This window comes from Cervus canadensis, chromosome 1 (assembly GCF_019320065.1).
Source record: "Cervus canadensis isolate Bull #8, Minnesota chromosome 1, ASM1932006v1, whole genome shotgun sequence".
Taxonomy (NCBI): Eukaryota; Metazoa; Chordata; class Mammalia; order Artiodactyla; family Cervidae; genus Cervus; species Cervus canadensis.
Genome location: NC_057386.1, coordinates 117,673,831 through 117,795,116, shown reverse-complemented (window position 1 = coordinate 117,795,116; position 121,286 = coordinate 117,673,831). Strand labels below are relative to the sequence as shown.

The 121,286-nt window shown below is 44.4% G+C and overlaps 4 protein-coding genes and 1 long non-coding RNA gene across 10 annotated transcripts; 1 reads left to right on the top strand and 4 right to left on the bottom strand.

The window, feature by feature from the left end:
• Nucleotides 1–5,866: 5,866 nt before the first annotated feature.
• Nucleotides 5,867–9,176, bottom strand: LOC122440848 (disintegrin and metalloproteinase domain-containing protein 1a-like). The gene is made up of 2 exons (XM_043467565.1): nt 9,115–9,176; nt 5,867–8,584 (listed from the first exon to the last, which is right to left on the bottom strand). Exons 1-2 carry the CDS (start codon nt 9,174–9,176, stop codon nt 6,058–6,060), a joined length of 2,589 nt encoding a protein of 862 aa, XP_043323500.1. The 3' UTR covers nt 5,867–6,057.
• Nucleotides 9,177–24,815: 15,639 nt separating this feature from the next.
• On the bottom strand, nt 24,816–27,919 carry LOC122440779 (disintegrin and metalloproteinase domain-containing protein 1a-like). The gene is made up of 2 exons (XM_043467485.1): nt 27,858–27,919; nt 24,816–27,327 (listed from the first exon to the last, which is right to left on the bottom strand). The coding sequence occupies exons 1-2, from the start codon at nt 27,917–27,919 to the stop codon at nt 24,816–24,818; spliced, it is 2,574 nt and encodes an 857-aa protein (XP_043323420.1).
• A 10,320-nt stretch (nt 27,920–38,239) lies between these two features.
• MAPKAPK5 (MAPK activated protein kinase 5) lies at nt 38,240–73,784 on the bottom strand. Of its 6 annotated transcripts, none has more exons than XR_006263938.1 (15): nt 73,007–73,427; nt 67,233–67,306; nt 66,715–66,790; nt 65,834–65,931; nt 63,988–64,096; nt 62,462–62,551; nt 61,589–61,684; nt 57,886–57,966; nt 55,246–55,433; nt 52,980–53,100; nt 50,175–50,305; nt 49,781–49,902; nt 48,645–48,749; nt 46,633–46,719; nt 43,085–46,529 (listed from the first exon to the last, which is right to left on the bottom strand). XR_006263938.1 is itself a non-coding variant. In XM_043439297.1 (14 exons), the coding sequence occupies exons 1-14, from the start codon at nt 73,040–73,042 to the stop codon at nt 46,435–46,437; spliced, it is 1,416 nt and encodes a 471-aa protein (XP_043295232.1). In that variant the 5' UTR covers nt 73,043–73,784; the 3' UTR covers nt 43,085–46,434. The 6 variants fall into 6 exon arrangements, 4 of the variants coding, with proteins under 4 accessions (XP_043295222.1, XP_043295232.1, XP_043295249.1 ...); XR_006263939.1 differs by having other exon boundaries at nt 49,787–49,902; XM_043439297.1 differs by lacking the exon at nt 46,633–46,719 and having other exon boundaries at nt 49,787–49,902; nt 73,007–73,784.
• A 9-nt stretch (nt 73,785–73,793) lies between these two features.
• LOC122422754 lies at nt 73,794–89,649 on the top strand. The gene is made up of 4 exons (XR_006263948.1): nt 73,794–73,952; nt 74,142–74,230; nt 79,485–79,593; nt 89,043–89,649. It is a non-coding gene; the product is annotated as an uncharacterized LOC122422754 (long non-coding RNA).
• ALDH2 (aldehyde dehydrogenase 2 family member) lies at nt 85,301–110,314 on the bottom strand. Its single transcript, XM_043439326.1, has 13 exons — nt 110,092–110,314; nt 100,947–101,051; nt 99,654–99,794; nt 98,768–98,847; nt 96,411–96,522; nt 95,788–95,916; nt 95,033–95,146; nt 93,115–93,217; nt 92,320–92,504; nt 89,649–89,813; nt 87,749–87,906; nt 86,342–86,456; nt 85,301–85,733 (listed from the first exon to the last, which is right to left on the bottom strand). Exons 1-13 carry the CDS (start codon nt 110,215–110,217, stop codon nt 85,701–85,703), a joined length of 1,566 nt encoding a protein of 521 aa, XP_043295261.1. The 5' UTR covers nt 110,218–110,314; the 3' UTR covers nt 85,301–85,700.
• Nucleotides 110,315–121,286: the final 10,972 nt, after the last annotated feature.

Here is a 121,286-nt window from a genome sequence, read left to right as displayed (position 1 = left end):
ATAAGAAAAAAAAAATTTGTAATGATGTGTGGTAATGAATGTTAACTAGATTTATTATGGTGATCATTTCACAATATATACAAATATGATCCCTGGGTTTGGAAGATCTCCTGGAGGAGGAAATGGCAGCCCACTCCAGGAAGATCTCCTGGAGGAAGAAATGACAACCCACTCCAGTATTCTTGCCAGAAGAATGCTATGGACAGAGGAGCCTGGTAGGCTACAGTTCATGGAGGCACAGAGTCAGACATGACTGAGCATCTGAGCAACCCCTACCATAGTCTATCTTTGATTGGCGTGTGGGGTTTTATAAACTTTTAATGTCTTATTTGTCTGTTTATAAGTAATTTAGCAGTATTGAATCTGAGCAAGATTTTGGTTGTGTTAGGGAGTGGCAAGAGGCATCCTGCCCCAAGAATGAATTTGGCCCTATATTTTAAGGTTAAATCATTCACTTGGTAAACACTTACTAAGCATGTACAATATGCTGGGCCCACAGCATTGAATAAGATGGTAATCTGCCACACCATAATGGATATAATAGGAAGAAAGACATTTTCATCAATAATGACTACACAATTTGTGGATTCATATGTAGTAGAAGTTAATTAAGGACATTTTGAAGGTCTTCCCTGTCACTTTTTACTGAAGGAAAGGGTTCAGGAAGTATTGGAAATTGTACATTGAGTCATACTTTGGAAAAGATGCAAATACCACTACTTACTAGCTCTAAAGAAAATTCACCTTGGTCTGTTTCCTCATGAAAGATGGAGGTTTCATAGGGTGGTTAGGAGGATTAAATTAAGACAATGAATATAGTGTGTTTAACACAGTTCTTGGCACAGAATGAATGATGTTAATATTATACTTGCTTTGTGCTTTCTTCACAGAGAAGTATCTACTAGATCTAAAGCTATAACTTGTAATTGGAGAGATTCCTTATGATGTCAGCCAACAAGTTGTTTCAATACAGAAAAAAGGAAAAATAGAAATGATAAAATTTTAGTTTAATACATATACTCAGCACTGTGGTAGAGGCCTCTGTACTATATAAAATAAGTATAAATGCAGTTTTATAACTAGATGATGTTCATCAGACATGACACATCTGAAGGTATGAAATTCATCCAAGGAATATTAGTAAGAAGGGAATTAAAAAAAAAGAAGGGAATTAAACATTCTCTAGGAGAAAAGGGGGGCTTTCCTGGTAGCTCTGCTGGTAAAGAATCCGCCTGCAATTCAGGAGACTCTAGTTTGATTCCTGGGTTGGGAAGATCCCCTGGAGAAGGGATATGCCACCCACTGCAGTCTTCTTGGGCTTCCATGGTGGCTCAGGTGGTAAGAATCCACTGCAATGTGGGAAACATGGGTTCGATCCCTGGATTGGGAAGATCCCCTGGAGGAGGGCATGTTAACCCACACGGGTATTGTTGCCTGGACAATCCCCATAGACAGAGGAGCCTGGCGGGCTACATTCCACGGGGTCACAAAAAGTTGGACATGACTGAGCGACTAAGCACAGCACAATACAGGGGGAAAAGGGCCACCCAAGATGGAGAGGTCATGGTGGAGAGTTCTGACAAAATCTGATCCATTTGAGAAAGGAATAGAAACCACTTCAGCATTCTTGCCTTGAGAACCCCATTAACAGTACGAAAAGGCAAAAAAATATGACACTGAAAGATGAGCCCCTCAGGTTGGTAGATATCCAATACGCTTACTGGAGAAGAGCAGAGAAATAGCTCCAGAAGGAATGAAGAGCCTGAGGCAAAGTGGAAACAGTGCCCAGTAGTGGATGTGTCTGGTGGTGAAAGTAAAGTCTGATGCTGTAAAGAACAGTGTTGCATAGGAACCTGGAATGTTAGGTCCATGAATCAAGGTAAATTGGAAGTGGTCAAACAGGAGATGGCAAGAGTGAAGATTGACATTTTAGGAATCTGTGAACTAAAATGGACAGAGATGGGCAAATTTAATTCAGATGACCATTATATCAACTACTTGGACAAGAATCCCTTAGAAGAATGGAGTAGCCCTCATAGTCAACAAAACAGTCTGAGATGCAGTCCTTGAGTGCAATCTCAAAAACAACAGAATAATCTCAGTTCATTTCCAAGATAAACCATTCAGTATCACAGTAATCCAAGTCTATGCCCCAACCACTAATGCCAAAGAAGCGGAAGTTAAATTGTTCTATGAAGACCTACAAGACCTTCAAGAACTAACACCAAAAAAAGATGTCCTTTTCATCATAGGGAAATGGAATGCAAAAGTAGGAAGTCAGGAGATACCTGGAGTAACAGGTAAGTTTGGCCTTGGAGTACAAAATGAAGCAGGACAAAGGCTAACAGAGTTTTGCCAAGAGAACGTGTTGGTACCCGCTTCCAGCAACACAAGAGATGACTGCACATGGGCATCACCAGATGGTCAATATTGCAATTAAGATTGATTATATTCTTTGCAGCCAATAATGGAGAAGCTCTATACAGTCTGCAAAAACAAGACCGGGAGCTGACTGTGGCTCAGATCATAAACTCCTTATTGAGAAAATCAGGCTTAAATTGAAGAATGTAGGGAAAACCACTAGGCCATTCAGGTATGACCTAAATCAAATCCCTTACAACTATACAGTGGAAGTGACAAATAGATTCAAGGGATTAGATCTGATAGAGTACCTGAAGAACTATGGACGGAGCTTCATGACATTGTACAGGAGGCAGTGATCAAGACCATCCCCAAGAAAAAGAAATGCAAAAAGGCAAAATGGTTGTCTGAGGAGGCCTTACAAATAGCTGAGAAAAGAAGAGAAGCTAAAGGCAAAGGAGAAAAGGAAAGGTATACCCATCTGAATGCAGAGTTCCAGAGAACAGCAAGGATAGATAAGAAAGCTTTCCTCAGTGATCAATGCAAAGAGAGGAAAACAATAGAATGGGAAAGACTAGAGATCTCTTGAAGAAAATTAGAGATGCCAAGGGAACATTTCATGCAAGATGGGCACAATAAAGGACAGAAACGTTATGGATCTAACAGAAGCAGAAGATATTAAGAAGCGGTGTCAAGAATACACAGAAGAACTATACAAAAAGAGGTCTTAATATCCCAGATGACCTCGATAATGTGATCACTCACCTAGAGCCAGACATCCTGGAGTGTGAAGTCAAGTGGGCCTCAGGAAGCATTACGATGAACAAAGCCAGTGGAGGTGATGGAATTCCAGCTGAGCCACTTCAGACCCTAAAAGATGATGCTGTGAAAGTGCTGCCCTCAATATGCCAGCAAATTTGGCAAACTCAGCAGTGGCCGCAGAACTGGAAAAGGTCAGTTTTCATTCCAGTCCCAAAGGTGATGTCAAAGAATGTTCAAACTACCACACAAATGCACTCATTTCACATGCTAGTAAAGTAATGCTCAAAATCCTTCAAGCTAGGCTTCAACAGAATGTGAACCAAGAGCTTCCAGGTGTACAAACTGGATTTAGAAAAGGCAGAGGAACCAGAGATCAAATTGCCAACATCCGTTGGAGTGTAGAAAAAGCTAGAGAATTCCAAAACAGAATCTACTTCTGCGTCATTGACTATGCTAAAGCCTTTGACCGCGTAGATCACAACAAACACTGAAAAATTCTTAAAGAGATGGGAATACTAGACCACCTTACCAGCCTCCTGTGAGACCTGTATGCAGGTCAAGTAGCAACAGTTAGAACCAGAGGTGGGATAATGAACTGGTTCAAAATTGGAAAAGAGTATGTCAGGGCTATGTATTGTCACCCTGCTTGTTTAACTTATATGCAGAGTACATCACGTGAAATGCCGAGCTGGTAGAAACACAAGTTGAAATCAAGATTGCCAGGAAATATATCAATAACCTCAGATATGCAGATGACACCACCCTTATGGCAGAAAGTGAAGAGGAATTAAAGAGCCTCTTGAAGGTGAAAGAAGAGAGTGAAAAGCTGGCTTAAAACTCAACATTCAAAAAAAAAATGAAAATAAAAAAAAAGATCATGCATCCAGTTCCATCACTTCATGGCAAATAGATGGGGGGACAATGACAAGCTTTATTTTCTTGGGCTCCAAAATCACTGCAGATGGTGACTGCAGTCATGAAATTAAAAGACACTGGCTCCTTGGAAGGAAAGCAGTGACAAACCTAGACAGCATATTAAAAAGCAGAGACATTACTTTGCCTTCAAAGGTCCACATAGTCAAAGCTGTGGGTTTTCCAGTAGTCATGTACAGATGTGAGAGCTGGACAATAAAAAAGGCTGAGCGCCGAAGAACCTAACTGTGGTTTTGGAGAAGGCTGTTCAGAGTCCCTTGGAATGCAAGGAAATCAAACCACTCAATCCTAAAGGAAATCAACCCTGAATATTCACTGCAAGGACTGATGCTGAAGCTGAATGAAGTTCCAGTGCTTTGGCCACTTGATGTGAAGAACTGACTCATTGGAAAACACCCTGATGCTGGGAAAGATTGAAGGCAGGAGAAAGGGACAGAGGATGAGATGGTTGGATGGCATCACCAACTCAGTGGACATGAGTTTGAGCTAACTCCAGGAGATGGTGAAGGACAGGGAAGCCTGGCGTGCTGCAGCCTATGGGGTCATACAGAGTCAGACGTGGCTGATTGACTGAACAGTAGCAAGGAGAGAAAAAGATATTTTTGTTAAAAAGGGAGTATGGCTAGGGACTTCCCTGGTGACTCAGTGACTAAGAATTGGTACTTCAAGTGCAAGGGACGTGGGTTCAAGCATTCAGTCAGTGGTCAGGGAACTAAAATCCCGTATGCTGCTAAGTGCATTCAAAAAATTAAAAACACTAAAAAAGAATAAAAACTGGATGAAAAAAGAAACTGTGTTTTTTATTCTTGGATACATTTAATTTTTTCACTTTAAGTCCACATATACTTCTACAAGAATGATCCCTGTAATAAAGAGTTAAAGAAAAGGAATAAAAAATGGAAACAACAAAAGAAGGGCAGTATGTCTATAGAAAGGACCTGGAGACCCTGGGAAATAATGAATTGAATATGTAATATATCAATGTTAAAACATCTTTCCTGGTGGTGCAGTGGTAAAGAATCCACCTGCCAGTAACTCCATGGCTGATTCATGTCAATGTATGACAAAACCCACTTCAATGTTGTGAAGTAATTAGCCTCCAACTAATAAAAATGAAAAAAAAAAAAAAAAAAGAATCCACCTGCCAATGCAGGAGACAGAGGAGACTTGGATTTGATTCCTGGGTGGGGAAGATCCCCTGGAGTAGGAAATGGCAACCTACTCCAGTATTCTTGCCTAGAGAATTCCATGGATAGAGGGGCATGGTGGGTTACAGTGCATGAGGTCACAAAGAGTTGGACATGACTGAGCACACTCACCATCTGCCAGAATTGGAAAATGACTGAAACACTAGCCCCTTGACCCTGGGGCAATTGGGGTCTTCTGACTTACTGGATATATTCCACCCCACAGAGTCCCAGAAGAAAACAGACTCAATAATTATACCACATTGAATCTGAAGAGATATCTAATCTGAATAGGGTTTTATTTTTTGCTTTAAAAAACTCATTTCTTGAATGCACATTTATAAAAGGCCATATTAGAACAATGAGTCACATAAACAGTTGTTCTTATATAGTAGATAGCTGTTGCTTGAAAATCCAAGTGATAATAGTAAATGCAGGTACAAATAGTGGTATACATCAAACAACTTAGATGAAAGATGGAATTTCCTGAAAAAGATTCTGGTACCTGGAAAAATTAGCCCAAGACAAGGATGTTGATGTCAATAGATGCATGTGAAGAGTTCAAATTTAAATGTGGAAAAGCTGTAAGTTATTTAATGTATAATTAAAACCATAAAACCTTAATGACTAAAGTGAGTGACAAAAGTGATAGAATCCCTCCTCCTACAATAGTATATTTTTATAGAGTATATAATCATAGTCAGAGCCACTGGAGTTATCAATTCCCACTTCACCTTTGCTTCAGTGAGCCTGTCGTTCCCACTCAGTGCTTGAGGTGTTTGATGTCTTAGGCTTCTTTCTCCCATTGCTTGTCTTATGGCTCTGATTCTTCCTCTTCCTCTTCTTCCTCCTCTTCCTCCTCTTCCTCTTCGGCCTCCCGTTCTGGAGGTGCCTCTTCCGGGACAGCTGCTGCCGTGGGAGCCGCTGCTGGGACAGCTGGTTCCTCTTTTGGGTTAGCAGCTTCTCCTTTGTCCTTTTTACGACACATGCAGGCACAAAGAATTATAAGTAGTAATAATAAGATCAAAAATAATGCAATTAATGAGGTTAACATGCCTACGATAGAATTAGTGGCTGAGGGAGCTACGGTAGCATTTCCGCCACCTCCAGACTCTGTTTCGCTATTAACCAAACTAGGGATGCCACTGTCCACACTACCACCAGTTCCTGGGTTTTTGCAGTCAGGAGGGGAAAAACCATCATCGCAATGGCAGTTCTTTCTATTGTTGCAAACTCCTTTCTCGTTACACTTTACCTTTATATCACAATCGTACCCAAGAACACTGACATCTGAGCAGGTGAAGTTCATGCAGACTTTCTGTGAGCCACAAAGACTGCCCTTCTTTGTATCTCCAGAATCTGGGACATCCTGAACACCATACAGATCCATGGACCAGCAATAGTCATCTGCATAAGGGGTCTGAAGCAATGTATAATTGACTTCAGTCTCTGGTAGCCTTTGAACATTTGTACATATCATTTTCCCACAAAATATATTCTCATTTTCACATCTAGTATATGCTGAGCCACCGGCACTGGGAATACCACAGTTTCCAAATCTGTTCCCTTTTCCATTAAATGACCGAAAACAGTCTTCTGAAGCAGCTTTTGCCGGATACCCATACATTTCAGAACACTGAGCATCAGCAGACCTGCATACACCCTGAACACAGTAGTAAACACCCTTACATAGTGAACCATCGAGCTTGTAGGTGTCTGGGGGACACTCCCCAGAGGTACCAAGACAAAATTCTGGAAGGTCACATTCTCCTGAAGCAGGACGGCAACTGTGTCCAGTTTGTTTATATTGGCATGTAGCATTACAGCAGGGTCCAGGATAACACAATGCAGTCGGCTTCAGTTTACATGATGTGTCACAACATTTGTCCACGTCACATGCACTACCACAGTCACACTGCTCATCTCCTTCTACAATGCCATCGCCACAGTTCGAATCCCTCCGTAAGCGGGCTTTGTGCCCAGGCTTGTTAAACAGGCAGGCCCCCTTGTGTTCCCAGAGGAACTGGTGGAAGGAGTCAGAGCTGCAGTTGCTGAAGCCACTTTCTTTAGTGATGTTTTCACGCATGAGGCAGAAGGGCCTATCTTTACAAATGCAGGCCGAATGGTCGTGCCGAATACCCAAGTTGTGTCCAAGCTCGTGGACCATGAGTGCTGCAAACAGGAGGACATCCTCGTGGTGGAAGGATTCCACGGCTGCTGCAAAATCACTTGAGCAGGCACCACCGAGAAATGCCTGCCCCATACCCTCTTGAGGATGCTGTCCCACGATCATGTGGGCAACATCATGCTTCACACGATGGAAGAGCTTCTCTTGTCTCCAGCTGTTGAAATTCCTGAGTGCAACTTGCAGGTCCACGGGGACCTCTGTGAGGTCCCCCTCAGTCCAAATCTCCATTCCAGCCAGCACCACCTCTGTGTTTATTCCCCTTGTGAAGCTGTTGGCCAGAGCTATGATGTCCATTACTCTCTGGACTGTCTGATTGACGTCACCGCCCCACATTTGGAACCGCTGGTTGTTGACCACGACAAACATCTCCACGTACTTGGTACGTGACCACAAGTCGGATGGCACCTGCAAGCTGTGAGGCCTGGCGCTCTGTGGTTGCTGGCTGGTGGACGCCACTTGGCTGTCCTTGGACGTGACGCTACAGGAGACTTGAGCTTCGTGGCCCATGGCGTACAACACGTGCTCAAACCGTTTGGAAGAGTGCACGGGCTCAACGCCATAGGATTTTTCCTCCTTAATCAGGAGGCCCCTGAGGCCTGAACAGGTGTTGACAGAAACAAAAGAACCTGGGACTCCTTCTATGTAGCCTTCGTAGTGACAGTCCTGCGAGATGAGAGGCATCTCTCGCCCCAGGATGCCATTGTGGTAGCTGAAGACCGGGAAGTTATCCACAAAGTAGTCTCTCTTCACCGTCAGGTGAATCAGCTGCCTCTGGCCCTGCATAAATAGCATATAGGAGAGCTTTTCCGCTTGGTCTTCCCTTGCTTCCACTGTCAGCCTCTTGGGAATGACTATTTCATAGGAAGAGTGATATAGTGAGCCCAGGTCACAGTACAGGCTTGGCAGAGAAATCAGTACCAAGAACAACAGGATCCCCAACCTGGCACGTGCAAGTCCTGGCACCAGGGCCCGCCTCAAGCCCTTCATCTGAGGAGCCCAAGTGTGAAGCACTCGGATAGCCTCAGACATAGCCACCTGCCTTTTCGGTAGAGAAGGCAGTATAGAGGCAGAGTCTCTCACAGACGCTGCCACTGACGTGGCCCTGGTGAGTCCGTTGATGATGCAGGGCTTGTGTCCAGCAGCAGCAGCTGCTCTGACACACAGACAGTCTGTCACAGGCACTCACTTCGGATCTGTGCTGGCTGCACAAAGGGTGGCTCTTGCCTGCCTCTCAGAGGTCAGCCTCTGGCTGTGTCCTTCCGAGTCTTTCGGGTCTCTCTGTTATGCTTCAGATAGTGTCTTTTCTCTGTGACTCCCCTCCACACCCTCAACTCTAGTAGTTAAGGTCTTCCTGACATTAGGAAGCGCTGTAATCATGAAGTGGGACTGCAAACTCTAAAGTGCAAGGCTGTACCTTGAGAAAGGAAACAAAACCTCCCTGCCTTCCTCAACTGTACCACAAGGAACACCCCTCCCCCACTCCTCCGATCGTCCGTTGCTCAGCTGACTCCTAATGTTCTAGACCAGGAGGCTTGGAGGTCTTCAGTGGGCACACTCCATTGCCCATTTCCTCTCTTCTAAAACTCTTGTTCTGTATCACATGGACATTGTAACTAGATGTAACATGGCATTATAGATGCAATGCACAACAGACCAATCTGTCAGATAAAGCCAGTGTGGTACCTGCCTTGTGCCCCCAGATAGATAAACCCCGGTGTGCTGGTCACCCGTGGGACAAATGACATGCCCTACTTTTTAAAAACATCATCAGAATCCAGTTTCTCAAGTTCTGTTTATGACACGGTGTGTATTTATAACACTAAAAGTGTGTATGGGAGATGCCAACAGAGCAGTCTCCCCTGTGTGCAGTTATCATGGGAACCTTGGTTGGTAAGTATCTCCAGACCTATTACCTGGGCTGGTCCTGGCATAGCAGCATCTTAAGACCACGCCTGTTGAAGACTAGGAATCCTGAAGTCTCCCCTGTGTTTGTATATGACTTCCGTGTGTTCGGTGGCCACTTCTGTTTGTTCCTCCTTATACCCTCTCCCAGGTCTAGAAGAGTGCTTGTTCGAGAGTAGACGAACAAGAATCATTGAATGAATAAATAGCTCCCAGGTGTGGTTGCTGCAGTGTCTCATTTGCTGTATCTTCTGTGTTTCTACTTGGCTTCGTGCCTGCCCTGAATATCTGTAAATGTCTTCAGAAAAACCCACGAAAACCATGCCGCCACAGACATGATCTCAAAATGTACTTCTTTCTACATTTTGCTGTTCAGTTCACTCTCCTAATTTCTTCTGGCCTCATATTTCACTGAGAAAAATATTAATAGAAGCAATCAAAAGACTACCTCCACATATAGACACTAGCTGAGTCCACTAGCTGTATCTGAATGTTCCTCCCACTGTCGTGAATAAATTGTCCTTGCTCCAGTCTAAGACCAATCCTTTTACTTGTGTGTGGAATGTCTTTCCCTTTTAATTTCTCATGGACTACACTCTTGCATTTCTCCCTTCTCTCTTTTACATCTTCAGCATGTGTTTGTCTGCTGGATCCAGTCTTATTATTTCCTGTAATTTTCTCACCTTTATAAAACCATCCCTCTCAGCCCACATCACCTTCCAGTCACCATCTAGTTTATTATCCTTTTCTCTGTTTTACAATGAAATTCTTTGAAAGATTATAGAGACATTCTGTTCCAATTTGTATCACTCCTTTATTTTCTTAAGTTTTTTATTTTGATTCCTAACACAGTCACAAAATATGCATAAAACATAAATGTGCTTTTCAATGAATTAGTAGAATGAAAACAGTTAAGCCAGACACAAAAGGACAAATATCATGTGATCTCATGTATATGAGATTCCAGAAATACACAAATTCATAGAGACATGCAGAATAGATGTTACGTGGGGTGGGTAATAGCAGAATGGGGAGTTCTTGTCTGATGGGCGCAGACTTTCAGTTTGGGATGATGAAAAGTTCTGAAAGTGGGTATTGATGATGGTTGCACAACAGTATGAATGAACTTAATGCCAATGAACTGTACACTTAAAAATGGTTAAGATGGTTGTTTAATGTTGTGTGTATTTTACTGAAAAAGATAAACAGGGAAGGAGGGAGAAGGGGAGAGAGAAATAGCTGTGTAAGTACAACTCTTGTGAGGTAATCTAAGTTTTAGCTTCATAGAAGTCATCTATGTGCCATTGCCAATCACATGCCCTCCTGCTTCAGTGAGATCATTATCTTGTCTTTATGGTAACTGCTTCTCCACCTTCTTGATTGTTTTTGCTTTCTAAATGTGTGCTTCCCAAAATTATGTTATTTTAGTTTAGTTATCTTTTAATAACAGCTTTATTGAGATATAAAGTCATATACCAGAACACTCATCCTTCCAAGTGTAGTTTTGAGCGGTGTGTGTAGTGTGTTCAGAAAGTTATGCAGTTGTCGTTCCAAGCAATTTTAGAACATTTTCCTCATGCCCAACTCCCCTGTTCATTCATCGTCACGCTCCATTCTCAGCTCCTTCCGGCCCTGGTTTCCACTGCTCCCTTTCCTGTCTCTATGATTTTTGTCTATTCTGGATAGTCCATAGCAATGGAATCCTGTATTGTAGTTGTAGTCTTCTGTGACTGGCTTATTTCACCTGTTTTTCCACATCATCACTGGAATTTGTTATTTGCCTTTTTTATTGCAGTGATCCTAGTGGAAGTAAGGGGGTATCTTATTGCAATTGTGATTTGCAGTTCCTTAATAATTAGTGCTGTTGCAGTTTTTCATATTCTTATTACTCATTTATATAGTCATTGGATAAGTGTCTATTCACATCATTTGCCTTTTTTAAACAGGGTGTCTTTTTCTTTTTGAGTTGTAAGAGTTCTTAATATTTCTTGGGGTTAGTCTCCCATCAAGTATATAAGTTGTAAATATTTTGTCCCATTCTGTGGGCTTTTTCATTTTCTCAATGGTTATCTCTTAGAGTAGAAAATTATTTCACCTTTCCCTCTGATTTTTTTTATTCTGTTAAAATATTCAAGGGGGGGATTAAAAAAAAACATTCAGAACATAAAATATATCATCTTAATCATTTTTAAGTATACACTTCAATGGTATTAAGTACTGTTAACTGTTGTGCTACCATTATCACTGTCCATCTCCAGGACTCTTTTTTTTTTTTTTTCCCCAGGACTCTTTTTATTGTGTAAAAATGAAAGCCTATACTCATTAAGTATAAAAATCTCCATTGTCTGCTCTCCCTCAGCCCCTAGTAACTACTATCCTACTTTCTCTCTGTATGATTTTACTACTCAAGTAGATCATTTAAGTGGGATCATACAGTGTTTATCTTTTTGTAAACATAATTTCACTTAGCATAATGTCCTCAAGATCCATCCATGTTGTGGCAGTTTGCAGAATTTCCTCTCTTTTTTATGGGTGAATAATATTCCATTGTATGTATAGCCCACCTTTTGCTTCTCCAGTCACCCCTCCGTGGGCACTCAGGTTGCTTCCACCTTTTAGCTGTTGTGAATAATGCTGCTTTGAACATTACATGTATGGACATATAAATCTCTCTTTGGAATCCTGCTTTCCATTCTTCTGGGCTTATACCTAGAAGTGAACTTGCTGGATCACATGGTCATTCTATTTTTAATATCTTTCAGGAGCTACCGTACCATTCCACAGCAGTTACAGCATTTTACCTTCCCACCAATAGGGCCCAAGTGTTCCAGTTTTCTCCACCTCCTCTCCAACACTTGTTCTTTTCTGCTTTCTTTTGTTTTTGTAGTGGTCATGCTAATGGATATGAGGTGGTATCTCACTGTAGTTTAGATTGACATTTCCCTAAGGATGAGTGACATTGAGCATCTTTTCATATGCAAAAGGTCATTTGTGTATCTTCTTTGGAGAAATTTCCATTTGACTCCTTTGCCCATGTTTTGAATCAGGCTGTTTGGTTTTTTGTTGTTGAGTTTTAGGAGTTTTTGCTATATATTTTAGATAGTAGTTCCTTATCAGATAATATGATTCGCAACTATCTTCTCTCATTCTGTGGGTGGCCTTTTCACTCTGTGAATATATAGTAATTTTGGATGCACAAAATTTAAATATTTTCCTAAAGTCCATTTTGTCTGTTTTTCTTCAGTTGCCTGTGCTTTTGGTGTCATAGCTGAGAAACCTTTGCCAAATCCAATGCTGTGAAACTTTTGCCTTATGCTTTCTCCTATGAGGTTTAGAGGAATACAAGTTTCCTGAATGGGGATTCTCCAGGGACCTGCCAGACACGCAACTTAGTAGTGATGCTATGGGTGGGCTTTTGAGGGAGCTCCAAACTGTTGTGTCCATTCTACCAGGCTGCCTGTTTTCACAGCCGTTGCAGTTGAGATGATGCAGTTGAGTTGAACTTGAGATGACTCGTGGGGACCTGAGGAGAAGGCCCTGGGAGTAGGGTAGTTAAAAGTTCACACACCTTGCTGCTCTCACCAAGATTCAGCTATTTTGTTGTTCTATGACTGACAGTTTCCACACTTGCAAAAAAGTTGATTTTGACTGTTTTTGCCAGTGTTCCCACTGCTTTTATGGAGGAGGAGGCTTCTGTAGACCCTTATTTTGACCTTTGGGAAGTGCTTCCCATTTTCCCTCTTCACTTTATATGAAGCCAGATGAATGCAGTGTTAATGTAAAGCCTCTTTAGTTCCACAGTAGTATTTAAGTTTACTTAGTACTTTTGTGTGCCACTGTGGTTCATTCCTTTCCGTTGCTGTACTCCTGTATTTCTCTGTGTGGATCTGTCACAATTTAACGTCCATTGTATTACCTGTGAATACAACGTGGAATTCTTTTGGAATACTGTGAAATGTGCTTCTGTGTCCATTATTATCTAGTAAGAGGATGCAGATGTCAGGGTATTCAGTATATGCTCTTTCAAAGTGGCGTGCCAGTTTACATTTGTAAAGCAGTTGATGAGAGTTTCCACTGTCCTACAGTAATACTTGGAATTTTCCTTCTTCTGTAATCAGTCTTGTGAGTGTATAGTGATATCTCTCTGTGGCTAGATAGTCTGCATTTCTCTGAATACTAAAGAGACTGAACACCTTCACAAATGGTTTCAGGCCCATCTTTTGTATTTTGACCACTGGGATAAGCTTTCACCCCCATGCATCCACCCAAACTGCCAGCTTCAGGATGTCAGTGGATAAACAACTATCCATTGTCAAATCAAATGATCAACACGGGGCCCTCAGGCTGTGGACCTAGAAAGAGTCATGATGGACAGGGAAGCTTGGCGTTCTGCAGTCCATGGGGTCACAAAAAGTCAGACACAACTGAGCGACTGAACTGAACTGAACTGAGAGAAGTAAATCAGTCAGAGAAGGAGAAATATCATATGACATCCCTTTTATGTGGAATCTAAAATGATACAAGTGAACTTACAAAGCAGAAACAGACTCACAGACTTTGTAAAGGAACTTATAGTTGCCAGGGGGAAAGTTGGGGGGGAAGGGATAGTTGGGGAGTTTGATATGGACATGTACACACTGCTGTATTTAAAATAGGTAACCAACAAGGACCTGCTATATAGCACGTGGAACTCTGCTCAATGTTATGTGGCAGCCTGGATGGGAGGGGAGTTTGAGGGTGAGTGGATACATGTATATGTACCACTGAATCCTTTCCTCTTCACCTGAAACTATCACAGCATTGTTAATCTGCTATACCCCAATACAAAATAAAATGTTAAAAAACACAAACAAAAAGATAATGCGTGTGTTCTGACATACTTTTTAAAAGAATAACTGTCTGCTGGGTGGAAAATAGGCTCTTGTGTGAGAAGAGACCAGTTAAAAACTTTTGAAGTTGTCTAGAAGGGGGTGATGGTAATTTGCAGTGCACTGGAGAGTTGAAGGTGGTGGTAATGGGTTACGTTTTGGATATGTGTTGAAGATAGGGCCAAGAGAATTTGTAGATTTCCTGAGTTTGTGATGCTGAAAGCTCAGCTTCCCTGTACACTGATGCCAAATCAAATCTCAAAGACAGAGTTTTGAGTGAAGTAGAAAAGAGTCGCTTTATTGCTTTGGCAGGCAAAGGGGAACACAGTGATCTAATGCCCTCAAAACCAAGTGTCCTAACTTGGGGAAGACAGTGACAAGTTTTGTAATAATTGTTCAAAAAGGGCATGATCAGCTCGCGGGCATTCTTCTGGTGGGTTGATGGTGAGGTAAGTAGGAGTCCACATCATTGACCTTCAGGTCCAACTCATCTGGTGTCTACATGCTATAGGCAATATGCCATCATTAATCATTAACTTTCCCACCTTGAGAGGGCTTCAATATCTGCAGAATAGCTCGAAGATACTGTTGTGTGTATCCTTTGATGGGGAGACAGGACCTTGCCCCAAGGCTGCTCTTGACTGTTTTTCCTTGGTCTCTCATTCCCACCCTTCCCTAATAAGCAACTGTTCAAATCTGTCCATTGGAACTTAGGGAAGGTCATGGAGGCTGACAGAAGGCTGTTTCCTGTCATCAAAGCAATGGGGGATACAAAGGCCTTGTGCCCAAGAGCCCTACAGGGCCCTGCACTGTACCATTTGTAGAGTAAAAGTCCTCTAGAAACACAATCTTCTCTTGGTTTTCAGGGAAACACTCTCTTGGTGTTACCCCTACCACACTGGCCAGTATTTCTCTCACTTCTTTCCTGAATTCTCCTCATCTCATCATCATCTACACAGAGGGCACCTTGGGGCTCAGTCCTCACTGGGTCCTCAGATCTCTTCCCTTCTCTAGCTGTACCCACGCCCTTGGCAGTGTCACCTTGTTCCATTGCTTGGGATATCATCTGAACACTGACAGCCATCACATATAGAGAAGTCTGGCTGACTTCTCTCCTGAATTCCAGACTCAATCATCTTACTGCCAAGCTGACGTGCCCATGTAGGTGTTTAATGGGCATCTCAAACTGAATGTGTCTGGTGCATGCTCTCTCCACACTCATCCCCATCTCAGTAAAGGGCAACTCTCTTCTTGAAGTTGCTCAGGGAAAGCTACTGGAACCATCCTTCCTTTCTGCCTTTCTCTCACTCTCTTTATCTGCTCCATCAGCAAATCCTTGTAGCTCTACCTTACAGTATACCCAAATTCCAGCCTCTCCTCATCACCATCACTACAGCCATCCTGCTTCCAACATTGCCCACTTGGCAAATCACAGGAGTCTTTAAGGGTTCTCCGCTTCTGCCTTTCCCCTGTCCCTGCCTGTTCCTGACTGCCATAGCAGATGGACTGATCCTTCAGTGCTTCTCAGCTCTGTTCACTCCTTTGCTAAAACCCTTCCCTACTTCCCATCTCCGATGAAATAGAAACATAATTCCTTTCCAAGTCTTCATGTGTCTGGTCTCCTGTCAGCCCTCACACTACTCTCCGTGATGCTCACTGTGTCCAGATATACTGACCTCCTTGCTGTTATTCAAACATGCCAGGCGTGCTCCCATTTCAAGGCCTTTTCACTTGGAGTTCCCTCCCCCTGATTTGCTCTTCCCCCTGATATCTGCAGAGCTTCTTCCCTCACTTTCTGCATGTCTCTCCTCCAACATCACTTTATCAGACAGGACTTCTCTGACCATTGGCCTAAAATAGCACTGTACACTAATAGCATCACTCTTGTTCACCTTGCACGACTTCATGGCGTTCCATCACACACATCACAGCCTGGCACATCATGTAGTTTTCTGTTTATTTGTGTCAGTTTTGTAAGTTTTAAAATTTTCGTGGGATCAGAGACTTTATCTTATTGACTACCATTTCCACAGTAATAGAACAGTTCATAGATGAAGACTCAGTAGCAGCCGAATGAATGACTGAATGAATGCGTGATTAGAAGCAGCAGCAGCAAGTCTCATTTTCTGATTAAAATTAGACATCTGTAGAAAACATCAAGCTTGGCCAGCAAGCTGTCCTGGACCATTTACGTGCTAAAGATTGAGGTTAGTCAGAAGAGGGAGGAAGCTGGAATCCTTGACTTAGAATCCAATAAGCAGGATTTCTTTGAATGCCCCCATGATCTTGAGGAAAATAATAACGTCCCAATCACTCTTACCCATAATTGCACCCAAGGCAGTGACTGCCACACTAGCCAAATCTTGTGCCTCAGCCCCAGAGATGTATGATTGAGTAGGGGAAATAGAATACGTTTGCAGATGGTGATATGGTAGGTCAGAATGCTATCAATGTAAAGGAAATTCAGTATGATGACTTGATAGTGGCTAAATCGTATCATTGCTGACTAGCTTAGAATTAACAATACTGTCTTACATCCATCATCACATTTGATTTTAGATCATCTCAGCATTTACTTGAGCACCTGCGGTATGCCAGGTACTGCACTAGATACCATCACTTATGTGATCTAATTGAATCTCCCAGTCACGCTGTGTGGTTGAGAACCTTTGTGTGGTTATCCAGCTGAGGAGGAAACCCAGGCCTGAGGTTAGTGAAGTTCCACGTCTCAGACCAATCAGCTGAAAAGTAACACTTGGGACTTGAGGACCTGGAATATGAAAGTCCCCTCAATCAGAAGAAAGGCAGTATTATCCTTTATTAAAAGACTGTTTTTCACTCTCAGAAATTTCTTCCTGGTTGGATTTGTTAGGCTTGAAGAACACAAGACCTCAAGCTTACACAACACTCATGCTCTTAGCTCCAAGGAGAAGAAGGGAGTTCTGACAGTGCTTAGGAAAGCTATCCTACTCTTTTCTCTTATGCTTGAGTTGTTTTGGAAAACATTTTTAGATGTTTACATGGGTTATAAAAACAGCTAATGGGACAATAAAGTTCATTAAAAATGGTATCTGTTCTTGGAAAAACTCTAGAATAAGGCTAATAGATTCTTCTTTAGGTGTGTTATTATATAAAATGTAAATTCTTCATGCAGACTCTTCAGTAGTTGGGGGAATTTAACCTATATATATAATTTTATTGCAGCAGTTTTAGTTTTCCAATAGAGATTTCTGTCTGTGAGCTTTCCTTAGATCATGAACAACAGTTACCTCAAAGTTGAAATGCATTCTCATTTTTAAAAGCAAAGAATTAATCGGTATCTTTTGCTTTATTTGGCATATTTATTTTCATTTCTATATTTTTATAGTTAGTTAGTTCAGTCGTTTAGTCGTGTCTGACTCTTTGCAACCCCATGAATCGCAGCACGCCAGGCCTCCCTGTCCATCACCAACTCCCAGAGTTTGCCCAAACTCATGCCCATCGAATTGGTGATGCCATCCAACCATCTCATCCTCTGTCGTCCCCTTCTCCTCCTGCCCCCAATGCCTCCCAGCATCAGGGTCTTTTCCAATGAGTCAACTCTTTGCATCAGGTGGACAAAGTATTGGAGTTTCAGCTTCAGCATCAGTCCTTCCAATGAACACCCAGGACTGATCTCCTTTAGGATGGACTGGTTGGATCTGCTTGCAGTCCAAGGGACTCTCAAGAGTCTTCTCCAACACCACAGTTCAAAAGCATCAATTTTTCGGCGCGCAGCTTTCTTCACAGTCCAACTCTCACATCCATACATGACCACTGGAAAAATCATAGCCTTGACTAGACAGACCTTTGTTGGCAAAGTAATGTCTCTGCTTTTTAACATGCTATCTAGGTTGGTCATAACTTTCCTTCCAAGGAGTAAGCGTCTTTTAATTTCATGGCTGCAGTCACAATCTGCAGTGATTTTGGAGCTCCCCAAAATAAAATCTAACACTGTTTCCACTGTTTGCCCATCTGTTTCCCATGAAGTGATGGGATCCACTGGTTGCCATGATCTTAGTTTTCTGAATATTGAGTTTTAAGCCAACTTTTTCACTCTCCTCTTTCACTTGCATCAAGAGGCTCTTTAGTTCTTCTTCACTTTCTGTCATAAGGGTGGTGTCATCTGCATATCTGAGGTTATTGATATTTCTCCCAGCAATCTTGATTCCAGCTTGTGCTTCATCCAGCCCAGCGTTTCTCATGATGTACTCTGCATAGAAGTTAAATAAGCAGGGTGACAATATACAGTCTTGACGTACTCCTTTTCCTATTTGGAACCAGTCTGTTGTTCCATGTCCAGTCCTAACTCTTGCTTCCTGACCTGCATATAGGTTTCTCAAGAGGCAGGTCAAGTGGTATGGTATTCCCATCTCTTTCAGAATTTTCCACAGTTTATTCTGAGCCACACAGTCAAAGGCTTTGGCATAGTCAATAAAGCAGACATAGATGTTTTTCCGGAACTCTCTTGCTTTTTTGATGATCCAGTGGATGTTGGTAATTTGCTCTCTGGTTCTTCTGCCTTTTCTAAAACCAGCTTGAACATCTGGAAGTTCACGGTTCATGTATTGCTGAAGCCTGGCTTGGAGAATTTTGAGCATTACTTTACTAACATGTGAGATGAGTACAATTGTGCGGTAGTTTGAGCATTCTTTGGGATTGCCTTTCTTTGGGACTGGAATGAAAACTGACCTTTTCCAGTCCTGTGGCCACTGCTGAGTTTTCCAGATTTGCTGACATATTGAGTGCAGCACTTTCACAGCATCATCTTTCAGGATTTGAAATAGCTCAACTGGAATTCCATCACCTCCACTAGCTTTTTTCGTAGTGATGCTTTCTAAGGCCCACTTGACTTCACATTCCAGGATGTCTGGCTCTAGGTGAGTGATCCCACCATCGTGATTATCTGGGTCGTGAAGATCTCTTTTTGTACAGTTCTTCTGTGTATTCTTGCCACCTCTTAATATCTTCTGCTTCTGTTAGGTCCATACCATTTCTGTCCTTTATTGAACCCATCTTTGCATGAAATGTTCCCTTGGTATCTGATTTTCTTGAAGAGATCTCTAGTCTTTCCCATTCTGTTGTTTTTCTCTATTTCTTTGCATTGATCGCTGAGGAAGGCTTTCTTATCTCTCCTTGCTATTCTTTGGAACTCTGCATTCAAATGGGTATATGTTTCCTTTTTTCCTTTGCTTTTCGCTTCTCTTCTTTTCACAGCTATTTGTAAGGCCTCCTCAGATAACCATTTTGCCTTTTTGCATTTCTTTTCCATGGGGATGGTCTTGATCCCTGTCTCCTGTACAGTGTCACAAACCTCCGTCCATAGTTCATCAGGCACTCTGTCTATCAGATCTAGTCTCTTAAATCTATTTCTCACTTCCACTGTATAATTGTAAGGGATTTGATTTAGGTCATACCTGAATGGTCTAGTGGTTTTCCCTACTTTCTTCAGTTTAAGTCTGAATTTGGCAATAAGGAATTCACGATCTGAGCCACAGTCAGCTCCTGGTCTTGTTTTTACTGACTGTATACAGCTTCTGCATCTTTGGCTGGAAAGAATATGATCAATCTGATTTCCGTGTTGACCATCTGGTGATGTCCATGTATAGAATCTTTTCTTGTGTTGTTGGAAGAGGGTGTTTGCTATGACCAGTGTGTTCTCTTGGCAAAACTCTATTAGCCTTTGCCCTGCTTCATTCCATACTCCAAGGCCAAATTTGCCTGTTACTCCAGGTGTTTCTTGACTTCCTACATCTTTTTTTTTGGGTGTTAGTTCTAAAAGGTCTTGTAGGTCTTCATAGAACCGTTCAACTTCAGCTTCTTCAGTTTTACTGGTTGGGGCATAGGCTTGAATTACTGTGATATTGAATGGTTTGCCTTGGAAACGAACAGAGATCATAGGATGGCTTTGGGCTGTTAAGGGGTAAAGGATAGCTTTAGGCAGATAAAGATGTCTTTGGACCGTGGAAGACATGAGGGAGAGCTTTTTCTCCTGTTCCCTGGCACTGACATTATGCCTTTTTCGTTTCTACTGTTCATGTGAAATCATCTGCAGCCAGCTCGTGGTTGTTAGATGACTGAAAATGCATTACTGGAAGAAATTGTAGTTTTGGAGTTTATTCCTTTTGTATGCTACATGGTTTTCTTTCCGTTTCCCTGCCAACACAAGAGTATGTCCAGAATTTGAGATTCTGAGAACATGCTCCGTGAGTAAAACACATTTCTCACTCTCCAGGTACCTTGGAAGCTTCACTGGACCATAAGGATGCATATATGCTCCTTGTTTTACAAAAACAACCACTTGATGTTCTGTTTCAGGCTGACTTCCTTATAGGCTCTTCCCAAGAGTATCCTCAACAGGAACCCATGTTTCCATTTTAAAAAAATGGAGGTATGCAGGAGCAGTTTCAAGAGCCTCACTGGAGCTGTGACAGTTACGAACTTACTAGGGGAAGGAAAGCGTAAGGTCATTCAGTGGAAACAAGGCTATGATCAAAAGCCCAGAGTGGAAAGTGACCACGGTATGTAGTGAGGACAGAGGTTCTTCCTGTTAGACATATCAATATGAGGAAATAGTTGTTTTCAAAAGTCACTGGAGACAGTGGTTGGAAACGGAAAGGAGGTTGCAATTGTCACAGTCCTTTATTAATTTATTTTTCTGGCTTCTTTTTAATGTTCCACCAAGTTTATATTTTCTGCCCTAGATAATGGGGGCAGGGTCCAGGGGGCTCTGGGGGTGAGAGGGACAATGCGAGTTCCTGAACTCCAGGCTGGCAATAAAATCAGTGTTTGGGGAATCAGAGGCCAGATGTTAGATTGGCCAGGAAGATAGATTACCGCAATGAAATAGGCATGAGGTTGCAAACACTTGGTTAGTCACGACTGCAACTCAGATGTTCTCTTTTTCAATATTTTAAAAAATATTTTCTACCTGAGAGAAGAGTCACCATGGCTTTGTTATTCACAGAGTGATTCATTACCCTCATGTATTTCATTCTGGCATTTCATTCTCCTTACATGGCCTCCTATGTAAGACTTTCATAATTTTATTGAATAACAAAAGTGGTATTGGATCTGTCTTTCCTACTCTTCCCTCCTGCACAGAATGTTAAAACTGAATGTTCAGAAGCATGGGGAATTTTATTTTTAAAGATTCAGCCATTTGTAATCATCCTTGAAGGAAACCTGCTCTGGGTTTTGAGAAAACCTTTTGATGAGCGCATTTGCCCAAAGGAAACACCAAAATTGTACTCTGAACTTATGTTAGTAAACACAAAAAGGTTTTTTTTTCTTTTTTAACTTTTAATATATTTTCAAAAAATTTTGTAAACTAATATAAAACTTTATTTTGTGCAGAATCGCATCCCTGTGTGGTTGATGATATCACCTGTGTTTATAAATCTTTTTTTTTTCCTTCAGCTGGGCCAAAGAGAGTGGAATTTGACTTCAGGTTATGAGGACATTCCCAAAAGCACTCTTACATGGACAAGAAGAGAGGTCAGGTTAGGGATATCCAAAGAGAGAACCTATCCAAGTCTCCCTGTGAGCGTTAATCCTGGCTACATCAAAATTTCACTGTGATTTCCCTCCTCCCTCCCTGCCAGCCCAGAGCCTGAACATGGCTATGCTTTGCAAAGCTAAGGGAAGGGCTTCGATCTCCACTGGCCACAGGGAGCACACGGAGGACAGCAGCCACCAGGGAAGACAGGTAAAGGACAGCAAGAAGTCACTGTCAGAATTTGATGGGGCAGCGACTGGCTGGGTCATGAGTTGCTGCCAACACAGATTATTGGGAAGTGTAAGCAGGCATTTCTCAGAGTCCCCCAAACCAAACAGGCCAGAGAAGTGCACTTAGCAGAGGCAGTCACACAAAATACAGAACACTGCACCTTGAACCTGGAGATTTCCGAAGCGAGTTACCCTATCTTCTCTCTCCTGCCCACATTAAAACTGGTCACTTCCCTCCTATAGTCTACCCTAAAGAGCTTCAGCCTTCAATCCCCAGACGGTGGAGTTTCCACATATTTTAAGATTCACCTGACAACTTATAAATCTGTTCATTTTTTAAAAATCATTCTTTCAGAAGAAGTTTATTTAAAGAGCTGTCCTAACCTTTGTTTCCTGCCTTTAACATAGTCTTGTAAACCTGAGGGCTGATTGTAAAGACAGCAACTAAAAATTTTAAAATAATCTATACAGCTTCTGTATTTGCTAAATTTTGTTGTCAAATATTGTGAAATCCTAAATAGGTTTTATTGATTGATTCTCAATTACCTACCTGACTTTTGGTTTTTAAAGGACACCTTTAAGTTAGCTAAGCATAATTACCCTGTACCTAAATCAGGATTCCCTTCTATTTCTTCAGTTTTTTAAAAAAGACTGATGCTAAAAAAAAAAAAAAGACTGATGCTTACTAGGTTTTATTATAGTCATCAGCATGTGCACTTAGTAAGGTTACCACTTCTATTCTACACTGGAGTGCTTCTCAGCAGAAGTCCTCCACATCTTTTTCAGAAGTCTCTAATGACAGGTTTACCTTTGGAGGCCTTCAGTTACCCAGTTTCACTCTTGTTCTCAAAGCCAGTACCAACTAATAGTGTGCTTTCACATGAATCTTGACCTTCTGGCATACAATGTCTAGAGATTTGATTACCAGCAAATCTTGTGGCCTGGAAATTTACTTAACTGAAGGCTTGAATTTGGATTTTGCTCTGAAGTTTGGTTTTGTTCCACCAAAAGTAATTAGCATCAGCTTCTTGAAAGCCTAAACCAGGTCTTAAGCTACTTTTGTTTGCTCCCCCACCACTGCTCACATAGGAGTGGGCAGTTAGAAGAGGGATTCAGCAAATGATGTACCATCAAAAACTGATGCTTGGGAACTTTCCCAAGGCTGAGAATACTTAACCTGTAGCAAAACAGCACCTGAGAAAGGTCTCAGTTGTGCTCTGTCTAGGAACTAGCAAGGGTGTCCAGTTACAGCACCATCTTATTTTAGGGTTGGCTCTGGTAAAGTCATTCGCTTGGTCAACATTTCCTGAGCACCTAAGGTGATCTGGGCCCTCAGAGCTGAAAAGGACATAAACCTATCACTCCATGATGGCAGGATGTAATAAGGGAAAAGATTCTTTCATCAATAATAACTAGACAGTGTGGCAAGTTCATGATAGAGATCAACATTCATTTGTAAGGCTTCTGTTTCATTAGAGTCACTGAGAAGGAAGTCACATCCTGGACAATCAAGGATATATCAGTTATCTTCCCTCTCACTTTTTTTCTTTTTTTTTAACTAAAGGAAAAGGCTCATGAGGTAGTGGAGAATGTAGACTCTGTCATACTTGGGCAGAATGCAGTCCAGTTCTAGGGCAAAACTCTGATCTCTAGTTCTTCATGGATGAGATGGAGGTCTGATGGGATAGATGGGATGATTAAGAATTAATGTAAAGTATATAGCATGGTGTCTTGCACAGAATGGGTAATGTTATGTAATACATGCTTTGTGTTCTCTTTATACACAATTGACTCCCCTCCAAAGCTCTGTTTGTTTGGACTGTCAGTCGACAATATGTTAACTTAAAAATGAAATGAGAAATAAATATAATAAGTGAAGTAGAAAAACAGAAAGAAAAAAGAATAATCAATACTTCCGACTGAACTCCACACTGAACAAGGTTGCCTGGGTTGCTTCCTTTCCCCCATGCACCTAGACACAGGGTGTTCAGACCACTCTGGATCAAATGTAGCTTCCTCTGAAGCAGATTGGAAGAAATAGGTAATAGGCTCCATAAAGTCCATAAAACCTATAGTGGTACCTTACCTGAAAACAAATATTTATTTACTTTTTCATTTAAACATTTTTATTTAATGAAAAAAGATGTCCCTGGTGGTTTAGATGGTAAAGTGTCTGTGTACAATGTAGGAGACCGGGGTTCGGTCCCTGGGTTGGGAAGATCCCCTGGAGAAGGAAATGACAGCCCACTCCAGTACCCTTGCCTGGAAAATCCCATGGATGGAAGAGCCTGGTAGGCTACAGTCCATGGGGTCGCAAAGAGTCAGACAGTATATTAATGAATATACTTCTAAAAGCAAGTTAGAGGAACAAATCATATAAATAATTTTCTTAACATAATATGTAATTGTGAATGAGGTGAAAAAACAAAGATAGCAGTGTGTATACACACAAACACACACACACGCATGTTTGCACACACATACAGGTAAGATCTTAGGTCAAGCAGAGTAGACGGAATATGACATTCCCTGGAAAACAGAGGAAGTCAAATTTGCCGTACTAAGAAGAGACATTGATAAGAATAATCCATGAGAAAAGTGTAATTTAAATGAGTTTCATGAAATGTGAAAATGGGAAAAAGTAGTAAAACATTTTTTCAATAACTTTACACATGTACATATAATCAATTACTAAAATAATTTCTTTCTATACAAGAAAATCCCTCCTGCCACATTTGGACATTTGTGTAGACCTTAGAGTCCCAATCAGAGCCTGTGAAACTGTCAGTGCCCACAGCACGTTGCTCAGCTGACCTCCTTCCTACCCAATGTATCGGGAGTTTGCTATGTTAGGGCTTCTTCCTAGCACTACTCATTTTCTGCCCCTGGTTCTTCCACTTTTCTGACTGCCTCCTCTATTTGAACAGCTTCTTCTTTGGGTTCTTCTAGGTCCTCTTGTGAGCACTGTGACATATCGTTTCTAGCTCCAAAACTGACAGCAATAACTAGAGCTAAAAACATTGCTAAGAGAAAAACGGGGACTATGTACAGTATCTTCTCAAGGCTCTGGCTTTCATCTTTATTTTCACTGTTTCTGCCAAAATTACCAACCTCTGCAGCATGACTTTTGCTTTCCTCTTCACTTGGATTATTGTTGATACTGTCCCTTGGTTTACCAGGAGAACCACTGTCTACACTACCCCCATTTCCGGGACTTTTGCAGTCAGGGGGAGCATAGCCATCCTCACAATGGCAATGCCTAAAATTGTTGCAAACTCCTCTCCCATTACATGTCTCTGCTGACGGGCAGTCATACTGGAGCACAGCATAATGACTACAGGAGTGATTCATGCAGACTTTGTGTGGGGCGCAGAGAGTGCCAGTATGCGCATCTCCATCATCAGGGATATCAGCGGTGTCGTAGGCATCCATGCTCCAGCACCAGTCATCTCTGTGAGCGACCTGGATCAGTGTATGATTGGGTTTGAGTTGTGGTATCTGTCTAACATTTGTACATACGAGTTTCCCACAAAATATGTTATCATCTGCACACTTCAGATATGTTAACCTCGGTGAGCTGGTGGTACCACAGTTTCCAAACCGGTCCCCTCTTGTGTTCATTGAAACGTAACAGTTTTCTGGGGCAGACCTTGCAGGGGACCCATATATATCCATGCATTGATTGTCAGGGTTCTTACACCGACCTCCAGCACAGTAGTGAATTCTATCACACATTGTACCATCAAGCTTATAGCTGTCTCTGGGACATTCTCCCGAGGAACCATTACAATACTCTGGGAGGTCACACTCTCCCAAAGCAGCACGGCACATGAATCCCTTGTGTCTCAGGCGACATTTATCACAGCAGAGTCCATCACTACACTCTGCCTGCTCTCTCAGCCTACATCTGGTGTCACAGCATGGGTGCGTTTCACACTTAGAACCACAGTCACACTGCTCATCTCCTTCTACAATGCCATCGCCACAGTTCGAATCCCTCCGTAAGCGGCCTTTGTGCCCAGGCTTGTTAAACAGGCAGGCCCCCTTGTGTTCCCAGAGGAACTGGTGGAAGGAGTCAGAGCTGCAGTTGCTGAAGCCACTTTCTTTAGTGATGTTTTCACGCATGAGGCAGAAGGGCCTATCTTTACAAATGCAGGCCGAATGGTCGTGCCGAATACCCAAGTTGTGTCCAAGCTCGTGGACCATGAGTGCTGCAAACAGGAGGACATCCTCGTGGTGGAAGGATTCCACGGCTGCTGCAAAATCACTTGAGCAGGCACCACCGAGAAATGCCTGCCCCATACCCTCTTGAGGATGCTGTCCCACGATCATGTGGGCAACATCATGCTTCACACGATGGAAGAGCTTCTCTTGTCTCCAGCTGTTGAAATTCCTGAGTGCAACTTGCAGGTCCACGGGGACCTCTGTGAGGTCCCCCTCAGTCCAAATCTCCATTCCAGCCAGCACCACCTCTGTGTTTATTCCCCTTGTGAAGCTGTTGGCCAGAGCTATGATGTCCATTACTCTCTGGACTGTCTGATTGACGTCACCGCCCCACATTTGGAACCGCTGGTTGTTGACCACGACAAACATCTCCACGTACTTGGTACGTGACCACAAGTCGGATGGCACCTGCAAGCTGTGAGGCCTGGCGCTCTGTGGTTGCTGGCTGGTGGACGCCACTTGGCTGTCCTTGGACGTGACGCTACAGGAGACTTGAGCTTCGTGGCCCATGGCGTACAACACGTGCTCAAACCGTTTGGAAGAGTGCACGGGCTCAACGCCATAGGATTTTTCCTCCTTAATCAGGAGGCCCCTGAGGCCTGAACAGGTGTTGACAGAAACAAAAGAACCTGGGACTCCTTCTATGTAGCCTTCGTAGTGACAGTCCTGCGAGATGAGAGGCATCTCTCGCCCCAGGATGCCATTGTGGTAGCTGAAAACCGGGAAGTTATCCACAAAGTAGTCTCTCTTCACCGTCAGGTGAATCAGCTGCCTCTGGCCCTGCATAAATAGCATATAGGAGAGCTTTTCCGCTTGGTCTTCCCTTGCTTCCACTGTCAGCCTCTTGGGAATGACTATTTCATAGGAAGAGTGATATAGTGAGCCCAGGTCACAGTACAGGCTTGGCAGAGAAATCAGTACCAAGAACAACAGGATCCCCAACCTGGCACGTGCAAGTCCTGGCACCAGGGCCCGCCTCAAGCCCTTCATCTGAGGAGCCCAAGTGTGAAGCACTCGGATAGCCTCAGACATAGCCACCTGCCTTTTCGGTAGAGAAGGCAGTATAGAGGCAGAGTCTCTCACAGACGCTGCCACTGACGTGGCCCTGGTGAGTCCGTTGATGATGCAGGGCTTGTGTCCAGCAGCAGCAGCTGCTCTGACACACAGACAGTCTGTCACAGGCACTCACTTCGGATCTGTGCTGGCTGCACAAAGGGTGGCTCTTGCCTGCCTCTCAGAGGTCAGCCTCTGGCTGTGTCCTTCCGAGTCTTTCGGGTCTCTCTGTTATGCTTCAGATAGTGTCTTTTCTCTGTGACTCCCCTCCACACCCTCAACTCTAGTAGTTAAGGTCTTCCTGACATTAGGAAGCGCTGTAATCATGAAGTGGGACTGCAAACTCTAAAGTGCAAGGCTGTACCTTGAGAAAGGAAACAAAACCTCCCTGCCTTCCTCAACTGTACCACAAGGAACACCCCTCCCCCACTCCTCCGATCGTCCGTTGCTCAGCTGACTCCTAATGTTCTAGACCAGGAGGCTTGGAGGTCTTCAGTGGGCACACTCCATTGCCCATTTCCTCTCTTCTAAAACTCTTGTTCTGTATCACATGGACATTGTAACTAGATGTAACATGGCATTATAGATGCAATGCACAACAGACCAATCTGTCAGATAAAGCCAGTGTGGTACCTGCCTTGTGCCCCCAGATAGATAAACCCCGGTGTGCTGGTCACCCGTGGGACAAATGACATGCCCTACTTTTTAAAAACATCATCAGAATCCAGTTTCTCAAGTTCTGTTTATGACACGGTGTGTATTTATAACACTAAAAGTGTGTATGGGAGATGCCAACAGAGCAGTCTCCCCTGTGTGCAGTTATCATGGGAACCTTGGTTGGTAAGTATCTCCAGACCTATTACCTGGGCTGGTCCTGGCATAGCAGCATCTTAAGACCACGCCTGTTGAAGACTAGGAATCCTGAAGTCTCCCCTGTGTTTGTATATGACTTCCGTGTGTTCGGTGGCCACTTCTGTTTGTTCCTCCTTATACCCTCTCCCAGGTCTAGAAGAGTGCTTGTTCGAGAGTAGACGAACAAGAATCATTGAATGAATAAATAGCTCCCAGGTGTGGTTGCTGCAGTGTCTCATTTGCTGTATCTTCTGTGTTTCTACTTGGCTTCGTGCCTGCCCTGAATATCTGTAAATGTCTTCAGAAAAACCCACGAAAACCATGCCGCCACAGACATGATCTCAAAATGTACTTCTTTCTACATTTTGCTGTTCAGTTCACTCTCCTAATTTCTTCTGGCCTCATATTTCACTGAGAAAAATATTAATAGAAGCAATCAAAAGACTACCTCCACATATAGACACTAGCTGAGTCCACTAGCTGTATCTGAATGTTCCTCCCACTGTCGTGAATAAATTGTCCTTGCTCCAGTCTAAGACCAATCCTTTTACTTGTGTGTGGAATGTCTTTCCCTTTTAATTTCTCATGGACTATACTCTTGCATTTCTCCCTTCTCTCTTTTACATCTTCAGCATGTGTTTGTCTGCTGGATCCAGTCTTATTATTTGCTGTAATTTCTCACCTTTATAAAACCATCCCTCTCAGCCCACATCACCTTCCAGTCACCATCTAGTTTATTATCCTTTTCTCTGTTTTACAATGAAATTCTTTGAAAGATTATAGAGACATTCTGTTCCAATTTGTATCACTCCTTTATTTTCTCAAATTTTTAAATTTTGACTCCTAACACAGTCACAAAATATGCATAAAGCATAAATGTGCTTTTCAGTGAATTAGTATTAAATAAAATGAAACATACAATACCTTATGATCTCACATATGTGAGGTTCCACAAATAGCCAAGTTCATGGAGACAGAGCATAGAATACAGGTTACCCTGGGTAGGGTAATAGAGGAATGGTGAATTTTTGTCTAATGGGTACAGACTTTCAGTTTAGGATGATGAAAAGTTCTGAAAGTGGATATTGATGATGGTTGCACAACAATATGAATGAACTTAATGCCAGTGAACTGTGCACTTAAAAATGGTTAAGATGGTTAATTTAATATTGTGTGTATTTTACTGAAAAAGAGAGGAATAAGAAGGTAGGGAGGGAGGGTGAGAGAAACAGCTGTGTTAAGTACAACCCTGATGAGGTAATCAATACTTTTAGCTTCATAGAAGTCACCTACGTGCCATTGCCAATCTCACGCCCTCCTGCTTCAGAGAGATCATGATCTTGTCTTTTATGATAACTACTTCCTCACCTTCTTTATTATTTTTGCTTCCTAAATGTGTACATCCCCAAATTATATCATTTTACTTTAGTTGTCTTTTGAGAACAGCTTTATTGAGATATAAAGTCACATACCAGAATGCTCATTGTTTAAAGTGTTCAATTCAGTGGTTTGTAGTATGATTGAAAAGTTATGCAGTCAGGAGATCCAACCAGTCCATCCTTAAGGAGATCAGTTCTGAGTGTTCATTGGAAGGACTGATGTTGAAGCTGAAAGTCCAGTACTTTGGCCACCTGATGCAAAGAATGGACTCATTTGAAAAGACCCTGATGCAGGGAAAGATTGAAGGCAGGAGGAGAAGGAGATGACAGAGGATGAGATGGTTGGATGGCATCACCGACTCAATGGACACGAGTTTGGGTAAACTCTGGGAGTTGGTGATGGACAGGGAGGCCTGGTGTGCTGCAGTCCATGGGGTCGCAAAGAGTCGGACACAACTGAGCGACTGAACTGAACTGAATGCCTGAGTAATATTACATTGAGTCTGTATACAACATCTTCTTTATCCCTTCATCTGTTGATGGACATTTAGGTTGCTTCCATGTCTTGACTATTGTAAACAGTGCTACTATGAACATTGGGGTGCATGTCTCTTTTTAAATTAGAATTTTCATTTTTCCTGGATATATGCCCAGGAGTGATTTTGCTGGATCTTATGGCCAGCCTGTTGTTAGGGGTTTTGTTGTTGTTGTTGTTGTTGTTGGAGAAGCCTCCATGCTGTTCTTTGTGGTGTGTATACCAGTTTACATCCACCAACAGTGTAGGAGAGTTCCTTTTCTCCATAACCTCTTCTAGCATTTGCATTTGTCTGCATATGGTTTTGATTCTTCTCTCTTAGGTCAGGATTTGTATGCTTGTTGTCTTTCTTTTTTGTTAAGGAGAACTTTGTCCAGGTTGCAGTGAAAACATTGCTGAATGAGATCTTGTGTTCTGGGCTGTTGTTTTCATTCATGGTAATATTATAAGTGTAGGACTGAAAAAAAAAAAAATAAAAGTTATGCAGTCATCACCACAAGCAATTTTGGAACATTTTCCTCATGCCAAAATAAAACTCCCATGTCCATTAGCAGTCGCTCTCCATTCTCTGCTCCCTGCAGCCCCTGGTCACCACTACTCCTTTCTATCTCTATGATTTTGTCTATTCTTGACAGTCCATAGCAATGGATTTCTATATTATAGTAGTAGTCCTCTGTGATTGGCTTATTTTACCTCACATAAAGTTTTCAAAGCCGTACCATAGCAGATACCAATACTTTATTTCTTTTGGCAAAATAACATTCTTTTTATATAGATATATCATAGTTTTTGATTCATCAATTGATGAACATCCTGGTTATTTCTACTGTTTGACTATTATGAATAGTAGTGCTATAGACATTTCAGTACAAGGTTTTGCATGAAGTGTGTTTTCATATCCTTTGAATGAATACTTTGGAGTGGAATTGTTTGGTCACATGATAACTATGTTTAGCCTTTGAGGAACTGCTGAACTGTTTTCCAAAGCTGCTGGACAATTTTACACTCCTGCAAGAAATAAATGGGGATTCCAATTTTTCCACATCATCATTGGCATTTGGTATTGTCTTTTTGATTGTAGCAATCCTAGTGGATATTAAGAGGTGTCTCATTGCAGTTTTGATTTGCACTTCCCTAATAATTAGTGATGTTGCACAGCTTTTCATATGCTTGCTTGCATCTCAGTCACTTCAGTCATGTTCAACTCCTTGTGACCCTGTGGATTGTAACCCCCCAGGCTCCTTGAGCATTGGGATTCTCCAGGCAAGAATACCTAAGTGGGTTGCCATGCCCTCCTCCAGGAGATCTTCCCAACCCAGGGAGTGAACACCATGTCTTCTCGTCTCTTGCATTGCAGGTGGATTCTTTACCCACTGAGCCACTGAGAAGCCCAGGTGATATTTTTATTGCTCACTTATTTCTTCTTCAGAGACATGTCTATTCACATCCCCCTTCATGGATCACAGCCTTATCGTAGTAGAAGGGCTTGTGTAACACAATAAAGCTGTGAGCCATGCTGTGGACCACCCAAGACAGATGGGTCATAGTCAAGAGTTCTGAAAAATTGTGGTCCATTGGAGGGGGAAATGGCAACCCACTCCAGTATTCTTGCTAGGAGAACTCCATTAACAGTATGAAAAAGGCAAAAAGAGATAACACCAGAATGTGAGCCCTCCAGGTTGGAAGTGTCCAGTATGCTACTGAGGAAGAGCAGAGGGCAATTACTAATAGCTCCAGAAAGAATGAAGAGGCTGGACCAAAGCAGAAATGACACTTAGTTGTGGATGCGTCTGGTGGTGAAAGTAAAGTCCAATGCTGTAAAGTACAATACTGCATAGGAACCTGGAATTTTAGGTCGATGAATCAAGGTAAATTGAATGTGGTCACACAGAAGATGGCAATATTGAACATCCACATCTTAGGACTCAGTGAACTGAAATGTATGGAAATGGGTGAATTTAATGCATATGACCATTATATCTACTATGGTGGGCAAGAATCCCTTAAAAGAAATGAAGTAGCTCATAGTCAACAAAAGAGTCCGAAATGCAGTACTTGGGTGCAGTCTCAAAAACGACAGAATGATCTTGGTTTGTTTCCAAGGCAAACCATTCAGTATCAGAGTAATCCAAGTCTGTGCCCTAACTGTTGTTGCCAAAGAAGCTGAAGTTGCCTGGTTTTATGAAGACCTACAAAACCTTCTAGAGCTAACACCAGAAAAAGATATCCTTTTCATCACTGGGGATTGGAATGCAAAAGTAGGAAGTCAAGAGATACCCAGAATAACAGGCAAGTTTTGCCTTGGAATGCAACATGAAGCAGGGCAAAGGCTGACAGAGTTTTGTCAAGAGAACATGTTGGTCATAGCAAACACTCATTTCCAATAACCTGAGATGACTTTACACATGGACATCACCAGATGGTCAATACTGAAATAAGATTGATTGTGTTCTTTGCAGCCAAAGATGGAGAAGCTCTATACAGCCAGCAAAAACAAGACCTGGAGCTGACATGTGGCCCAGACCCTTATTACAAAATTCAGGCTTAAACTGAAGAAAATAAGGAAAACCACAAGTCCATTCAGGTATAACCTAAATCAAATCTGGTTGAAGTGATGAACAGATACAAGGGATTAAATATGGTGGACAGAGTGCCTGGATAACTATGGACAGAGGTTTGTAACATTGTACAGGAGGTAGTGATTAAAATCATCCCCAAGAGAAAGAAATGCAAGAAGGCAAAGTCGTCATCTGAGGAGGCTTTACAAATAGCTGAGGAAAGAAGAAAAACGAAAGACATGGGAGAAAGGGAAAGATATACCCAACTAAATGCAGAATTCCAGAGAACAGCAAGGAGAGATAGGAAAGCCTTCTTCAATGAACAATGCAAAGAAATAGAGGAAAACAATAGAACAGGAAAGAGTAGAGATCTCTTCAAGAAAATTGATGATATCAAGGGAACATCTCATGCAAAGATGGGCATGATAAAGGACAGAAACAATAAAGACCTAACAGAAGCAGAAGAGGTTAAGAAGAGGTGGCAAGAATATGCAGAAGAACTATATTAAAAAGGTCTTAATGACCTGGATAACCACAATGGTGTGATCACTCACCTAGAGCCAGACACGTGGAGTGAGAAGTCAAGTGGGCCTTAGGAGGCATTGCTATGAACAAAGTTAGTGGATATGGTTGAATTCCAACTGAGCTATTTAAAATCTTAAAAGATGATGCAGTTAAAGTGCTACGCTCAGTTTGGAAAACTCAGCCATAGACACAAGACTGGAAAAGGTCAGTTTTCATTACAGTCCTAAAAGAAGGGCAATGCCAAAGAATGTTCAAACTATTGTACAGTTGCACTCATTTCACTTGCAAGCAAAGTTTACTCAAAGTCCTTTGAAGTAGGATTCATTCAGCAGTACATGAACTGAGAACTTCCAGTAAAAGCTTCCTGGGAAAAATATCAGCAACCTCATATATGCAGATGATACCACTCTAATCTGAGAAAGTGAAGGGCAACTAAACAGCCTCTTGATGAGGATGAAAGAGGAGAGTGAAAAAGCTGGCTTGAAACTCAACATCAAATAAATTAAGATCACAGCATCCAGTGCCATCACTTCATGGCAAATAGAAGGGGAAAAAGTAAGAGCATGACAGATTTTGTTTTCTTGGGCTCCAAACTCACTGTGGATGGTGACCACAGCCATGAAATTAAAAGACACTTGCTTCTTGGAAGAAAAGCTATGACCAACTTAGACAGCGTCCTAAATAGCAGAGACATCACTTTGTCGACAAAGGTGCATCTAGTCAAAGCTATGGTTTTTCCAGTAGTCATGTATGGATGTGAATGTTGGATCATAAAGAAAGCTGAGCGCCAAAGAATTGATGTTTTCCAATTGTAGTGCTAGAGAACACTCTTTGAGAGTCTTTTGAACTGCAAAGAGATCAAACAAGTCAATTCAGAGGAAATCAGTCCTAAATATCCACTGGAAGGGCTGATGCTGAAGCTGAAGCTCCAATACTTTGGCCACCTGATGCGAAGAACTGACACCCTGGAAAAGACCCTGATGCTGGGAAAGACCGAAGGCAGGAGGAGAAGGGGACGACAGAGGATGAGATGGTTGGATGGCATCGTTAGCTCAATGGACATGAGTTTGAGCAAGCTCCGGGAGTTGGCTGATTGACAAGGAAGCCTGGCATGCTGCAGTCCATGGGGTCGCAACTTAGCGACTGAGTAACAACAACAACTGCTCACATAATTTGACCTTTTAAAACAGGGGGTCTTGTTGAGTTGTAAGAGTTCTTAATATTTCATGGGTGCTAACTAATCTCCGTCAGTATATAATTTACAAATATTTTCTCCAATTCTGTGGGCTTTTGAACTTTCTCATTGGTTATCTCTTAGAGTGGAAAATTGTCTCATTTTTTTCTTTGGATTTTTTTCATTCTGTTAAAACATTCAGAATATAAAATTTGCCGTTTTAACCAATTTTGAGTGTACACTTTAGTGGGACTAAGTACTGTCACCTGTTCTGCTACATTCAGTTCAGTTCAGTTGTTCAGTTGTGTCCGACTCTTTGAGACCCCATGAACCAGAGCACGCCAGGCCTCCCTGTCCATCACCAACTCCAGGAGTCAACCCAAACCCATGTCCATTGAGTCGGTGATGCCATGCAACCATCTCATCCTCTGTCGTCCCCTTCTCCTCCTGCCCTCAATCTTTCCCAGCAACAGGGTCTTTTCCAATGAGTCAGCTCTTCACATCAGGAGGCCAAAGTATTGGAATTTCAGCTTCAACATCAGTCCTACCAATGAACACCCAGGACTGATCTCCTTTAGGATGAACTGGTTGGATCTCCTTGCAGTTCAAGGGACTCTTAAGAGTCTTCTCCAACACCACAGTTCAAAAGCATCAATTCTTACCACTGTCCATCTCCAGGACTCTTTTCATTATGTAAAAAGGAAACTGTACTCATTAAAGTATAGATCCTCATTATCTTCTTTCCCTTAGCCCCTAGGAACCTCTGTCCTACTTTCTGTCTATATGATTTTACTACACAAATACATCATTTAAGTGGAATCTTACAGTATTTGTCTTCTTGTGACAAGTTTATTTCACTTAGCATAATGTCCTCAAGATCCATCCATGTTGTGGCAGTTTGCAGAATTTCCTCTCTTTTTTATGGGTGAATAATATTCCATTGTATGTATAGCCCACCTTTTGCTTCTCCAGTCACCCCTCCGTGGGCACTCAGGTTGCTTCCACCTTTTAGCTGTTGTGAATAATGCTGCTTTGAACATTACATGTATGGACATATAAATCTCTCTTTGGAATCCTGCTTTCCATTCTTCTGGGCTTATACCTAGAAGTGAACTTGCTGGATCACATGGTCATTCTATTTTTAATATCTTTCAGGAGCTACCGTACCATTCCACAGCAGTTACAGCATTTTACCTTCCCACCAATAGGGCCCAAGTGTTCCAGTTTTCTCCACCTCCTCTCCAACACTTGTTCTTTTCTGCTTTCTTTTGTTTTTGTAGTGGTCATGCTAATGGATATGAGGTGGTATCTCACTGTAGTTTAGATTGACATTTCCCTAAGGATGAGTGACATTGAGCATCTTTTCATATGCAAAAGGTCATTTGTGTATCTTCTTTGGAGAAATTTCCATTTGACTCCTTTGCCCATGTTTTGAATCAGGCTGTTTGGTTTTTTGTTGTTGAGTTTTAGGAGTTTTTGCTATATATTTTAGATAGTAGTTCCTTATCAGATAATATGATTCGCAACTATCTTCTCTCATTCTGTGGGTGGCCTTTTCACTCTGTGAATATATAGTAATTTTGGATGCACAAAATTTAAATATTTTCCTAAAGTCCATTTTGTCTGTTTTTCTTCAGTTGCCTGTGCTTTTGGTGTCATAGCTGAGAGAAACCTTTGCCAAATCCAATGCTGTGAAACTTTTGCCTTATGCTTTCTCCTATGAGGTTTAGAGGAATACAAGTTTCCTGAATGGGGATTCTCCAGGGACCTGCCAGACACGCAACTTAGTAGTGATGCTATGGGTGGGCTTTTGAGGGAGCTCCAAACTGTTGTGTCCATTCTACCAGGCTGCCTGTTTTCACAGCCGTTGCAGTTGAGATGATGCAGTTGAGTTGAACTTGAGATGACTCGTGGGGACCTGAGGAGAAGGCCCTGGGAGTAGGGTAGTTAAAAGTTCACACACCTTGCTGCTCTCACCAAGATTCAGCTATTTTGTTGTTCTATGACTGACAGTTTCCACACTTGCAAAAAAGTTGATTTTGACTGTTTTTGCCAGTGTTCCCACTGCTTTTATGGAGGAGGAGGCTTCTGTAGACCCTTATTTTGACCTTTGGGAAGTGCTTCCCATTTTCCCTCTTCACTTCATAATGTTAGGTAGTTAGAATAGGGAAAAGGAGTCCAAAATGGCGGTGGCTAAAAGACAAGGAAGGGAAACACCCTCGAAAATAGAGCAGAGGAAGGTCAAAGGAAGGGGTGAGGACTTCGGGTAGAACAGCGCTCCTGCCTAAGCCCAATTTGCATAGGACAGGCCCAGGGGGAGGAAAAAAACATATAAAAAGAGGAGCCAAAGCCCTCTTCTATCTCTCTCTCTCTCTTTCTCTCTCTCTCTCTCTCTCTCTCGCCCCCCCCACACACCGCCCCCCCGCCCCCGCACGATGGGGTGCTCTTTTCGCATCTTTGGATCGACGTGCCCTCACGCCTCGAAGATGGATTTTCCTGCTATTATCTAAATAAATAGAGCTGTAACACTGAGCTGTAACACTGATTTATTTAAGAGCTATAACACGGTCTGTCCTCCGAGAGCTGCGACCCACCGAGGGAGCTTTAATGACCGTCACTCCAAATTTTTGTTGTGACGAGACAAAGAACCGAGGAGCTTACATTCGCCTGACACATATGAAGCCAGATGAATGCAGTGTTAATGTAAAGCCTCTTTAGTTCCACAATAGTGTTTAAGTTTACTTAGTGCTTTTGTGTGCCACTGTGGTTCATTCCTGCTCCTGTCTTTCTCTGTGTGGATCTGTCACAATTTAACGTCCATTGTATTATCTGTGAATACAACGTGGAATTCTTTTGTAATACTGTGAAATGTGCTTCTGTGTCCATTATTATCTAGTAAGAGGATGCAGATGTCAGGGTATTCAGTATATGCTCTTTCAAAGTGGCGTGCCAGTTTACATTTGTAAAGCAGTTGATGAGAGTTTCCACTGTCCTACAGTAATACTTGGAATTTTCCTTCTTCTGTAATCAGTCTTGTGAGTGTATAGTGATCTCTCTCTGCGGCTAGATAGTCTGCATTTCTCTGAACACTAAAGAGGGTGAACACCTTCACAAATGGTTTCAGGCTCATCTTTTGTATTTTGACTCCACTGGAATAAGCTTTCACCCCCATGCATCCACCCAAACTGCCAGCTCCAGGATGTCAGTGGATAAACAACTCTCCATTGTCAAATCAAATGATCAACACTGGGCCCTCAGGCTATGGACCTAGCAGCAGCATTTAAAAAATAATGGGTGTATATGAGGCCCCAGGTTCAATCCTGGCATCTCCGCTAAAAAAAAAAAAAATAATGGGTGTGTTGTGACTTGCTTTTTAAAAGAATCACTCTGTCTGCTGGGTGGAAAGTAGACTATTGTGGGAGCAGAGAGATCAGATAAATTCTTCTGCACTTGTCTAGGAGGGAGTGATGGTGATACAGGTTCCACTCCTTACCACCTCTAGAACAGAACCCTCCGGCCTCTGTTTCTTCATGCACAAGATGGAGGTCTCATATTGTGCATGGGAGGATTACATTAAGGATGAGTGTAGAGTGTCGAGCACAGTGTCAGTGATGTTATATGTGCCTGGGGGCACCGCTCAGGGGTGGAGCGTTTGACCGCACACAGCGTCTTGCGTGGAGTCGGTGAGGTTATATGTGCTTTGTGCTCTACCCCCCTCCAAACCTCTGTTTCTTTAGACTGTCAGTCAGCAATATATTAACTTAAAAATCAGAAATAAATATAAGTAGAAAAAAGGGAATAATTGATAATTTCAACTGAACTCCACACTAGACAAGGTTGTCTCTTGCCTAAGTGCTCTCCTTCCCTCATGCACCACCCCCATGCATCCAAGGTGATCAGACCACCCTGGATCAGATGTAGCCCCTTCCAAGATAGTCCCAAAATAAAGAAGCCCCAAGGACTAGGCACTATGGAGTCTGAAGTGATGCTTCTTAAAATAGCTTTTTATTTACTTAAAATCATTTTCTATTCATGAATAGTAATTTTTGAGGCAAATTAGATTACTGAACAGATAACATTCTTTAAATAATACATATGAGTGGGATGAATGATCCTGTGATAATCTTAGGTGCAAATAATACTTTATATCAAACAATGCAGATAGAAGATAGTATGCCCTGAAAAGTAATTTCAGATCAGAAATTGGCCCAACTAAAAGATGACATTGATAAGTATGATTCATGAGAAGAACTTACATAAAATTGTTTCATGAAATGGAAAGAAAGCAAAAGTGTAGAATATTTTACATACGAGTTCACATATGAATATATAATCAAATTAATAAAACAAATACTGAAAGCATTGTCGTCCTGTTCCTATGTTGGTGTGCTTCTGTAGACTGTCCCTGTCAGAGTTACAGGGTCCATCAGTTCTCACTTCACCTTTGCTTCTGTGAGTGCCTTATTCCCACCTAGTGCTTGAAGATAGCTGAGATGTTTGAATTCTTCCTCCAGTATACTTCTGCCTTTGGTTATGCTTGTCCTTCACCTGCTGCCTCTTATGCTGCTGGCTGTTCTGGGGATGGGGCCTCTGGTGGGGGTGCCGCCGGCGGGGGGGCCTCCGGCGGGGGTTCCGCCGGCTGGGGGGCCTCCGGCGGGGGTGCCGCGGGCGGGGGGGCCTCCGGCGGGGGTGCCGCCGGCGGGGGGGCCTCCGGCGGGGGTGCCGCCGGCGGGGGGGCCTCCGGCGGGGGTCCTGCTGGTGGGGGGGCCTCCGGCGGCGGGCCCTCCGGAGGGGGAGGGGGTGCCTCTGGTGGGGGGCCTTCCTCTGGTGGGGGGCCTCCCTCTGGTGGGGGGCCTCCCTCTGGTGGGGGGCCTCCCTCTGGTTGGGGGCCTTCCTCTGGTGGGGGGCCCTCCTCTGACTCCTCTAGTAGCCCCACTGGGAGGAGTTCTGCTATGAATCCCTCACTACTGCTCTCCTCTGTCCCCTCCTCTGAGGCCTGCTCTGGGGTCTCTACTGACTCAATTCCAGCCTTGAGGCTAATAAATAATAATATAATTAGCAAAAACACCAAAAGTATCGCAGGGACTATGTAAATAATGTTGCCAGGATAGTCACCCTCAGTCGAACGTGTCATAGGAGTTTCACTTTCACCTTCACTAGAAAGTCGAATTGATACACTAGCAGGACCACTGTCTACACTACCACCTTCTCCTGGATCTTTGCAGTCAGGGGGCGCATAGCCATCCTCACAATGGCAATGCCTAAAATTGTTGCAAACTCCTTTCCCGTTACACAATTCTGTTGTTTCACAGTTGTAACCAAGTGAGGTGTAATCAGTACACAAGTGATTCATGCAGACTTTGTGTGGGGCGCAGAGAGTGCCAGTATGCGCATCTCCATCATCAGGGATATCAGCAGTGTCGTAGGCATCCATGCTCCAGCACCAGTCATCTCTGTGAGCGACCTGGATCAGTGTATGATTGGGTTTGAGTTGTGGTATCTGTCTAACATTTGTACATACGAGTTTCCCACAAAATATGTTATCATCTGCACACTTCAGATATGTTAACCTCGGTGAGCTGGTGGCACCACAGTTTCCAAACCGGTCCCCTCTTGTGTTCATTGAAACGTAACAGTTTTCTGGGGCAGACCTTGCAGGGGACCCATATATATCCATGCATTGATTGTCAGGGTTCTTACACCGACCTCCAGCACAGTAGTGAATTCTATCACACATTGTACCATCAAGCTTATAGCTGTCTCTGGGACATTCTCCCGAGGAACCATTACAATACTCTGGGAGGTCACACTCTCCCAAAGCAGCACGGCACATGAATCCCTTGTGTCTCAGGCGACATTTATCACAGCAGAGTCCATCACTACACTCTGCCTGCTCTCTCAGCCTACATCTGGTGTCACAGCATGGGTGCGTTTCACACTTAGAACCACAGTCACACTGCTCATCTCCTTCTACAATGCCATCGCCACAGTTCGAATCCCTCCGTAAGCGGGCTTTGTGCCCAGGCTTGTTAAACAGGCAGGCCCCCTTGTGTTCCCAGAGGAACTGGTGGAAGGAGTCAGAGCTGCAGTTGCTGAAGCCACTTTCTTTAGTGATGTTTTCACGCATGAGGCAGAAGGGCCTATCTTTACAAATGCAGGCCGAATGGTCGTGCCGAATACCCAAGTTGTGTCCAAGCTCGTGGACCATGAGTGCTGCAAACAGGAGGACATCCTCGTGGTGGAAGGATTCCACGGCTGCTGCAAAATCACTTGAGCAGGCACCACCGAGAAATGCCTGCCCCATACCCTCTTGAGGATGCTGTCCCACGATCATGTGGGCAACATCATGCTTCACACGATGGAAGAGCTTCTCTTGTCTCCAGCTGTTGAAATTCCTGAGTGCAACTTGCAGGTCCACGGGGACCTCTGTGAGGTCCCCCTCAGTCCAAATCTCCATTCCAGCCAGCACCACCTCTGTGTTTATTCCCCTTGTGAAGCTGTTGGCCAGAGCTATGATGTCCATTACTCTCTGGACTGTCTGATTGACGTCACCGCCCCACATTTGGAACCGCTGGTTGTTGACCACGACAAACATCTCCACGTACTTGGTACGTGACCACAAGTCGGATGGCACCTGCAAGCTGTGAGGCCTGGCGCTCTGTGGTTGCTGGCTGGTGGACGCCACTTGGCTGTCCTTGGACGTGACGCTACAGGAGACTTGAGCTTCGTGGCCCATGGCGTACAACACGTGCTCAAACCGTTTGGAAGAGTGCACGGGCTCAACGCCATAGGATTTTTCCTCCTTAATCAGGAGGCCCCTGAGGCCTGAACAGGTGTTGACAGAAACAAAAGAACCTGGGACTCCTTCTATGTAGCCTTCGTAGTGACAGTCCTGCGAGATGAGAGGCATCTCTCGCCCCAGGATGCCATTGTGGTAGCTGAAAACCGGGAAGTTATCCACAAAGTAGTCTCTCTTCACCGTCAGGTGAATCAGCTGCCTCTGGCCCTGCATAAATAGCATATAGGAGAGCTTTTCCGCTTGGTCTTCCCTTGCTTCCACTGTCAGCCTCTTGGGAATGACTATTTCATAGGAAGAGTGATATAGTGAGCCCAGGTCACAGTACAGGCTTGGCAGAGAAATCAGTACCAAGAACAACAGGATCCCCAACCTGGCACGTGCAAGTCCTGGCACCAGGGCCCGCCTCAAGCCCTTCATCTGAGGAGCCCAAGTGTGAAGCACTCGGATAGCCTCAGACATAGCCACCTGCCTTTTCGGTAGAGAAGGCAGTATAGAGGCAGAGTCTCTCACAGACGCTGCCACTGACGTGGCCCTGGTGAGTCCGTTGATGATGCAGGGCTTGTGTCCAGCAGCAGCAGCTGCTCTCCCTGGCATGCTGAGCCTGGGAAATCCAGCTATTAGCCCCAGATCTATGCTGGCTCCCTTATGGGTGGGTGCTGCCCGACTCTTGAGTCATACAGACCTTGGGGCTGTGTTTGTGTTGTTTTTCTCTCTTGGTCTTCAGTGGTTTCCTTACTATATGACCTCCTTCCAACAGCAACAGTTTTAATGCTCCGTGGCTGTTTCCTCTACCCAAGTAGACGGCCTCTAATGATTTCAAGTCAGTACTTTTACTCAGGCAAATTATCCTTGTCCTCAGCCCAGTCCACACTACTCCTGATATCCGTTAATCTGCTCATTCTTTGAAACCCAACATTCTGGCAGGAGGCCAGGGGGGAGGGGATGGGGATTCTTTGGGGATCCCAGAGTAGGATGATGTTCTTTGTTGCCCACTGCCTCTTTTCCTGGTATCTGTAGTACTGAAGGTATTGTTTCTCAGTCCAGTCCTTCTTTTTCAGGGTCTGGTTTTTTGTTTAAACTTCTACATGGGTGCAGAAATCCTCCCTCATTCACTTTTGTTCATGACAGATGAGTTTAGACATTTTATATCTGCATATAAACATAATTTTCCTCCAATAAGAAGTATTCTGAATGTATAGACATACTAACTGTTAAATGAAAGTTCAGTTTCCCTATGGAGACTAACAAGTGACTAGGATCAAAGTTCAATTTCTCCCAACATAAAAACAAACTCTGGAGTAAAACTAAACTCTGAATAACCAGGTTATGTAGTTACCATTTCATCAAGAAAATAAAAATCCACTGTATAAGAATTTTTAAAGACCTCTTTGCTTTTGTAACTAAAACTGAACCATGTCTATGAAAGTCTTTCAATTTGATTTTGATGTTGATGTTATATTTAGTAGTATAGATTTAAAAGGAAAAAAGGGGAAGAAAAGCTTTATCCATGTCCCTTGCCCAGTTATTCTTTTTTGCATCCTAATATCAACTAAAGTAAGACTCTACATCTTTTATCTTGCATTAAAATAATTTTATATTAAGTCAAATATTTACAGTATAAAACCTTCAAAATAAGGGTTAGGAGTGTAAGTACTGCACAAAAATTGAGAGATGCACTATATAATTCAAAAAAGAATCATACACAAGATTTCAGATATAAGCATGAGCACATCAACTCATTAACCCTTTCCAGTTAATGTTTAATTCCTAACACAGACAAGGAAATTTATCCACATCTAGCAAGGAAATTAATACCATCATATCACCCATTAAAAATTTACAGCAAAAATGGTGAAATGATTTCTAGGTGTATTTCCCTTCTCCTTGTATTTTATATAAGAGAAAAGCCTCTTAAAATTATGTAACTTGGAAACTATCACAGATTTTAGATGTTCCCCTGTTCTTAACCAGACAGGACAAATTTGATAAAATCATTTTGTGGGACAAAAGAATCAAATCAATAATGAAAGACCACTTCTACTTTTTAAATAAATAAAAATATAATTAAAATTAAATATCCAGTTTTGCAATTCTCAAATTGAAACACATTTTTGTCAACACACATGTACGCAAGTATTCACACACAGGATCTGATTTAAATCATTTGACTTCAACCAATAATTTCTTCAACTTATTCTATCTCAAATGAATACAAAAACAAAAGTCTTTTTTAAAAAGCATTTCCTCCTATCTGCATGTTTCAGACAATTAACTTCTGACAAGTGTTTCCTAGCTTATAAAATACATTAGCCAGAAAAATACAAATGTTGTTCCGCATCAAATAAATAATTGTGGTAAAATCTAAAGGTATTTGAGAGACAAGTAATGGTTATATAGTAAGCAGAGGGTTGGCAAATCACGTAGGAAAACTGAAGACTCTAAACTTCCTGCCTATGAGAACTGTTCTTAGAATGTTAACTTTCTGCAGATACAGGCATTAGAGGGACAGGTCAGAAGAGACAAGGATGATTTTGTTTCACTTCCAGTACATGTTAATTTTGCTTTATTAGCAAACCTGACTGGTAAAGTTAAAGCAGAATTTGCTACTGGCCTACAGACAAACTCCATAAACAAAACCCCACTTTAAAGACCAAACAGTGCTGAGTCTTGGAAGCTCCGGTTTTGTCATGGAGCTCTGTGTCAGGTAGGACCCACTTTTAAACACCCTCCAAAGTATTCTATGAACTTCTCTGGTGGCTCAGACGGTAAAAGCGTCTGCCTACAATGCGGGAGACCTGGGTTCAATCCCTGGGTTGGGAACATCCCCCTGGAGAAGGAAATGGCAATCGACTCCAGTACTCTTGCCTAGAAAATCCCATGGACCAACGGAGGAGCCTGGTAGGCTACAGTCCATGGAGTTGCAAAAAGTTGGACACGACTGAGCCACTTCACTTTCAGGGTATTCTAAAACTTTGAGCATGAACCTGTCTGGACACTCTACTCATTTGGGGGGCCAGTTTAATTCAGCGTAAAGAAACATGAGCAACCTCTGCTCAGAGTAAAAGGAAGCATCTTTTGGATGCCCTTTTAGATCATACCTAAAATTCACCACATAGAGAAATCATCCTGAGCCTTTAGAAGACACCCAAATAACAAATTTGAGTTAATAGTAGACTAGTTCCTCTACTAGAAGGTTCCTCTGAAGAAAAAGAAGAGTAACAAAGTTAGTTACTGCCTTCCTCGCCCCAGGGAATATACTGAAGTGAAAGTGAAAGTCACTTAGTTCTGTCCAACTCTTTGCAACCCCATGGACTATACAGTCCATGGAATTCTCCAGGCCAGAATACTGGAGTGGGGGTAGCCTTTCCCTTCTCCAGAGGTTCTTCCCAACCCAGGGATCGAACCTAGGTCTCCCACATTGCAGACAGATTCTTTACAAGCTGAGCCACAAGAGAAGCCCGCAAATACTGAACCTCTGCAATAAAATAAGAAACATAACAGGGATTCAGTTGTTCCAGAAACAAGCGCAGTTTTTCCTGATTGCAAAAAGTGATTTATAAGACTGCATTTCACTGAAAAACAGAATAATTCAACTTTTAATTCAACTCTCAGCTAAGTTTTCTGGTTTGTTTTTCTCTGCTGCCTGTTAGATTTTGCCATGTTTAAAAGTATTGAATTCTCCTTACAGGGTATCCATTTATAAGTTATCAGTCACCTGAGATTAGTGAGTCTTAACTCAAAAAACGCCTTGAATTAAAAATTCTCCAAAGTATGAGGGAACCAATGTATACGGTAATTACTAAGAGATACATTGTTTTATCATGTATTACTACACTCATTCACACACATACGGGGTATACTAACCAAATGTCATCCTGAAGACATACTTAGCAAAGCGGAAGAGTTAGAAAGTGAGCTCTGTGGGGTTGATTTTGATTGAAGATAACGTGATGGGATGAAACAGTAACTGAGCCTACCGAGCCTTTCCTTCTCTGTGAATTGGAGTTTGCCTATTAGCTCTCCCGTTTACCAACACCGAACCAACAACCAAGAACTACTAACATAAATAAATAAAAACGGTTTGTTATGGAAGCCCATTGCACAACAGCAGAGTAGAAAAGCACTGAGCCCTGTTTCTATTCAAGTATCTGATCTCTTGGCCAGAACCGTGCTTCCTGAAAATGAAGAGTGCTAAATAAAATACATGCAGTCCAGGGGATGCCAACATGAAACCCAGGCAGAAACGTTAGAGAAAAAAAGGTAGCTTTAAGACAAAAAACCTGGACCATCTTAGATGCTAACCCGATTATTGTTGTTCAGTCACTAAGTCATGTCCAACTCTTTGTGACCCCCATGGACTGCAGCACACTAGACCTCCTTGTCCCTCACTATCCCTCAGAGTTTACCCAAGTTCATGTCCATTGAGCCGGTGATGCTATCCAAGCATCTCATCCTTTGCCACCTTCTTCTCCTTTTGCCTCAATCTTTCCCAGTATCAGGGTCTCTTCCAGTGAGTCCGCTCTTCGCATCAGGTGGCCAAAGTATTAGGGCTTCAGCTTCAGCATCAGTCCTTCCAATGAATATCCATTAGTCCAGTTTTTATGATATGTAACTTTCTCAGAAAAATCATTCCATAAAAGGAGTCAGAAGAACAGGAAAAGGAAGTAAGAAGCAATGGAGCTGGTGAGGGCTTCAGGAAATGGGGAGGACAAGGCAGGACCTCGAAGGGAGTGGCAGGGCTGAAGATCTGGTTAAACATTAAAAGAATAAACTCAATAGAGAATCCTATTAAAGAAATACACCAATACCTTTGAGCAAATGTGACAATAAAGAAATGGGACCACTTTTCCCTAGGGAGTTAGGGACCAGAGAAATGAGGACTCAGCTCCCTGCCTCTTCCATCACAGGAGTCAGTGCCCTCTGAGCTCCATCAGGCAGTCTGCAACACGGATCCAGAAAAAATTCTTGGCACCAGAGCTAATCCATCAACAGTGCAGAGAGGAAATACACAGGGCAACTGAAACCAGATTCCACAGTACTTGATTCAACTCTTTACTAAGTAGAGAGGTCAATATAGTTGGTCCTTTGCCTACCACTGGCAAATGGTTTTTGTACGCTTTATTACAAATAAAAACAGTCTTGCTTGACAATACCGTCAGCTTTACAACAGATGACTAAACAATCCTAAAGTAATAGTATATATCTCTAGGAACTGAGCTTTTCTTAAAACAAATGAACTATATATACTATTAGTAAATCCTGTATCTAAATTTATACAGCATCTTTAAGCAGTGTGGAAATGAAATTATGATTTATTAATTTACATAAAAATTATACATTAATGAATAAATTTTCAAATTTTTAAAAAAACAAAGTCTGAAGCTGTCATTATTGGGATTCGTGGGAAGTGGTTTGCTCTTCTATCACTTGCTTCACAATTTCAGCCAGTTTTAATCGATCTACTTTATCGGTGAATCCACGACCTGAAACCCAAAAAAGGAAAAGGTGAGTCTCCCAACTGTTGGGGAGATGGTAAGATTCTTGACAGGGACCCAATAAGGTACACCTCACTAGTGTCAAATTCACCTTCACCAATGGAGGAACCATCACCAACACTGATCAGAAGCAGTTCAAGTCCCCCATTTTTCCGGTAGAGTTGAGCAGCTTATTAACCTGGTCATAAAAATCCAGTGTTCAGTACAACAGCACAGAAGGAAACCACAAAGAGGGAGAAGTTCTTTGTAATATGTGTCTACAACAGAACTCATATCCAGACTATATAAAGAACTCCTGCACGTTTATAAGAGAGGTACAAGTCAACAGAAAAATGGGCAACAGAATAGGCACTTCACAAAATCTAAGTGGCCAATAAACATTAAAAAGTGCTTAAGCTTATATGTCATCAGGGAAAGGCAAAGTAAAATGACACTGCAGTACCAACAGTACTTACTAACTAGAAAGACTAAAATGAAAAAGACAATAGCAAGTGTTGGTGTGGATACAGAATAACTAGAACCCTCAAACCCGCCAGTGGAGGTACACGTTGGTACGACAACTTTGGGAAACGGTGGCAGTACCCTCTAAAGCCAAACAGATGAACATCCCCATGAACCAGCAACTCCAATTCTAGATACATAGGAGAAATGAGTTCCCTGATGGTCCAGTGGTTGGGTGTCTGCCTGCCAATGCAGAGGACATGGGTCTGATCCCTGGTCCAGGAAAATCCTACATGCCACCAGGCAACTAAGCCCATAAGCCACAGCTACTGAAGCTCACGCACTTTGAGCCAGTGCTCTGCAACAAGAGAAGCCACCGCAATGAGAAGTCTGCACACTGCAACTGGAGAGTAGCCCCCGCTCACTGCAACTAGAGAAAGCCTGCGTGAAGCAATGAAGACCCAGTGCAGCTAAAAATAAATAAATAAATCTTAAAAAAAAAAAAGATATATACTAGAGTGTTCAGAGCAGTGCTTTCCTTAATTACCAAAACCTGGAAACAACCCATATATCCATTCAACAGTAGAATGGATAAATATAAAAACTATTTATGTGGTGTATATTATGGAGAAAAAAACATATGAATATATAGAGAGAACATACGTACATTTACATACATACATATATATGTAAAAATGAGAAATGAATTGCTACTACACACAACAATAGGGCTGAATCTCACCAACAGTGACGAAAAGAAGCCAGATACAAAAGAACACAGACTTGTCTGATTCCATATACGTAAAATATAAAATCAGGCAAGACTGATACATAGTGCTAGAAACTGGGCTCAAAATTACCCTGTGGGGAAGGAGGTAGTAGAAGAGGGCACATGTTCAAGTGCTGGTTACGGGAGAATGTTCACTTTGTGAAAATTTATGGAAGTGTGCACCTCAAATATGGTCGCTTTTCCGTACAGATGATTTCAAAATCTTAAATATATCCTAGAGAAGCTAATTTCCAAGTACAGAAATGGCTGGGCTAGCTTTTGGACTTCTCACGTCCAAAAACCAGGCTCCTTGCCTTGAGCATCCTAGACCTGAAGTCTAGCCTACTACGCTAGGAAGACAATACAAAAGCAGCTCAAAAAATACACCTCTGTCTTTGCCTGTGGGGAAAAAAATTCAACAAGCAGCAGATCTGGGACACTCTTTAGTGCAACAGACCTTCTCTAAGCTGAGCAGATCTGCAGGGTAGACTTTGCAGTACTTTGCCCTCTTTCTCCCCTTTGGACTGAACTGCCTTTTTTTTTTTTCCTGAACTGCTCTTTATAATGATGTGGTTAACAGCTCAGATATCTGGAAGGAGTTCTGAGATCTGATGGGTTTTTTTTGCCCAAGTGGTATGTGATGGGGGCTCTGGACAGCAATGAATCTGCAACACACAATTCATTTGAACTCTGGAAGATAAGCGAAAAGGCCAGATTGTCCAGATATGCCTGGGTAATTACTGCAGGATTAACCCCTGTCCCACAATACTCCACTCACTCTCCAGCCCTGCTTCACCTGAACACAGCCCCAGCTCAGCCCCCAGAGATCCTACATAATCTAAACACAAATACTTCTCTGCATTCCTGGGGAAAGGCATAGTTAAGACTCCTACCATTCCAGCTGAAGCTTTGCAGAGTATCTCTCAGGAGTTTGCATTCCCGGTTATACTTCCAAGCTTCCTGCACTACTTCATTCAGCTTTTCATCTTCATTCTCTCCTGTTGATAAAGAGGAAAAAGAAGTTGCATTCCTCTGCAGCATCATGGGGTTTTAGTGTCAAAGATGGAAGGACAGGATGTCCAACTTTATTGAGAAGTGGTCATTAAAGGTGCAAGCTTTTCCAGACTATCATAACTGCTAGTTCCTACATTACATGTAGACTACTTCTGGTTTCTGAATTCTTCCTACTCTGACCACCTGACAGACATCCCCTGAGGCCCCCAGTCTTAGCCCTGGGGGATGGGAAATAGGTAATGTTGGGCTATTGCTGATCAAAAACACCTGGTTAACCTACAAGATCATGAGATGGAAGGAGAACAAGGCCGAGTGGGCTACCTTCTTTCTTCCTAAGCTCATTTCCTACTCTGGAAGGCTACCTGAGGTACACTATGTGAGCTCTCTTAAAACCCAAGGAATCTAGGAAGACTGGTCAGCTCAGTAGTTTTCAGGCCTACAACGTGAAGTATCTCATTCATCTGCTGAGAAAGGCCTGTCCTATCCCATTAAGTGGAAAGAGAACATACTGAAAGAGAGCTCTCCCTCAAAGGACTTATGTATATAAGTCACAGTCTGCCTGTGATACCAGTAGCAGCCAGGGCCACTTCTGAACTTGGGAGGTCTTCTCTTTATATTCACAAGTTAATAACAGCCTTGTACTCTAGATACGGGCTCTAGATATGGTGTTTCTCGACCTTCCTGACCTTCCCAACCTAATCCTGACCCTGTTCACATTTTCCATCCTCTATCCTGTTATCTCATTAACGAACTAAGAAAATACAAAATTACATGTTATGCCTGACACTGGCAATTAAACTCAAACTAGAAATTTCATAGGAAGCCAAAGGTGGGGCAGAACCCACCACATTTCTGAGTTCCCATCGTCCACTCTTTTCAGTGGGCTTAGAGTATATAACATACTTATTTTCTTATAACACCAAGGTGAAACAGAAAACACCAATTAAACCACTCCTTCAGTCATGTGCCCATGCACACACACAGTCATGCACAGAGCATTCATAAATGGTGTGACCTTTACCAGCCTGGGGGAGAATACACTGAGCAATCACATCTCGGAGCTTTTCCAAGGCAACATTTGAATCCTCGGCTCCATTTTCACGGTCATGGATGTATACACCATCCTTTGGCTTGGTGCTTTAGAAGTTTGGGAGAAAGGTAATAACAAAGTGAGACCCCAAAACCCAGCTCTTAACAGATGTTAACTCTAAACACTAAACATAAGGCAAGATTTTTCAGATAAAATAATTAATTATAAAGTATCTCCAACTTCTGATGCTATTTAAAGAACTTATCCTCTCCACCCTCCTAAGAGGCAAAAAAGGGCAAGACTCTTGGCTGACCTTTCAGAACCCTGTCCCTGGCCACACCAGCCATGAAGGGAGAATCGAAGAAGTAAGTTCAGTTACCCGAGTAATTTCCTCTTCCTTAGAATGGGGTTGTTCACAGAGTGCAAGGGTTTGAGGCTGACTTTTAGTTCCTGGATCCGCATGTTGGCCAACTGTTCTGCGTGAGCCTGCTGGATCCCTGCAACCACCGCCTGAATGCAAACACTGGTGTCAGTTTTTCATATTCATTTCTGGGCACCTAAAAAACCAATCTAACAAGTGGGAAGGAGAATCTCTAAAAGAACTAAGCAGGTAATTTCAGTCTTATGCTTGGCAGTATACAAATTTTGAAAAGGCAGAGGACTCTTCCCCATGGGTCAGCAGGGCCCAGGAAATACTAGGCCAGCCAAGGGCCACACAACAGCAAGCCCTTCTTCCCTTCAGGGGGACAGAAAGGCAAGTAAGAAAAACGAACAAGGCTCATGCTCATAGTCATTGGCAAGGGCAAGTGTAAAGAGAATCATACATGTACATCAGGGGAAAGGCTGGCAGGCTGCTGCCTGAGAAGACTCCCTGACCAGCATTTATTCACTGCCCTCAAGGTAGAAACAGTCACCTCAGCCCCAATGACTCAGAACCCCAAGTATTTCACCTGGTGAGCATGGAAGACCCTCACAAACTCATCTATAAAGCCAGTCAATTAATTTACAATGAGAAATAACTGTCATAAAGTCTAGTACTCTTCAAGTCTGCCTTTATGACCAGTGTGTTCTCTCACTATGGGCAGACCAATGAGGGAAAGCAAATAATCAGCAAAAAGCTTCATTAGAACAAGATGATCCCACTTTTGTATTTTTTAAAAAAAGAAAAAAAAAAAAGGACAGACTGTTCAATGTGTGTCTCCTCAGAAAATGATCAGGAAGGATACATCAAGTCACAGATCACCTCACCTCTGAGGGGTGAAACTGAGGCAGGGTAATTAAGAGGAACTTTTGCTTTTTATTTTATATACCTCTGTGTTATTTGAATTTCAACAACAAAATCTGATGATTAAGAAAAAAAATAGTTCCTTGATAAGCACACAATTAGATCCGGAAGAGTTCAAACTCATCGAAGTAAACTACAGTAATTGGCCCTGGCTACCCATCTCCAGACCCATGCATCTATTTCCTTCTTATCAGAGATAGCCCAACAAAAGAGATGGGAACCCGCAAGCTCATGAGCTCAGACTCCATCTCCTAGCTATAGCTGAGATGGACACTATTCAGCTTCTGCATGTGGCCATTTTTTCTACACTTCCAAAGCTGACCAGCCTGCATCTTGACCACATCATTTCTTTCAAAATGGGAATATACTGTCACACTCCAGTTCCACCTTAAAGGCCTTTTTCTTCATTAAGAAGATTATGCATATTAGAACTTGGCTTCGTTAGACACTAACCTTAAAGTAACTCCAGAAGGCAATCTTACTTTTTCATTTCCAACATCCTGAGGGAAGCCACACTGTAACACTCAAGTGCTGACAATCAGAGGATATAAGTAATCCTGTATTTGGGACTGACCAAACAAACCATTTCTGGATTACTGGATACTTTTAAACCAGGAAAACAACTGCATACAGATGAGAGATAGCAGAAAACTCTGTCCCTTCTAGTTCTCCTTTCTTCTTCTCTTGTACTCCAGCTAATCGAAGGGAGGTCTTAGCATTCTTTTTTCCTATTCACTTATTCCCTCACACTTCAACTCCATCCCTTCTAAGTGAGTAACTCAAGTCTGTGTCACTGCCTTTACCTTTCAGCCACACTTTGAATCCACACCACACATATTCATTTGCATGTCCATCTACTATCAAATAACAATGAAAATCTAACAGACTTCCCTTCACCCAAACCAGGCTCATTCCTGATTTCCCTGTCAGTGGTATCACCAGATATGCCACTCACTGTCCCCTTATCTCTAGTCAGTCACCCCAAATTGTTGAAATGTCTTCAAAAATATTGAGCCTATTCATTCATCTCTACCTCTCTGCTCCTAGAGCAGCTTCCCAGCTTCTAGATTACTGTAGTAGTATTAGGTTGGTGAGTCTGCAAGTCTGACTAACCATCCCTAAATATCTTCCCTGTGGCAGGACTCTTCTCAAAAATCTGTAAGAACCTCTCAATTAGGTCCTACTAAGACTCACACCCCTCTGTCTACTTTCAAAGCCAGGCCCTTCCCTGTCACACCCATTTCACCAACTTCCTATTAATGAAATCAGGCTGTTTTTCCCACTGATGAATTTCAGTCTCTAATTTTTTGCTCATGTTGTTCACCATATGTGGGCACATGTGCTTGCTACTCCAATTCTTCCAAGGCCAGCTCATAGCTAAACATGTAAAGGGGTTTAAAAGTGCCACACGATAGTTAATAACTGTGATGGGTTTTGCCTTCTTTTTGGGAACCCTTCCCTAATTACAGCCCTTCAAAGATGTCTTCTTTTTCTGAATTCCCATAAGAATTCACAGAAAATTTAGCATGCAAAGGCTCTGATGTCTGAGAGTGTTCCCTCTTGGTTTTGTGCTTGTTGGTTTTTCTAACCAGTCTTGTTTAAACCCCTTGGGCAAAAGGACGGCTGATGTCTGATACTGCTCTCTGCCTCAGCCCCACAGCACAAATGTGGAAGAAGGTACTCTGAATGTTCCCTTAGTGTATGTACCAGGCTTTGACCTGGCCTTTATGGAAGGAGGCTCCTTATTTCCAATCCTGATCTTCAGGAGACCAGAGATGTTTCTCTGGGAAAGACGGTGTGCTCTGCATTGTTTTGCCTTTAACCCCCTCGCTGAGTCAAGCCCCAGCATTCCTTCCCAACACCACCATTTTGGCCACCACCACAAGCATCATTCAGAACCTTATCCATCATCAGTTGAGCAGAGGGTAGCACATTATCCAGGGCCTCAGTTGAGTTGAGCCAGGGGTGATCCAGCACTCCCTCGATGGTAAGCCTTTCCTCTGGTTTGACCTTCAAGAGCCTGTGGAGAAAAGGCCAAAAGGCTGCCATGCACAGTTGCTTCCAGAAGGCCAGGAAGTTCCTGAGTCTGGTTCTAGCCAGCTCCAGCTTCTGACTTTCTACTTTCTGCCAACTCTTACAGCCTAGGCTTTCTGCATGACAGAGGTGAGATTCTCTTCCCTAACTGTTAGTTGTGAGGGCACTGTGTCCTTTGTCAGTCCTTTCTATACTAAATAAATTGAGATTAAAAATGGTAGGAAAAGGCTTAATCCAGTGATACCTCAGACTGAGTTCTAGGTTCAGTAAGGTAATCAATCTTACACATGGCTCACAGTTCCTGAGACATTGAATTCCCAGACTAACGTTTCTAGGACAGTGGGCTATAATTTCCAAAAGGGACTCAAAGTACTCTTTTGGCCAACAGTGGCTGTAAAATTAGTTAAGTGATCATACAGTTCTGAAAATCCAGGTTGCTACTTGTGATAAAACTCTTAGATATCACCATATGGCAGGACACGAACCCTGAGCCATTTCTCCAAAGACATTCTAAGCTAAAAATCTAATATTTGAGAAGGGGACAGCATTTCTTTCTAAGCCAATGTATTGTCTGTACCATCGGCTTTTGACCACAGTTCTTTCCATCTTGTACATTCATACCGATGCAATTCCTAGCTCACTCCAGCATATTCCCTGGACCTTTTACAGCACTCCTTCCAAATACATAGCCTCCCATTTCAAACATCAGTCAGGACAACGTGCCTACTTGCTCTTTCATGTTTTCTGTAACTTTCTGGATCATTGTGAACAGCTTCAGATTCTAAAGAAAGGATTATTTAGAAAAGACCCTCAATGCTAAGAGAAGATAATCAATGTTACTCTAGTGACAGGAAATACAGTCTGTAGAACTGCAGGGAACTTACAGGATATTGATGTTTTGGTTAAGTGGCAGAGAATACAGCATGGAAACAGCATGGGAAGACAGATTTCAGACCGCCTCCACCCCCCTAAAACACCTTCACCTGGATATTTTAGAAATGAATCCCTTTTTATATACATAAACACCTAACCAACAGGACAAGTTCACTTCCGAAAGAGAGTAATCTGCATAGAGAAATGGCTGTACTACTAGGAGACAGTTCGCAGGTAATGCCCTTTTAATGCTTATCTCTATCACATTACAGATGAAGAAACTGAAACCAAAAGAGGAGCAATTACTCAGTGAAGACCAAGCAGTAGCAATGTCGGAAGAGCGCAGAAGTCCCAGGCAGCAGATCCCCTGATAGGTGGGCAGAAAAACCAAGGACACCTCCTATGCAGGCCTGACTCCTTAGTAACTCCAGCTAAGGAGCTGGAGCACGTGCCCAGGTACAAGACCATTCTTGGGGAGACACTCTGAAAGGAACCAAACTGCCACCCACCACCATGTCTGTAGGTTTCAGGTGATTTCATGGCCTGTAGTCACAGCATGCCTATTAATAACGGACTCCTATTTTAATTAAACGCAGTTCCACCTGCCTCAGAAACTGGGTCCACAGAGGCTTCAACCCAAGCCCCTCCTTAACAGCAGGACAGAACAGTGTCCGCCTGAGGAAGGCGGCCCAGGGAGCCTGCCGCTGTGGCCACTCGCGCCTCACATCACAGCGCTGCTCTGTAAGAAGCAGAGGACTCTGAATGTCATGTGTCCCTCACACTCACTCAGCCCTAGTCCTTTTGAACGTTTCTATCTCTATATGCCAGAGCAAACAACTAGCAGCAGGGAGGCCGGGGTGGGACACTCCCACAGGAGCTGAGGAAGGGAAAGACAGAGGCAACGTGGTCATTCTGGCGCCCAGTTCAGCTCCCAGCACCGTCTCAGTCCCGAATGACTGGCCTCCGTGCAGGGAGGGTACACCCTAGAGTCTGAATTAATGTTCACGGATACAGTGGCTGGCAAGGGACCTGGATTCAACCATAGGGACAGATGCTAGGAATGCAACAGGAGGGAGTACAGCTCCAATTTCACCAAGATGTGGATACTGAGAACTCTCATCTCAGACTCCAGGGCAGATTTTCTGTGATGATAAAAATGAGAAGATACATGCCTGGGAAACAAAGAATTTTCTCTACCCAACACTGCTCTGCGTTCTACCACTTGTAAGGCCCCCCACGCAGTGGCCCAGAGACTCACTTTCTCACAACATCTTTGGCCATCTCGGAGATCTGGCTCCACTCTTCCTCCGGGAACTCAAAACTGCCAGTCATGATTTTTCTCCGCATATCCTTTGGGATAGTCCGGCTATGGTGTTTGGAGTAAAAAGGAGGGTATCCGCACAACATCACATAGATAATCACCCCTAGGGACCACAAGTCACAGCTCTGAAAGCAAAAAGAAAATGGTCACTCATACCAGAGGCACAGCTCTAAAATAAAGCCCCCAGAACTGACCCAATAACAGTCCTTGCTACCCACAGGCTGATATCACCAAGAATCACTTATCAGAGACTGGAAAAGTTTCAGGAAGTCTGAAGAGAATTAACCTTTCTATCCTTGTTATGTGCTATCAATGCTACCTATATGCACACCATATACACAAGGCCAATCTGGGGTAAAAAGTCACTTTTATTCTCATTGCCGAGGCCCAAGCTGCTATCTGACCATTGGGTACAGATGTAAGACACTTTGACCCCAGCCAGAAAAGTAACTGATATAAGCCAGCTGTTGTGAAACATGTCCTCTGGCCACCTGGGCGGGTTGAGGGTACAGGAACAAATAGCTAGGATGCAGGTGGGCTGACCCCAAAAAACAGCACTTCATTTTCTAAAGGCTCACAGCAGTTTGACACAGATGGGGGACAAGCACGGCAGGGAAGAACGGGGGGTGGAAAGCAATCCTTTGGCCAAGGACTCACTGTGCCCACGTACGAGACCATTCTTGGGAAGATATTCTGAAAGGAACCAAACTGCCACCCACTATCAAGTCTGTAGGTTTCAGGTGATTTCATGGCCTGTAGTCACAGCATGCCTATTAATAACGGACCCCTATTTTAATTAAACGCAGTTCCACCTGCCTCAGAAACTGGGTCCACAGAGGCTTCAACCCAAGCCCCTCCTGAACGGCAGGACAGAAGTGTCCGCCTGAGGAAGACGGCCCAGGGAGCCTGCCGCTGTGGCCACTCGCGCCTCACATCACAGCGCTGCTCTGTAAGAAGCTGGAAAAGCAGGTGCCTCAGGTACTCTCAGCCATGTCTCGGCATCACACTACTAGTAGAGATTCATAAACGACATGACCCATGCTGTAAAACAATTATAAAATCATAGAGGTGAAAAGAAATCTTAAAAAAAAAAAAGTTCAAATGTGGAAAATTGTTCACATGAGGAAACTGGTGCTATAGAGATCTTGTCACCTCTAGGGTCATCTGTCAAGAGTGAAGCTAAGCACAGAAGCCAACATCATGCGGCAGATTGAGGGTGGGGTCACTGCAAGTATCCTGCCTCTTTTTTTAAAATTAAGATTGATGTATTTAGTTTTTGAAAATTTAACTACATCTTATTACATTATGTTTCTTTAAAAAATTACTTGCAAATGTAGCATTCAGTGTTCACTCAGTTGCCAATGTAAAGATTATAACTAGATGAATATATATACACATTCAAAATTATTATGAGCTTATTATTTTAATATATTACTCATCTGTGCAGTGTAAATTTTATGAATGCCAAGCAAATTCACAAACACCAGTAGATTCCAAAACAGAGTAGGAAGAGGAGAAAAAACTAGTACTGGGAAATAATGTATCACATCAGAATCCATTGTATTCATGCTGAGAATATTGTATCAAATAAATTCTGATCTCTATTAGCTAAGTGCTTCTACCACTCAATCCCTGTCCACAGTGGGAAGCAGGAAGCAGTCTCTGACTGGTACTATCATCAGCCTAGCCCTCACGTCCAACCTTCACTACGTAAGGACACAGCAGCCTACAGTTTGTGGAGCAAGGTGTGGAGCAGTACTTACTTGGGGACTGAACAGGGTTAACCATGAAAGGAGATGTGTAGAGTTCCAGTCATGCTGGGCCAGTGCCAAGTGGAGGGTGCTGAGTGCCACAGGAGCCTGTGTGCCCTGTGATACGTGTGTCTGTGTGTGTGTATGCATGTGCGTGTGGTAGGAAGATGGGGGCCCTTTAGGGTGTGTGACCAGGAGGAGCTGGCCTGCCCTTTTGCCATCCTCAGCTCCCTCCCTGTCATCTGTATATCTCCCTGAGTCCCCAGGCAGCATCATTCTTTTCTGAACCACTCCATGACTCCAAGATCTCTAGGACTTGTTTCAAGAGGCCTTAAGTCTCTTGTATTTTAGGACAGAGAGGCCTGTCTACAGATTAACAACTGTGATAGAAACAGGTACCACTCAGGACACTTGCCTTGTGTATTAGACACTGTTCTAAGTTGGGTATTTTATGGGGTTAGAAAGAACGGCACCATAAATGGCCAAGGAATATCCTCTGAAATGGCCTCCACCTCAAAAAAGCAGGACAAACGTATCTTTTAAATGTGATCAGTGGACTGTACAGCTAGTCAAATAAATAACCTTCAAGTGACCACAGCCTTTGGTTCTTGCTACAAAATCTAAACTGGTATGAATCTTACTTCATCAGAGAGAAACTTGAATTCCAAATACTCTTCTGTGTAGGTAGCTTCTTTCAGCCTCTCAGGCAGCAATATAATATCAAGGGATAAAAAGAGAATCTGCCACCTTCCCAAAGGACCACAAACACCTCACAGGAGAATACAGGCTTCACCCAAGGGGTAGAGATTAGTTTCTCTTCTCCTACCTTGTTATAAGTGTAGGGTGTTGGCGAGGTAGGTATGATGCCAGATTTCTCCTTCTGATGCCTTCTCTGGGCTTCCAGTACCTGTCAGAGTCACACCAAAGGGGACAATTTACTGAACATCACATCAGTGACCTGCAGCTTGAGACAGACTGCTATGTTAGAAGGCTGAAGAAGGTAGCCACTGGCAATTAAGAATCAAAAATTTTTGAAAATTCTAAATACTTTCTTTTTTTTTTTTTTTCTAAATACTTTCAAAAGGCTTTTTTCTCTCTTATTATCAGCAACTTATCAGTATTTGCCTAGGTCAAGGACATGAAGATTCAGTCCCTGAAGGAGATTTATTTTTTCTTCCTGAGATTACTTTTTCCTAGGGGCATCTCTTAATGCCTCAGCAAGCAGTGAAAGCAGACTTGCTGGTCAGTGGCTCAGGTTCACGGTATTTGCTGCCATGAGGGACTGTAATTGTCACACAGGTCTGGGTGCTAAGTGCTCCACGAAGGTAACCACTGCCACCCTCGCGGCCATCACCCTGGCCCAGCTCTCCACTGTCATGGGGAGTGGGGCTCCTGGGGACACAAGACTGGCAAAGCCCACAGAGTTCCGTGACGGTGACACAATACTGCAGCTCTCTGCTGGCAGGTGTCATCCTTGTACCCAGACACACCGCTACTGTCTGGGCCTTCATGGCCACGGGACCATGCCGCTGACAGCAGGTACTGAAAACTGTCACACCTCGGCCAGGGCCACACTGCCACCTTGGGCAACCTCGCCTGGGCCACTTTGGATGCCACCTCTGAGGCCTACAGCCATCTTACACCTGCCCTCTTGAAGGTGACTGTGCTCACTGAAGCTCCCTATCAGGAATTCACTGACTATCTTGTAAAGACCCACAATACAGTCTCTGTCCAGAAAGGACCCAGGCTCATGTTCTCACACAAGAATAATAAAGTGAATTAATTAAACCTAAAAAAGAAAATACCACTTATTACAGCATTAAAAATATTAAGGATAAATCTAAAATAAGATGTGAAAGACCTATACAATGAAAACCAGACAGATAATGCTGAGCAAAACCAAAGACAAAAATAAATGGAATACGGCCTGCTTATGGGTCAGAAGGCTCGATGTTGTTATGTTGTCAGTACTCACATGTTGAACTATATGTTTCAAACAACCCTAGTCAAAATTCCGGCACACTTTCTGTAGAAATCAACAGCCAATTCTAAAGTCCATATGGAAATATAAAGAAATTTGAATAGCCAAAATAACTATGAAAAAGAACAAAGTCAGAGGGCTAGAACTACCTCGTGTCAAAAGTTATTAAAAAGTGTCAATAATCAAAACAGTATATGATATTGGCATAAAGACCAATCAATGGAACAAAGTAGAACAATCCAAAAATAAACCCACACATATACATTCAACTGGTTTTTGACAAAGGCTGTGAAGCAATGCAGTGGAGAAAAGATAGCTTTTCAACAAATATATAGGAACAACTAGATATCCAATGCTAAAAAATGAACTTGGATCTATACGTCACATCTTATACAAAAATTAAGTCAAAATGGATCACAGACTTAAATGTAAAACTTAAAATTATAAAACTTATAGTAGAAAATCTTTGTGATCTTGGGTTAGACAAAGATCTCTTAGATAGAAAACCAAAAGCAGAACCCACAAAATTTTTTAAAAAATTAACAAATTGGTTTTTACACCAAAATGAAAGACACTGTTACCACCTCACACCAGTCAGAATGGGCATCATCAAAAAGTTTACAAATAATAAATCCTGGAGAGGGTGTGGAGAAAAGGGAACCCTCCTACACTGTTGGTGGGAACGTAAATAGATGTGGCCACTATGGAAAACAGTATGGAGGCTCCTTAAAAAACTAAAAATAGAGCTATCATATGACCCAGTGATCCCACTCCTGGGCATATACCCAGAAAAGATGATATGTGTGTATGTGTATAACTGAATCACTTTGCTATATACCTCAAACATTGTAAATCAACTATACTTCAATTTAAAAAAAAAGAAAAAGCCACAGACTGGAAAAAAATCTTTCCAAAGCATGTATCTGATAAAGGACTTATATCCAAAACATATTTTTTAAAAAGCTCTCAAATTCAGCAAGAAAACAAACAATCCAATTTAAAATATGGGGAAAACATCTGAACATATACTTCAAAGAAAATATACAGACAGCAAAGAAGCACAATAGATGCTCAACATCAATAGCTATTAGGGAAAAGCAAATTGAAACCACAGTGAAATATCTCTACAAAGTCACTTAAGTGGCTAAAATTAAAGACTGTCCATGCCAAATGCCAGTCCATGCCAAATGCCAGTAAGAATGTTGAGAGCCCTGAAACTTTCTGATTGGGAATGTAAAACTGAACGACCACTTTGGAAAACAACTTGGCAATTTCTAAATAAGTTAAACACATCTAACATATAATAGAGCTATTCCACTCTAGGTACTTACCAAAGAGAAAAGGAAATAAAGTGTCCATGCAAAAACTTGTGCACAAATGTTTATAAGCAGGCTTATTTTTAACAGCCAGAAGTTGAAAACAACCCACCAACAGATGAGTGGATAAACAAACCATGGTATAGCCACATCATGGAATACCTCCTAGCAGTAAAATGAAAGAACTATTGACGTATGAATAACCTAGGTAAATAAACATAATTTTGCTGAGTAAAAGAAACTGCCCCCCGACAAAGAAAACACCATATGATGTGCTACTTCTATATATAAATCTAGAGAAAATAAAAACTAATCACAAAAAGGTCAAAAGATTTGTACCATCCTTCAAAACAGAATGTTGTACCCATATTTCACAACAGAATAGCCAATAGACACATGAAAAAATATCCAACAGTAGCCATGAGGAAAATGCTATAATTAAATTCATAATGAAATAACACTAAATACCTACTAGAATGACTAAGATTATAAATACTAACAAACTTGAGTTAGAGATAAGAAATGGCACAACCATTTTGAAAAGAGATTTTACCTAAAGGGGAGGGGCATGTCTCCCCAAACCTGTAAATGAATGTTCCCAGCAGCTTTATTCATAATAGTAAAAACCAGGAGACAACCCTAAATGGCCACCACTCAGTGAACAGATAAAACAAATGTGGCTTAGTCATATGATGGAATACTACTTAGCAATAAAAAGGAACTAATGACTGATACACACAGCAACATGGATGAATCTCAAAAACATGCTGAGTCGAAGAAGTGAAACACAAAAGGTACAGGAATCCCATTCTAATGAAATTCTGCAACAGGCAAAACTAACCAATAATGACAGAAAGTAGATCAGTGGTTTTAATTAAGGGGATTAAGTTGGGAGCAGAATGACTGCAAAGGCACACAAGATAGTTTTTGAAGTGATAGAACTGTTTTACATCTTGATTTTGACAAGGTCCATGCAGAAGTATCCATCTGTCAAAATTCATCAAACTACACTTAAGGTAGAAGTATTTTTACAGTATACTAATCATACCTCAATAAGGTTTCTGTTAAAAGAATAAAATGCCTATACCAAATTAAGCAGCCTATGGGTTTCTGAAACTGAGTTCTCCCCTTTCCATTTGTAATATATGCCCACTCATGCTGTAGAATGGAAGAAATATGAGTCTACAGGCAGCCTGGTGATACATCCTATGGAAGAAACAGCACATGCTTACCTGAGGTGCTACATAATATGGGGTGAACTGAGGCGTCATCAAGTCACCTTGGTCAATTTTGGCAAATCCAAAGTCACACAACTTCACTGGGGCATCCTGAAATCAAACAAATGGGAATCACTGCTCCAGAGTTCTCAGGAAATGTTAAAGGAAAATCCAGGTATAAGACATGTCACCTTGAACTCTCATGAGTTTCTGGTTGGGACTGGAACCTATGAGTAGCATGTCCTCATGTCTGGACACAAAGATTCATATTGAGGAGCTATTCTTAGTAAAACACAAATGAGGGATTTCTGCCCACTCACAGTTATCCCTGTTTCATAACTTGTAAAGGCAGCACTTAAACCAAGATATTAGTCACATGTGCCCTGATTCTGACTATTGTGCATCATCTCTCATCAGTCTAGAGTGCTGCTTCACCCTTAACATCAGCTTCATGATAGCCAGAGTCAGTAATCTGTAATCTGGTAGGGCATAGTGCATGGGGCATGGGTTGGGGCCGGAAAGGAAAACACCTTATCGGGATTAACTGTAAACACAACCATTAACTTTCAAGGTAACATATAACAGCATAAAGATTCCTGCCCCTTCCCAAAGTCCTTCCAAATGATATCTCAAATCTTAAATCCTTCTGTACAAACATGTATCAGTATCATCCAAAATGACTGATACCAGGAGTATGGTAAAATTTCTCTTGAGCCTCTAGCAAGGGAACAGATGGGGAAAGTAAGCTACTGGAAGCACTCTGGCCTAAAGCTTCTTCAACATGGATTCAGAGCACTGCAAACATATACACACCAACACACCTACGCATCACTCCTGAACCATGTTGGGAGTAGCGACACTGAAATACAGAAAAGCAAGTCATCTCACCAAAGAGTTATCCTTGAAGAGCAGGTTTTCAGGCTTGAGGTCTCTGTGGGCGATGTTCAACAAGTGACAGTGCTGCAGAGCCAGAGCTATCTGCGGAGGGGCAGGACGGAGCAACCGCGTCTTAGGAGGTTATTCTTCAGCTCCCCTGGCTCAGAAAGCTCAGGGGGTTAAAAAATGACCCTTACTAAGTCAACTAAGACTGTGGTCAGATTTCAGTGTTACAGCAGAAATTAAGAAAGACTTCACATACCAAGAAATAGAAATGAAGTAAGCTTCATTTAATAGCAACCTATATTTTGTTCAACAAAAAGAAAAATACAACAGAAAAATAATTCTTTGTCAGAATAAACTGATGGTTAAATCCTATATTAAATGGGAAAAACAAGGTACTTCCACTTGCATTAATGTGAGATGTGACAAGCACCGCAGCGCAAACACTGGGCCAGCCCGTCTCCAACAGGCCTGCGTCTCCCCTAGCGGGGCAGTGGCGCTAACGCCTGGCTCGAGAGAGACCCGCACTCTTCAGGGAGCAGGACTTGAAGTTCTGACTTCAAGAACAACAGAAAGCAGCTGAACGGATGTTTCCACCTGATGCTCCAATCTGCTCATCCCACTGGTTGAAAATGTTGCCTGTTTTGGTGGCTTAACAGGGGTGTGGTTTCACAGATTATTAGAGCTCATCCTTTAGTCTTAATGTTTGAAAAACACAAGCTATAATTTTTTAAAAATCAAACAGAACAGATTGCACCTGTTCTTTAATACTCTGTATGGAACTGTCTTGGCATTCCAAAGAGCAGCTCCTCCCTACCAAAATGGAGGCCTCAAAAAATGCTTGAGGCTCACAGAAAATTTGGAAGAATTTTTCTTTAAGAACCAACTGGGCCATATGTCATGCTTCTCTGCTTTGCTTGCTTGGCCTAAAGAGAAACCTTGAGGGTTTGGCTTTCCATCTCCTCATGAAGTTATTTCCAGTCAGATTCCTAGTATTGTTTGTGAAAAGATCATATCTCTAGCAATAAAATGTCAGAGTAGAAAGAACATATAACCAGGAATACCCCCAGAATTACAGAGACCTTAGAATAATGTTAAAATCTGATGAGAAAAGTGACTCACAAGCAAAAAGTATCTTAAATGCAATTGTCTTAGAACATGTTTTCATACCACACAGTCTTTCAGGTAGTATCAGCAGCATTTTATCTCAAAGTCCAATAACAGTGGCTTGGAAGCTACATGCCTAGAGATTATGTACCATCTAAAAAGGAGTTTAGATTACCTTCCTTCCAGAGTTTATTTAAATCTTATGATAAGCAAACAATTGACAACCACTGAAGAGTATAGCTCCCTCCCCAAAGCAGAAAAGGGGGTCACATTCCTCCTGTCAAGGCATCTTTTCTAATTACATAACAAAGCAGGCAATGAGAGATCAAATAGAGCTTTTCTCCAAGCTTTCTTTTATTCCCCCCAATGAAATTGTGCTTGTTAACCAACACTGTTGGCAGTTTGATTGGTACCCGGGGTCAACTTGCCTGCTTTGTTACTTGGCTGGCTTGCTTCTCTGTAAAGTGCCGGTGCTGGCTGATTCTGTGAAATAGCTCTCCCCCTTCCATCATCTCCATTACAATTAAGAGCCGAGCCCTGTTTGAAAGCATTTGATTTTGTTAAGTTAAAAAAAAAAAACTGAAACATCAAGTAGCTAACCTAGATACTTTATCTACAAAATGTGTCCTAAGTCTAGTCCTACCAGCCCCTTTGAGTTGGATCCCCTGTCACTACCAGCTGGACACTATGAATAAGGACTATCCCTGACCTAAAGGTTTCTAAGACGCTAAAAGAAAGTAAAAGAATTAGTTTTGAAGACAATGGTCCTTTTGAAGATTCTATACATGTATATATATTTTAGGGAAGCTACACTGAAAGCATATTGAATACGACTTTGTGTAGGTTGGGCTGTCTTTGTTATTTATTCGTGTGTGTGTGTGTGTGTGTGTGTGTGTGTGTGTGTGTAGGGGGTGTGTGGTGTGTGCACGCACATTCTTAGGGAAGCTACACTGAAAGCATATTGAATACGACTTTGTGTAGGTTGGGCTGTCTTTGTTATTTATTCGTGTGTGTGTGTGTGTGTGTGTGTGTGTGTGTGTGCGTGCGTGCGTGCGTGCGTGCGTGCGCGTGTGTGCGCGCGCGCGTAGGGGGTGTGTGGTGTGTGCACGCACATTCTCTCCCTCTTTGTTATTTATTCGTGTGTGTGTGTGTGTGTGCGTGTGTGTGTGTGTGCGTGTGTGTGTGCGCGTGCGCGTAGGGGGTGTGTGGTGTGTGCACGCACATTCTCTCCCTCTTTGTTATTTATTCGTGTGTGTGTGTGTGTGTGTGTGTGTAGGGGGTGTGTGGTGTGTGCACGCACATTCTCTCCCTCATCTCTACTCTCCACCCCTACTCCACTAGTTTTCGATATGACCCATAGCATGCCCAGCAAGACAGTCAGATAGGAAAAGCAAAAATTCTTATGTTGTCAAAAAAAAAAAAAAATCTGAATTTTGGTTACCATTCTTTGATATAAATGCTTCCACCTTCCATCCAAATGCTTTCACCAACAGAGCACAATTTTAAGAAATAATCATTTGATTTCCCATTTTTCTTTACAAATTCGTATTTTTCCACCTGGAAAACTCCTACACATCTCCTTTAAGTCCAAGCCCCAAAACCACGCTAAGACACCTCACCTCCCCAGCCTACAGACAGCAGCTTTCCTCCTTTGTAAGCTCAAAATATTTTATGCATGCCTGTCCTTGGTCCCTACCACACTGCTAGAATGACAGGTTTACATCTCAGTCCCCTTGGTATTGAACTCCCTGGAAAAGATTTAGAATGACACCCAATGGTGTCACACTCAATGGGCTTCCTAAGCATTTGGAGCCTAAAGGAATGATGTTGATCTCTTCCTTTAAAAGGAACGCCAGACTGAGCAATAAAGGCCTTTTGCCATATCAGCTTCAAGACACTGCCTAGAATATTTGGTCCCCTTTTCTAATCTGAAATAGAATCTGTTTAAACTCCACGTGACACACTTTTTCAAGAGAAAGTAATAACATATAATCGGGGGTAGCGGGGACAGGAGAGTGGGTGAAGTACAGATGAAGCAAGACTGGCAAGGAGTTAATAAATGCTGAGGATAAGTGATGGGCACTTGGGGATTCAGTACATAATTCTTTTACAAATGTTTGAAAATATCCAAAACAAAAAGTAAAGGAGAGAAGAAAAAGAAAGAAGGAAAGGAGGGGAGGGGAGAAGAAAGAGAGCAGAAAAGAGAAGATCCCACTACACCTTGGCTTACCCATGGAGAGGTGAGCAGGTGATAATGACCCTGTGTAGTCTTACCTGGGGCTGGACTCATGAGGAAACTGTACACTGTTAGCAAACACTTCAATAATTTGAACTATATTCGGGTGTATGGCACACATCATGTGCAGACGTACCTTAAAGAAGAACAGAGGAAATGTTTCTGTATGTAGGGGAGGCCAACATTTTCTCTCCAAACTCCCCCCCCATACCTCTGCCAAAAGTGACCATACTAGGCCTGGGCATGAGCCTATTATGTAAAAAACCTGATCATCTGGAATGACATTTAAAAAAAAAATGTTTTCATATACAAATTACCTCCTTAATGCTCTTTCCATGAAATAAAAAAGATATATTTTCTGCTGTCCTATTACCAAATGAAAAATTCATCTTATTTCAGAAATTATTCATATATCTCTAAGCAAAAGAATAAGTTCTTCATTGCATACAATTAACATGTCATCACCACATCCAAATAATTTTAAACAAATGCCTATTATTGAAAAACTAGAAACATATCTTCGGAGTTCTGCAGCACCTTTTCAGTGTATCATTCACTAGAACCTTCCTCATACTATTCTATCTCCACCCTTTTAGGACCTTTTCCAATAAGCAAAAGCTAAAGTAAACCTGACTACTTCAGAGTACAAGAATCACATTAATTGAAAAAGAACAAGAAAGAAGTGGTTTGAAAGGAAGCAAGACTCTACTCACAGCTTTTGGTATTGATGGAGGAAGGACTGCTTTATAATAACAACATGAATAGGGAAAAGTAAGCATGAACATAAAAAGAGCAAGTACGAACATAAAATTCTTTGTGCATCTCTGTATTCTCTCTAGGAAGCTGCCTTACTTGTAAAAAGAATATATTCTTAGGCACTTCAAATATCTAGGCAAGTCAAGGCAATAAAGGCTCATACCTCATTTCTAGCTTTTGGACGATCAAAAAGAATTTTCAGTGCAAACCGTTCTTGGGTTGATTTCTTCACACAGACTCTAGATTTGGAAGAAAACAATTCAATCAGAAATCATCTATGTTACCGTAAAAACTAATCTAACAAGCTGTTCTTTGAGAACTGTACTTCTAATCAAAAATATATCCAGGCACATCAGAACAAAGTTGCCCCTAAGGCTAGCAGATGGAAAGGCAGAAAGAGGCATCTCACCCACCCTCCACGGGCCTCAGACATAGGAAATCAACTTGAGGCTGGTCAAGAAAGAAAAAATGGCCCCTGCTGGTGACAGGTGCCTCACAGGGCGGCTCCCTGGTACCACCTTAAATGGTCCTGTCACAGACCACGTGACGAGAAAAAGCCCATCACAGACACCTCTGCTTGTCAAATTCAGGCTACTTCACAATCTGGAACACCTAATGCTTCTAACTTAACATGTATTATGAATGGCCCTTTTTAGAACAGTTTTGTCATGGGTCTCTTACCTAACTGGACCACTAATTCCAGCTCCCAGCTTCTGAGTCCAATTGATATTGTATTCTTCTAAAATGGAGCTTTCCTATTAAGATAAAAAGGGAGGAGGCAGAGAATGATTCTCCAATTAAAAAGTTGAATAGTTAAGCAGAAGTGGGACAACAGAAGACCTTAACAGCTCAATATCTTATTGATTCCTTCTGAAAGAAGCTGATTAAGTAGAGCTTTGGAAAGGGCTATGTAATTAGACATTTCACCTAAATGACTAGGCTAGGCATTGTTTTCCAACAAGAGTAGGCAAAAAACTTGAGGATGAAAAGAAATTCTTGAGCTCATCTGCAAGATCCATGTGAGTCAATCCTTGTTGCTGGTTTTGGGGTGTTTTGGTTGTCGTTTTTTCTTCTTGAGTGTGGAAGATACCCTTTCAAAATGTTTCACTACTAAGGACTTATTTCCTCAAATGGTCAAGTGGATTTTTTGAGATTCTAGAAAGACTGGTCTTATAAATGCTGCTATGCCACAGAGGCCTATATCTCTGAACAAAATGATCAAATTGGAGTAACTGAATAAACTGAAACGTATTAAATTCAAATAAAATAACAGTAAATATCATAGTACATTTATCTGGTTTTCAAGTGTTATTTTGAACACAAAGACATACATTCATTGTGTAACTATATTCTTTATAGTTTTTTTTTCTTTATAGTTTTTTTTAAAAATAGATTCCACGGAGAAGGAAATGGCAACCTACTCCAGTATTCTTGCCTAGAAAATTCCATAGACAGAGGAGTCCATGTGGTCACAAATAGGATACGACTGAGCTACTGACCATAGGGGTAAGAATGGGAATCATCACTAACTGTTAATTAGTAAGAGGAATCTTATTGGGGAGATAAAAATGTTACAGAACTTGACTGTGGTGATGGTTGCACAACTAGGTAAGTTTAATGAAGGTCATTGATCCTCAATTCCACTACTGTTTAAGCATCTGGGTTCCCTGCCATAACATCAATTGCCACCCATATCTAGAATGAAGTGTTGTCTTGGAGCCTGTTGTACATTTAAAAATAAACTTTTTAAAAACAGTCATTGAACTGTACGATTTAAATACGGAACCTATATTATACCTCAATAAAGTTGTTTCTTTTTCAGAGTTAAAAAAAAATAATAAAAATAGATTCCAATAGCTTTCCATAGTTCCATATAGAGCCTCTACAGCTTAAAGTTTTATGGAATTACTGTGTAGTCACTATATACTGGGGTTTCCCAGGTGACTCAGTGGGTGAAGAATCTGCCTGCAATGCAGGAGATGTAGGCAGATGCGACTTCAATCCCTGGGTTGGGAAGACTCCCTGGAGGAAGTCACTGCAACCCACCCCGGTATTCTTGTCTAGAGAATCCCATGGACAGAGGAGGATGGCAGGCTATACTCTATAGGGTCACAGAATCAGACATGACTGAAGCAATTGAGCATGCACGCACACACTATATACTGAGCATCTGTTGCTATGTTTTAAAGCAAGGAAGTCATACATTTAAACTGTGGTAGAGTAAAAGTCATTTTTCAGGGTTCCATGGGCAGTACTGGAAACCAACTGTAGGCCTTGAGAAGTTAGGCCAAAACTCATGAGACTTTCAAATTGTTTTGTTGCAATGAAAATCTGATAGACTACAGTTAGCAACAGAATCCTGACTCCCAGGTATAGCAACAGGACATCTGTCCATGTAACACAAACTCACTGAGCAATTAGGAAGTGCCAGACACCAGGCTAAGTTCAGAGATGAAAACAGAGCTTCTATCCAGTGAATATGTAAATGTGTAAAACAAGCTGAGAATAGTCTTCATCTCCACACCTTTCTGCTGCCAGTTTTTTTCTTTAACACTTATTTAGCTGTAGCGGATCTTAGCTGTGGCACACGGAATCTTTGATCTTCGTTGCTGCATGTGGGATTCACGGAATCCCTGTCAAAATCCAAACACATATTTTTTTTTGGTAGAAACTGACAAGCTGATTCTAAAATTTATTTGGAAATACAAAGAACTTGAATAGCCAACTTAATTTTGAAATAGGAAAACCAAGATGGTTCTCATGCTACTCAATTTGAAAACTTACTATAAAGCTTCAGTAATCACATCAGTGGGGCACTGGCACAGATAGTCATATGGATCAATGAAACAGAAAAGGGAATTAAAAAAAAGTAAAACCAAAAGAATGGAAACAAGAGAAGCCAAAAAATAAACTCATACACTTATGATCAACTGATTTATCAACAAAGGTGGTTCAACAAAGAAAAGATAATGTTTTGAACAAATGATCCTAGAACAATTCCATTTTAGAAAATTTTTACAGCTTCTTAAAAAGTTACTGTACTATCCAGTAATTCCACACCTAGGTATTTCCCCAGAAGAAATGAAAACTTATGTTTACACAAAAATTTGTATGGACAAGTTTTACTTATCATTTTATTTATAATGGTTAAAAACTGGAAACAATCCTGGGGAAGGAAATGGCAACCCACTCCAGTACTCTTGTCTGGGAAATCCCATGGACAGAGGAGCCTGGCGGGCTACAGTCCGTGGGGTCACAAAGCAAAAAAAAAAAAAAACAAAAAAAACTGGAAACAATCCAAGTGCCCATAAAGAGATTCCTCAAGAATAAAAAGGAGTGTACTACTAATGCATACACTAACATGAATGAACCTCAAAAGTATAAAAGAAGTCAAATACATAAGACTACATGTATATAATTTCAATTATTTGGAATTTCTAGAGAAGACAAAATTTAATAGTGACAGAAAGCAGATCAGTAAAGTTGTCTAGGGTAGGGAGTCAGTGTACAGGCTGACCACAGTGAGGCAGAATGAACTCTCAGGGGAAGTAGGGAGTGGATGGAAAAATTCTAAAGGTGGATAGTGAGGACAGATGCACAACTCTAAGTTACTAAAAATGACTGAATTATACACTTATCTTGCGTGAACTTTATCATATGTGAATTATAACTGAAATTTTTTTAATGTTTTTTAAAACTATGGAAATGAATTTTTACTAAGTTCATCAAATATTAAAAACTGCCATATACAACAGAAAACAAGTATGTAAGGCAATCTCTAATCCCATAATCCCAAAACGCTCATTATCCAGGTTTAGTTAAGTGACCTGGGAGTAGTGAAGTCATGGGCTATGGCAGGAGAGACAGAACTAAGACAGAGCCTATGGTTGTAGCCAGCTGGCCTTATCCTAATATATTTATGAGTAATAGGATGAGATCTTAAAGTCCAGTCAGCCCATGCTCAGGTCACGAGGCAGCAGAAGTTTAAATGTTGTAGTGAAAACCCAGGAAAATAGCTTTTCCAGCTGAACTTCTCAGTTCTCAGTTCTCACCAAATGAGGGACAGCCTTAAAAAAGCAAAACAATGAATATAAGACAACACCACAGACCAAAAGTTTTAATTGATGTGATGCTGGCTTGCTTCCAAGGAGTATATCCTATTCAGTACTGGTTGTTAGATATTTTCAACTTCACTAATCTGTACTGGTTGAACGCATTCAATTGGAAGATTCACCAGTGATCTACTAATAAGTACAAGAAGAAAAGCTAAAAACAAAGTAAGAAAATCAGGTTGGACAATAGTGACCAACTGAGGAAAACTATACAGTTCTTTCTGAACCATTCTTAAGTTGCTATGAGCTAATATCCATTGGGTTCTGTTAGGTATTATAAGCACATTTTTATTAAACTCTCAAAAAAAAAAACAAAAACCAAAACCCTGAGCTGGGGAGATTTTTTTATCCTCTTCCTATGGGTGAGAAAACTGACAGAGAAGTAAAGTGATTTATTCAAGGACACTAAATGAATCTCAGCCAGGCTGAGATTTCAACTCATGAGTCAACCTGGAGAAACTACTATAACCACTAAGTAACACTGCTTCCCCATTTACATATTTGCCCACTAGAACTATGTACCTCTTCTGCCCAAAACTCTCTCAGATTTCCCCTTCTACTCAGGGTCAAGCCAAAGTTCTTGCAATGGCCTAAAGGCCCTATGTACTTTGGCTTCCGGTTACCTGGCTCCAACATAATCTATACTGACCCACTGCATTCCAGTCACCCTGTTGTTCCTGGGTCACAGGAGACCTGCACCTACCTCAGAGCCTTTGTGTCTTCTGTTCCCACTGCCTATATTTTTCCTCAAGACAATGGAGGTTTGCTCCCTCATTCCCTTCAAAGCTGGAAACAAATGTCACCTCCTCAGGAAGGCCTTCCCTGCCTACCCTTCCTAAAATAGCACTCTCCACCTTTTTAAATGTGTACTCAGTCACTAAGTTGTGTCCAACTCTTTCAGGACCCCATCAACTGTAGCCCACTAGGCTCCTCTGTCCATGGGACTTCCCAGGCAAGAGTACTGCAGTGGCTTGCCATTTCCTTCTCCAGATCTTCCCAACCCAGGGATCAAACTGTGTCTTTTAATTATAATCATCTGACAATGTTTATTAACTAACTCCACCATCTAGACAGAAGATTTATGAAAGAGGGACATCTAGGGCTCTTGGCATTGCATCACAAGTGCCCAAGACAACACCTTGCACAAAGCAAATAATGCTAGTTGAATTTAAAAACCTGCCAAATGTATTTTGATTCACAACCCAATCATATAACTTTAGGCAATTCATGATGCTGTACCAATGAAATCCAAACCAAAAGAAAAAAAAAATGTATCTATCAAAGCAGTCTTTTGGATCCCTTAACTCTATCATTTAAAATCTGATCTTTCTTAATGTAAATGTTCTGTCTTGATGCCTCCTTTAAAAGGTGAATTTTCTTTGAAATGAATGATGACTTCTATAAACTTTGTAACCCCCAAAATTGTTAGAAGTGGAAGTTCTTAATTAGTTATTGGTAGTAGTGATTGTGTCTTGATGGGGAAAATAACCCCGAGTTGCCTGTCCCTCAGGGGAAAATGAAATTCCTAAATGCACAGATTTGACTTAATACTGTAAAATAAGTAAGTAATACATATCAAACTTTAAGCTCCAGTGTTCAATTTACATAAGAAACTTAATTTCCTCAGCACAGCTCAATGGTAACTTTCTGACTCCTAGTGACTTAATGCCTCAATGTTTGCCTGTTTTAAAAAAAGTAAAAAGCAGGTTTTTTTCAAAATGTGTCATTTTATTTGGGCCACTTTGGAACACACATATTTGCTTTTTTTTTTTTCCGGTTAGCAGAGCAGTACGGGACACCATTAGCTCCTCCTAAGTAAAGTCAACACTCCGCAGGAGAAGAAGGAAAAGGAAACAGGAAAGGGGGAGGGACCACACGGAAAAGTGAAAACAACCTATCTGCCAAAGGGCAGGTTGTGTAAGGTGAAGCACCTCCTGCTGAAACCAGATTTCAAACAAATCTGGAGCGAGGGGTAAGATCCAACTCTCCAAGTGCTGTTGCAGCAGATCACCTGAAAATAAATTCTGATGGTACCTGAGGAGTGATCTAATAGAGTACCAGGGCCCCCTAAGTGCTACTCGCATCAAGTATCTCTCCACGCCACTCATCCTCCATTCTAGACAAATACAAATCACATCCCCGCTTTAAGCAGGTAAGTCGGACGTCCCTCCCCCGCCCCTTCCACAAACCCTTTGCCCCCAGCGCGGTAAAACGCAGTCCACGGAACCCAGGGACAACTGAAACCAGGAGTTGCTAGAATCTCTAAGTTCTCTCCGCTTTCTGAGGCTGCAGCCGAGAGGAATGCCAAAGAGACAAAGCGGGGAGGCATCTCCTCCAACTTACCTTGATGGCTTTCTCCATATCGCTCTCCTCCGACATGCTCCGCAGGGCCCGCAAGGCCGGGAGCAGCGGAGGTTGAGCAGCTGCTCGATCCCACCGCAGCCGGGAGAACAAGGGGCTCAGCGCTCGGGGCCCTGGGTCTCGGGGAGACGGGCAGCAGCCGCCCCCTGGGACCTGCGGGGACGAGGGCCCCGGCGCCGGCTCGGCTTCGGCAGGCGGCTCTAGGCTGGCGGCGGCGGCAGCAGCGGCCCCCGGGAACAAGTCTTTGTGCTGGGCCCCGCGCGGCCGCTTCCCGGCCTCATCCCCGGCCGGGGAGGCAGGCTCCCGGGGCAGGGCGAGGCGGGGAAGGCCCCGATCAGAGGCGCTGTGTCGGGGCCTGGCGGGGCCGCCGCTTAGGCCCGGGTTCGCCAGGTCCTGAGGAGGAGCCTGCGCCTCCGCCTCCGCCGCCGGCACCGCCGCGAAGCCGAGGCCGAGCCCGCCGCCGCTGCTGCTGCTCCCGCTGCCGCTTCAGCGCCACACATCGCCGGGACACCCGCGCCGGGCAGCCCGGCCGGCCGCCCGCCTGCCGGCGCTGTGCCCCGCCTGAGCTCCGGGCCGCCCCTCCTGTCGCCCGACTTCGTGTCCCCACGGCTCCACGCGCCCCTCGCCGCGGTCCGCTGGGGTTTCCGAGCCGCCCCCGAACCAAGCAGTCGACTTGCAGGCGTCCGCCAAGGCCTCCCCAAGGTGGCGCCACACCCAGGACAGGCCCCGGGGCCCTCCGCAGCGCTGGCGCCGAGCTGATGACGTGAAGGGGTCAGGGGCCGTCGGGGCGGGGCTACGGGCCCTCACCGGCTGACTCTAGTGCCTGCGGGTGGCACTACAAACTAGTTTGTCCCAGCGTCGCGGATAGGTCTTCTGGCGCGGGAACTATCCTACGGAAGGATCGGGAGATAAACGACTAGTGATGGAGGTGCGGAAACTGAGGCTCCGGGCGGGTCAGGCGGTAACAAGAGTTATATCTATAATAATAGCGATAATAATTATGTATATACGGTGCGTTCACTTTACGTGAGGCTCTTTTCTTCCATTAGTTTCTCTCCTCTTTATAAAGTAGGCATTTGGCCCTTTGAGCTAAGTGTGTTCTTGTCCCTGTTAACAGGTGAGGTAACTGAGGCTGTCAGAGAGCGAAACTCATTTGCGCACAGCTGCGGACAGCTGAGAAGTGGTCAAGTCGTAACTGGAACGCAGGTTTGTGCTCCTTACTCTTACCAACACAGATGACCTTTTTTTCTTTCTTTCTTTCTTTCTTTTTTTTTTTAATGCCTGACTCGAGAAAACAAGTAATGAAAGCCGGATGCTAAAGTCTTTGCCTGTCAGCATCCCATCTGCGGACCAAATGCTGAACTGGGGTGCAGGCCCTCCCTCCCTGCAGCCCCCAGGCCCTGGCAGCGGAGAGCAGCCTACAGCTCAGGGGTCGGCCTGGGGGCTCTGGAACCAGCTCTGTCGCAGGGGCCCCCCAGATCTCTGACCCCAAGGCTCGTTCGCTCAGGTCTTCCTCCTTGTGTCAGCATTTAGCTGGGTATCTTTCCCTTTCGGAAAGTGGAGTAGCCAGCAAGTTCAGGCTCCCATAGCTCTGTGGGGGAGAGGGGGCCTCCCCAGATGCCGCTGCTCTTCTGCCAAACCTCTCCTGAGTAAAGGGTGGGGAAGTGGGGTGGAGAAGCCAGGCTATACCAACAGCCTATCAAAGAACCTTGCAGGAGCATTTGGTTAATCACCTCCTGGTGGTTCTTCATTCGTTCACTTATTTACTAAGCACCGCTGTGTGCCAGGCCTACTGGATCCTGGGGAAAAAGTAGAAAAAAGACACAGTACCTGCTCATGGATCCTTTTTTTGGGGGGGGGGGGGGCGGGGGGAGAGAAGCAGTAAATAAAGAAAGAGAAGCACGAAAAGAAAGAAAGAAAGAGAAGCATGATTTGTGGATCCTAAGAAAGTAAACAGAATGCTGAGGTAAGAAAATTAACTGGGTGTGGGGACTTTTCAAGTAGAGGATCAGGAGAGGTTTCCCAGGTGGCAACTCTGATGCTGAGACCTCTGATAAATGAGAAGGAACTGTCTACTGGAGATCCAGGTCGCTTTCTGGGCAGATGGAACAGCAGTTGTAAAAGTCTTAAAGTAGAAGCTAGGTAAATGTGGTCAAGAAGCAGCACAATCATTGTAGCTGGAGCAGGGAGAGTAGGAGAAAGTGGTAAAGGATGAGGTTGGAAAGGTGAAAAGGGTTGTATCATCTACACCAGCGGTCCCCAACCTCTGGAATCTGATGCCTGATCTGAGGTGGATCTGATAAAATAATAATAGAAACAAAGTACACAGTAAACGTAATGTGCTTGAATCATCCCGAAACCATCCCCTCTCCCCTACCCTGGTCCATAGAGATGTTGTCTTCCTAGAAAGTGGTTCTGTTAGGGGAAGCACACTGATTGAAACCACCCACCCTGGCCAGGCACCACAGTAACCATTTGCATGAGTTGTTTTATGGCAGGAGATCCTGATAAGGAATACGGAATAGGCCACCACCAGCCGGAAGAGTTCGGGAAAGATCGAGAGGAGACACTACCTGTCCGTCCACTTCCCAGAATCCCTCTTGCTAGCATCCATCTTGGCTGAGCGATGCGTGCGCCACCAGGAAAGACTCTGAACTAGAATGATTGGCCAGAGACCACCCGGAAACTAATCCCATCACCATAAAACCCAAGACTGCGAGCCACGCGGCAGAGCAGTTCTCCTGGGCTCCCTTACCTACTGCTCTCCACCCGGTGCCCTTTCCCAATAAAATCTCTTGCTTTGTCAGCATGTGTCTCCTCGGACAATTCATTTCCGAGTGTTAGACAAGAGCCCAGTTTCGGGCCCTGGAAGGGGTCCCCCTTCCTGCAACAGTTCCTGGTGCCCAGAAGGTTGGGGACCGCTGATATACACCTTGAGCGGTCATGGTGAGAACTTTGGATTTTATTCTAAGCCACTGGAAGGTTTTAAACTAAAGAGGGATCTGATCAAATTTATGTTTTTAAAGATAAGACTCTGCTATATAGAGAATTAAATATGGGCAAGTGAAAGTGGAGACATGGACAGTTATTAAGAGGCTGTTGGAATAGCCCAGATTATTATGATGCTTGAACTAAGACGGTGGCCATAAAGATAAAGTAGGTTGGTTTATGTTGTTTTGGAGGTGCAGTTGAAAGGACTTCCTGAAGAACTCCATGTGGAAGATGAGAATAAGAAATAAATCAAGAATAATTTTCAGGACTTCCCTAGTGGTCCGGTAGCTAAGACTCTGAACTCCCAATACAGCGGGCCTGAGTTCAGTCCGTGGCCAGAGAACTAGATCCTACATGTGGCAACTAAGACCCAGGGCAGCCAAATAAAAGCAATAAAAATAAATACTTTAAAAAAAGAATAACTTTTAGGAGACCACCTTATGCAACTTGCATAGATGGTGGTGCCATTCGGTGAATGAAAAACTTAATGGGAGTGAGAAATCTAGAGTTATTTTTTATCTGGTTAATTTGAGGTTCTTGAGGAATGTACCAGAGAATTAGACACATAATGGGATATATTTTGCGATACAGACATAGCCGTCCTCTTTGTTGGCCATACACCTATAGGACACTCCCCATCCCCCATAAAGTTGGTACGGCCATGTGTCTATGCTCTCCCCCAATGGGAAGTGAGCAGAAGGAGTTGTGCATATACCCAAGCCTTGCCTGGAGCATCTGTCGACAGATGCTCTCACTTACTCTGCCAGCTGGAAGATGATGACCAGGTTCTGGAGAAGGCAAGACTTTAAGATGGAAGATACCTGGGTGGAAGAGAACTCTGCCCTGTTGACCTCAGCATCCTCTCAGGATTGTTATATGAGAGAAGAAGAAAAAAAAAATCTCTTACGTTGAGCTTTCATGTATTTACAGCTTTTTGTTATAGCAGCTTTGCCTATTCTTTGTAACACAAATAAGAAAGTGATTCTGCAGTGAACTGTGGGAGAAAGTTTTGAAATGACTTGGATTAACATTATAACAGTTAGGAAATAGAAGGTTCCTTGGATTCTTTGGTTCTCTCAGTAATAATTTATCAGGTACCTCTCTGTTCCAGGCACTGTGCTACATAGTAGAGATGCAGAGATGAGGTCCAAGCCTTATGCATTTCTGAGTCTCGCAGCTAAACCCAACATCTGTCATCTGCACATGCTGTCCCTCTATCTAGAAACTTACTCTCCTTACTGAGCACACAGAGCCCAATTCCTACACGTTCTTTAACCACATTCTAAATATTAATTCATCAGAAAGACTGGGCCTAACCCTTGTGTGTGTGTGTGCTCAGTCACTTAGTTGTGCCCAATTCTTTGCGACTACTTGGACTGTAGCCCACCAGGCTCCTCTGTCCATGGGATTTCCCAGGCACGAACACCGGAATGGGTTGCCATTCCCTTCTCCAGGGGATCTTCCCAACCCAGGGACTAAACCCGCATCCGCTACACTGACTGGCAGATTCTTTACCACTGAGCCACCTGGGAAGCCCCAGCCCTGACCCTTCAGTTCAGCTCAGTCGCTCAGTCGCGTCCAACTCTTTGTGACCACGTGGTCGCATGCCAGGCTTCTCTGTCCATCACCAGCTCTCAGAGCTTGCTCAAACTCATGTCCATCGTGTTGGTGATGCCATCCAACCATCTCAACCAAGGTCTGACCCTTGGTTCAGTCTAAATCAATCATTCGTATTACCTCATAATTCACTTCCTTGTACTTAACACGATTTTGAACATTTTATTTCTTTGTTATTTTTTTGACCGCGCTGCATCTTTGTTGCTGTGCTGGCTTTCTCTAGTTGCGGTGAGCAGGGGGCTGCTCTTCATTGCAGTGTGCGGGCTTCCCATTGCCGTGGGCTCTCTTGCTATAGAGCACAGGCGCACACACTTAGTTGTTCCATGGCATGCGGGATCTTCCCAGAACAGGGACTGAACACGTGACTCCTGCATTGGCAGGCATGTTCTTTACCACTGAGCCACAGGGGAAGTCCCAACAATTTTAATTTATATATCCACTTTTTTTTTCTTTAGGGTCCTCTCCTCCATTAGATTAAATACTCTCAAAAAGGGAAAGAATCTTATCTGCATTATTAGTTCCATCCTCAACACCCAGCCCACAGTAGGTGTTTAATAAATATTTCTTGAAGAAATCAAGGAATGTGGTAGACAGCCTAAGGTAACCCTCGGAGATGCCTGCCTCTTGGTATTCATGGTCTTGTGTAATCCCCTCACTGTGCTCATGGGCTGACCTAGGGACTCACTTCAAATGATGGGCTGTCATGTCTGAGATTAGATTACAGAAAGGCTATGGCTTCCCTCCTGGGTACCCCTCTGTTGCTCTCCCATTCTCTTGCCCATTTGCTCTGAGGAAAGCCAGCTCAAATGTAAGCAGCTTTATTAGTTTCCTGGGGCTGCCATAGCAAATTGCCATAAACTAAGTGACTTAAAAAAACACAAATTTATTCCCTACAGTCCTGCAGGCCCAAAGTCTGAAATCCAGGTGTCAGAAGGGCCCTGCTTCCTCTGAAGACTCTAGGAAGGGTCCTTTCTATCTCTGCCAGCTGCTGGTGACTCCCAGCAGTCCTTTGGCCTTCCTTGGCCTATAGGTGTATCCCTCTTATCTCTGCCTTGATCTTCACATGACCTTCTCTGTGTGCCTCTGTGTTCTTTCCTCTTCCAAGGACACCAGTCATTGGATTTAGGGGTCACCCTAACCTAGTATGACCTCATCTTAACCTAAATAATTGCATCTGCAGAGACCTTCTTTCCACATTCTGAGGTTCCATGTGACCAGGAATAGGGGAGAGGATGCTAGTCAGCCCACTACTGTTGCCCATAGTGGGGGCCCACATGTTGAGGAACTCATGTCTCACCAGCTGTCAGTGAGAACCTGAGGCCTGGCAAGTGGTCACGTAAGTGAGCTGAGCATGGATCCTCACGTAGTTGAACCCTGAGATGATGGCATCCTTGGCCAACACCTTGATTGCAGCCCTCTGTACCAGAGGCACCCAGCTAAGCTATGTCCAAATTCCTGACCCACAGAAACTGTGAGATAATAAATGTTTTTAAAAGTGCTAAAGTTAGGGGCAGTTTGTCATGCAGGATAGATAACTAACACAGATGTTGGTGCCTGAAAGAGGGGTGCTATCATAACAGCTCCCTAAAATGTGGGAGTGGTTGGGAACCAGGCAGTGGGCAGAGGTTCTAAAGAGTTGGATGAGTGTGTTATAGAAAGCCTAAATTATCTTGAACAAATTTAGCAGATAAGAGGTCTGGGCTTTGGTTCTCAAAGTGTGGCTGCCAGACCAGTAGTATGGGGCACTTAGTAGATGCACGGTAAATATTTCTTCTTGGGGCCATAAGATTGGAAACCAGGAGTGTATATCAGTGAGAAAAAAATCCTTTTACCATGTTCATTTCATTTTCAGAAAAAGTTTAATGAAGACAATGACTATCAGTTACCTTTTATTCTTCATGAAGTAGCTGAATGAGAGCAGGACATGATTGGAGGAACTGTGAGGAAATGGAGGCCCAGAGGTAAGGCAATTTATTTTTTCTAATTAAGATTAAAATTCACGTAACATAAAACTGACCATTTAAAAGCAAACAGTTCAGTGGCATTTAGTGCTCAGTGTTGTGCAAGTATCATGTCTGTCTGGTTCAAAGACATTTTCATCATCCCCAAGGGAAACCCGTATCTATTATCCATCAACTTTCCTTCTCTCCCTAGCTGCTAGCAGTGACCAATCTGATTTGTCTCTTTGGATTTACCTATTTTGAACATTTCATAAACACAGAATCAGACAATATGTGGCCTTTTATGTCCAGCTTCTTTCACATAGCATCATGTTTTTGAGGTTCATGTATATGATAGCATGTATTAGTGGTTCATTAGTTTTTTATGGTTAAATAATAATTTCATTATGTGAATGGGCCACATTTTTTTTATTCAATTCATCTGTTAATAGACATTCAGGTTATTTCCACTTTGGGGCTGTTGTGAATAGTACTTATGTGAACATTGATGAAGAAGTTTTTGTTGGAGCCCGTTTTTTGTTATTTTGGGTATGTGACCCTCGCCTCTTGATTCATTGCATTTGTCTACTAGGTATTGCTCATATACAATCATGTTGCATGTAACGCCATCTTATATTTTGTTTCAACCATTTTTAAAATTGAAATATTGCTCAGTGGTAAAGAATCTGCCTGCCAGTGCAAGACATGTGGTTTCAATCCCTGGTCCAGGAAGATCTCCTAGAGTAGGAAATGGCAACCCACTCCAGTACTCTTGCCTAGAAAACCCCGTGGACTGAGGAGCCTGGCGGGCTACAGTCCATTAGGTTGCAAAGAGTCAGACATGACTTAGCGAATGAACAGCAACAATAGTTAATTTACAATGTTGTGTTAGTTTCAGGTATACAGAAAAATGATTCAGTTATATAGATATACTTTTTCAGATTCTTTTCCATTATAGTTTATTGCATGATATTGACTACAATTGTCTGTGCTACACAGTACCCTTTAGTAACCGTAAGTTTGCTGTGAGTCTTTTCTGTTTTGTAAATAAGCTCATTCGTGTAACACTATCTTTGAAAGACACTAGCCTGGTCGTTCAGTCTCTCCTGTCAGATCTTGGAGAGGATAGCGCTGTAGTTGTACCTACTAACCACAAGGTGGCACCCAGACTTAGAAAACCCCACATCAGCCCCCTTCTCAGGGCTGCAGGACGTTCCTTGTGTCCTTTATTCAGCCATTTCCTCTTGGGCACCGGGCAAGGCCAAAGGCAGAAACACCAGCTTTATACCCAATACTCCTGTGACTGACCCACATCTAAAAACCCAGAGAGATTAGGTTGTTCATAACCTGAGAACTTTGTTTTTGCTTCCAGACAGCTACCTAGTGTTCTAATAGGTTTCTGTCACTAAAAGAACAAGGAGATTACTGGGTCTAGGATGTCAGAATCAACATTATAGACATTTTCTTAATAGCTGGCATTTCTTTTGTTATTTGTCAGTTTAAGAAGCAGATTCTCTTACCATGAGTCTGATTCACAGGGATGGGGGCAAGAAACATGACATTTCTCTGTTTTCTCCAATTCACCCCAACAGGGTTTTCAGAAGCACTGGAGTATTAAAAGGTTGGCAGTTCCAGTGTCTTATGTCCTCTCCTTCAGGTAAGAGTACCACTTTTCTTTGGGGATCCATCCCTCATTCTCAGCTTCAAATGGACTAGAAGGGCCTCCAGGGCTACAAGGGTGGACCATTACAACTCAGGTCGAAGTGAATCAGCACATCTTGATTGCTCTGGCCACTGGTCGAGGGAAGGGCAGGATGTCACACCCACTGGACTAGTTAGCATGAACCTGAGTCTTTGCTGGGGCTAGCAAACACGGACCTTCTCCTAACCAGTGGACTTGAACCTTGCCCGGTATGAGATGAGAGTCTTGAAGTCAGTTGGTTCTTCTAAGAATCCAGACCCGCCAGAACCAAAATGGGTACAGTTTAAACATAGAGCCCACCTGGCAGTGGTGGAACCAAGAGATGGAAACTTTTTTTGAACTTCTGGATCAAGCCATGGTCAGAGCCGAGATCTCAGAGTTTTGGAATATGGGGACCATATTTTTTTCACACTGACTTGAACTTGGTTTTCTGATACTTGCAAGTAAAATCTTCTTAAGTAATACACTGTGTATAGAAAATCTTCCCAGAAGTACTCTAACCTATATCATGAGATTTGGATTGAGTTGGTGGTAAGGTTAGGCATAGGAAAGTCATCACCCTAAATTTTGAGGGCTGTTTCGCATCATGGTAGGGATTGCTGTTTGCCTTCCCAAATCCATTTTCCTTTTATTCTTTAGAATTAAGAACTTTAGTTTTTAGGCACACCGACTCCCAGCTAAAAAAAATGAAGTTCCTTATCCTTCTTTGCAGCTAGATGTGGCCATGTATCTTAACTTTGTCCAGTTCAGTTCAGTTGCTCGGTCATGTCCGACTCTTTGTGACCCCATGGACTGCAGCACATCAGGCCTCCCTGTCTATCACCAACTCCCGGAGTTTACCTAAATTCATGTCCACTGAGTCGGTGATGCCATCCAACCATCTCATCCTCTGTCGTCCCGTTCTCCTCCTGCCCCCAATCCCTCCCAGCATCAGGGTCTTTTCCAATGAGTCAGCTCTTTGCATCAGGTGGACAAAGTATTTGGAGTTTCAGCTTCAACATCAGTCCTTCCAATGAACGCTTAGGACTGATCTCCTTTAGGATGGACTGGTTGGATCTCCTTGCAGTCCCAGGGACTCTCAAGAGTCTTCCCAACACCACAGTTCAAAAGCATCAATTCTTCAGTGCTCAGCTTTCTTTATAGTCCAACTCTCACACCCATACATGACTACTGGAAAAACCATAGCCTTGACTAGATGGACCTTTGTTGGCAAAGTAATGTCTCTGCTTTTAATATGCTGTCTTTTAATATGCTTTTAATATGCTTGTCTAGGTTGGTCATAACTTTCCTGCCAAGGAGTAAGCGTCTTAATTTCATGGTTGCAGTCACCACCTGCAGTGATTTTGGAACCCCCAAAAATAAAGTCAGCCACTGTTTCCACTGTTTCCCCATCTATCTGTCATGAAGTGATGGGGCTGGATGCCATGATCTTAGTTTTCTGAATATTGAGCTTTAAGCCAACTTTTTCACTCTCCTCTTTCACTTTCATCAAGAAGCTCTTTAGTTCTTCACTTTCTACCATAAGGGTGGTATCATCTGCCTATCTGAGGTTATTGATGTTTCTCCCGGCAATCTTGATTCCAGCTTGTGCTTCATCCAGCCCAGCGTTTCTCATGATGTACTCTGCATATAAGTTAAACAAGCAGGGTGACAATATACAGCCTTGACGTACTCCTTTTCCTATTTGGAACCAGTCTCTTGTTCATGTCCAGTTCTAACTGTTGCTTCCTGACCTGCATACAGATTTCTCAAGAGGCAGGTCTATTTATATGTCCAAAGACATATAAATAGAAGTTTTGTGGGCAGCCTCTGGGAAGTTGCCTTATAGGGAAAAGTGTCCCACCTTTCTTTGTCCTTTAACCATCTTGCTTCTTGGATGTTGTTGTGATGACTGGAATGTTAGAAGTTATATTAAACCTCAAGGATGAGGGTCATGCTGTAGGGATAATGGAACATTGAAATAGTAGGAATCACTTATTTAAAGACTCTGTGGAATCACTTTAATAGCCCTTCACTGCTCACCTTTGGGCTTCTTTTACCTGAGAGAGGTACATGAGTACGTTCTAGGGAGCTTTCTTCCCTGCCTGCAGTCAGCAGGGGCCCTTCTCGTCCTTCCATGATGTCATTACCTTATTGCTCTCATTGTATGCCGCACTTACATCATAGTATAGTCATCTCTTTTGAAAGTCTGTCTCTCCTCACCATATCCTGAGCTTCTAGAGATAGTGAGGCTCACAGGGATTACTCGTCTCTGCATCACCAGTACCTGGCACTCAGTAACCTGCCAGTCATTGTTTATGATGGACGTATGTACGTGTGAAGAGCATCAGGCCCAGGCTAGGCCAGGCATCCCCCTTGGCACTGTCAGAACACCCTCTTCCCGTTAAGTCCCTATGTTTAATCCCTCCCTCCCCCTGGGTAGACCCAGGTGCTGTGAGAACAGGGACAGAGGTTTCAGCTGACCTCACGCCACCACGCGCCACCTCATGCCTAGGAGACTGCCAAGATGGAAGAACAGGGGGCAGAGGGTGGGGTGAGCTCAAAACTTTGCCTTTTGCCACTCATCTGTCATGGGGCTGTTGCTGCTGCAGCTCATCATCAAAGTTAAAATACAGAATCATTTTATTGGCAGTGAACCTCATTTCACCCTGAAGCAACATGAACTGGAACATCTTGTTCCTTTCAACTGGTCATAAAGTCATCACCTCAATGAGATGTACCCATTTCAGCTATAGAATGATTAAGAGTTTTTGAATACATATATAAATTTATGTGTTGTCCTAAGTCACTTCAGTTGTGTCCAACTCTTTGTGACGCTATGGACTGTAGCCTGCCAGGCTTCTCTGTCCATGGGATTCTCCAGGCAAGAATCCTGGAGTGGGTTGCCATTTCCTTCTCCAGGGGAACTTCCAACCCAGGGATTGAACCTGCATCTCTTACGTCTCCTGCATTGGCAGATGGGTTCTTTACCACTAGCAACACCTGGGAAGCCCATATGTAAATATATAGAATCTAAAAGGTTAAATACAAGTAAACCTAATAATCTAAAAGATTCAGTTTACTTGTATTTCATTGTTTAAAATTTAGTAATATTGTTCTGCTTTCATTTTTCATGTCTTCTATTTATGACAGTTAAATGTTGTTCTTTTTTATGTACTGCAAATAAGGTATTTTTCAAAAATTTTATCTAAATAAAAGTCACTTTAAAAAAGTAAATAATAGTACAAATATATGCATATATGACAAAAATTGTGAAGTGCTACTCAGAGAAATCAAATGAGTCTTTAGTGGAATAGGGGTCGCTTACCAAGATGTGGCTTAGCCTCAGTGAAATAAAGGCAGGGGTCAACGATTGAGTTCCACCACTCCCCTGACACTGCCTGCAAAAATTATACAGGTTTGTTTCTCAGGAAAGGATCAAACTTCTCCCCCAAATTCTTAAAGGAAGCTGTGACCCAATCATGATCACTCACAAACCACTACTGTGATTCAGTTCTTTTTGCTCCATTTTCGTTGCTCACTAAGGAATGTTCAGATTCCGAATTTACTAATAGTACTAATTACTAACTTGCCAGGTCCCCTGACTAAAGGCAGGCAGTGTTCTGGATACAAGATTCAAAAAGTGAAAATACAGACCTCACTTGAGTAAATGGACATCTGGTTTTCAAGTTAATCGCTTATGAAACTGGTCCGGCAGGAATCTGTCTCATTTGTTCTCTTTGAACTTACAACACTGAGAACCAACCTTGAGTGTCAAGTGCACACTTTCCCCGTTTTACCTCCCCGTCTCTCAGGGCAGGGGCTGGGAGTGCTGTCGAGGTGTCAAGACTCAGCGTGTCGCACAGGGCCCGCCACACGTGGGCAGGCCAGAGACATCTGTTAATTCCGTGCAGGATACAGAGGCTGTTTGCCCCCAGGAGGGGAGGGGTGGTAGGTGTTTACAATGTGACACATGCACAGAGGGGACAACATAGCTATGTGACCACATCTCCTTGGGTTGAGACGGAGGAAGAGTTACTTAGAAAGTGAAGAGCAGCAGAGTCTTTATTGAGTTTTTAGTCCAGAATACAGAGCAAGGTGCTAGCTGTTACCTCAGTGATAGTAGAGCAGTCAACAGTGGCTTTTCCTTCCCCTGTTAAGGCAAGTTACAGAAGGAAGGGTGTCAGATGGACAGAATGAGATACCTGAATCTTTGGAAAGTCACTCTGAAAGCTAGGAGCAGTACTGCAGTGTAAAAGCCTTTCCATATACCCTTTGCCCCACACCCAGCCTATGTATTGGAAGGAACTTTCTTGATCCAAGAGATTCTTCTGGCAGAGTTTCTCTTTCAAGACCTTTAGCGTGCAAGGGTCATTTTTCTTGGTCTTGTATCTGATCTCCTCTGACCCTTCCGTCACTGGATGAGTAAGAAAGCCAGCGTGGTTCTTTAGGAGTTCTTCTGAGGAACTCTGACCGTGACCTGTGAGAGGGGTGCAGAGAAGCTGTTAAATCTGCATGCTTCCCTGTGGTCCGCAGGCCCCCTCAGCTGGCTGCTGCCGGAGCAATAAGCAGAATGGGTCTCCTGACTTCCCAACATCTCGACGACCAAACGGTCGATCCCAGCAACCTGCTAGGGCTGTGTTCTGCGTTAAGATCACACTCGGGGGAATTCCCTGGTGGTCCAGTGGCTAAGACTCTGCGCTCCTGATACAGGGGGGCTGGGTTCGATCCCTGGTCAGGGAACTAGATCCCACATGCCACAACTAAGACTCTATGCAGCCAAATGAATAAAAATAAATGTTTAAAAAAAAAAAAAAAAGATCACACTCGGCCTCCCCTTGACCCGGTCTTTCTCCACTGGGGGTCCTTCCCTCTTCTCAGGCTCTATAGAACTCGGTGTAGGACGAAGCCCAGCAAAGGACTGTGTAAGCACAGTGGTGGTAAAGTCCCTACTTATTCTTCACAAGGCATAGCAGAGACTGGGTCTTTACCCTCTTTGGTAGCTTCCATGGCTTAAAACAAGAAACCTGCAGTCAACACTGGTGGAGCCTGGCACGGGAAGAGGGCGGAGAAGGCGCCCATACTCACGGTCTTCACTTCGGTGTACGCCTGCAGCCCGTATTCCCCCAGCTCCCGGCCACTCCCAGACAGCTTGTAGCCACCGAACGGCGACTGGGCCCCAAACACATCATAGCAGTTGACCCTACAATTTAAGATGAGATCTCAGGAGTAACTCACTGGGGCAGGGATGAAGTATCCTGCCTCCTCAAACCTCCTGTATTGCTCTAAAATTTAACTTTAGAGCAAATTTTACTTTAGAAAAAGGGAGGTGGAGAACCCTACTAAAATCTAGCCATACAGGGGTTCAAAAGCAGGCCGTGTGAAACAAAGCCGTAAGTTGTCCGGTCCTTCATGACATGGATGTCAATACCAGGGTGCAGCAAATGCTAGCTTCCCATTTTAATGAATTGTTTTTGCTAATTAGGTGCTAAACTTTTCAGGGTAATTTTTTTTTTAACTATTAAATTTTGACTGAATTTAAAAACTTACCACCTTACAGGTGTACAATTCAGTGCTTTATAGCATAGTCACAATATTATATCCTCTCCATTTAATTCCAGAACATTTCTATCCCCAAGAAAGAAACCCTATACCCAGTCAGCAGTTACTCCCCTGTTCCCTCCTCCTCCGGCCCCCTAGCAGCCCCTAATCTACTTTCTGTCTGTATGGCTCTGTCCTGGATATTTCATATAAATGGAGTCACACAACGTGTGACCTTCTGTGTCTGGCTGCTTTCATTTAGTATTACACAATCCACGTTGGAGTAGGTATCAGCACTTCGTTCCTTTTTATGGCTGAACATTCCGTCACGTGAACAAACCACAATCTGTGTATCCGTTCATCAGTTGATGGACATCTAGGTTGTTCCCACTTTTTCACTATCTCGAATAGTCTATGAATATTCACATAACACTTTTTTGTGTGGATGTGTGTTTTTTTTTTTCCTCCTGGGTGTACACCCAGGAGTGGAATTACTGGGTCCTAGGATAATTCTATGTCGAACTGACTGGGGAACTTAGGCCAGACTTGCCTGTAGTGGCTGCAACACTTTACAGTACCACCAGCAACGTGTGAGGGTTCCTTTCTCCACATCCTAACCAACACTTGGTATTTTCTGTTTTTTTAAATTACAGCTGTCCTAGTGGGTGTGACATAGGTGCTAAGCTTTTAAAACCAGGGTGACACAGATGTGGACCCTCAGTGCTGGTCTCCTCACAGCTTGGTAAGGAGCCGTCACCCATCTGCTTGTCCAAGAACAGCGTCATGGACGTACGCACCAGAGGGAAGTTTAATCCCCTGGAGAAGGGCGTGGGGAACCTCTACCCGCTACCCCACACCCAGACCCAGGAGGCACTGAGCCTGGCAGTGAGCAGGAGATTACCAAAGACCCTGGCCTGGGATCCCTGCCTGGGTTTGAAGGACTGTGGGCCTTACCACACTGTGCCAGCCTGGAGGGCCTGGGACAGGTAATTGGCCTTGTCCAAGTCCTTCGTGAAGACAGCTGCAGCCAGCCCGTACTTGGAATTGTTGGCTCTCCCAACAACTTCCTCCATGGTCTTGAACTTCAGAATCTGCATCACTGGCCCAAAGATCTGGGATGAGAGAGCACGAAGGGTGGGCGTGGCAGACGCAGACCCACATGTTACCCAGCTCTCCCCAGCACTGAGCAGGGGGTTCCAGAAGTGGTGGTTCCAGCAGCCCCCAGACACACTGCGAGGGCGCTGACGGCTCCTGAGGGAGACGACAGCTCCCACACTCGCTGGAACACGAGGGAAGGAAGCCAGCTGGTGGCCTTCTATTACGTGCCACGGGCCTTACACACCGTAGCTTATTTCTAAACAGTCCTGTGAGGTAGGGGTTTGCACTGACAAGTTACATGGAGATTTAGTTTCAAACAACTTCAGTCAGTCATTCAGCCAGGCACTCATCAGTTGCTGAAGAAACAGCTATGAGGAAGTTAACTATGCACAAAACAGGATCTCTGATCTCAAGATGTCCCAGGTTCATCTTACACTTCCCCTGTCTTATATCTGAGCCGTTTCTTCCAGGAATCCTGTTTCCTTTTACGTGGGCAGCGGGACTTAGAAACCACAACATGGGAATCAGGTGGCTTTTTGTTGTTGCGGTGTAGCTGCTCTAAGCCCTGTCAGGGGAGAGCCCCCGGGAACGGATCCTGATGCGATCAAGTGACTGACCTATGACCAGGACACGTGCGGAGGGGGAGCCCCGAGGAGCTACCTGGCCTGAATGAGTGGTGGGAGGCGGGAGGTCAGGAAAGGCCCCGAGAGGTGATAATCAAGCTGGGACACCACAGGAGCAGAAACTGGCTAAGCCAGAGTCGGGGGGAGGAGCAGGGAGGAGGAAAATGGAGTTCCAGGCACCAGCACCCATTCTTTTTTTTGGCACCCATTCTTAAAAAATCCATTTGCCACTAAAAGGAAGTAGGACTTTGTGAAGAAACGGCTGATTCCAGGACTGGGTAGAGAGTGTCAAGAGGGAGGTGAGAAGACTGCCAGGAGCCCATATCATAGCTGGAGCAAGAGACAGGGAATCATGCACTTAGGGCGCTAGCAAAGCAAAGGAGCCCCTGCCCTCCTTAGAAAATGCATATTTTCCATTTCCGTTGAGAATGAAAAAGAAAAAGGATCAAAGTAGTCATGATGGGGAAGAGAGGCAGAACTTTCTTATACTTTCGTATTCTGATTTTTGCTCTTTTTTTTTTTTTCAGTTATCAATGGAAGAGGGTGGCAATGTAATATTTTCCCTGTGTAAGGCCACTAAAGGGCTTCATCCTCCCAGGGGAGGTGGAGTGAGTCTGAACTCCACGAGGGCAGAGTACAGGTACTGGATACCCCCGGCTCTCCAGCGTCTGTAGAGCACGTGGCACATAGTAGGCATTCAGAAATGATTTGTGAAACAAACGAATGAGACAGTTGCTGCCCTACGTTCATAATCAGTACCAAGGAGGAGAAGATCAAGGGACTCTAGCCATGCGGGGAAGTCCGGCTTCTGACCTAGCCCAGTGTCCTGCTTACATGAAGGCCATGAGAAGGGCCAGGAAGAGTCATGCCTTGAGTCACCGCTCACAGGGACCAGAACACACACAGGACCTGTAGGCTCGGCCAGGGAATTCAGATACTCCCCCCAACCGCTGGCAGCCATAAAGAGACTGAAGAGAATCACAAGGTCAGAAGTGAATTGCAAACGGTTTGTCTTATGCACTGAGCCAGGATTTGACTCAACGTCAGCGGATGGGTCACGGGTCAAGATGCTGGACTGAACTGTCCACTTCTCCTCCTAAGAACATTCCCTCAAGTGCTGGACCCATACTGACCTCCTCCTTTGCGATGGTCATGCCATCTTGCACATCTCCAAACACGGTGGGCTGGATGAAGTAGCCACGGTCAGCAGCCGCCCCCCCACCACACAGCAGCTTCGCCCCCTCCTCCTTCCCAGATTTGATATAGCCAAGGACCTTCTTAAACTGTGTTTCATCCACCTGAGGGAGAAGGAGCCCAGAGTTATACAGATGCTACAGCCAGACATCTCCTAGCTTCAGTCTTAGAACCACACAGGCAAGGAGACACCGGGGAAATGGGCCAGATCATGAATGCGCCACACTCAAGTCACTTCGGTCATGTCCGACTCTTTGCAACCCCATGAATTGTAGCCCACAAGGCTCCTCTGTCCATGGGATTTTCCAAGCAAGAATACTGGAGTGGCTTACCATGCCCTCCTCTAGGGGATCTTCCCGACCCAGGGATCAAACCCACATCTCATGTCTCCTGCATTGGCAGGTGGGTTCTTTACCATTAGGGCCACCTGGCAAGCCCAGATCATGAATAAGCCAGGCCAAAAGCCTAAGAATAGACGCCACCAAACTCATTAGCCCTCAAAGAAATAAATATTAAGCCTGCTGCTGCTGCTAAGTCGCTTCAGTAGTGTCCGACTCTGTGCAACCCCATAGACGGCAGCCCACCAAGCTCCCCCATCCCTGGGATTCTCCAGGCAAGAACACTGGAGTGGGTTGCCATTTCCTTCTCCACTGCATGAAAGTGAAAAGTGAAAGTGAAGTTGCTCAGTCATGTCTGACTGTTAGCGACCCCATGGACTGCAGCCTACCACGCTCCTCCATCCATGGGATTTTCCAGGCAAGAGTACTGGAGTGGGTTGCCATTGCCTTCTCCAATATTAAGCCTACCATTTTTGTTTTTCAAGTATGAGATTACTAAAAATTTTAACTAGTACGAAAATACATTGATGGTAAAGGTATGTTACATGCTCTGAAATATTCATATACTGTTAGAAGAACTGATAAAACAGGTCAATTATACCTCAAGTTAGGAAGGAAAAAAGGACCATAAGCTGGTACAGCTCTTTGGGCAAGTGTCTTAAAAATTAGGCAAAAAAATTAGATGTTCATATCCTTTGACCCAGCTATTTAACTTCTAGGAATTTATGCTACATTTGACAAAGGGACCTGAACAAGGATAGTCACTGGGGAACATCTTATAAAAGCAAAAAGCAGAAACAATTCTAAGTATACATCAGTAGAAGAGCTGGTTAATATATTTATGGTATATCCATATATTGTATCATCATTAACAACAGATCAGTCAACTAACACAGAAAGATAGCCTAAGATATTTCTTAAAGGGGAGAAAGCTTATAGAATGATATATATTCCAACTTTTGTTAAACATACCAAAATGTAACTGTGTGGGTGTGTGAATGTGGTTGGTTACCTACGGGGAATGGACATGGAGGGGAAAAGGGGAATCTTACTTTTTACTTTGGACTCTTTTTTATGAAGATTTTAATACAAATCTGTATTACCTGAATAATTAAATAGCCACAAACCACAAAGAAAAATGAGAGAGAAAGGGATGCTGTAATGGTAGATATATGTCTTGATTCATTTGTCAAAACCCACAGAATGTACACCACCATGAGTGAACTCTAATGCAAGCTATGAACTTTAGTTAATAATACAACAAATGTACCACACCAGGGCAAGATGTTAAAAACAGGAGAAACTAGGGAGTGGAGAGGTTCGGGGTTTATGGGAACTCTGTACTTTCTGCTCGTTTTTCTAAAAAACAGAATCTGTTAGTTAAAAAAAAAAGGGGGGGGTGCTGCTTTGGCTGGCTCCAGATACTGGGGAGTGGACACCAGCAACACAAGTGCCCCCAGGACGGTGGAGCCCACAGAGACGCCCTCGTGGGCCCTAGAAGTGGGTTCAGGGCTGCACGCAAGGGACTTGTGCGGGCAAGCATTCCTGATTCCTGACCTACGGCTCCTCCTCCCTGGGAGGAGGTGGCGGGAGGCAGCCAGCATGGGGCCCTGTGGAGAGTGAGCCCGGGACAGACTGGGTCTAAGGACAGTGCTGGGGAAAGGACCAGGATATGAGAGGACGTGGTGGGGAGAGGTGCTACTGTGTTTCTTACTGTAATTATTATTGACTGTTAATTAAAATGAATACATGCTCGTGGTAAAAAAAAAAAAAAAAAAAAAAAAATTTTTTTTTTTCCTTAAATTTTCAATCAAACAGCTCAGAAGAGTATAAAGTGAAATGAAGTCCCTCTGCTACCTATACCATGGCCTTCTGCTCGCCTCCCAGAGGCAGCTGCAATGAACAGGTATGCATGTGTCTTTCTAGTCAAGGCATTTTTATGGATGGCCGAGGTCCAGGAAACACGTGTTCCCTTTCCCAGAGACACTCCTCGTATTTATTATGTGTGTGTAACTTACAGAGGGTAAGTGTAAGTGTAACTTTCCTCTGTTAGTTTCCACTTCACAGCCACTCTGGGAGTTAGGAAGGGTAGGCATTACGGGTGAGAGACTGGTGGCTCCGAGACAGCAGGTGGCTTCCCACGGGCACACAGCTGGTGCCTGGCGGAGCTAAGCCTTGGAGCCGGGCCTGCCTGACTCAAGAGTCCAAGGCCCTTTCTGCTTCTCCACGGCAGCTCCAACACTTGAGACCTGAGTGCAACCACCGAGCTTACCTGCGGCCCCTGCTCAGTCTGGCTGTCAAAGGGGTTCCCAACCACACGAGCCTTGGCCCGGGCAACACTCCTTTCCACAAACTCGGTGTAGATGTCCTCCTGCACAAAGGTCCGCGAGCCGGCACAGCAGCACTGGCCCTGGTTGAAGAACAGGGCGAAGTGGGCCTGCTCCACAGCCCAGTCCACTGGGGAGGCAGAAGGCAACCGCAGTCAGAGGAGAGGCGAAGCCTGGCCCCTGTGCCGGCTGCTGCCTATTAACACTGCCGACAGCACTCATGCCCGCTGGGTGCCAGAGCCCAAGTGGGGATGAGACAGGTCTGACCTCTCCCCTCGCCAAGCACGGAGACCAAGTGGCAGACAGACATGAGGAGCAGGGGTCCCAACCCGCTACGGTCATGAAGCCAAGGGCGGCTGGAGGACAAGCCAGCTGGCCCGTGACCATCAGGGAGGACTCCCTCAAAGCAGACAAATCTAGGAGCATCTCAACAGGACCAGGAAAGAGGACGTGATGGAGGGAAAGCAGCCTGATCTGACGGCAGGCTGCACAGCTGGGCGAGTCAGTAGCTCGGCCTGGCTGGATTACAGACAGCAGAGAGGAGAAAGGTGGGGGACAGGCCACGGCCACACAGGCAGGAGGGCCACGCTGAGGAGTCTCGCTTTCATCCTGAGGCCCTGGGGGCAGAAACCAATCCAATGGATGATAAGGATTGCAGAGCTGAGTGGGACCACAGGAGACACAGCTAGTGGTGGGTTGATATCAGACTTCTGCCTCCCCACCCCTCCAAAAAACCTTACTATCAGCATCTGACATGATGATATTGGGACTCTTTCCTCCTAGCTCCAGGGTCACTCTTTTGAGGTTACTCTTCCCCGCAGCAACCTGGATTAGGTGGCCAACCTGCAGGGATGCATAAACAGGGACAAGCTCTTAGTGGAGAAGAAAAGAGCCAAACATTCTCATAGGCACAGAACAGAAGTCCCCACAGCTTGAGGGAGCAGCTGGATTAGAAGAGACCTGGAGAATTTCACCACATCTGGCCACTCACTCACATAGCAGCCCCACCCTCTGAGCTCCCAGGATGACAGCGATGTAGCGACAACAAGCAGAGTCAGAGTCACTGCCGTGTGGCTTCTGCCTCCTGAGCACCATCTACACACCAGACACTGTGCTAAGTGCTTTGTGAGCATTGAGGTCAACCCTCTAAACAATCTCAGGGGGAGGGCCGACTCTCCTTCTTCATTTAGAAATGTGGGAGCGGCAGCTCAGACTGGTCAAGTCACTTGCCCACAGTAAACCTGGAATCAGAATTCACATTGGACAAACTGCGTCCAGCACCAGTTCAGACTTGCCACCCTGCTTCCTCCTCACCGTGTTCCAAATGGTATCCCCCGCACACAGCAAGGATGGGGTGCTTTTCACCTCCACATTCCAAAGCCTGGCACAAAGACACCCCTGTGCTTATCTGTTGGGTGAACACACATTATCTTGGTCGGGAAACCATCCCATCTGCCAGAGTCTCAATACCCCCTTGAGGCATTGATTTAGGTGGTGACTAACCCCAGAAAGAGTGAACCGTGTCACCTCGGCCACCATTCTGCCCTCCCACAACCATCATCTCTCCACACAGACTGAACGTTTGAAGGATCTCCATCTCAGGGGAATCATTTTGAAGATCCCCTCTATTGTGCTATTCAATGTGCCTTCTCTAAAGTCACGGGATAAAGCCTTCCAAGAATTCAAGTTACCTCTTTAGAATGAATTTTGTCCCTGCGTCCAAGGTAATTATGTTTAAGGAATCCCCAGACATCTTATACATCCTTGTCTCTCCAGGGCCTGGCCCAGAGCAGCATTCACTCATTCATTCACTCACCGAGTAATTACTCTGGGGTAGACCTTTGCTGAATAAGCTGTATCTCACTCACACCAACCCTGGGAGGTGGGCAGAGTTATTATCCCCATTTTACAGATGGGGAAGTGGAGGCTTCAGGAGGCTGACTTGCCTAAGGTCACATAGCTAAGCAAGTGCTGCTGAAACACTTAGTTTGACTCCAGTCATCTCTGCCACTACACCACACCTACATCTCTACTGCATAGACACTACCATCCTCAGTCTAAACACAAATGAATGGAGCCCCCAAAGACATGCAGTGAATCACCCCAGGTCATAATGACAAGGCTGGGATTTGAACTCATGTGTCTCCCTGAAGCCCACTCTTTAATCACCAGGACAGCGCCAGTCAAAGAGTCTGACACAGCCCAGGTGCTTTGACCTTGGGCAGGCCGGCAGCTCTGGGCTTTAGAAGTCTAGACAGCCTTGGCTTCTTTATCCCACATGGGATGTCAACCCACCCCCTGGCCCCACAGCAGCTGGAGGGTCAACCAGTCTACAGAGGGCTCCACCCTAATGGTCACTGCTGGTACACCTGGGCCCCTCGCACAAGCTACTCAAAGACAGTCCTGGGGCAAACCCCCATGCAGTGCCCAGAGGCTCATCTTATTTTATTATTATTTTTTGTTTTTATTGCACGACTTTCAGGATCTTAGTTCCCCAACCAGGAACTGAACCCCGGGCCACAGCAGTGAAAGTGCCAGGTCCTAACCACCGGCCCACCAGGAAATTCCCCCAGAGGCTGATCTTGAACTCACCATCCTCTGAGGACAAGGGCGCTTGAGCCAAAGGCACCACAAGCCTGAGGTGCTGGGATGCCTTACCTCAGTGGAGCCGGTGAAAGCCACTTTGTCCACGTCCTCATGGGAGGCGATGGCAGCTCCGGCTGTGGGGCCAAATCCGGGAATGATATTGACCACACCAGGAGGAAAGCCAGCCTGTGAAAAAAACACCAGGGACACTGGAGTCATTCCCCTGCTCCACAGAGTCCATACAGAGGAATACGCATCCCTTCCCAGAGAGGCTGAGGCAGTCGGCCCAGCGCCCAGGTAAGCAGTCTTACTGGGTGCTGCTCAGGAGTTCTAGATGGTACACCGAGGAACCTGTTTTGTGGGATTCCCTATGGCTGTTGCCCCTCCCCCCATGGCATTCAGAATGATAATCTTCACAGGGGTGGCTGTTCAGTCACTCAGTCGTGTCCGACTCTGCGAGCCCATGGACTGCAGTACGCCAGGCTTCCCTGTCCTTCACCATCTCCTAGAGGTTGCTCAAATTCATGTTCATTGAGTCGGTGATGCTATAGAATCATTTCATCCTCTGCTGCCCTCTTCTCCTTTTTGCCTTCAATCGTTCCCAGCATTGGAGTCTTTTCCAATGAAAACAGGTCTGGCAATGAAACCCAACATAGAAAAGAGGTGATGGGGGGGTCACCTAGGCTGAAGTGTGACGAGCAGAGGTGAAGGGGGTCAGGCCCTGAGCTACAAATACCCGGCCCCACCAGGGGGGCCCTCATCAGAACTCCTATAGAACAAGCCTTTAAAAAGGCATTTGGAGGTCAAGACGGACACAAGCCACGCACCTCCTTAATCAGGTTGGCCACATAGAGGGCAGTGAGTGGAGTCTGCTCAGCCACCTTCATCACAACCACGTTTCCCGTCGCCAAGGCTGGGCCCAGTTTCCATGCTTGCATCAAGAGCGGGAAGTTCCACTGCAATCAACAACAGCCACTGCCAAAATCTCAGCCAAGAGCTATAGCAGCTGCAGAAAGTGGCAGCCAGAGAGCAGAGATTCTCTGAACCTCTCCTGTTCCCCTCACAACTCAACTACAGATGTAAGACAGACTAACAGGCAGGTGGTGGGCGACAGGATCAGTGACTCATGTTCATTGATGCTTTTACCAATGTGGAGGCACCACACTGCATTCACTCCTCCTTACCGCCTTCAGACAGCTACTCTGACTTCCACGTTTCAGATAAGGAAACCAGTTCCTAGGGGTATCAGTGACTTGCCCAAGGTCACAGAGTTCACACACGGCAGTGCTGGTTGGCTTTGTTAAAACCCATATTCTCATCCACTGCCCGGACCACCATCCAACATCACCCCACAGACCTTCCCACCTTGGCAATGAACCTGCCCGAGACTGCTACCTCCCACAGCACTCCTGACAAACCCTCACGTGTTGGTTTTGGGTCTAAGACTCACTGGGATGATCTGCCCACACACTCCCACAGGTTCATGGCGGGTGTAGCTGAAGTAGTCCCCGTCGATGGGAATGGTTTTCCCGTGGTACTTGTCAGCCCAGCCGGCATAGTAACTTAAGAAAAGAAAAGAAAAGAAAAGTCACAACTTAATCAGTGACTGTCAGGGACCCCTGTAAACCCTGGCAGAAAGCAAACACTCAGACTGGTCCAGCTGGGTCTTTCTAATAACTGCCCTTGCTCTTGGCTTTATTTCCAAAGAGAGTTAGCTAACCACTAGGGTCTCAGTAATTCATTCTAGATAACTAACCTTAAAGCCTCAGACTCACCTGGAGTGCTCATAAAAAAGCACCAAATTCTAGGTACCCACTTCAGACTTATTCAGTGGACTCCCTGGGGCCTATGCCCAGGAGTCAGTATTTTTAATAAACAGATATATTAAACTGTGACCGTCTGACCAGTGCAGCACCATAGGTTATCATCTGAGAACCACGGCTCCACTCTAGTGTGAAAGTGCAAACCCATCTAACAGCTGGCGCTTGTGTGCACAACACCGTACTACCAGTGAGGGAGCAGTGACCAGAAACAAATCGGTGACTGAGTTACTGTCTGCACACACAGGGACACCAATGGTGGAAAGGCTAGTCGAGGGGAGGAAGAGCCATGCGTGTGTAGTACGTGATGATTTTCAGGGAAGCAGGAAAATGAAAGATGGGGGAGGGATACAACACGTGGTGTGAAAAAGAGATTTCAGAAGTGAACGTGTCTGCTGAAGTTAGCCCAAGACCAGAGTTGACCTGGGTGTGAACATGGGTATGTGACCCTGGGGAAAAAAACAGCCAGGGAGTTATTTTACCAGTCTGTACAAATTAAGGCATCGCCGCTCCCTTCCTCTTAGGCCTATATTGTGTGTGTCTGCTTGCCTCAGGACAGATGTTGAATCAGCACAGAAGTACACTGCTCAGACTCAGGAGGGCCTGGCGCTCTGCCTGGGGTTCACCCGGCCACTCCCTCTTGGCCATTCTTGCAGAGCACTCTCGATCTTGGCACACCTGTCATCTGGGACTGGCAAATTCTTCGCTGTGGGAGCTGTCCTGTACCCTCTAGGATTTTTAAAGCATCCCTGGCCTCTACGCATGAGATGCCAAGTAGCACCCCCCTCCCAGTTGTGACAACCAAAAATACCTCCAGACGTTACCCACTGGCCCCTGGGAGACACAGTGGCCCTGGCTGAGAACCCCTGTCACGAGAGAGGACCACTGTTTTGTTCTCCAGCCCGTATGTCTCTGACACTGCTTCTTCCCCTCCACCCCTGTCCACGTGGGCACGAGGCAGCAGCCATTATTTGTATAATGATGTGTCCACCTGAACCACAGCTGGTCAGACTCAATCAGGGCTGCTCCTCCAGGAATCTGGCACGAGGACTAAGGGGCTGAGGTCAGTCTGGCTGGAATCAAGCACAGAGAAGAAAGCCCGGGTGTGGGCAGCCAGGTTCCACCATGCAGACAGGCCCTAAAGAGGCTGGGGTAGTCGATCAAGAGAAGAACGCGGCAAGGAGGCAGCAGTGAGAATCAATGGCCTTGTTGGTTTAAGACCCCTCACTCTGTAGCTGCCCAAGTTAGCCTGAAACCTCTTATTCCTCATCTTGTATTTCTCAGTTATTAAAATGTTTGTGGGTAAACCCAAAGCTAGCAAGAAGGAAGCAAATAATGGAGAGCAGAGACAGATGAAATGAAAAACAGGAAAACAACAGAATCAACAAATTCAAAAGCTGGTTCTTTGAAACAGTCACTAAACTGACAGACCTTTCGCTAGACTAAGGAAAAAGGGGAGGGACTTCTCTGGTGGTCCAGTGGCTAAGACTCCGCACTCCAAATGCAGGAAGCCCAGGTTTGCTCCCGGGCTGGGGAACTAGATCCCACATGCCACAACTAAAGATCCTGAATGCCACAACTAAGATGTAGTGCTGAATAAATAATGTTTAAAAAGAAAAAGAGAGAAGCACAAATAACTAAAATCAGAACTGGAAGTAGGGACATGATGATTATAAAAAACGAGACAGAAATGATTATGGGAGAATGTGATGTGCCACTGTAGCCAACAAATCAGATAACCTCAAAGAAAGGGACAAACTTCAGCGAACCCATGAAATTACCAAAACTGAAAGAGAAGACATGGACAACTCAATTACAGTTTTGGTACGGAGGGGCGGTTCCCCCTGAGATAGAGTCTCACTACGTTCCCCCGCTCCTGTGAGCCTTTCCCAGCCCTGCAGCAACACTCCCACCTGCTCGCCCAGCCCTCCCCACCCTCCCCTCACTGGCACGGCCACAGCAAACAGCAGGGAGCCCGAGCTCATACCGCAGGCACTTGAGGACCATGTCCAAGTCCACCAGGTAGGAGATGATGTAGGGCTTGCCGTTGTCCAGGGTCTCCAAGGCCTGAGTGAAAAACAAAACAAGATCAGCACAGACGGGTGGGCACAGGAATGAATCAGAGCAAATCAGGTGATGAGCAGCACGGAGGCTCAGCATGGTACGGGGAGGGCTGCTGGCCCCTTTGTGCTGAATTTCAAGGCACTTCTGGGCCTCTTCAATGGCAGGGAGCATGAGGGAGGGATGGGAGGAAGGAGGCACCAACTTCTCATTCAGTCATTTCACAAACATTTGTTTCAAGCTTCTACTGTATGGCAGATCGATGTTAGGAATACAGAGATGATCACTGGGAGCTTATAGAGCAAAAAGCCAGAAAATAAGAACACAATCATTAGTCACAAGTGTTAGGACCAGGCAAGGTCTAGTAGATCATGTTGAGGGAACAGGTCTTTAAGACTACGGGATGCCATGGAAGGCTTAAGAGCAGAGTACCATGGTATAATTTGTCTTCTAGAAGGTTCACTGTGGCTGCTATGTGCAGTATGGATTGGGAGAGGTGAGGGTATTGCCTCCTGGTTTCTTCTGCCTCTTGCAGCCAGGGAGGAGGCCCAGCACACAGCAGGCCATCCATCTTCTGGGCTGTCTCCATGAAGGCCTCCCCATCACAGCCCCTCCCCACCCGTCTCCTTTCTTAGCCAGACCCATCACATCAAAGGAAACACTCAAGAGGCTCCCCAGGTTGACACAGGGGCAAACCCCAAAGGTGTACAGCATTCTGGTCAGTTACTTGTCAGCAATGCAACCCTTTGCTGACTATCCATGGGATGTTCATTCTCTGTGTAGGCTGAGAAGGGAGGAGGTTCAGAACTCACAGCCAGGTAGGTCCGGTCTCGCTCAATCAGATCAGCCAGGCGGTTCAGCAGCCGGCCCCTCTCGGACGCGTCCGTGCGGCGCCAGGGCGAGCCCAGCTGGAATGCGGCCCGGGCAGCCTTCACTGCCCTGTCCACGTCTGCCTGGAAAACACCCACCCAGGCACCTCAGGCCTTCTCAGCAGCAACCTCCTCCAAATGCCTCCTGACCCACTGCCAAACGCACGCACAGGGGCTCCAGTCGATACCGGTGGAGACACTGCCCCAGACAGTTCCTCCCAGCCTCGAAGAGCTCTGTTGACCAGGTTTAGAATGAGCAGCTGGGCTCCTCTCCTTGCCAGGAGTCAGAGTGGGAATGAGGATACTGATGGTTTCCCATTTCCGAATCCCCCAAAGAGTTATGTAGGGAGCAGCAACACCGGGATCAGCACTTAGAAACTGGCCATTTCTGACCCCTGATTCCTTCCCAAACAAGTTCAGTAAAATTCCTTCTGAGATGACTGGCAGTCTACAACACATGCAGGTTTAACCGGCTTCTCTTTCCTTGGGGAAGCAAGAAAATCAACACAGCTAGCATTTTTCATAGAGGCAGATGTGTATCAGGAGGTGGGGAGCATGGTTGTCATTAATATTAAATACATATACCATTAGACTATGAGTCAGAAAAGTATTCACACTTTCTTTTAGCAAAGGAAGCAAGGCTTTAAATATGCACATAGAAGACTGTCTTAAAGCAGAGGACAGGAAGCATTCTTGAATCATTTGTTAAAGCTTTTTCTGTTTTAAAAAATGAAGTTTTTTTTTTTTACTGAATGTCTAATTTTTTAACTTTAATATTACTGTTTTTTAATTACCATGTCTAATTTTTTAACTTTAATATTACTGTTTTTTAATTACCATGGGTAAATAAAAAATATACTACAGATACCATAGCTAGATCTCAGAAGACCCAAATTGTGCTCAACAAGATTTCCAACCAGCTGTGCACTTCCCTTCTCTGACCTTCAGCTTCCAGGTCTGGGATGGAGAGACTGGATTAGACGTTCTCAAATTAAATTCCAAGTCTGCAGTTCTACAGCTGTATGAATTCTTGAACCGGGGTACAATCTAGCACTTTTATCTATAAGGAAGTTTCTGTGGCTTTATTTACTCAAAAACCTTAATGGGCATTTTAGTTATGAAAGTAATACACGATAAAGTTTCAGCCATACGAAAACCTATGTTAAAGAGTGAAACCACCCTTGCCCATCCCCAACCTGCTCAGCCCTGCCCTGAGGTTAAGTCACCAATTCTTACCTTGTCCCCTTCAGCCACGTGACAGATGACTTCCCCAGTGGATGGATTGACCGTGGGGAAGGTTTTCTTGCTGACGGCATCATGCCACTCATTGTTTATAAAGATCTGCAATGAGAAGGAGAAAAGTCCTGAGGAGCAGCTCTCAACCTGATACTGACCACCAGCAATGTTAAAAAAAAAAAAATCAGAGAGAACAAATAGGAATTAGCTTCAGAGGTATGTGGCCTAGAAGTTAAAAGCACAGGCCTTGGAGACAGTCCAAGCTGGAGCATCCACTCTGCTAAAAGTACTGAGGTAAGGCATCAGTCCTTTCAATGCCCTGGTTTCTTTGGTCCGAGAAATGAAGACTACATACCTTCCTTATCAGTTATCTGTATCTACCACTGTGTGACATCACCTCAAAATTTGGTAGCTTAAACTGATTTATTACCATCTCTCACGGTTGGGTCCATTGATTGGGCTCAGCCGGGCAGGGCTTGGTCATGTGGTTGCACAACGAAGGCACCTGGGGCTGACGATGCAAGATGCCTGCTTGCATCGTATGTCTGTGGCCACACGGGTGCTTGGCCTTCCTGACTCCACGGCAGACTCAGGCTAGTCAGACCTTTCACATGACAGCTGGCTTCCCAGAGTGGTCAACACCACCAGGCAGAAGCTGGAAGGCTTCTTCTTTTTTTTATTTAAAGTCCTCTTTGTTTTATTTATTGATCTTTTGGCTGCGCTGGGTCTTCACCATAGTGTGAGGGCTCTTTGCTGTGGTACAAGGGCTTCTCTGGTTGGAGCACAGGTTCTCTAGTTAATGGCACACAGGCTTAGTTGTCTCATGGCATGTGGGATCTTAGTTTTCCCCAATCGGGGATCGAACCCACATCCCCTGCATCGGAAGGCAGATTCTTAGCCACTGGGCCAACCAGGGAAGTCCCTGAAAGGCTGCCTAAGATCTAGCTTCAGAAGTCATACAGCCTGCCTTCTGCCACCAAATTCCATCAGTCACGTTATGTCATAGAAACCACCGTTCCTCTACCACACTACTGTCAGGGTCGTTATGAGAACTGAGTTAGATTCTTCTTTTCATCCGTTCAGTCAATATTTAGTGAACATCTGCAGTGGGCAGGGCACTGTTCTAGGGTTGAGGACACAGAGTGGGAACCAAACTCAGCAAGGACCTTTCTTTCATGGAGCTGGCATTCTGGTAGGCACAGAAAGTAAAGACACAATCAGATACACAAGGCAGCCTCAGACTGCAGTCTTAAGTGCAAAAGAGAAAAACGAGATGCAGAGAGTACTGAAGTGGGGGAAGATAGAGAACTCTAACTGGGATGGTCAAGGAGGGCTTCTCTGAAGAGCAGACATTTGACTTGAGCCCTGACTGATGAAAGGAGCCAGCCATGGGAAGAGTGGGGGGAGGAGGAGCAGTCCAGCCCGCAGAAACAGCAAGTGCAAAGGTCCTGGGGCAGAAGTCAGTCTGGTGTCTTAGAGAAAAAACAAAGGTGGCCGGAGTTACTGGTGAACAAGGAAGAGAGTGCTAGGAGATGGGGAAAGAGAGGAGGGTGGGTCCTGTGAAGCAAGCTGTCCCATGAGGCTGGGGAAATTGGTCTCAGGAAGCCAGCTGAGATGTTTCAGTCCCTTTAACCAAGGCTGGGGCAAAGGTCACAGGTGGGGTGTGGGCAAGGCCATCGGTCCAAGGCCTCTCTGCCTTCCTTTCCCAGGGGCTCTCCTGGGCCCCAGCATCCCACCATGGCCTGGCCCTGGCTGAGGACCCAGGCAGTTGTCTACAGTCACTCAGCCAGGTTCTCTGGAAATGTGTGTGGGTTTCACTTTAGTTAGCTGATCATCAGTCTGACGGGAAAAAAGACACCTGTTTCTTCCTGCAGGAGGGCTGGGAAGTGGGCAACAGGTCGCTTCCAGTGGAGTGAGCAGGTATGGCAGAAAGAGTTCAGCCAGGTGGACCCAAGTTCAAGCTGGACTGGGCCACACCCTGCCTGCATACTCCCCTCTGAGAAATCAGCTTCACCTCCTGGTGAACTTGGAGAGGGAGGCACAGGGGGAGGAGCAGAGATAACATCTGTGGAGGAAGGAGGAGGGCCAGGCACACAGTCTGTGACCCTCTGAGCATCTGTTCCCATCGCCACCCTGCGGGCAGGCTCAGGTTCCCAGCCTCACACCCACCACTTCACGGGTGCACTTGAAGCCAGGGATGAGTAGCTACAGAGAGAGGCGGGCTGCAGCGGTGGGGTGAGACTGGCTGGCCTTGAACTGCTCCCTCCTCTTGACTGGGATGTCAACGTCTGGTCCCATGAGGATGTTCCCCCCTCACACCGACATGTCATGGAGATGGCTCATGACTGTTATTAGCTACTCATTATACGGCAGCCCCTGTATTGGAAGCTTTCCAAAACTGGATCATTCCCATTTAAACTTCATAGCAAACCGAGGTGAGTTTCATCCTCTCTACAGTGGGGCAGGGGGGACACTGAGGCACAGAGAGGCCAAGCCACCTGATCAAGGTCACACAGCAGTGAAGGCAGAACCTGGCTTTGGACCCAGGTCTTTGGAACTCTGAGCCCTATGCCCTTTGCCCAGTTCTTCGCAACTCTAGTCCAGAGCCCATGTCTGCCTTCAAGGAGGTCAGAACTCTTGTTTCTTAATCTCCACCTTTATGGTTTATGTACTGCCCTACTGCAAGTTTGACTTTGAGTTTTTACTACGGGTACTGTAAAAAAGCACAGCCTCTAAGCCAGACATGGGATGGAATCCTGGCTCTACCTCTCTCAAGCTGTGACCCTGGGCCAATCCCTTCATCTCCGGATGCTTCATCAGTCTCTGGAAATAACACATCTGGGGGCTTAAAGGTGAGGGTGAAATTCCAGGAGGGGTGTAAAGCTCCTGGGCCAGGACCCCACACACACCGTGCCTCACCACCACAGTCCCTGCGTTCCTCCAGATCCCTGCACGGTAGCACGCAGAGTTAGTCTATCCTGAGAAAGTCTCCACTGTTATTTCACAAACATCAGGAGGTATGAAGTGGACAATGTGCCAGTCTGGTGAAACTCCCCAGGTCCTCACCGCTTCCTCCCTGGGCGAGGCCCACACTGTCCCCTGATCTTAGTCCAGGATCCTGGCAAGACCACTCCCTGGCACTGGCCTCCCTCTCAGTGGCCTGAATTTGCTGAGTCACTCTCCACTGTTGAGTTTTCAACAGTCTATCCTCTCTTCTAACAGGATAAGCGGGGGTTTGCAGGAAACTGGAATCTTCCTTCTGTTTATAGAGTTCCCACTTCCCCTCTCCTAGAACCAGGCTTTGATGGTCTCCTCCTTGGGGAGGTGGGGCAAGGGGGGGCCAGGGTGAGAAGCGTTCCCAGACTGAGGCACTGCCGAAGTTCTGCTTCGAGTGAGGAGAGTCTCATAGCAACTTCTCTGGAATAAACACAAGAGCAGACTCCAGGCCAAACGCTTCCTGACCTCTTGAAACCCAAAGCCTAACTTATATAACATGTTAACTCAGTCACCCTGGGAGGCAGGTCTACCAGGCTCTCACTTCCCCCTTCTCGCCTCTAGAGCAGTAAGGACGACACAGGGCACCTGCGGGAGGGGCCTGGGCACAGGAGGACCCGGAAGGGCCCCGGAGCTGCAGGGCGAGGAGGGAGAGAGCAGAGGGCGCTCTGGGTTCCGCACCTGCTGGGTACCAGGACCTGCGCTAGTGCTGGGGTTCTGAGGGTCATGGGACAGACTTGGGGAGCATCCGCTCTCAGTGGGGATCATGGGCTTTTATTTTATAAATTGCTTTTTTTATGAGTGAGTTTATCTTGGACATTATTCCACAGGCATATCTGTCTCATTATTTGAAGCAACATAGCAATCTTCAAAACTTAACAGACCGCAATTTGTTGAATCATGTCCTACAAATGCACTTTAGGACAAGTTTTCACTACAAGCAGACCTCAGAGAGATATTTTATTTTTAGTCCAGACCACTGCAATAAAGTACTATAATAAAGGGAACCACATGAATCTTTAGGTTTCCCAGTGCATACGAAAGGTTTGTTTGCACTATACCAGTCTTTTAAGGGTGCAATATCATGGTATCTAAAAAAAAAAAAACAACAACAATGGGCCTACTTTGAAACTGAAAAAAAACCTTATTGCTAAAAAGTGCCAGTCATCTTCTGTGCCTTCAGCAAGCTGTAATTTTTTTTTTTTGCTGCTGGAGGATTTGAAATATGGTGAAAATTACCAAAACATGACAGAAAGACAGGAAGGGAGCAAACGCTGTTGGGAAAATGGCGCTGACAGACTTGCTCCATGCAGAGTTGCTACAAACCAATTTGTGAAAAAAAAAAAGAAAAAAACCCACAGTATCTTTACTGTGCAGTAAAGCACAGTGCAATAAAATGAGGTCTGCCTATACTCCTGACAGTGCCGCTGCAGCGAACATCCTTTGACTTGATGTGCATCTTTGCAAAGCTGGGGCAGGTTACTCTATAAAAATTAGAACTGCTGAGTTGCAGGATAACACGATCCTTGGCTTCCTCAGATATCTTGTATTCCAGGTCCCCGCAGATTAGGAAATGCAAACAGAAACTTGGGGGGAGGGGAGAAGCTGGGGCAGGGACAGGAGAGCTGAGAGCAGGACTGCAGGACCCCGGAGAGGAGTCTTAACCGGAGTCTTAACCAAAGTGAGGACACAGGGATAGTCATAACCTGCCCATGGCCTCCAAGAAAAGGTTAAATGCCCTTCAGAAGCTCCAATTTATGGACACAGGACACATTCTAGAAAGACCTCATATCCAAGCTCGGATGCATGAAAGAACTCAGGATCCATTACCTAGGAAATCTACATCCCTGGAATATGTTCTTTTCACTAAGAGTGAGCAAATGCTTGGCTTTCTATCCTGGATGGCTTCTGCCAGCATCTGGTTTTTCAGTGGCAGTTGAGTACTTTATGTCAAACAGAAAACATGTTATCTTCCGTATTGCAAGATCCTAAGGAGAAAAGTTCAGGATAAACATGGAATGCCACATGCATTCACACTTTTCATCTAGATACCTCCAGGTTACTTTGGGGTTAAGGCCAAGGGCAGTTACCTGGCACCCCACCCCACCCCCACCCCCGCCACAAGCCCTCCTCTTTCTCCTCCTCATCCCTCAGGGTCTTTGGTCTCAGATTCCTGGACTTACTACTTTCAAGATGGGAGGACTGACTCCACTGTGGACTGTTTGCCAGAGAGGCAATTTCAATTTGTCGACATGCCTGTGGGCTTACATTTGGGCAATCTCTATCTCACTGCAATCCCTTCTCTAGCCAATTTCAACACTCCCAACATGTCCCCACAATCTTGTTCACATTAACTCCACAGTTCTTTGCAAAAAGGCCCTTTTGAATAGAACTCTTAGGTTCCCATGCCTTGCTACTAGAACACAAGATTGTAAACAGTTTCATAAATGTCAACCTTCAATATTTACTGAGCGGTAATTATACTCCAGGTATAGAGTATAAAGAAAGTATAAAGTATATAAAGTATAAACTTTACCCCAAGAAAGTATAAAGCTCAGCGGTAAAGAATTTGCCTACCAATGCAGGAGATGCAGGTTTGATCCCTGGGTTGGGAAGATCCCCTAGAGTAAGAAATGGCAACTACCCCAGCATTCTTGCCTGGGAGATCCCACGGACTAGAGGAATCTGGTGGGCTACAATTCATGGGGTCGAAAAGAGTTGGACATGACTGAGTGCACACACACACACAAATTATGTTCCAGTCTTGGTGTGGGAATACAAATGTGAACACAAACTTGGCTCCTCCCTTCCAATTTAAAATACTCAGTTCAACTATCTCATAAATATGTACATCCTTGTTTGACCATAGGGCCTGGTGATGAGGCATCATAGCATGGGGTCTTGTGTGTTAAGAGCTAACAGAGCTAATCTTGAACCCTGGTTTCACACAAATGTGAACTTGACCTCCCTGAACTTCAGTTTCCTCATCTATGCGATATGGTTCCTACAGTTGTTGGGAGGATGAAACGTGAAAATGTAGGTTCAAGTTATCAGGCACAGCGCCTGACAGATCATTAATAATCAATCATCATGATTATTGGGTCACAGAATTCACATGTATGTCCACAACACACATGGCTAGTCTCAACGTTGTCCTAACCCAGTCACCTCTAACTCAGCAGGTTCCCAGCATGCTCTGGGCATAATGAACAGCATTTCTGTTTCTTTATAATAGAAGCAAAAAAACCAAAGTGGGGCCAGTGAAATCCTCCGATTCCCTGTGTTGCCCTAATCTATTGTTTCTACAGAGGCTCTCGAAATTCCTTAACAAGCAGTAAAAGCAGTGCAATCAGCCTGGGGATATTTCACTTGACTCATTCAGCCTGCAGCCAACTCCAAACCACAGCCAAGCCCAACAGAGGTTTTGGTTCATTCCATAAGACTCTGCAAGGAAAACAAGATAATTCAAAACTACTATTCTGTATATACCACCTGTTAGCAGTGGTAATAGGAATCCATCCGGAACAAGCTGAGGCAAGAGGACCCCAAGAAAGTTGACCAAAGCACCCCACTGTACCTCTTCTAGTTAATAAATAGAAGTGGGAGGAAAAAGATCCATTGCCTATGCCACCTCCTCTTCAAGGAGAGACCCAACAAGCTTGAAATGCAGCATTCCACACCCCCAGTCACCACCACAAGTCCTTGTGTGAGAAAATCCAGCGTCTACAGAAGCAACTTCAAAGCCTAGGTCACAGTTCACTGAACATCAAAGAGTCAATAATCCCCAGGGAAATGTTGGAGCATATAATCTAATTTGTACCTAGAATCCCTGGTAAGAAACTTAAAATACTAGGATTAGACCATGGCATTCTTGCCAGCAGGGATGATAAGAAATCAACACTGAAAACCGCCCAAGGAGCTTTAAAATGTGCCGGTACAGCAGAATGTCATCCTCCTGTGAACTGCTTTACAACCTTGAGAAAAGTAAGATTGGTATCTACTGATTTAGGAAGATAACCCAGATACATTGTCTAATGAGACAGAGCTTCAGAAGAGCAAGCGCAAGGGTCTCATTTAAATAGGAAAAAAAGAAAACAACCCACCTGGTGCAAGCTCACTTGTCCAATGCTCTTTTACACGCGCGTGTGCACGCACACCCACAAACTTACCAGCTAACATTGTTCTTGGAGGGAGTGCAATGGAATATGCTGGAAGTTTTACTTCTGCATTTGTAAACAGTGAGCAATGGTTACTTTTATGATCTCAAAGAAATGTGATAAAAGCAGCTGCAGAAAGATTTCACTCAGCGTTACAAACTAAATCTAGAGAGAATTCTAGATCCAGGACCTGTGCTATCTACCACAGCTACACGCACGTACATCGGGACCCTGTTCCCTCGCCTCCACAGGAGCGCAAAGGAGGAGGATCCTCATTGGAACCTGTGGCCACAAAAGCTTGGGCTACTGATGTCTTTCCACTGAGATTTCTGTGTGATGTGCAAGTCTTTCAAGCATGAACTCCTTCCTCCTTATGTGCCTAATGAGGAAGCAGCAGCTGCTGCCTTTTTGGCTCCTGTTATGCAAAAGGTATCTTATTTTATCCTTTGTTTTTATGCCCTTGCTAATAACGATTTGTAACACACTTTAAGGGGCTTCCCCAGTGGCTCAGTGGTAAAGAATACGCCTGCCAGTGCAGGAGAAGAGGGTTCAATCCCTGGGTGGGGAAGATCCCCCGAAAAGGAAATGGCAACCCACTCCAGTATTCTTGCCTGGGAAATCCATGGACAGAGGAACCTGGCGGGGCTACAGTCCGTGGGGTCGCAAGAGTCAGACACGACTTAGTGACTAAACAACAACAACACCCTTTAAATCACACAGATGCGCCCTTACCCACTGCCGGGGTGTAGATCTGCAGCGAAGCTCCAGACCAGACAATCAAGTCCCCTGTTGAAAGCAGCCAGCCAGAAGCCGGCTCCCTAGCATCCTAGGTCAGCAGTGACCCCTATATTCCCACCTAGAGTTGCAACAAAAACACCACAGAAGTTTCTGGTTATCGGCTTACACTTGGGAGCCCAGATGTGAACCCCGGCCTGACCACTGATTTGAGTCTTTGGGTGACTCACTGCATCTCTTTGAAAACTCAGTTTTTTCATCTGTAAAATGGAGATAACCACAGTACCTACCTCACCGGGCTGCTTAAGGATTAAATGGAAAATCAGGTAAATGCTCAGACTGGTGTGGAGGTGCACAGAGAACAGAGCTGTGACTTCTGCAAATGCCCGATCGGTGTATGAGCCCCTGTGCTCATTCTCCGGCCCCTCCCCAGGCTACAGAAGAAGGGGAAGCTCAGAGAAGGGCAGCAGCTACACTTGTTGTACAAACAAAACGAACTCGTTCATAACCAGTCTCCTTCTCGGTGAATTCTCCAGCACTTTGCCCAAACTCAAAGGTCAAGAGAGAAAATGTGCCAGAGTCCTGGTTGACCAAGAAATCAGCCACTGGGAATCGAGGTTATACTGGAAAATCCTTGCTTTGATCAAAGGAAGAACCCTTGGAAGGTGCAGACACCATCCCAGGATGGCACTGAGGTGGCAAAGGTCCCCACCCTTTTCCAATTCCCAGCAGTGGAAACGGCCAGGACGTCAAGTGGCCATGGCCGTGGCCTTGGCCTCTCCATTGGGGAACTGGTGAACTTTAGTTGAAAAGGACCCCTTTTTTCCAGTTTTCCCATTTGGTCGAGGGCATGAGTCAAGGCATAAAAGAGATGACGAAAAGACAAAACGGCTCTTGCAAAGAGGGTCTTAAATGGACATGTCCTCGGGATGAGTGATGTCCGGATGACTCTGCGGAGGCACAGTACGACCAAGAGACCCGAAAGCCGAGGACGACTGGGGAAGGGGAGTGGAGAATGGAACCCAGAAAACCAGCCGCGGCCAGACAACACAAGTAAGCGGCCAAAGTCAACAGCTGGATCGGGGAGCCGAGGTGTCCGAGGCGGTTAAGGGGCCAAACTGCTCGCGGGGAGGGAAAGGAAGTTGTGTGGAAAGAGCAGCTGCGAGCAAACCCGTGGAGACCCAACGGGGTAAACTGAGGCCCGAAGAGATCCAGTCCCTTCCCACCCGGCAGAGAACAAAGCACGCGGGCGGCCTCACCTGGTTGTAGAAGACCTCGGGCTGCTGGTTGGGGGTCGGCACGGCCTGGGTGGCGGCGGCAGACAGCAGGCGGCGGCCCTGGCGGGGGCCGAGGCGAGCGGCGGCAAGCGCAACGGCGCGCAACATGCCGAAGCTGGACCTGGGACGCCGGGGCTCGAGTGGGCGCCTGGAGGCCGACTGCCTGCAGGCGGACTGCCTGCGGGGCGCGTCGCGGGGCTGGGCTGCCTCTCTCCGCCCGCGGCGCGGCCGCCAATGGGCAGCCGTGGGGCGGGGCCCCGGGGCGTACCCGCCTCCCCCAACGCCCGGGACGAAGCAGCCCCTCGGCCGCTCGTCTCCAATGCGGAGGGGGCGGGAGTGAACCTCGGGGCCGACCTTCTGCGGGGCCTCGCACTGCCCCAAGCGGGGCGCGCCTCGGGTGTAGAATAAGAGGCTCTCTCAAATTCAGCGCACGTTGACTGAACCCCTAATGTATACAGGCCTGAACTGGAGCGCCCCTGGCCCTGACTTCCGGGGCTTACACTCTAGGGCATTACTCACCAACCTTTGGGCGCCAGGCACCAGTTTTGTGGAAGCGGGTGGCGGATGGTTTCAGAATGATTCAAGCCCATTGCATTTATCGTGTATTTTATTTCCAGTCTAATGCCCCCGCTGATCTGCCCGGAGGTACCAGTCGGTGGCCCAGAGGTTGGGGACCTCCGCTCTAGCGGGAGAGACCAACCTTAAACCAAACAGGAGATCATTTCAGATAGTGAGAAGGGATGTGAAGGAAATGAAGGAACGGTGAAGGGGGACTTGGGGCTGAGGGCGCCCGTGGTGAGGAACTGACCCTGAGACCTCAATTGTAAAGGTCGTGTGACTAAGGAAGTGTGGCCGGGGGAGTGGGGAGAAGGACAGGGCCGTGCGGATGGGGCCACCTGACATGCTGCAGAAAAGACTGGAGGCCAGGGAACAAGGCGGAGTGAGCTGAGAGGTGAGGTGAGAAAGTGGGCAGGGCAAGAGCTGGAAGGGCCTTAGAGCCAGTGGTGAGGGGTTTGGAAGGGAAGGATTCATCTAGGAGACACAGTGAGTGATTCTGTAGAAGGATCTCAGTTCCCTGCTCAGGAATTGAACCTGGGGAGCCTGGATAGAAACCAGGAATCCTAGTCCGGGAACTAGATCCCACAGGGTGGCAACTAAAGATTCCGAATGCTGCAACAAAGATGAAAAATCCTGCATGCCCCAACTAAGACACAGCACAGCCAAACAAATATATAAACATTAAAAAATAAAAACTAAAAAATAAACAGGCTTTTCTGGGTTAAGCCTGTTTCACTGGGTGGAAGTCAGTCATGTGGCCATTCCACCACATAAAGGAGGCTAGGAAACAGACTGGGCTATGTGCTTAGTTTCTCAGGCTTTGTCTCTTAGCAAAACTCTGTTAGCCTTTGCCCTGCTTCATTCTGTACCCCAAGGCCAAATTTGCCTGTTACTCCAGGTGTTTCTTGACTTCCTACTTTTGCATTCCAGTTCCCTATAATGAAAAGGACATCTTTTTTGGGTGTTAGTTCTAAAAGGCCTTGCGGGTCTTCATAGAACTATTCAGCTTCTTCAGCATTACTGGTCAGGACATACATAGACTTGGATTACCTTGGTATTGAATGATTTGCCTTGGAAATGAACAGAGATCATTCTGTCATCTTTGAGATTGCACCCAAGTACTGCAAAATCAGATTGATTATATTCTTTGCAGCCAAAGATGGAGAAACTCTATACAGTCAGCAAAAACAAGACCGGGAGCTGACTGTGGCTCAGATCGTGAACTCCTTATTGCCAAATTCAGACTTAAATTGAAGAAAGTAGGGAAAACCACTAGACCATTCAGGTATGACCTAAATCAAATCCCTTACAATTATACAGTGGAAGTGAGAAACAGATTTAAGGGACTAGATCTGATAGACAGAGTACCTGATGAACTATGGATGGAGGTTTGTGACATTCTACAGGGCTCAAGACCATCCCCAAGAAAAAGAAATGCAAAAAAGCAAAATGGCTGTCTGAGGAGGCCTTACAAATAGCTGTGAAAAGAAGTGAAAAGCAAAGGAGAAAAGGAAAGATATACCCATTTGAATGCAGAGTTCCAAAGAATAGCAAGGAGAGATAAGAAAGCCTTCCTCAGTTATCAGTGCAAAGAAATAGAGGAAAACAATAGAATGGGAAAGACTAGAGATCTCTTCCAAGAAAATTAGAGATACTGAGGGAACATTTCATGCAAAGATGGGCTCAATAAAGAACAGAAATGGTATGGACCTAACAGAAGCAGAAGATATTAAGAGAGGCAGCAAGAATACACAGAAGAACTGTACAAAAGAGATCTTCATGACCCAGATAATCACGATGGTGTGATCACTCACCTAGAGCCAGACATCCTGGAATGTGAAGTCAAGTGGGCCCTAGGAAGCATCGCTACGAACAAAGCTAGTGAAGGTGATGGAATTCCAACTGAGCCACTTCAGATCCTAAAAGATGATGCTGTGAAAGTGCTGCACTCAATATGCCAGCATATTTGGAAAACTCAGCAGTGGCCACAGGGCTGGAAAAGGTCAGTTTTCATTCCAGTCCCTAAGAAAGGAAATGCCAAAGAATGCTCAAACTACCACACAATTGCACTCATCTCACACACTAGTCAAGTAATGCTCAAAATTCTCCAAGCCAGGCTTCAACAATATGTGAACCGTGAACTTCCATATGTTCAAGCTGGTTCTAGAAAAGGCAACCAGAGATCAAATTACCAACATCTGCTGGATCATCGAAAAAGCAAGAGAGTTCCAGAAAAACATCTATTTCTGCTTTATTGACTATGCCAAAGCCTTTGATTGTGTGGATCATGATAAACTGTGGAAAATTCTGAAAGAGATGGAAATACCAGACCACCTGACCTGCCTCTTGAGAAATCTGTATGTAGGTCAGGAAGCAACAGTTAGGGATGGACATGGAACAACAGACTGGTTCCAAATAGGAAAAGGAGTACGTCAAGGCTGTATATTGTCACCCTGCTTATTTAACTTATATGCAGAGTACATCATGAGAAACGCCGGATTGGATGAAACACAAGCTGGAATCAAGATTGCAGGGAGAAACATCAATAACCTCAGATAGGCAGATGATACCACCCTTATGGTAGAAAGTGAAGAAGAACTAAACAGCCTCTTGATGAAAGTGAAAGAGGAGAGTGAAAAAGTTGGCTTAAAGCTCAACATTCAGAAAACTAAGATCACGGCATCCGGCCCCATCACTTCATGGCAAATAGATGGGGAAATAGTGGAAACAGTGGCAGACTTTATTTTTCTGGGCTCCAAAATCACTGAGGATGGTGATTGCAGCCATGAAATTAAAAGGCGCTTACTCCTTGGCAGGAAAGTTATGACCAACCTAGACAGCATATTAAAAAGCAGAGATATTACTTTACCAACAAAGGTCCATCTGGTCAAGGCTATGGTTTTTCCAGTAGTCATGTATGGATGTGAGAGTTGGACTATAAAGAAAGCTGAGCACTGAAGAATTGATGCTGTTGAACTGTGGTGTTGGAGAAGACTCTTGAGAGTCCCTTGGACTGCAAGGAGATCCAACCAGTCCATCCTAAAGGTGATCAATCCTGAGCGTTCATTGGACGGACTAATGTTGAAGCTGAAACTCCAATACTTTGTCCACCTGATGCAAAGAGCTGACTCATTGGAAAAGACCCTGATGCTGGGAAGCATTGAGGGCAGGAGGAGAAGGGGACGACAGAGGATGAGATGGTTGGATGGCATCACCGACTCAATGGACATGAGTTTGGGTAAACTCTGGGAGCTGGTGATGGACAAGGAGGCCTGATGTGCTGCAGTCCATGGGGTCACAAAGAGTCAGACATGAGCTACTGAACAACAACATGAACCATCACATCATATAATTTTCATTTCTTTTTTGTGGTGAGAACATTTAAGATCTACTCTCTTAACAACTTTAAAGTATATAATACTGTATCGTTAACTATAATTCCATGCTGTACATTAGATCTCAAGATCTATTCATCTTATAACTGGAAGTTTGTACCCATTAACCAATATCTACTCATTTCCCCCAATCCCCAGCCCCTCATAACCACCATCCTACTCTGTTTCTATGGGTTTACCTTTTGCAGATTCCACATACAACTATGGTCATACTTTATTTTTCATTTTGTCTCAGACTTATCTCAGTTAGCATAAAGTCGCCAAGTTTCCTCCTTGTTGTTGCAAATGACAGGATTTTTTTCTCATGGTTTTTCTCATGGTTTCCATTCATCTGTTGATGGACTTCTGTTGATGGTTGTTTCTGTATCTTGGCTATTAGGAATAGTGCTGAATGGTGCCGAAATGAGCACGAGAGTGCAGATATCTCTTTGGGATGGTTATTTTAGTTTATTTGAATTTTCTTTGGATTCAGAAGTCAGATGGATAGATAGTCCATATCTAGTCCATATCTAAAATCATAAGATATACTGTTTTTCCATAATGTGTGTGCCTAGTTGCTCAGTCATGTCCGACTCTTTGAGACCCCATGGACTGTAGCCTGCCAGGCTCCTCCATCTATGGGATATTTTCCATAGTAGCTGTACCAATTTACATTCCTACCAGTGGTATATAAGAGTTCCCTTTTCTTCACATTCTCACCAGCCCTTGTTATCTTTGACTTTTTGTTCATAGCCATTGTCATAGGTGTGAGTTGATACCTCACTGTTTTGTTTTTTTCCTTCAATATTTATTTTCATTTTATTTTTTTATTTGGCTGTGCCAGGTCTTAGTCGCCACTTGCAGGATATTTAGTTGTGGCTTGTGAACTCCTAGTTGCAGCATGTGGGATCTAGTTCCATGACCAGGGGTCGAGCCCCAGCCCCCCACATTGGGAGCCCGGAGTCTTAGTCATTGGACCACCAGGGAGTTCCCTCTCATTGTGGTTTTGATTTGCATTTCTCTGATGATTAGTGATGCAACTCTCTTTTCATGGGCCTGTTGGCCATTTGTATGCCTTCTTTGGAAAGATGTCTGTTGGTTCCTCTGCCCATTTTTTAGTCAATTTATTTGTTTTTCTGATACTGAGTTGTATGTTCTTTGTACATTTTGGATATTAACTCTTTATCAGACATATGATTCACAAATACCTTTCTCCTTCCAAAGGTTACCTTTGCATTTTGCTGTTACTTTTGTTGTGCAGAAGCTTCTTAGTTTGATGTAGACCCACTAATTAATTTTTGCTTTTGTTGCTTGTGCTTTTGGTGTCATATCCAGGCGAGATCAAGCATATTCAGGGTGGAATGGCCGTAGATTGGTGTCACATCCAAAAAAAAATTGTGACCAAAACCAATGTCAAAGAGCTTTTTTCTTGTTTTTTTTCCTCCCATAAGTATCATGCTTAAGTTTCATGCCAGTTAATTTGAGTCAATTTTTGTGAGTCGTGTAAGATAAGGGTCTAGTTTCATTCTGCATGTGGTGGTTATCCAGCTTTCCCAACACCACTTATTGAATATTTCTTTATTTTCTAGTACTTTAATTTCTCATATTTTACATTCTAAAGTTTGATTCTTTTATTAATTTTGATACAAAGAAAGATTTAGAGATCCATTTTTTTTCTTTTTTTTTTTTAGATGTTACTCAGAGCTCCTGACCCCATTTATTCAATAATTAATCTTTTCCCCACCCATGTGAAAAGCCCTCTTTTTGTTTATTAAATGCCCTTCGTTAGCTGAGTATTTCTGAACGGTATTCTGTTCATGGATCTGCCTGTTCATATGCCAGGATGATGCTGTTGTGACCAGTGTAGCTCTCTTGTGAGTCTTGATCTCTCGCACCATCCTTTCTTTTAACCAAGATTTTAAAGTCTGGAAGTAATGAGTTTACATATGTGTTTTGGATGGGTCCCTCTAGCAATAGTATGGAAAATCAGTTGTAAAGAAGAGACAGGGTGGAAGCAGAGTGCTGCCATGGAAGACGATGAAGCCCTGGTTAAAAGCAACGGGTATGGGGAACTCCCTGGTGGTCCAGTGGCAAAGACTTTATGCTTCCAATGAAGAGGGCCTGGGTTTGATCCCCAGTCAGGTGACTAGATCCCTCCTGCTTCAACTAAGAGTTCCTATGCTGCAACTAAAGATCCCACATGCCACAACTAAGACTGGGCACAGCCAAATAAGTAATTAAAATAAATATTTTTTAAAAAAGAAGCAATAAGGATGGTTAGGAAGGAGAGCATGGAAGTAGAAATGACAGGTCACTCACTAGGTAGAGATAAGGATGAGGAAGGAGTGGAAAATGGTGCTGAGATTTCTACCTTCTGTTGTTCACTAAGAAGTAGAAGCCAGAAAAAAACAATACAAAACAGTAAATTTGGTTGTGGGGATGGGAAGGAGAAACTGCATTAACATACAGACATTCATTTATGTTGAGATGGCCTGTGGGCGACATGCTTGGGTCCCCAGCAGTGTGCATGGCTGTGTGTATCAGTTTAGCACACACATTAGTTCACAGAGGCATTTATTCTGGTTAGTCCATCAGTGGTGTTCACCGTACCCACCAGCAGCTTTCTGCCCCCTAGTCCCCTAGTTTTGGGGGCCCAACTTCCTCAGGCCAATCCTACCCTCTCTGCTTAAGGAAATCTTACCTTCCAAGATTCAGCTCAGATCCTCGTCTTCTGGGGAAGTCTTCTGGAACCACACTAACCTCCTTTAGCTTCTTTCACACAATTTTCTGTTCAAGGTCCACCAAACACCATAGACCAAGATGAAGTGCTTGTGCTGAAACCCTAATATATCTGTGCCTCCATTTGTCTCAGTCTGTCCAAAGCACTAAATACAGTTTAGCTCTCAACCTAGACTTCTCCCTGAGGATCTGTATTCTCCCTGAGGATCTGTATTGGCTCATTCTTTCTTCCATCTTTTCTTTCAATCTGTTTTCTGTGCTTTTATGTAAGTCTTTATTCTGATTTTTAAAAAAACATTTATTTTACTTATTTGTTTGGCTGCACCGTGTGTTAGCTTCAGCATGTGGGATCTAGTTCCCTGACCAGGATCAAACCCAGGCCCCCTGCTTTTGGAGTGTGGAGTCTTAGCCATTGGACCACCAGGGAAGTCCCTTTGATTTTTTTTTTTTTAATCTCTTTTTTTCTCTAGGTCTAACTTTGTTCCTTGTTCTCCAGCGCTCTTTGTCTGTGGACTTACTGTCAGGAAGGGAACTGGCAAAAGCGAAATATCCAGAGAGGGAAGAGGAATGAAGCCAGGGGAAGAGCTAAGCAAGCAAAATGTGACTTCTTTTCAGGTGCCTCAGAGGGGAGAGGTGTGAACACTTTGACATGAATAAATGTCGTCCTCCCACCCTGCTGAGGTCATTGGGAGAAGCACCCAGTTGGGGTAAGAAACAGTCCTTCTGTTCCTCTAAGAAGATACACCAAGTCTTAGCTTTGAAATATTCCAACATGTTTCATTGTTAGGGCCCAAGAGCGTGTTTTCAGGTTAAAAAGAATCTAGTTCCCCTTGTTCTCTAAAAACAGTGGTAACTGAGGCATCCATCTAAAATGGTGAGATTTTAGATATTTGGATATTTACTCCCAGTGCTGGGACACTGACACTATCAAATGGAAGGTGTGTTATGTTTTGTTTTGTTTTGCAAAACACTGGTGGGATTTCATTCAAAGCAATATTTTTTAAAATATTTATTTATTATTTATTGGGCTACACCAGGGCTTAGTTGCGACACACAATATCTTTTTTAAATTGCAGCATGCAAACTCCTCTTAGTTGCAGCATGTGGGATCTAGTTCCCTGACCAGGGATCAAACCGGGACCCCGTGCATTGGAAACAGAGTCTTCCACCAGGCAAGTCCTTCAAAGCAACATTTAAATCTGAAGACATTCTCTCTCAGAACCAAGAGGAGAAAATGTGGTCCAGACTGTGCACAGGCTGCCTTCCTTACTTGCACACAGACACACACACACACACAGAGGACAGCTGCCAGCATACCACACCCCACCTGCAGCCTGGCTCTTGGTGCAGATGCCCCAGATGCCCCCCCACAGGCTGCCCCCCAAGGCAGTGAGGAGATACCCCCCAAGATTCCCCGGCTTCAGAAACAGCCTCATACATTTTCTTCATGGCAGGATGTCTCCTTGGCTGGGTGGGGCTTCTTTTTCCTCCTTCTCCTTTTCCAGTGAGGCAGCCAGCACCTCTCAGGAAGACCCTCAAGGATGGTGAAAACCCACGCCTCCGAGGAGAAAGAGCTCTGCAGTCTCAGAGATTAGGTTTGAATTCACTGACGGACTGTGTGATCTTAGGCAAGCTGTGTAACCTCTTTGAACCCCAGTCTGCTCACCTCCTAAATGGGCATAAAAAGTGTACCTGCCAGTTATTGTTAGGGTTCAAATTAATACATGTGCAATTCTTGGCACCTGGTAGGTACTAGACATCTAGCAGCTATAACTCCATCTAGGTGATGAAGTGAGGGGAATCCTGCCATTCTGCTTGCCCTGCTTTCCCAGATGGGGTCTCCAAATAAGCAAGCAGGCAGACCTGCTGAGTCACACGGCACTGTAACCAGATCTGCGGGTTCACTGCCTGCATATCTGCCTGTGAGAGTTGCAGCCGTGGCTGGTCCAGCTGTGCCCGGCCTGGTGGGGCCCCCGCAGGCCCACATCCCAGCTTGAACACAACCTCCTCTTTAGTCCCTTCCAGACTCCAGCCACATAAGACACTGGCATGTACTGTGAGTCAACTCCTTTAATCTTCAAACAGCCCTGGGAGGGAATTCTCTCTCCATTTTTCCAAATGAGAAAACCAACCCCATGAGATGAAAAATCTCTTCCCAGCCCATCTGTTACAGAGGCAGGATCGAAACCCAGGGCTGTTTGAATCCAGAGGCATAGCTGACAAAGAGCCTCTCCTTGACTGATCTCTGTACAGGCTCCTCTCAGCTCGCTTTGCTTTTTGCGGTGCCGCGTGGCTTGCAGGAGCTTGTGAATAGTTCCCCTGACCAGGGATCAAACCCAAGCCTCCGCAGTGAAAGCGCCAAGTCCCAACTTCTGGACCACCAGGGAATTCTGTAAGCTGTCTTCCTGACTGGGCTTCAGCGTCGGCCTATAAAAACTGCAGACTCAGCACCATTTAGTCCACCCCTAGCAGCGGCACATCAGAAGACCTAAACGAACACTAACATTGTTTCTGGTAGCTCAAGGCCACAGCCCTAGGTTGGCCCTAGCCCAGCAAATGTGCTCTGAGAAAACTCAAGGCTGCCAGAAGTTACTGTTTATTCCAGCCAATGCCTCAAGATATGGCCCCGTTTCCCAGTCTCCAGGAGGCTAGGAGCCTAATTTCCTTAAGGGCCAGTTAGCAAACCCACGTAAGCTTCATATGGACCAGTGCCCTCCTCCTGCCCACTTCCTGTAGATTTAGCAGGAATTTCCCTGTGTAAACCTCACCATTGCCCCCGCCTGCTCTCTCATTCTCCTCTTAAAATGCCCCCCCTGGACAAATGGAAGTTGAAGTGAGTTCATGCCAGGCCCTTGTTCCTACTCCAATTGTTGTTGTTGTTTAGTCAATTAGAGTTTGCTCAAACTCATGTCCATTGAGTCAGTGATGCCATGCAGCGACCTCATCCTCTGTCGTTCCCTTCTCCTCCCGCCTTCGATCTTTCCCAGCATCAGGGTCTTTTCCAATGAGTCAGCTCTTTGCATCAGGTGGCCAAAGTACTGGAGTTTCAGCTTCAACATCAGTCCCTTCAATAATCATTCAGGGTTGATTTCCTTTATGCTATTGATACTGTGATAGCATATTACTAATATGTGTCCTTAATGCTTTAATGTCTGTCTCTGTTTATCTGTGACAAATAGCTCTTTACCACTACCAGGTAATCTAATGCTGGAAAGACAGAGAATTCCCTGAAATCATTTCTCTAGTAGGCCATCTTTTTTTTTTTTTTAATATGATCTTAGTTTCCCAACCAGGGATCTAACCTTCACCCCCTACATTGAAGTGTAGAGTCTTAACCACTGGACGGCTACAGAAACCACTCAGCTATCTCTCCCGGGAGAATGGTGCCCCCAGAGTACTTGTCCAGTAGATGGCCACAGGTCTGGACCCCAGGCTTCTGAAGTCTGGGACTCCCCCGTCTTTCTGCTGTGACGCTCACACACGTTGGCGAGGTGGATGGAGGGGATAGGGCTGTAGCCGCGTGACACCACGGAGGAAAGTGTAAATACTGACCCAGATGTCGAGCACCTCTGGGACATCTGTGAGAAGAAAATAATTAGTATATGTTATAATCACACTTTGTTCCCTTTCCCAAGACACACTAATAAGAAGGCAGGCCCGGCCACGTCGGGACAGTGGCAAGCTGTTAACTGTGCCGCAGATAAAACTGGCCAGGCATGCTCATCACCACGCCAAGCTCGCTCACATCCAAGCGCACACTCACAGACCACACGCCGACTCCCACTCCAGAGGCCACAGTCCTGCTGTAGCACCACATGCGTTACCTCGTTTGTCTGCCTGTTCGCTGCCAGGTGGGAGGGGGCTGGGGAAAGGACCAGGCTGGTGGTGGTGCGGTCCCTCAGTCCTGTCCGACTCTTGCGACCCTATAGACTCGAGCCCACCAGACTCCTGTGTCCATGGGGATTCTCCAGGCAAGAATACTGGAGTGGGTTGCCATTTCCTTCTCCAGGGGATCTTCCTGACCCAGGAATCAAAACTGGGCCTCCTGCATTGCAGGCGGATTCTTTACCAGCTGAGCTATGAGGGAAGCCCAAGGACCAGGCTAAATTTCCTTTATTCTTTAGATTTTTTACTCATATCTTGTTAAGGCCCTGCCCCCATCCCCCTGCCTATCCTTGTCTTTTTTCCATTTTATGTTAAATCTAATTTAAACATTTTTTATTTTATTTATTTATTTTTGCGCTGCACACAGGCTTTCTCTAGTTGCAGCGAGCAGGGACTACGCTCTAGTTGCGGTGCACAGGCTTCCCTCGTTGCGGAGCACAGGCTCTAGGGCTTCAGTAGTTGTGGCTCAGGGGCTCCAGAGCCTCAGGCTCGGTAGTCATGGCACACAGGCTTAGCTGCACTGTGCCATGTGGGATCTTCTCAGACTAGGGATTGAACCCTGTCCCCTGCATTGGCAGGCAGATTCTTAACCACTAGGCCACCAGGAAAGTCCCTTTCTTT

Coding starts and splice junctions, on each gene's coding strand:
- MAPKAPK5 (XM_043439287.1), bottom strand. CDS start 41,640: ATGCCAGGGAGAGCAGCTGCTGCTGCTGGACACAAGCCCTGCATCATC.
- LOC122440779 (XM_043467485.1), bottom strand. CDS start 27,919: ATGTCATTTGTCCCACGGGTGACCAGCACACCGGGGTTTATCTATCTG. Junction 27,328..27,857: donor TATCTGGGGGCACAAGGCAG/GTACCACACTGG, acceptor TCTGTGTGTCAG/AGCAGCTGCTGCTGCTGGAC.
- ALDH2 (XM_043439326.1), bottom strand. CDS start 110,217: ATGTTGCGCGCCGTTGCGCTTGCCGCCGCTCGCCTCGGCCCCCGCCAG. Junction 99,795..100,946: donor ACGTGGCTGAAGGGGACAAG/GTAAGAATTGGT, acceptor GGTGTTTTCCAG/GCAGACGTGGACAGGGCAGT. Junction 86,457..87,748: donor CTCCAGGCTGGCACAGTGTG/GTAAGGCCCACA, acceptor CTTAAATTGTAG/GGTCAACTGCTATGATGTGT.
- LOC122440848 (XM_043467565.1), bottom strand. CDS start 9,176: ATGTCATTTGTCCCACGGGTGACCAGCACACCGGGGTTTATCTATCTG. Junction 8,585..9,114: donor TATCTGGGGGCACAAGGCAG/GTACCACACTGG, acceptor TCTGTGTGTCAG/AGCAGCTGCTGCTGCTGGAC.